Here is a 111,994-nt window from a genome sequence, read left to right on the forward strand (position 1 = left end):
TATTTGGTGTCGAAATACTTCCAGAAATTCCGGAAGAAAGTGAAGAGAGCGAATGTGAGGAAGAAGAGAAAGACGCGAGTGTGAACAAAAAGCGATTCAGTGTCGCTATCAAGAGACTGAGTACATTAGGCGATAGTTTTGACGATTGTATCAGTAAGCAAATAAGACGAGACTCACAACCTGATGGTATCGAACAGAAGGATTATACTGAAGTAGAAGTGACTTACGATAATGTATCACCAGTGACAGATATTCAAAGAGAGAAAATATTTAATTCATTTAGTTTTCGTTGTCAGTCCGCCTATGCTAGTATGCGAAGAAGGATGTGGATGCCGTCTTATAGGATTTATACGATACGAAGGAGACTAACATTCTTCATGTACAACATCAACGATACGTTCATAAAACCACTGACAAGATCATTGTCATGTTGGAAGTTCTATCCTTCGTTATTGTTATATTTCGCTAGACTGAGTTTAACTTCTGTAGCGATGGTGTCACTATCGAAGATAGCATCTGAAATGCATCCCAGAATACCAATGTCTGAAGCGAATTTCCTGATGACACTATATGGTTTCACTTGGATATGTTTCCTGTTAAGTACACCATGGCTTGCACAAACGCCTAGACGAAATTTCAAGTACGTTGCTCTAGCCGGCGTGGTTATATCCACATTAGGATGCTTTGGTAAGTGAAATGCCGTACTCAGAGTCATTTAATGGTTACTTAACCCAGTCCTTAGCAATTGTTTTCGATACAAAATCGTAACTAAGGAATAGTTTAAGTAATCACTAAATGTCTCTAAGTGCGCCTGAACACTGGTGGTGGTGACTATGAAAGGTGGACACTATGTTAAAGATCTGTGTTTTCTTGCAGTTTTAGCAGAAGCAGACAACCATGACTCATTCTCTATCGGTTGTGTAATAGCCGGCTTTGGCTACGGTGCCGTTTCATGTTGCTGGGAGACAGCAGTGCAAGACTTCGTTGGTGCAAGAAAATGGCCCAAACTTCACAGTCCTCTGGAAACGATCTCTGGTGCTCTACTAGCCTTGTTTGTTGTGGGAATATCTTTCATAGTCGACGAAGAGAGAGGCTTACAGACCGCCATGTTTATTTTAGCCATAACACTATCCGTTATTAGTTTTATATGGTTGATCATATCGATCTGTTACATTTATATGACCAAATTAAAGTCTATCAGGATAGGCAAACGTTGGCTATTTTGATATGTCAATAAACGAATTGAGGTTAAAATTGTAACGTAAACAAATAAACTAGGACAATGCTGCGGATTGTGAACTGAGTGTGATGTTTGTGATGTTGTGATATCGAACATTAAGTGGATAAGTAAATTGTAATGCATAATACTTAATCAGTAAATTATATTTTATAATATAACGAGTTTCATTTGATTTTCAAAATTAAACCAAACATTTCGGGGCCTGCCAAGTCTCAATAACTAAGTTCTATAACTCTACGTAATTAACGCAGTCATAAGAGCTTTGTACTTAGTGTACCTACTATCAGTAGTAAATAACCTTCCCTTGCCAGATAACGCCATTAAGAGCTACGTATGGTATTCCGAAATACCGCTCACCGAAAGGACGGTTTTCCGATACACTCTACTCCGACGGTTAGTTGAACGAAAAAATAATTGGCCGATGAAACGTTTCGCCGAAAATATTATTTATCGACGGTTGGTAGTCCGAATGAATCCTTCACCGATGGAACGGTTCACCGAAAACACTCTTCAACGACGATTGGTTAAACGAACGAATCTTTCGCCGATAGCATTCGTTGTAGGGGAATTCTTTTAGTTTTTCTTTCAGCTTGACAACACCCATAGGTCTTGTAGAAGTCATGTTAAAAATACAGGTAATAATAAAATAATGCATGGAATTAATCAAAAAGGCAAATTTATTTTGTTTTACAATAAAGAATATGAATAATGTGACAATAGAAAAAAAATTAATAAACTGTGCAAACAAATCTGCTAACCCTTGTGGGTAGTTGCGAAATTTGTGACGACAGACCTCGGTACAGTACTGTCAACGGATCTTGGTAGGTCTGAATTACGTGCAGAAGGCTGCGCAATAAGTCTTTTTAGAACCAAATGGTGGCATGAGGCGAGGTGCGGGGGGCGGCGATCTAGGCTAGAGATTGACCATTTCTAAATACAATTGACCCTTTATCGATCAAATATCGCAATCGATATTTTTATTTAGAGTTTATTGTTTTTTTTTATATGATATATTAAACGAAATAAAATTTAGAAATATAGTTAATTTTGTCATTAATAAACGATATTTCGACATGAAAATAAAACTAAAAGAAAGTATTTTCTCAATTGAAAGTTATGATTTACTCGAATATCAATTATCATTAACGACTTTTCTATTCTATTTAGTCGTTAATGATAATTGATATTTGAGTAACGACTGTTTAAGAAAATTTAAAACATCAATATAACATTGAAAATAAATATATTTTTGTGTGATAAGTAATTTGTCTCGTAGTATTCGATTTTAAGAAAATCAATTAAACAACACCCTCACTCACGCCACTTGGACATCCCTTTTTGGTTACTCCGTGAATCTTCGTGCTTATTCGGCAATAATCGGTACCCGGTAATATGTCTCTGTCACACGTTAGGATCGGCGTTGTGTTAGTGTCACTATCTCTTTCTGAGTGCAGTCGGTAACAAAACTTTTCGTATATTTCGTTATTACTGTTGTTAATTTTTATTGTTAAGTTTTTAAATATTTTGTTAGTTTTTGTTTAGTGTTTAGTGTTTAAGTTTGCAATTAATTTGTGCAAATGTCAGTTGGCACTTATATTATTAAATATGCCACCAAAATACAAAAGAGTTTTAAATCGCCAAGCGAGAAAACTCATTTATGATTTAACGCAGTTTATGAAAAAATAATATATTTGGTTTATTTGTACTTCGTCACTGATTAGGGAATTTTATTAGTACATTAGGTTTATAAAAAATAGTAGTGCAGTTATAGTTTTGTACACGAATGTACCTGCGCGAAAGTTCGCAAAGCCTAACTTCAGACCTGCCAGGTCTCGTTGACAGCACTTGTCTTGTACATGAAATATTTCTTGCTCGTGTTTTATTCAATTAAAAATGAATACGTGCAATTTAGTTCAATCTAAACGCGGAGGACATGTGCTAGTAATGAATGGATATTCTTATCACTTGAATAAAAAATATGATAACAAGTATTATTGGCGTTGTACAAGAAAGCAAACAAGTGGTTGTGGTGTAAGTGTAACAACTTTATTTGATTGTTATGAACATACATTTGTCAGTCAAAATTGTGATCATGCACATTTACCAGAGCCTGAAAAAATTATTGATATGAATTTTAAAAACAAATTGAGAACTAATGCGAAGGAATCTATGGACAGTCCGTCACAAATTGTAAATCGTTGTTTAAAAGACGTAGCTACCACAAGTGCGCCTCAATTGCCCAATAAATCAGCTTGCCGAATGATTGTGCAGCGTGTTACAAATAAAGGACTTTAGAGACAGATACCGTAAACAATCAACGAATTTCATGTACCACAATATCTCGCTAAAAGTAATGGAAAGCAATTTTTGCTTGGTCAATATACATGTAACAATGAAAGTGTTGTAATTTTTGGTACTAAAGCTAATGTTAAGCGTATGAATAATGCACAATGCTGGATCATGGACGGGACATTTTCGAGTTGTCCAACTCCGTGCTGTCAAATTTTTTCTATTCATGTTTTAGTGGAAACTGCAGGAGGTACAAATAAATTTCTACCTATGGTATACGCGCTACTGTCACATAAGACTGAAAGCTGTTATTTCATATTTTTGGAGATTTTGAAAAGATATGCGATCAATACATTAAATACGGTACCCATTTGTCACCAGCTAATATATTAACTGATTTTGAAGTAGCAGTGATCAATGCAGTCAAACGACAGTTTCCACACTGCGCCCACAGACTATGCTTATTCCATTTGACCCAAAGTATTTGGCGTCATGTCCAGTCAGAGGGTCTCGCAAGGCGATATGCTGAAGATTTCACATTTGCGCGCAAAATCAGACACTTAGTTGCCCTTGCTTTTCTTGAGCCCGCTGAGATATCCGAAGCCTTCGAAATCATCCAAAATAAAATATTGCCGACAGAAGCAGCTGAAATTGCCCACTGGTTTAAGAAATATTATGTTGGATCACATCACACGCAGCTAAGAACTAACACGTGTTTGATAATAAAAAAAAATCAGGCATTATTTCCACCAGCCATGTGGTCAGTTTACGATCGCACACTTTCTGTTCCAAGGACACAAAATGCATTGGAATCGTGGCATGAACGATGGAACACGCTTCTCCAAAAAAATGGAACATTTATGAAACAATTATTGAATTGGCTAAAGAGCAGGAGCATACAGATTGTGTCATTGAACGAATCAACTCTTCGGAACCCATGCCAAAGCGTAGACGTAATGCACAGGTTGAATATGATGCTAGGATACAAACACACTTATCACAAAAGAGTGAAATGAATATTGAATCTTTCTTAGATGAATTGGCCCATATTCTATACCTGAAAAACAAGAAATAATTTTTTTTTATAATTAAAATAATTATAACTACAAATAATAATAATAACCCACTATTTACTATAATTTCAAAAATGTATCACGTTGTGTTACTTTTATTTGTTTTTTAATTTGTTCGCACAGTTTATTTAATTTTTTTCTATTGTCACATTATTCATATTCTTTATTGTAAAACAAAATAAATTTGCCTTTTTGATTAATTCCATGCATTATTTTATTATTACCTGTATTTTTAACATGACTTCTACAAGACCTATGGGTGTTGTCAAGCTGAAAGAAAAACTAAAAGAATTCCCCTACAACGAATGCTATCGGCGAAAGATTCGTTCGTTTAACCAATCGTCGTTGAAGAGTGTTTTCGGTGAACCGTTCCATCGGTGAAGGATTCATTCGGACTACCAACCGTCGATAAATAATATTTTCGGCGAAACGTTTCATCGGCCAATTATTTTTTCGTTCAACTAACCGTCGGAGTAGAGTGTATCGGAAAACCGTCCTTTCGGTGAGCGGTATTTCGGAATACCATACGTAGCTCATCTATTTTACACTTGGGAGCAAAAAACAGGAGCCATTAGCGTTTGTAAGATTTAAAAGAACTCTCTACAACTTAAATTTTATTACAACTTTCTTGAGACTAAATTAATTATTAGGTATGTTATGGGCTTACTTACGTAACTGTTTGACGAGGAACTCGACTAGTTTCAAGCCATGCTAGTGTGTGAGTGTGTTGTTGAATGCTGTACATGAATATGAGCCTCTATAACTTTTATATAATTACATATTTATTTTACAACAAAATACTCTTATTTTAAAGGTAATAAATTAAATTGATTTTCATACGACATAAATTACAAATTAATACAATACTTGTTTCAGAAAATATTAATCAAGAAATGAAAAAGATAAAACGCTAGTGGCTCCGTATCTTTGCTCCCAAGTGTAGTATCTAGCAGAGGCTTAGGTTAGGTAAAATGAATCATTAGAAATACCGTCGTATTTCTATTTTTACTGATAAAGTTTATTCACAAAAAATATGGTATCTACGTCCATTGAACTTATTTATTTCCATGTATAATCTTTACAGTAAATAAGGGTTATATTTAAATAAAACAATTATTTGTAGTTACATGCTATTGTGTACTTAGCCCGCATTCTTGCAGTGATTCATTTTCCGCATTGCTATCAAAGGTTTAACTTATAATGAGTCAAATATATTGTTTGTTTATCTTAGCTTTAGAATATGGTACAAAAAAGAAGTTAAATATAGTAAATATCAAGCCCAAAATAAATAAGTTTTTGGGAGTTTCATTGAAATATTGTTTGTTAAGGCGAGTTTCACAGGTTTTCCATAATATGTTCCTAATTTATATTGGTAGATTCTGTTCTATTTTGATAATAACTTTAGTATTAGTAATGGTTATCCGGAACTGCGGACTATCTAGCGGGTTTACCGGGGCTCTGGCTCGAAAAGCAGGAGTAAGAACGGGGTGGTTTTTAGTCAGTAAGAGTCTGACACTCCTTCTCGCCTCGCCAAAGGCGAGAGAAGTCATTGGATGATTTTCCCCCCTTAAAAAATATTAGTAATGGTTATTCCGTGTCTGGGAGACCATATCACGTTTAGGTTGTATTTATATGTGGTTAAGAAATCTACATAAAATAATAAGCGACCAAAATCCATGCATAACGAAATACCATATGTTAGAAGTATAAGTTGTTACACACATTATTCATGCATACATATAAGTGGAGTGCGCAGCAGAAAAGTAAAACTTATTTATAACTGTTATAACGTTACGCAATATTAAGACATCAACAAACACCCCCAATAGTCAATAACATGCATATTTTGTTCAGAAACTATTCTGTGGAAAGAAGCACTTTATCTCCATAACAATACGCAGTGTAAACCCGCAGGAAATAACGTGTCAACATTATTTACCTTCTGACGGCCTAATCTACTTTGTGATGTGAGTAAACGAATCTTATGTTAACAAACTTGTTACAACGTTCATATTTGTTGGGAGAAACGCAAGACCGACATTCGCGAGAAAACCCTCATGTGATACACGACAAGCGTAAACGAAAATTTATCGAATGATTTGTACCGTTTTCGGAACGAATAACCGAAAATGGCCAACGAAATTAACGACCTGAAAAGGATTTTATTACTTGTAAGTATATGAAAAAGCCAATTTTGTTAACTCTCTAACAATTAGGGGTTTGGGTACTAGCAAACCCGGCAAACTCCGTTTCGACACAAATGATTTTCCCTATTTCTGTTTTCTCTTGAACTTTTACTGAATTTTCTGCTGTAAACCTGACGGAGCTCGAGACCTTTCCAACTAATGCAAAACCGTGGAAATCGGTTCTTGCGTTCTGGAGTTATAGCGCCAGGAAGGAAAACCCCACTTATTTTTATATTAAAGTATATTTGAACTAAAACGTCTTTTTTAGGTATTGATCGCTATCCCTGCGATAGTGTCCGTGAATATTAACTGCCATGGCAAGGCTTTCCACTGCGTCAATTCCACACATTTCATGATATGTGTCGATTTGGGTGGCGGCCTGTCGACTACGATTGATGACTTCGTTATTCCGTGCCCAGCGACCACAGTATGCCACGGACACAATATTTTCGAGTGTGAGTTTCCCAAAATAGAAGAAACCCTACCACTACACGTTATTGGAGTTGAAAAACAAAGTGATATTAGTGAAACTACATTAGTGACTAACAGTGTAACTGAACCGACGGCAACAAGTGATACTGTAAGTGATTTTAATGAAACAGTACTAACTACAGCAAGACCAGAAGAAGAAATTGTGTTAAATGCGTTTCTAATAGAAAATAATAACGAAACCACAGTAGTCGATAAAGATAATACTACAGCAATTAGTTTTCGAACAATTGATAGTGCTAAAGAAATCAACGATAAACAATCAAATAACAGCAATGTAACGACAATTTCCGCGATTGATAAAAACAAGAGCTTTGAAATTGATACAAAAAATATTTCGATCAGCGATAAATCAAAATCTGTTGATACCAATACTACTACTGTAGAATGTATTATTTTAAAGCCTATTACTGATCTTGATATAAGGACAACACCGCTTACAGAAGAACTCACTTCTTCAGACACATTTAATAATAATAACAACAGCACGGCGGATGAATTAAATGTGCCATCACAAATTGTACCGAGTGATATTTCTATTTTAACAAGTGAAGTGAATTTATCGTCAGCAGGTCCACTGCGTCATAATATTGCGACTAATATTGAACAAAATATTACTACTCAGCTGATGTCAAATAATAACAAAATTGACAATGTACCTGATTCAACAACAGCCGTCTCTAGCGAAATTCCTATTGTTAATATTGAACTTAGGCCTGCTTTCCCGGTTGACATAGTTCGAACAACTAATAATGAAATTCTTAATCAAAATCCTATAAACGATTACGTTACAACAGAGAAGCCATTACTCGTAACTAATACAGATAATGATAATAACAACAGCACCGCGGATGATTTAAATACGCCATCGCAGATTGTACCAAATGATATTTCCATTTTTACAAGTGAAGTTAATGTATCATCAGTAGATCCACCGCGTGATAACATTGAGACTAATATTGAACAAAATATTACTACTCAGCTGATGTCAAATAATAACAATCTTGACAATGTACCTGATTCAACAACAGCCATCTCTAGCGAAATCCCTGTTGTTATTGAACTTAGACCTGCTTTCCCGGTTGACGTAGTTCGAACAACTAATAATGAAATTCTTAATCCTATAAATGAATACATTACAACAGAAAGCCCATTATTCGTAACTAATACAGTCCATCCGACACATCTAAATGAAATTAATTTAAACGTTACCGAATCCCAGTATGTAGGCGGTACATCTCTTCAGGTTGATGTCTCGACTTCTCAAAATAATGTAAGGACAATACCGCCTACAGACGTACTCACTTCTTCAAATTCATTTAATAATATGTCAAATAATAACAATATTGACAATGTACCTGATTCAACAACAGCCATCTCTAGCGAAATCCCTGTTGTTAATATTGAACTTAGGCCTGCTTTCCCGGTTGACGTAGTTCGAACAACTAATAATGAAATTCCTAATCAAAATCCTATAAATGAATACATTACAACAGAGAGCCCATTACTCGTAACTAATACAGTCCATCCGACGCATCTAAACGAAGTTAATTTCAACGAAACCGAATCCCAGTATGTAGGCAGTACATCTTCACAGGTTGATGTCTCGACTCCTCAAAATAATTTAAGGACAACACCGCCTACAAACGTACTAACTTCTTCAAATTCATTTAATAATATGTCAAATAATAACAATATTGACAATGTACCTGATTCAACAACAGCCATCTCTAGCGAAATCCCTGTTGTTATTGAACTTAGACCTGCTTTCCCGGTCGACGTAGTTCGAACAACTAATAATGACATTCGTAATCAAAATCCTATAAGCGAATACGTTACAACAGAGAAGCCATTACTCGTAACCAATACAGATTATAATAATAACAACAGCACGGCGGATGAATTAAATGTGCCATCACAAATTGTACCGAGTGATATTTCTATTTTAACAAGTGAAGTGAATTTATCGTCAGCAGGTCCACTGCGTCATAATATTGCGACTAATAAACAAAATATTACTACTCAGCTGATGTCACATAATAACAATATTGACAATGTACCTGATTCAACAACAGCCGTCTCTAGCGAAATTCCTATTGTTAATATTGAACTTAGGCCTGCTTTCCCGGTTAACGTAGTTCGAACAACTAATAATGAAATACCTAATCAAAATCCTATAAATGAATTTATTACAACAGAGAGCCCATTATTCGTAACTAATACAGTCCATCCGACGCATATATACGAAGTTAATTTCAAGGAAACCGAATCCCAGTATGTAGGCAGTACATCTACACAGATTGATATCTCGTCTTCTCAAAATAATGTAAGGACAACACCGCCTACAAACGTACTAACTTCTTCAAATTCATTTAATAATATGTCAAATAATAACAATATTGACAATGTACCTGATTCAACAACAGCCATCTCTAGCGAAATCCCTGTTGTTCATATTGAACTTAGGCCTGCTTTCCCGGTTGACGTAGTTCGAACAACTAATGATGAAATTCTTAATCAAAATCCTATAAACGAATACATTACGACAGAGAATGTATTACTCGTAACTAATACAGATAATAATAATAACAACAGCACCGCGGATGATTTAAATACGCCATCGCAGATTGTACCAAATGATATTTCCATTTTTACAAGTGAAGTTAATGTATCATCAGTAGATCCACCGCGTGATAACATTGCGACTAATATTGAACAAAACATTACTACTCAGCTGATGTCAAATAATAAAAATATTGACAATGTACCTGATTCAACAACAGCAATCGCTAGCGAAATCCCTGTTGTTAATATTGAACTTAGGCCTGCTTTCCCGGTTGACGTAGTTCGAACAACTAATAATGAAATTCCTAATCCAAATCCTATAAATGAATACATTACAACAGAGAGCCCATTACTCGTAACTAATACAGTCCATCCGACGCATCTAAATGAGGTTAATTTCAACGATACCGAATCCCAGTATGTAACTGGTATGGTTGATATGCCTAAGCCCTTAGTAGAAACTGATATCGTGAATTTGAAACTAGATAAACGTGATTTTATTACGGAATCCTTAGACTTACCGCAAATTTTCGAAAATAGTACAAACTATATTGATAGTTATTCTAACATTTTAAGAACAAGTCAACCAACAGTGAGTGTTCCAAGTAACACACCGCCTACCATTCGTGATCTTTTAAACGGTCCAAATGAATTAAGTGCTCTGAATAATGACAAAGTCGATATTATTATTAAAGAAATTATAAATACAGATAATACAACTGTACACGTTTTTGCTGACGAAGCTACGAACACTATCGCACCTTATTCCGCAAATGATAATAACAATAATAAGACTATGGTAATTTTGACTTCTGAAAATAATGATTTAAATGACAGGGACTCAAACAATATAACAGAAAATTTTACCCTCACTAAGAGTGATTCCATTTTGGATCATGCCGTAAACGGGGTACTACCAAGTATTCAGATCACTGAGACCGATAAAACCTTTATTCCACTAGCAGACCAATTTAACAATAATGTTACTCAAACTGTTATGAGGACATCACCGATTAGTGTTTTAAATGAAAACCTGGAAAGTGGTATCGTGAATCTGACTCTTGATAAAAACGAGTTTTTTCGAAGTGCACCTTTGACGGAAAATACCCCACATTCTACTGCTAATAATACTAACACTTTAAGAGTAAGAGCAAATGCTGTTCTTGAAAGCATACCAACTTTAAAAGATGATGGTAATCTTCCAATTCATCAAAAACTAAAATTAAGTGTCCCAAACAATGAGAAAGTCGACATTACTAAAGAACAGACAAATACAAATAATGCGATTGTACAAGTTCAAGCGAATGAAGCTATAAAAACTATTACGACCGATACCTCGAACAATAACAATAATAAAATAATAAAATTTAGTTCTGAACATGAAGATTTAAATGACCAAAAATCAAAAAATAATGCAGATATTAATTCTGTGAATGGAGTAATACCGAGTATACAAATAACTGAGATTGCTAAAACATTAGTTCCAATTGTTCAATTAAACACTAATACAATTCAAAATGTACCAAATGTTACACCTCATACAGTATTAGCTCCTAAAGAAAATTTAATTTACGCCACACCATCCAGTCCCACTGATAGACTAGAAAATACTATACGAAATATACCAAATGCAACACCTCACATGGTATTAGCTACTGAAGATAATTCAAACATTGCTACTCCATCCATCATAGATTTAGTTTCGGAACCTGCATCAGTGGGTACAGACAATCAACCTGCATTGGATAACATGGCAGGTCCTTTGAGAATAGATCAGCTTAATGCTACTGTTATTCCAAATACAAGGATAACAACCATGCCTATTGATTATACATCTAAAATCAATAAAATTCTAAAACAAAATAACGGTAAAGTTGATGTAATAGAGCAGCCAATAACACCAAAAGCGGTATTCAATAATGATGTAGTAACGATTGCCGCAGTTGCTACATCTGGAAATATGAGTAATAAAATTATTGATCAAAATTATATGGAGCATGGTAATAAAACAGATCTCATTTTGGAACCTGAACCTGTAGAATCGGGCGTTCCGATGACGACAGAAAAGGGTTTTGTTCTTTTACCAGTAGAATTAGATTCTACTACTATGAAAAATGTTCTAAACGTTACACCTCACACTAATGTATTAGCCACCGAAGGTACATCAAATTTTGATATTCTAGAAAACCCAAATGTACAAACAGAGGCCGTAATTAGTGAAAGACCTGTTCTTGCAACTAAGCCAGTTAGTATTGTTCCTATTGAAATAAACAGCGTAAAAGTTGAACCAAAATTTACGGAACCTAATAATTTAACAAACCACGTAATGACAAATGTTTCGGAAGACGTGGTTTCTCATAACAATGATTTTATCTTGGAACCTGCAAGCGTAAATTCCAATACGATACCAAATAGAGGTAGTGGTATTATCACGGATATAGTTGAAGTGAAACCTTTTATCAATAAAGACGTACTTAGTGTAACACCATTGAACGAAATCGTTAAAATTGCGTCTACTACTATATCTCCTGCTACTGCTGACGAAATTATTACACAGAAATCTATTCAAGAGACAGATAAAAATATCACAGAAAAACCAATTGTACCAATAGGAATTGCGACAAGTGAAGTAGATACGTCAATCAAAATAAACAGTAACACTGAACAAAATTCTATATCTGAACCAAAGTCGACTGATGTAAACCATTTAGGAGCACAAAATAGAATTGACCATTTATCGTCTATTCAAATATCACCTACAGATAATATTTTGACCGCTATAAAAGTGCCTAGTTCGGATTCTAGAAAGATAGATCAAATTACTAATTTGGAAACATCGTATAATGAGAAAGTGCACAGTATTGCGGAAAAACCAATATTAGTAGCGACCGAGAATATCGCAATTGCAGCAAGTACAGAGCCTACCGCTAATGGTGTAATTGCTATAACAAATGATAACGTTGTGCCAACGACTGATGAAGTTCCTTTACAGTTGACAGTGGATAGTGACAAGGATGAATCATTAGTACCAATACCTGTCCATTTAGTACCAGATGATAGTACTGAGCATTTGACTTCTACTCAAATATCACCTACTGATGTATTGACTACTGTAGGTGTGGCTCATACCAATCTTAGTCAAGGTCAAACTACTAACCTGGAAACATCGTATAACGTAAACAGTATTCCTGAAAAACCAACATTAGTAGCAACCGAGAATATCGCAATTGCAGCAAGTACAGAGCCTTCCGCTAATGTTGTAATTGCTATAACAAATGATAACGTTGTGCCAACGACTGATGAAGCTCCTTTACAGTTGACAGTGGATAGTAACATAGTCGATAATAACAAAGACAAATCGTTGGTACCAATACCTGTCCATTTAGTACCAGAAAATAGTACTGAGCATTTGACTTCTACTCAAATATCACCTACAGATATATTGACTACTGTAGGTGTGTCTCAAACCAATCCTGGTCAAGGTCAAATCACTATCCTGGAAATACCGTATAATGAGAAAGTCATCAATATTCCGGAAAAATCAACATTAGCAACCGAGAATATGGTAATTACAGCAAGTACAGAGCCTGTTGCTGATGTTGTAATTGCTATGACTAATGATAACGTTGTGCCAACGACGGATCAAGTTCCTTTACTGATGACAAAGCATAGTAACATTATCGAGAAAGACATATCTTCGGTACCAATACCAATCAATTTAGTACCAGAAAATTTGACTTCTACTCAAATATCACCTACAGATATATTGACTACTGTAGGTGTGTCTCAAACCAATCCTAGTCAAGGTCAAATCACTAACCTGGAAACATCGTACAACTTGGACAGTATTCCGGAAAAATCAACATCAGGAACGGAGAATATCGGAATTACAGCAAGTACAGAGCCTTCAGCTAATGTTGTAATTTCTGAAACTAATCATAAAGTTGTCCCAACGACGGATCAAGTTCCTTTACTGATGACAAAGCATAGTAACATAGTCGATAGCGAGAAAGACAAATCTTCGGTACCAATGGTACCAATACCAATTCATTTAGTACCAGGTAATGATACTGAGCATTTGATCTCTACTCAAATATCACCTACTGATTTATTAACTACTGTAGGTGTGTCTCATACCAATCTTAGTCAAGGTCAAACTACTAACCTGGAAACATCGTATAACGTAAACAGTATTCCTGAAAAACCAACATTAGTAGCAACCGAGAATATCGGAATTACAGCAAGTACAGAGCCTTCCGCTGATGTTGTAATTGCTATGACCAATGATAACGTTGTCCCAACGTCGGATCAAGTTCCTTTACTGATGACAAAGCATAGTAACATAGTCGATAACGAGAAAGACATATCTTCGGTACCAATACCAATCAATTTAATACCAGAAAATTTGACTTCTACTCAAATATCACCTACAGATACATTGACGATTGTAGGTGTGTCTCACACCAATCCTAGTCCAAGTCAAATCACTAACCTGGAAACATCGTATAACGAGAAAGTAAACAATGTTCCCGATAAATCAACATTAGGAACCGAGAATATCGGAATTACAGCAAGTACAGAGCCTTCCGCTAATGGTGTAATTGCTATGACCAATGATAACGTTGTGCCAACAAAGGACCAAGTTCCTTTACTGATGACAAAGCATAGTAACATAGTCGATAACGAGAAAGACAAGTCATCGGGACAAATCTATTTGGTAGGACAAAATAATGCAGAGCAGTTAACTTCTACTCAAATATCACCTACTGATATATTGACGATTGTAGGTGTGTCTCACACCAATCCTAGTCCAAGTCAAATCACTAACCTGGAAACATCGTATAACGAGAAAGTAAACAATGTTCCCGATAAATCAACATTAGGAACCGAGAATATCGGAAGTACAGAGCCTTCCGCTAATGGTGTAATTGCTATGACCAATGATAACGTTGTGCCAACAAAGGACCAAGTTCCTTTACAGTTGACAGTGGATAGTAACATAGTCGGTAACGAGAAAGACAAGTCATCGGCACAAACCTATTTATTGCTACAAAATAGTACTGAGCTGTTGACTTCTACTCAAATATCACCAACAGATACATTGACGATTGTAGGTGTATCCCAAACCAATCCTAGCCAAGGTCAAATCATTAACCTGGAAACATCGTACAACGAGAAAGTGAATAGTATTCCGGAAAAATCAACATTAGCAACCGAGAATATCGGAATTGCAACTAGTGCAGACAGTTCCGCTGATGGTGCAATTGCTATAACTAATGATAACGTTGTCTCAACGACGGATCAAGTTCCTTTACTGATGACAAAGCATAGTAACATAGTCGATACCGAGAAAGATAAATCATCTGTAACAATAGGAAGCACATCGATAAAAGCACCTGCTATGACTGATGAAGTAAACACATCTGCCGCGGTTAATATACAAATAATCACAAATAAAACAGATAATGGTGTTCTAAATACTTCCAGTGATATACATCTAGCTGAACAAAATTCTGCTGCGGTGATGAGTAGTCAAAATAATTTAGTAGCAGAAAATAATACTCCGGATTTAATTTCTAAAATAAAATTACCAGAGCTGTCCCAAAGTGTGCTAAATTCTCATAAAGATGCGGCCACGATAAACCAAGAGACTGAACCACTAAATATGAAGACTGTAATGGAAACCTATGACGGTACAGGAAATACAGTTGCACTTACGGAAAACACATTAACGGTAAATCCATATGAAAACCATAAAACAATAGATTTGATACAAAATAACAAAAATAGTTTGACGGTAGACTTGTCAAAGGCTGATTCCAACAAGTTACCACAAACAGACTTAAATGTTGATTTTATTGAAAACACTTCTCCTGTCAGTAATCGTATTATGATAACGCAAAGTGTTTCAAATGTGCCGCTACATAAAGATACAAGTTATAATAGGCCTATTGCAACAGACAAATCTCCTTCTCAGTCTCCTGGAAACACAATCATTAAAAAAATAACACAATTCGATTGCATCACTCCCGATATGATTAATTTGGGCACCACAGAAGCTTCTACTGACAAGACGTTTGCTGAGACTGGGAAAGTTACAAAAATAGCGGCTCCAACAGTTACTTCGAAAGATAATATTCAAAGTACTATTGATTTAAACGAAAGTAATATTGCGCAATCACTACAAAATACAGTGACAAGTTCACCTACGGTATTAGTATCTACAAATTATAACACAGCAAGTATACCTTCTACTGGACAAGTTGACACTGTTGTAGTTGCAGATTTAGTTAATAACAAACCTTCACAATCACTTAACATAAAAACAGTAGTAAAGCGTCCAATACCAATAGCTGATATAACGACATCTGAAGTTAAAACAAAAGATATTTCCATCGGTTCGAATAACAGAAGTAGTATAGACGTTAATAAAAAATCGCTTCCTCATGAAATATCATTGATTTCATCGGCAACCAAAACTGTTGAAGATTTGCCATCATTATCAAGAAATAAAACGGCAATACCGACTGATAGTGTACAAGAAATTATTACAAAACACGCTTTAAAAGACGATTTTATAAATAGTGAAAAGACTAGAGACAATAAAGCCACTGTCTCTGTAAAACAATTGCATAATTTAGACAATGTAAACTTCAAGAGCGTTTCCAACGGTGATATGTGGACATCAACTGGACAAGAAGGAGGTGGTCAAATAACAGTACAATCTAATAGTGCTAGTGCTACACATACTCCAATGTTTACTGTTACAGAAAATTTAAGTCCAAATAATTTGGGAAATCATCAGATACAAAATACATATACCAACATTTATAGTCCTCCACGTGAATATTCGCAAACAACTGTAACAAAAAGCTCTTCATCAAATTACTATTTAGGATCTATTAATAGTCCGGAGACTATGCACCCAAAAATAAACAGTGACGCAGTGAAAACAATTTATTCCACGTTAACCAATATCCCACAAAAAGTCAATATTCAAACAGCATCCACACCGCATTACATTATAAAAACTACAAACCAAAATCAGGATACATCAAAACAATTCAATGCACCTGGCACATTTACTCTAACAGTAAATAGCGTATCTTCTCCCAGCATGGAAACACTTACTAAACACTCAATACAAAATAAGATAGAAAAGATAATTTCAGATCAAAAACTAATTTCAGTTGAACAAAACAGTGACAAAAGAATTCCGATCGCAAATCCTACTGCATTCACAACTAATTCCAATACGGATGAAGGAATCAAGATAGTGTCAACTTACAATACTGTTAATTCACAGAACACAATGCCAAGTGCGATATTGCAAGTGTCAAGTTCGTATCCTTCATTATCAAAGAAATATGTCAATACTTTCCAGATAAAGAATCCGAATGATTTAAACAAACTTAAAGCATCAATTACAGAATATATGAATAATGTTGCCAAAACGGAAGGTGTTGTACCTGCAGTAGAAACCAAACAAAGTACATCAAACATTATGTCTACATTAGGATTAAACTCTATAAATAATAGAAACGTTACATATACTACGACTCTACACAGTAATAGTTTTGATCGTGTAAATCCAACAAAACCAACAGTCAATTACGTTATAAAGAGAATAGTTAATGATATTGGACCGAAAGGGGTAGTTACAACGAATTCAGAAAATGTACAAAATATTTTCGAAAACCAACCATTGAATGGTTTTACATCTGGCTCCATTCGGCCAGCTGATAATTTAGGAACAGTTGTAGTGTATAAGCAAAGTACAGTGAACAACCCATTAATAACAGAATCTCAAGTACTGTCTACTAAAGTAAGTAGTATACCAACAACTGTACTGAGTAGCGGAAAATCATCGTTTTCAACCTTGGTTCCATTCGTATCTACTAGCAGTGACCCTACACATAGAATTGTTATTAATTCAAACACTCCAATGTCCCAATCTCCTCTTTTAGTTAAGTTAATAAAAAATATAAATTCACAACAAGATTTCCTTTCAAGGGTAAAAAAAGATCAGTCAGTCACAGCTGATTCAAATATTCAATACTTTATAAAGTCACCTAAACCAGATTCTATGGTAGAAACTATGATATTTACTAAAGAAAAAGTAAATGAACCTTTTCTTGTATCTGAAATTTTGGGCGGTTTTCGTAGATCAAATGACGATAGTAGTAAAACATCGGTGCAAAATGTTGTTGATAGTAAGAAAGATGATACAGGATCGATTCCTAATAATAATGAACGGGATACAAATACAAATCCTATCAAATTAGTCGATATTAATGGTGCGGATACTGTAAAAGATACAGAAAGTGATGGCGAAGGGTCTACAAATAATGTAGGGAGCGTTAAAATAGAAGAAAACAAACCAAGTGAAACGAAATCAATGTCAAAAGACTCTACTGTAAAACCGGACGCAAATATTCAAAACAAATTTCTTCCTCCCTCGCCAGTAACATCACAAACTAATATAGATAATAATCTCACAGATCTTAAATTAAGGCGTGAAATAGTTAAAACATATCCCACAGGTGCGATAGAGTCAGTAGCTTCACAAGGAAATTCACAAACAGAAGCATTAAAAGTAAATGAAAATAAACACAATAGTAGTAATTATATTAATACTACATCGGACTTTCAAAAGTATCCTGTACAACTGAATTTGGAAAACCAAACTGATAACGGTAGCGTAAACATTGTAAAACGTAATAATAACACAATCAATGACAACCTGGTGGATCTTACGTCAACGAATCATACGGTTACAGCATATGTACAAAGTTATTTGAACAAAGATGGAAAACAAGGCAATAAAACAGGTGACGAACTAAGATTAAACGAAAGAAGTATGCTCAAAGCAAATACTGCAAATGTACAATTAAATGCATCTAGTAAAGTCAAAAGTACAAGTACAGATTCTCCTCCAGTTTTTAACTGTACAGCACGCGGTAGATTCGCTGATAAGAAAGACTGTAGGAAATTCTATACTTGTATTGGTAATCTCCAACCAATAATGGGAACATGTCCAAATAATACGGTATTCAGCGAAATTAACAAACAATGTACGAGAAACTTATCGCATTGCGTTAGAAACAACCAATTTAGATGCTTATTAGAAGGACGGTTTAGCGATTTCTTTAAAGATAACATATATTATATTTGTGTGAGAAATTGTACAAATCATTTTACGAGATACAAATTACAATGTCAGGATGGTTATCATTTAGACAAGGAAACTGTAAGATGTGAAAGAGACGAAATGACATCAATACAATCTGCGTCATCCGTTAGTGAAGTTAGCAATGATGAAACCACTACGCCTAAACCTAAGTCGGAGAAAATAAAAAGTAGTAGTGATGATTTTGAATGTGAAAAGGAAGGTAACTTTCCATACGCTAAGGATTGTCGAAAATATTACGTATGCACTAAAGTTAAGGATGTTTATCGGCGCAAAATAAAAAAATGTTCCAAAGATGAAATGTACGACAAGAAGAAGAAAAAGTGCGTAGATTCTGACAGTAAGGAATGTTAGTTGTTTTATACTTTTATAGTACATTTAAAGGCATGTAATATTTCTATCTCTAATCATAGAAATAGGTGAATCCTAAGTGCTAGGTATATGAATGTAATCTGTTTGTATTTGAAGATTGTTTAATGCTAAGTTATGACGGCTCTAGATAGGATAGGATGTAAGGATTCCATTGTAAAAATAAAATAAGTTATTCTTATAATTAGTTTAATTTATTTTATGATGTATTATAAATTACTATTAAAAGTACCTGTGTACAACTTACGTTTACATAAATTCAGATCTTTTATTTTTGACCCCATGTAAGTATTCAGTCTTTATAGTATTTTCTACTTATAGATAACATAAAATGTTACATTCTTGGCCTTCGGTACGGTGCACCGTTATCTACAAATTGCTCCTCGTCGTCTCTTTCTAATGTTACACAGAAATTGTTAGAAAATATCGTGCATCGTATCGAGGACTCACCCCTCACAGGTCGTGGGGGACAGAAGTACGTCACACCGTTTGGAGTGTCGTCTTGTGTCACTCTAAACTTGTAATTCTTGCACTCTATCGATGCAGGTCGTTGACCCGAAAACCGATCGTTCAAACTCATAGTTGGTTTATTGGCATTGTAGGAAGGATCCTTCCTAGTTAAGTCAGACCCATACAATTCAGGACTCGATTTCGTCGAATACAATTCAGGAGTCGACTTGGTAGAATTGTTCGCAGGGCACTTATATTTTTGGGGTGAAGTACAAGATCGAGTGAAACCATTAAATATGGTGTTGCCAGAACACTTCAAGTTAATGCCTTGGAATCTATTGCCGTTGGAGACGCAGAGGATGTATCCCTTGCATCCAGGTACGTTGGGATTAGCAATTCTTTCATTTCTGTGGCACCGAAGTCTTCTTGTTAAAGCTGGGTCAATGTAGTTGATGGCATCTTCACAGACCGCAGTAGATTCCTCGTTACAGAATGTTCCGGGTGGACAAATGAATGTCGGTCCGAATAACTTGTTCCCGTCACATATTCTCACTCTGTTGTTCCGTTCACAAGAAAATCCGAACTCGCCACAATCATAATTCGGGTTGATGTAGTACGCAGTTGAAGAACTTACGTATATTGATATCTGCAACAATAATATAATATTTATTTACAAAGAATATAGACCGGTTATCTGTGTGTCTACCATAAATAGAAACTGGGTATTTTTACCAAGTACAAATAGTAATATCGCGCGAAATATTTGGCAAATCGTAATCTTTAGCACAAATAAAATAATCGTTCCTTAAACTTTGAATGGAAAAGTTTAGCGTTCAACAATCATTTGTAGAATTAGCACAGATAAACATTATTTTATTGTGTATCATATTTTTTGGGAATTGATAAGTTTACACATAGATTTATACCGGCTTTCCCTGAAGTTTCCGTTGCATTTCTTTGATAAGTAGAATACACATATACATGTACAAGATATCAAAACAAGGAAATCAGTTAAAATATATTTTAGTCTTTATAATGATCATCAACGGACGTAAAATACTTCTAATTTTATTTTTAGACTAGCTACTTCCGCGCGGTTTCACCCGCTCTACTTGGCTCCTATTGGTCATAGCGTGATGTTTTGTAGCCTATAGCCTTCATCGATAAATGCAATATTCAACACAAAAATAATTATTCAAATCGGACCAATAGTTTTGGAGATTAGCGCATTCAAACAAACAAACTCTTCAGCTTTATAATATTAGTATAGATTAGTAAAATAGGATAGCAAAAATAGTATTCAAGTAGTACTTACCGCTAGTAAAACGCTTAGAAGATTTGCACTGAACATCTTAGCCCACTATACTTTATGTTGCCTAGCTGAAGTTCGAAATACGACTACCAGATAGTAACTGTTTTCTTTATACTCTCGAGTTAGAAGTCACTTAGTGTATTTAGCACCTCTGAGCAATGTGGAGAAATGGGTGACACTTTGTCATAGTTACAATGAAATAAAAATGTGTTTTTAACGGTATATCATTGCATGGGGGCATTAAAAGTAGGTGACAGAAAAATATGTTCTAAATTTTTTTGGTAAGTAAATAGATAAACGTGATTATCTGTGTTGGTATGTGCCCATTTTATTATATATTTTTTTATAGTTCTTCATGGCTGTAATGTGGATATACCTACATCTTTTCAGCTCTTTTTGGCGTAAACAGACGTTCATATTATCCCTTGAAGGAATATCATGACTAGTTAATGACCTATACTACAGAAAAATTCATTCTTTGCCGTATCCTACTATTATAGGTAGGTAATATATTATGTATCGTCACGCCCTTTGGCCCCAATAGGGTAGCCAGAGGTGCACATTACGGCACGTAATGGCACAAAACAATATACACCCACTTTTCACCATTCATGTTATAGGGGGTGAACCTATTGCCATACTCGTATACCGGGCACGATTCCAGACTCCGTGCTACTACTGAGAAATTGACGAAAAACCGAAAAAAACTAAGTAATAGTTTGCCCGACCCAGGAATCTAACCCGAGACCCTTTGTCCGGCAGTCGCACTTGCGATCACTCGACCAACGAGCCAGGTAGGTAACTACATGTGTATTCGTGTGTGTTTAGTTCACTTTCGTGTATTATAGACAAAAAGACACAAATAATACCTAAATGCATTTATTAAACTAATTATAGTGATATCTACAAATAATATAAGGTTACTCATCGTCCGAGGACGATTCACTGTCGCTGTCTGAACTGGACGAAGATCTCTCCCTGTCTTGTAGAACTGGACCTCCGGTTTTGGCTCTGTCAATAAAAAAGTTAGTATTAATATTTTTATGAGAGCTTTTTAAATTGGAAAAAATCGACTGAGGTAAATGTAATTTCGATGCGCAAAACGTATCTTTTGGACAATCAGTTGGTAACTACTTTGGTGCTAACGAGTACACAACATACAGTCGGTAGGGTTATTTAGTATGCTAAGAGCCTAGTTCGAGTTTCGGCGCTCTGATTGGTCAGCTCCAATGAACCAACCAATCCGAGGACGAAACACAGTAACGCTTAGATTTTGTTTAACGTAAAACAAACTCGTAATAAGCCATCAGCTACTAAAAGAGAGATGATTCAGTAAGAGACAGTAACCATTGGTTGGTTACTGAGCCGACCCATGGCTTCATTAACACCATATAATTTAGTGTAATACTAGTTAGTTTCTATTTTCTAAACTGTACCAAATAACTTTGTAGACTGTGCATTAGATTCGATACAATTGAAACTTTGTTGAAGTAACAGCAAGCATGAGTACAACTGAATGGGATTTGGATCTACTAATAATTACGCTTATGAAAGTCAGTATTATTCAGTAGCTACAACATCTAAGATACACAGTGAAGCTACATTTGTGAGCAAAGAAATGGATCCATTAGCGTTTTGGTAACGTATGTGGTATGAAAGGTAATTTAATTACCATTCAAATGAGAGTATTTTGTTGTGAAACAATTTGTTATTTTAAATGAATAGAAGGTTCTTTAAAATGAATAAAATAACGCTAATGGCTCCCTTTCTTTGCTCCCAAGTGTTATAATACGCATGACTTATTGAAAACATTTTGTAAAATGTTTTATTATGATGTAAATGCGATAGAAAAATACTTTACATATTTTAGGTAAACTATTTTTCTATCGTATTTATACCTACATTATAATAAATACTCAAGATGGATTAAAATACTATTCTTACCATCGTTTTTTATTTTTGTAAGGAGGTTGGGGGAAGGATGGATCAAGGTCAGAAAGGCGATGTAGCACCCTGAACAATAAATGTGACAAACTAAATAAAAATAAAACACCTGCCTTATTTACTGGGAAATTTTATTGCCTAATTTTATTGGGAATGTGGCGAATAGATGAAATAATTAAAAATATATTTTGAAACTAAAACTCCAATAAAGAAGACCCAGCCATGTCCGCCTGTTCGCAATAAACTCCAAAACTTCTAAATTGATTTTAATGCAGTTTTCAGACAGGATAGTAGGTAATTTTTTTAGGGGAAAAATCATCCAATGACTTTTCTCGCCATCGGCGAGGCGACAGGAAGTGTCAGACTCTTACAGACTAAAAACCTCCGTTCCTACTCCTTCTGTATGAGTCAGAGCCCCGATAAACCAGCTAGCTAGACCGCAGCTCCGGATATAGTAGGTAGATAGAGTGAGTAAGCTCTGTCAGAAAAGTTATTTCGACAATATATTTGATTACTTACATATTGTATGCTTCAGCTACAGCTTGTGCGGCTGGGTGTAGCGAACCCGCGAGGCTGGAGTGTTGCTCAGTGAGTAAGGTCTCCACCTCTTGTACTGGTCGGTTCAGCATTGTGCCCAGTACTTGTACACTGGCAGACATCGCCTCTTCAAAGCCACATTCCGCTAAATATGTTACTGCAGTCTGTTGGTAGAGAATAAATATGTAAAAACGGCGATTTGCTTATTACTGTTACAGAATACGATACGCACACACGCTAAACACAAAAAATATGCTCCTATTTTCAAATGCGGATCAATATTTAAAAAAAAATGTATGCATAAACAGACTGCCTCGTTGGTCAAGTGGTCGCAAGTGCAACTGCTGCACAATGGGTCTTGGGTTCGATTCCCTATTTTCAATTTCTCGAAAATTTCTCAGTAGTAGCACGGAGGCTGGAATTGTGCCCAGTACTTGGCAAAATGCCATTGTGTAATAGGTTACATGGGACTTATAACATAAATGGTGAACAGTGGGTGTACATTGTATAGCGGCATTAAGTGCCGTAATGTGCACCTCTGCCTATCCTTCGAATATAAAAGGCGTGACGAGTATCCATAAATATTGCGCAAATATCAAACAGTTGCGCAAAAGTTTGCGCAATACATTAACAAACAACATCACTGTAAACAAAAAACAAAAGATAAAGCTACTTACTGCAGCAATACCAGGTAGACCAATGGTAGCGGCTTTTTGCGCAACGTCAGCCAATGCCTGCGGCCGCGCCGGTACCCCCGCGGCCTCCTCGCGGCGCAGGCGGCGCAGCGCCTCGTCCACACTCTTCCAGTTGGGGTCCGCCTTGTCCGTAGTATCGGAACACAGCTCGATAATACTGCACACTGCCGTTGCTGATAATCTGAAATAATAGTATTTGGAATTTTATGTTTTTGCTGTCATATTTGACTTATAAATTTTGTTTTAGATGTTTTATAGATGAGCGTAAAAATTAAAAAAAAAACTGCACGGGTTCGATTCCCGCATGATGCAACTCTTTGTGTAATCCACAAATTGTTGTTTCGGGTCTGGCTATCATGTGACATAGAAGAAAATCCTAGTGCGGGGCAACGTTTTTTTTAAATGTATAGTAACCTAAGCCTATGCCCCAATAAAGCCTATTTTGAAAATTTCCCTCTTCCCGATGTCAAATGGTCGCCAAAGTTTGTAGAAGTGTGCATGCACATTACTTAACTAATTTGAGCACAGCAAGCAACCCGTGCCGCGATTATGTTGGAACCTACAGTCGAAAACAATCACGACGTGTGGCGCACTTTAGTTTTTATAAAATTCGAGTTGCGTAAACTGTTAGTATTTTTATATTTATCAGTATACGACGTGCCGTGTTTTGTCTGTATGACAATTATACATTTAGCCATCTCCTCACATAAGTGAAATAGCTATAATATCGGTGTATTTCATATAATCGTTGTTTTGTTTACCTATGTGCCATGCCCTAATAAAGCCTAAAAAAAACGTGTAGGCCTTATTATGGCATAGTTGTTTTTCAGTAATTTCATAGAAAACGGATCACCAGCTTATGTCAAAAGGAAAGCCAATGGATTTTGCAAAAGATGGAAAACGCTGTTAAAATGGTAGAAAGGGGTAAACGGGGTGAATAGATACAGAAAAGGGGTGAATGGATATGGGGAAATTCTTCATAGTATCTATTCACCCTTCGAATTTTATGCACCCTGTTTTACCCGGTATGCTGCTGCAGCCAGATATAACTTCCAAAGAAGTACGCACCATCTAAAGAGTGGTTCGCTACACGAAAGCTAGGTCGGTCGCTAAATTGGCTACAGAACAAGAAGTTATTCTCATTCGTTTGACTGATGCTGGGGTACCGATGACTTCAAATATGTTACTTGGGTATTACTTGATGAGAAACTCGTTTAGCCTGATGTATAATGACCAAAATTAATTAATAAGATCTCATTACATTTATTATAAGCATTGACAAAGTTTTATTATAATTAAGAAGTTAAATACTTACTAGTTTTTATTGAGGCCTTATTAAGACATAGGGTTCCCAATAAGGCCAAAGTGACACTTTAGTTATTTGTGTTTTTAAAATTGTAAGTTTAATAAATAAATATAAGATTTTGAAATTATCAGCCCATTGTCATTTTAAACCTACGAGCTAGGCGGTAATAAAAATAAGGTAGGCCTTATTTGGTTAGGTTACCTTATAAAAAATAGAAAAGATTTTTTTCTTGTTATAAATTGGCAGAACAGATTTTGCAGATTTTTTATGTGCAAAATAATCCTATTTTGTATAGAAATAAATATAACTACTTACTTCTGTACAGGTGTCCTGACGTCTTTAGTCTCTTGTTCCTCTGAAACCGCTTGTCCGAAGTTCAGCATGTCAGCGGCGGCGGCACGAATTTTACTCTGGACTTCAGGTTCTAAAATAAAGAAACGAAAATTATAAATGATTGTCTTGTTAGTGAATTGGACACCAATTCAACAAACGAACATGAATCACAGAATACCGGATTTGAATAGCTGTTCAGTAATAGGCCTAAATTACGCCTATCCAAGGGAACAGCGCAACATACAGTCTAACAGTAAAAACTCTTAAGTTTTGACGAATGTAGGAGAGTAACAAGAGATAACTTTCGAAAATGAATACTAGAAGAGAAAGAAAAATATTGTTGCGTCCAAACACAGATAATAAGCTGTGTAAGTCTGTGTCTGGTTATTCTCCTGACCCGTAGATAAAATGTCATAAGTTTTACTAATTTTTTCGAACTCACCTTGTCCAGAATATGTGTTGATCATTGCCTCTAGCAGTCTCTCGACCAGTTTCACTCGTTTCCCGTGACCGAAGACCACCAGCTGCGACCATGTTTGAGCGAGACGGTCGCCCGCGCCGCCCACTTCTAGTGTCTTTATAATCTGTTATCGAAAAAAGAGATGACATAAAAAATAATGTAGATGTTGTTAAAAAAAATTAGAACCGTTTACGCCTATTTTTCGTATGAACATTATTGGTATTTTTGTATTGCAAAAATATTTGTTTTTTTACAAGTGACGCCTATCTTTCCAAACAATTGTTATTAAAATATACGGTACTAGTACAATTATTATTCGTAAAACTAAAAGGCATACAATACACATAATGAGACAACAGTATGTTTAATTATAATTACCCAAATCACGAAAGCAAGGGCAATGTCGTCGTGTAGTATATTTAAACATTTTTCTTTTACACATTGAAGTTAAAAATAGTACATCGGATAGTGGCCTATAATTTCGACACGCTCATCACATGTCAGGATGGCCGAGCGGTCTAAGGCGCCAGACTCAAGGTTCCCTTGCTCACTAAACGTGAGTGCGAGTTGTTCTGGTCCTCTCTGAGGGCGTGGGTTCGAATCCCACTTCTGACAAAATCTTTTGTTAATTTTTTTGACATTTTATTGCATATTTTATTACTATATCTCTTGTTATTAGAACTGCTTTCAACTTTTCTAGTGGTAAGAATAATTTAACGATTTTTTTTCTTGAAAATCTAAATGTTTTTATTACTTACCTCTTCCATAACTGTTGGTTCAGGTACATAAACATTTGGTATTAATGTGTCCAGTAGTTCTAAAGTTTTCTCGAAAGGTGCGTGCCTATAACATAAAAAAGAATATATTAAAGTATATCACAATAATTCGGTAACAAAAATTACATAGTTAAAGTGATACATTACCTGCAAGCAACAGTGACATAGTGCCTATAGTAAATACTTTCTTTGTATGCGTCCCCAACTAATTTGTAGTTGTCACCTTTCATTAGAATGGCATGTAATCTTTCCGCCATGTTTATATCCTGGAAAAACAAAAACATGTTGTTTATGACTTCAGTATTCGTCAAAGAGAAGTAAATCCGCTTTCTGCTGTCTATATCCCTATGTATCTATGTGTCTTGAAAACTACGTGACAAATTTTGATGAGATTATTTTATTAGCTAGAGCAATTCAATAGGTTAGTTTTTGCTACTAGAGCTAGTGGATAATACATGCGAAAATATATAAAATGATGTTTGCTTTTTCAATCAAATACGAATGGATTTGAATGTAATTTTTTGGCATAGATATACTTAGATTATAATCTAACACGGGATATTTTTTATCATGATAGTGCGGGTGAAACTACTAATAGAAGCGAGTCTAGTATAATTTTAGGTTTATACCTGCAAGTGATCGCTACAAACTCCCATAGCCGTGATGAAGAAATTAGTATCGGCAGGTTCCTTGGCATCCAGGCTTTCTTGTTTTTCAAGTTCCGTAATTATTGTCGATAGAATGTCAAAACGAGGCCCTCCTGTAATGACACATTTTAAATTAGTTTTTAAGATTGTAAATTCTTTTTACTTAACATACTCGTACAATTTTCATTCCTTTTTTGTGTATGTAAGGTGGAATGATGACCCGTCTTATGTAAATTAAAAATCTATTTAGTCGGTCAGTTAGGTAATGAAAAAAAATTAGACACATATTTTGCTATTTTGTCATATATAATAACAATACTTAAATAAAACGAAACAAAGTTTAGGAGTGGGAACATTAGTCATCTACTCTTGTTACAATTAGTTTGAGAAAAAGGATTTGTTTTCTTAGAAATAAACATTGGCTTTTACTTACGTTCCTTACAAAATAGGCAGAGTAAATAATAATAGGCGGCCAAACCAGGCTGTATGCCTATTTGTTTGAACTCCGCGACTACTTGCAGTGCCATCTGTTGCAGCACTTTGCCACCTCCCCACGCAGACAACGAGCGCAGGCAGGCTGACAGTGTCTCGTTATTTGGAGACATACCCTGGAACACGTGATGATGGTAATGTGAGATACATTTCATGGAAAACACATTTATTTTATTTTAATCAATGTGATACATAGTGTACAATTTCTTCGTCGATTGATTTGCGGGAGTAGCCATACATTACAAAATATTTACTATTATCATTTTTTTTTTTCATTTCTCAGCTCCTTTTACAGATATGGAGCTAGAAAAGGCAGAATGTAAGTCCAATAGTAAACAGTGCACCTTATTTTTATAATAACTAATAGAGACATACTAAATTAACTAAGAGTAGGCTGCGCGAAGTAGCCGCGTATGCACATGCTGCTCATGATGAAGAATCTCTCTTTGACTCGAAACTAGTATAGGTTCCAAGGCTCGGATACCGGTTAAATTTTCAAACCGTTATTATGTACTTGTACGCAAAACCTTTACATTGGGTTTCGTTCGCGAAACCGGTTTTTTTAAACCGGTATTTGGAACAGTATTTTCATAAAGGTTTTTTCGGATTAACCGGTTTAGAGCAATAAAAACCGGTTAATACGACGCACATCAAAGAAACGCCGCGCGCTGTTCAGCTTATTTCAATAATAATATTTCAACGCGTGTACCGACATGCCCCTCGTCGAATAAACCGGTTAATTTAGGTTAAAATAAAGTTCTTTAATGTTCACGTTCTTAAGAAAAGTTCGGAGGAAAACCGATATAAACCGGTATTAACCGGTATTTTTTAAACCGGTTCCGAGCCTTGATAGCTTCTCTCCATTAATATAACGAGAGTAAATCGTGTACCTTCTGTCTGCGCAGTGAGTCACCTCTTTGGGTGAAAATAAATTTGTTAGATCACTAATCATCACTAATATCTTACCTGATCATTCATTTGGCCTAATAAAGATTTGAGAGCTTCAATACGTAGGGCGGTGCCTTCTTTAAGGAAACCGATACAGCCAATAAGTGCATTGTACACACTGGTAGATAAAGGAATGCCTTTTGATATCGCTTCTTGGGCCATGTTGTGTGCTCTTTCAGCCTGAAATCAAATGAGGATTTATATTACACTTGATATTTTTAAATTAAATTAACATTATGAATTGTAATGAGAATAATGTGTTAATTATAAAATATTATATTTTGCAGATCATATTAAGATCTGTAGGCAAAGTTTCTCTGAAGTAGTTATTTGCATAAAGACCAAATATGTTGAATTATTTATTCAAATACACATGATATTATTTTACCTGGTAATATTTTGCCATGCCCTGAATCATGGCACAGTATGCTTCTGGTGTCTTTGGATCCATTGATTCAAAGATCTGATCAGCTAGTCCACCGAGCCTGAAAATGATAATATAAGAGTGCTATACTAATATCATAGTCTTCATCTCATGTTATGTACTCTATAGACATTGAAGAATTCAGTATGATGTCTATTAATTGTTGATGTGGAGGCTGAACAACTGGCTGCTGTGCAATAGCAAGTTTGATTCTCACACGGAGCAACTCTTCGCGTAATTGTTGCATTTGGTGTTGGGTGTCATGTGTATGTGAAATTGTATGTTTTTAAACGCACCTATGACACAGGAGAAAATCCTAGAGTGGGACAATGTAAAAAAAAAAACAATTTACCTCCAAGTAGCAGCTTGTCTCTCTCGCATATTTGCAGAGAACCACCTCTCTTCCAGCCACTCCAGGGAGTCAGGTTCCTTCTCATTGTAGAAGCACAATAACTGAAGGAACTGCAGCTTCAACTCCTCATTGACACTACCCACGCCACCAAGCAGTTTGAATACTGTCATCGAGTCTTCTAACAAGGCATTCTTTATTGTGTATTTTAAATCATCTTCTGTAACCTGTTCAAAAGGAGTTGGTAAATTAGTTTTATTCAGTAAATAATCTTTTTATGTGTAATTTTTTAAATAGCATCTTAAGAGTAAAAGCTGATGCACCTTGGTATCTAAACATGCCAACAGTAAACTCTTAAATTGAACAATACCAAACAAAACACAAGAAATGTTGCAACCTTGATGAGTCTGGTATTTTCTCTCTGATTATTATAAGAGGGAAAAAATATTAGTCTGTAAAAGGATAGTCTGATGAACACATACAAATATTTTTCAACACTTTTAGAATTTTACATGGAATATTGAGATAAGTTTTATTGGACCCATACTGTGGATTTTCGAGTATTTTTTCTTCATAAACTAGATCTTATTGTAGAACAGAGCCTATAAATCTTTTATTAGTAAATAAATGAAATATAAGTCTTTTTTTTGACTATAATTTTATTACCTTGCTTTCATCATTGTAGATAGGTTTTGGAGAAAATGCTTCTATTTTTGGGTCAGCATTGGAATAAGGTGTCTTTATCTTTGTTGGTGGATCAAACACCCTAGTGGTGAATAGTTCAGCATGCTCGTCCCGGATCCAAGCAGCAGCTTTGCGACCAGCCTCAGCTGACAGAGCATAGGCTCTCTTACGGAAGTTGGATAATGGTATCAAATATGGATCATCGTGATATCTGTAACATTAGATATTGCAGTTTGATTGTGATGTAGGAAACATAAACAAATATGAAATATCTTAAAATTAGTTTTGTTTGTCAAGTTATCGTTGTAGTAATTTTTATTACTTGTAGTGAGCCGCTGTAGGGTCATTCCCGACGGTGGCTGCTAGAGCCTGCAGTATGTCGGTAGGCCCTCTGGGAATGCGAGGAGGAGGTGAAATTCCATCGCTGGATTTAGAGGTCTGAGGGAGTTTTTGACCCTCTATGGTTGTCAATGACCGGCAAAGACACGCAAATCTTGTCCATTGTCTGTAAATATAGTAAACAAATGTGTTTTATTACATAAAGTTACAAATTACGAACAATTTATAACCTCAAACAATAAAGTGTTTACCTCGGAACAACAACGTTCGAATACATTGGTTTTAAATAAAACTATAATTATTCACTATAAATAACTCGCTTTAGTTTAGTATTGAGGCTATATACAATTTAATAACGAAGATATTTTAGTATTTCAGTACACATAACCTCAACACATTAGCTGTCAGTGTCATTGATTCCCCTTGACAGCATTTTGTTATGACATTTCTTTTTAACTTGCCATTTGCAATTATACTTCTGTCAAGTTACCATACTAAAAAATAATGTGCAAGTGAGTCCAAAAAAACATGAAAGGGCAATATTTAATTTTCTTTTAATACAGTATTTATTGTTAGTTAATTTAGAAATATTATTTAAAGTTCAACAAGTTCTTTCTTCCATAACATGTATGAAAAGATTTTTTATCGTTGGTCTACCTGTGCTTCTGCTCTAGTTGAAGGTACGACTGCTGAACAATGGTCTCGGGATCGGTTCCTAGATTAGTCAAGGTATTATTAGGGTTCATTTGGTTTTTCGAAAATTTCTCAGTACTAGTACAGATTTTGGAATTGTGCGAAGTAGATGGCAATAGGCTGATTCTCTATTACACGGCGGGACTCATCAAATTGACGAAAAGTGGATGTTACAAACATTGTTCACCTCTACTTACTCCTTCAGGGATTAAAAGTCGTAACGTTATCTTATGTTACGAGCTTTTTATTAGGAAAACATAAGAAATAAAATTTCGTTTAATATGATTTATTAAAAAAAAACATACAATTAATGCGAAATTAAGCTAGAAATTGTCTAAATACAGTCTAAAGTCATATCCTAACACACTATTTCAAATAAACTGGTAACAACAAAAGCACTGAACATAGGAAATGTGGGCTAATTTTAGCACCATTGTTTCCTTTATCGTGTAATTCTAAAACGTCTAATTGAACTTTTGGTGTGCAAGAAAACTCAGTACTATTCTGACAAGCACCAGCAGTTACATTGAAGAGGGTGTCAGGTGGACACGAGACCTTTCTGGCAGTATTTATTCCCAATAGGCCTTCTGGGCAAGCTATGAACGCCGAGCAATCCGAGGTACCAGGAACAGCGAAGTTTCCGACAGAACTGCAGTTGAAGGTCGGGTAACATTGGTAGTTTGTGGCATTCGTGCATTGATATTCTAAGTGGCTGTAGACAAAACCCTCAGGACAATTGAGCTTGTACTGTGTGAAGTTCGTGAGGCCGCCCATCAGACATATGGTGTATCCCCGACAGTCACCTGCCCCGTTCCCATCGTTTGGGAATCTTCCACGAGCAGTACAATCAGAGGCTTCGCTCACCCCGTGACATAATCCCTGCAATAAGAGATATTGTTTGTTATCAGCAAAGGTGTGTGTTATCTAGTTTAATACCTTAACACCTTTTCTGGAAAGATAATGTGTTTACTGAAAACATGTGAAGGTATGTTGTCTGAAGTACGTGGGTATGTGTACGAAGGTACCTACTTATATGTCTGGGTAGGTTCTTCAGTTTTTTATTTTTGCTCTAGGTAATATTGGTACAGGTACCTTATGTACTTTAAGACGGCCTCTTAGGGTGCTTTTCTATCAGAGATGTGCTGTACTACGTTCCTGTGGATGCATTTGGCTTCCACTAATCATACATATTCATTTATTGGTACACATAGCTTAGCACTGGTGTTACCTATATGGAAAGATGCTTGCTATGGATGGCTTCCCTACTATCGATACATCGCAAACTCGAGCTACGCATCCATCGCACAGCTACATAGCTTAGTATCAGTGGAAGAACACTCTTATACGTCTATGATGTTTCTCTTAATCTTAATGATCATAGTAGAGTTCTTAACTAACTTTTATCTATTTTGATTGAAAATTACCTCAATTTTATACAACATTGAATGGCTATCCCATTTAGTTTAGTTGTAAATAACATACAAGTTTGACAATTTTAACTAGGTTAGCACCTGTTTACTAAAATATATCAGTTCTCTATTTAGGTACAATAAGTAAAATAAAAATTCACATAATTTTCTCAAATTACATAGAATTAAAACACACAATGTACTTACAACGAATAATAAAACAACACATAAATACTTCGTATCCATTGTCTTGACTTCACACAGAATAGGATCAAGGGTCAATAACACTTATGAATTTTCAGTACAAAAATAATTGTAAGATTCGACTAAATTATTGTAAAACCACGACTGTTCAGTAGTCTGGTGTACTCAGTTTTATAGATGTAGTGCTCTATTAAATAGTTACTAGTAGTTTCCTTCTGTGACCATAATAATAGAGGTGCGAATTCATATCGATAATTTTTAAAAACTACTTTCGATTTTTTAGGTTATGGCCTCTAAGGAATCTGTGAATTATATGGTTCAAATTACAATAGAATATCTTAAAAAATTATAACGTTACGCCTTTTTTATCCCCGAAGGGGGAGGCAGAGGTGCACATTAGGGCACGTAATGCCGCTATGCAATGTAGGTACAATTGTACACCCACTTTGCACCATTTGCGTTATAAGTCCCACGTAATAGGGGGTGAGCCTAATAATTTACAATACCAACAATAAACTAATGAATACATAAAAGTTAGATCTAATTTGTTTGGGGCTATAAAATGTTTGATTTCTTCGTTTAATAGATGCGACATAAAAGTCTTTTGTAACATCGTTTATCTGCATTCCAATGGTTTTATTGCTAGCGACGACTGGATTGTAGATACACACATACACACACACACAACGTCACGCCTTTTATCCCCGAAGGGGTAGGCAGAGGTGCACATTACAGCACGTAATGCCGTTATACAATGTACACCCACTTTTCACCATTTGTGTTATAAGTCCCATGTAATAGGGGTGAGCCTATTGCCATGGATTGTAGATCTTTGTAAATACTTATGTTTTTATGCACCCATAATGTAATACAATGTACCTATTAAGAAAAAAACTTCCATGTGACATTAGTCCCATATCTCAATTAAATACAATTATTAGTTTACCTAAATAAGTAGGTACCTATTTATATCCGGAGCTATGGACTACCGGTACTCCGTCTCGAAAAGCAGTAGTAGGAACTTTAATTTGACACTCCCCTTTCGCCTCATCCAAAACGGGAGAAGTAATTGTATGATTTTCCCTCCTCAAAAATACCTGCTAATAGTTACCAATTCGCCACCGCTCGTATATAGGTAATACATCTGGTACACCCACACTAAAGTATATTTGTTGTAACAAAGAAACTATTTTTTCAATAAGATTTATCGATCTCGATATATATAAAAAAGCGTATTTTAACATAGGTACGTGTGGCACCTCTATTCATTTGAGATAAACATGATAGTACTGTTTGATTTCAGTACTATTTTATCAAGATGCTTTGCTCATGATGTTATGAACATGCCCTCTCCTAAAGGCAGACATTGTTTGGTTACGGCTCTCGGCTCGGAAGAAAGCAACGAATGATAACAAAGAAATCAGAAACTCTGACGTATTGCCATGTGGTTCTGGGAAATACCTAACTTACTTGACCTACTAATTTAAGATTGTTTTCATATTTTACAAGACATACATTGAGTCCATCGTGTGTAAAATTAGAAAAAGAGACAATATTGTAAGGGTTATAAAAAGACTCGCCTTTAATTATCTATAGACCTAGTGATACTATAGAAATTCTTACATAGCAGTTATGCCCCGAGATCACATGACCACAAGTCAACAATAATAGTACCTCTATCTATTTAAAAGTTTTAAGAGTCGACAGGAAGATATTAAAAACTACGAAGTACTTAGAATCAAATAATGTAATGAAATAGTTACGATAGCATACTAAAACATACCTACAGTATAGACCTGATACCTTTTGGAACCTGGTTGTGAAACCGTATGTAAGTAAATCGTAACTTCGATATACACGATGTACACTTCGATATAACGTATGTTCTATGAAACTTCAAATGACCAGATATATGAGTACAATAGGATTGCACATTGCCGTTTAGTAAGTATAAAGGTCACTTTTGAGAAAGAGATAATTCGTCACTCAAAATCTTCCTAATAACTTGATTAGCCAAATTGTCATGATAACACTAATCAAATATTGATAAGCCTATGAGGTGAGATCAAGTTTTATTTAACCTTGGGAGTCACTTTTGACGTGTAGAGTTAACGAAATCTTTGAAAATTCTGGTACAATGGCAATAAACTACTGCAATTGTCCTGCAAAAGTGAATGATCTGTTATCTTCACGTTTAAAATTAATCTCGTTGTGTTTATAAGTCTCATTTTGTGGTATAAAAGATGACATTTTGGTGGAATTACCTTCAATTACTCTGTCACAATGATGAAGACTACAATCGGTGTTCTCGCGATCATTGTAAGTACTTAATTAAGCATAGGTAATCTTTTTGTTTGTGGTTTCATCATTAATTTTCTTTTATATTTACTGTCTTTATTTTTTTTGTATGGAATAAGCCGGTAAAGGAGTGGACGGATCACCAGATGGTAAGCAATCGCCGCCGCCCATTGACACTTGAAATACCAGAGGAAAATGCGTTGACTTTTGAGGATTGTTGTGGAATCGGGAATTTAAAAGATTGGGAAGGGGTTGGGTTAATTGGGCCTCCAGTAACCTCACTCACACAACGAAACAGCGCAAGCGTTGTTTCACGTCGGTTTTCTGTGAGGCCATGGTATGACTCCGGTCGAGCCGACCCATTTGCGCTGAAACATTATGGCTACAAAAGAATTTTAGAGTCAAATATTAATGGTGTACTTGTACCTTATATTATGACTGTTAAATTACATGACGTAGATTCTTGAATGATTCGTCATTGGCATATCCCCAGCTCCATCGGCAAACGTGTTTGAACTAAATTGTACCAAACATTTTTTTCTTCCAGGCTTCCTGCTTTGTGTGGCATGTGTACGCTACAGCAAACTGCACTGCAACTGGACCGGGTCGATACGTGGAACCCAATGACAGCACATGCAAGAACTATACACTCTGTGTCTACCTACCAGCGAATAACACCTACTTGGCGTACAACTACGTGTGCCCTAGTACTTCATTGTTTGATCCTAACTTAGCTCGTTGTACCAGCAACTATACCTGTACTACTAATGCTGGGTAATTCGTCACTATTATAGGGTAAAAGTTAGCTTAATTCCAATTAATGTTTTTATTCAATTTTATATTTTAAGTTTATAAGGTTTAGGTCCTGTTTCACAATGTCTGTATAGCCGCTACGTGTCAATTAAAGAATTATGAACGTAATTTGTATGAATTTATCTGTCACATCATCATCATCAACTGCCTATAATTAGCCACAGCTGGCCAAAGGCCTCTTATCATACAGAGAAGGTTTGAGCATTAAATCACCACGCTTGCTCAATGCGGGTTGGTAATTTCAAACTTATAATTAGAAATTATAAGCCTAGGTTTCCACACAATGTTTGTCAGTGGTGTCTAAAATAACCTTAAAAAGTATATTATTATATAACTTGGAAAAGTCACACTAATACTCGCGGTTGGTAGGTTTCGAAACCGCACCCTTATGCATGAGAAGCATCTTATACGTCCGGGCCACCACTACATACCATCTGTCACATACACAAGTTTAAAGGTTTTTTTTTTTTTTCAGGGGGAAAATCATCCAATGACTTCTCTCGCCAGGGCAAAGCGAGAGGGAGTGTCAGACTCTTACTGACTAAAAACCACCCCGTTCCTACTCCTGCTTGTCGAGCCGGAGCCCCGGTAAACCCGCTAGGTAGTCCGCAGCTCCGGATTAAGCATCAGCCCTACTGGGCCCCATCTGTGGTGGTCTGATGGCTCTTTGAGGCGCGCGCGGAACGCAACGCGCCGCACGCACGGGTCTGGTTCTGGTCGGGCGGCGAGCTACCCTTGCTCGCCGTCCGCAGACCCGCACTTACGGTGGCCGGAGATCGTCACGCGATCCCCGACGCCCGGAGTGTCTTTCGCGTCGGCTAGGGCGTGAGGAAGTTCGTTCCCTCACGCGTCCCGCCTCCTCCTTAGCTAGCATAACTGCTTCGCAGAAGGAGGAGACGGCATCCCAGTCCCCCTCGCTCCGCACCATGGTCTGAACCAAAGCCGGACGCGAGAGGTCGCCGTCGCCGATCACTTCCCTGAGGGCACGGCGGTGCTCAGCCCACGCAGGGCAGACCGCAACCGTGTGTTCCACCGTGTCCTCCGGGCGGCCTTCGCAGTGATGACACCCGGGCGTTTCCTCCCGCCCAATCAAAAACAGGAACCTACCGAAACTCCCATGTCCGGTAAGCACCTGCGTCAGGCGGTAGGTGAGGACGCCATGGCGCCTCTCTAGCCACTCCTCAAAGAGGGGACTTACCGCTGCAATGACAGCGAGCCCAGCCCTCGGTTGCGACAGTCGTTGCTGCCAATCCGCCATGAGATCGCGCCGGAGCTCGTCCCGCCACGCACTAATCTGGCGCGGCAGCGGAGTTTCGCCCCGGCGACGCGCGTCGGCGCGCAGACTAAAGACGCGCGCGAGCACTTTCGCCTCCAAATCCCACGGCGGTAATCCGGCAAGGAGGTTCGCCGCCTCCCCGGAGATCGTGCGATATCCACGGATCACTCGGATGGCCATGACCCTCTGGGACGTGAGCAGCGTCCGAGTTGGCCGCCGCATCAGGTTCGGCGCCCACACAGGGGCGCCGTAGAGGGCCATGGACCGCACGACCCCCGCATACAACCTCCGGCAGGAGGCATTTGGCCCCCGAGGTTGGGCAGGAGCCGCTTAAGCGCAGCCCCCGTCCGTTCCAACTTAGGAGCCAAACGTCGGAAATGCTCCACGAAGTTCCATCGACTGTCGAGGACGAGTCCTAGGTACTTCATCGTCGTCTCGACGCCGATGGTAACCCCTCCTGCCGTTATTTGGGACCCACCTGGAGGTGGCGCGTTCCCACGGCCATGAAAGCACATGGCCTCGGACTTGTGGAGCGCCACCTCGAGTCCCAATTGCCGGATCCTTGCAACGACTATCGCAACCGCTGTCGTCATTAAATTGGCCGCCGCCTGGTGCGACCTCCCGTGCGCTAGCACCAGCGTGTCGTCGGCGTAGCAGATTACGCTGACGCCGTTCGGGAGGTCGGTGCGCAACACCCAGTCGTAACCGATGTTCCACAGGAGCGGCCCCAAAACCGAACCCTGTGGAACACCGCGCGACATTTCTCGCCTGTTCCACTCGCCCTGGCGACCGGGGAACGTAACATACCTGTCTGACAGGTAGGCCTCGATTACACGACGGAGGTAGGTAGGCACCCGGTGGTACCGAAGTGCCCCTAGTATGCAGCTCCAGGGTAGGGAGTTAAAGGCGTTGGCGATGTCTAGAGACACCGCCACGACGACCTTACCCCTGGACACTGCAGTCCCCGTCGTGAGGTCCCTTACGCGCATGATGGCGTCCACCGTAGAGCGCCCTCTGCGGAAGCCGAACTGGCCATCCGCGAGGTCCGGCCCAAATTCGGACAAGTGCGCGACGAGGCGGTTCGAAATTATCCTTTCGAAGACTTTTCCCACCTCGTCGAGCAGCACAATGGGCCGGTACGCGGACGGAGAGTCCGCAGGGCGCCCTGGTTTCTTCACGAGGACCAGTTTTCCCGTCTTCCACTGAAGTGGAAACTGGCCCCTCTCCAAACATGCGCTGTAGAGACCTATTAATCGAGGCCCGAGAGCCTCCGAGGCCAGGACCCACGCCTTGCCATGCAGGCCATCGGGTCCTGGGGCGGTGTTCTTGGCGCCCATCCGGCGCACCGCCGCTCTCAGTTCTGCCTCGGTCACCTCCGGAACGATGTCGTCGTCGTCGTCGCTGTGGCCCGCATTGGGCACCGCAGGGGGCGGAGTCATGGATGGAGGGGTAAAGCCCCTCCGTAGTCGGGGGAACAAGGCGCCGACCACTTCCTCCACGACCTCTGGCCGGAGACTCTGTGTCAGTGGGGGAGCCCAAGTGCGGAGTTTATCACGCACCATCCGATAGGGGCGCCCCCACGGGTCTCTGTTCAGAGACTCCAGCATCTCCCGTCGGGCTTCCTCCTTAGCCCGCCAGATCTCCGCTTTGAGGGCGGCCTTTGTCGCCTTGTATCCCTCGTACAACTCCGCCTCTCTAACCTCCGCGTCTGGAGGGAGGATACGGAGCCTGCGGTGCCTAGTGTACCGGCGGCGCGCAGCTACGCACGCACTGCGCAGAGCAGCCAGCTCTTGCGACCACCAGTACACCTGGCGTTTGCGCTGACCTGGCCGGACCCGGGGCATCGCCACGTCACATATTCTGGACATGGCGTCCTGGAGCCATCTTGCTTCCCCGTCAATGTCGGCAGGCCTGTCCGGTGGTATCACCCAGGCCTGCACGATTGCGGCTTCCAGGAAAAGCTCCCGGTCCAGCTGTCTTAGCGCCCAACGCGGGCCACATGGGGCCTGTCTGACTGGCGGGTCCGCGGACTCGGCGGAGACGTTGAACCGGATATACCGGTGGTCAGAAAACGTCTCCACCTCCTCCATAACGCGCCAGTCAACAACACGGGGTGACAGAGCGGGGCTGGCGAACGAGATATCCACCACCGACTCACCCTGCATCCGCACACACGTGGGGACAGAACCCCGGTTCAGGACGACTAGGCCTGTCTCCAGAGCCCAGTCTTCCACCATCCTACCCCGAACGTCAGTGAACCGGGAACCCCAAGCCAAGTTTTTGGCATTGAAGTCCCCGAGGACAAGTACGGGGAGGGAACGGAACCCGACGACGACGGCGACCAACTCCCTCAGGGAGTTGTGGAACTCGGCGAGAGTTCGGTTCGGAGAGAAATACACGCCCACCACAGCGATCTCTCCGAACCGTGCTGCGACACAACCCCGGCCTCTCTGAGCGTTCTCGAGAGTCGGGGTACCGGCGGCGGCCGACGAAATGATGGTCACCGAGCCGTCCAGATCCGCAACCCAGTGATCCCTGGGCGGGACAAAATACGGCTCGGAGACCACAGCAACATTGATCGACCACTGCGCTATGCTCTGGAGCAACAGGTCCTGAGCGGCGGCGCAGTGGTTGATATTCGCCTGGAGGAGGCGGAATGGATTCATTACTGGCAATCCATCACGACCTCCTCCCTGGCAGCATTACAGCCGGCGGTGGCTACGGCGGCGGTAGTAGTGGCGACCGCGGCGGCGGCGGCGGCGGCGGCGGTGGAAACGACGGGGGTGGCGGAGGGCCTGCCCTTGCCCCTGGGTTTGGTAGGCGGGGAGCAGGCCTTGCTCCCGACCCGGTGATTGGCCGGCTTGCCAGCCGCTGCACATGCGTCGCAGTGCAGCGGGGCGGTGCACGTACCGGCCTTGTGACCGGGCTGACCGCAGCGGAAGCAGCGGTCGCTGCGGTCAACCTCCGAGGTGCATTTAACGCTCACATGATGGCCCACGTGGCAGCGGTCGCACCTCAGAGGCCGGACCTCGAGCAGCTTGACCTGCGCCGAGACCCAGCCCACCAGGAGCCTTTTGCCCTCCTTAATTTTTTTGGCCGCTGTGACGGGGCAGCTCACTACGACTGTGCGCAACCCCGAATTGTCCGGACGGATGGTGCTTGCCTTGACTTGTTCAGCAGGGCACCCTCCTGTCCTGGCGACAGCGGCCACCACCTCTTGTTCCGTCACGGAGTCGTCCAGGCCCATTATTCGCAGATCCAAGCATTTTGTGGGCCTGGACACGCGAACCTCGTCCGCACTAAGACACGCCCGGAGCCTTTCAGCGAGGGCGTCTGCGGACGGACCGCTAGTCGCGCCGGGGACCTCCAGTAGACGGGCTCCAGTCGCAGTTGCCTTGATTGCAAACCCGTCAGGTGCCCCGAACTCCGCGGGAGTCACCGCCCCCTTTAATTTGGCGAGGACGTCGCCATATGTAACGCCCCTTTGGACGGCATCGGGCTGTAGTGTTAGAACTACAGCCGCGGTCTTAGGGGCGCGAAGCAAGGCCGCAGCGCGCTTCTCTTTGCGCTGTTGCTGGCGCCGCTGCCGCTGCGCTTTTTTGCGGCGCTTCCTGCCTTCTTTGGCGACCCTCCTCGCGTCGCCGACTAGTTGCCACTCGCCACCACTGAGATCTCTTGCCGGCGGGACAGGCATAACTGTGACCGGGCCAACGGCCTGCTGAGCCGTTACTCCCCCTCTTCTTTTATTTCTGCGCCCTATTGGCGCATTCGGTGGTGGCTCCACCGAAACTAGTGGAGGCACCGGGGCCCTCGCAGGAGGAGCCGCTCTTGCCCTCGCCGGCGGTTGAGTGCCGCGGCCAGTCTGACCGGAAGAGGTCGAAGGCTTGGCCGCAACAGCCGCATATGACCGCGAGGCCGTCTGACTCGCTGCTAGTGGTGGACGGAGGACCTTACTTTCCAGCACGTCAAATCGCTGCCGGAAAGCAGCCATCTCCCGCCGCATCAGTCCGAGCATGTCAGACTCCGACATGGGCTGGGGTCGGCTTCCACGTGAAGCGGCGAGTTCAGCCTTGGTTGCCTGAAGCTCGGCCTCCAGAGCCGCATTAGAGGCCGACAACCGCGCCAGTTCTTGCCGCATTATGGCCAGCTCACTGTGGACTTTTTCAGCTGAGGGCACCCCGCACCGTTTAAAGACCGCTGTCATTATGGTGGTCTCCGCCGACTTCATCTGCTCGTTTCTGGCAGGCTGGGATTTCTTTGCAGCCACCCTGCGGAGCTCCTCCTTGATGGTCTGGCGGAGACCAATGGGGTCATGTTCAGCCTCTGAACCCTCGACACAAGTCACGTCCACTATGGAGGAATCTGACAGTCGGTTGGCTGTCTCGGTGCGGGCAGTGGCTGCCGACCTCTTGCAGCCCTTGCCCTTGCCCTTACCCCTTGCGGCCGTAGAGATCTTTGGGGCTGGTGTCTCCTGCGTAATGGAGGACAACGCCAGTCCCTCCTGGTCCTCCTCCAATCTGGGACGCTTAAATGACGCTCGCGTTAGGCGCTTTGACCTAACGCTCGCGTCGGATACGGGTGGGGCGTCAGACTCCGAGTCCGACGTCCTCCGATTTGGCGCTCGTATGGGGGATTCCCCATGGGCACCAGAACCACTAGGGCTCTCAAAAACGATTACTGCAGGCGAGCTGAGCTCACCTGCCCTCTCCTCATCTGGTGGTGTTGTTTTATCAGTTGACTTCATAAAGTTCCCACGAGTATGGGGGAAATATCCAGTCCACCCAGGCAGTGCCCCCTGTACCTGGGTAAGTGTATATTTGTATCCCAACTAGAGGGTCCGCCGGTCCCCTAGCTGGGGGTGCGCTCGCGACTGACACTACTCCTCAGCCACGCATACCCTCGCCACGCACCAGAACTTGGTATTGGAGGAATTTTTTATAGAGGTTATCTTCCTCGCGGTCCGGGCGACCAAGCCAAGACCCTCGTCCCGTTCAGAGTCATAAAACATGACCATGACATCTTCCCGGATTACGATATCAACGGTTGCAGTCAGGAACAACTTGTGCCCCGATGCTGCTCGTTGGCAGGGTGAGTGCACAACGAGCACCGTCCTTGCCTCTCCGCCACGCTCTCTGCTAAGTCAGAGAGACGGGTGGAATGACGCCCCCTCGGAGGCGCAGGCCATGTGTCATCACAAAGCCCGCCGCCCCCAGAACCCATCTCGGGTTCTTCCGCCCCGTCCAAAAGTTCGCTACAGGCAATAGCCACTCCAACCCTATCACCCCCGTTAGGGGGGCTATTACCTGTACCCAGGGTGCACCACGGGGAGGTCTTTTGGCACCGCACCCCAAGTTTAAAGGTTACTTTCCTTGTTTATGTTGCTTGTTTCTTATTATATTATTGAAACTGTTATTTATTTATTTATTATGTTACCGATAGCCATTATGGTGTTATTAGATATTATTATAGTGCATTTTTCTAGTGTTTGTTTATTTTTTTCATAGTTGTTAAGTATTGTTTAGAATTACCTACATTATAATTATTATTGTGATGTTCTTATTATATTGTGTATTATACTACTTATTACAATTGTAGTGCTGTTGTAATTATGTTATGTCGATTTATTGTTACGAAGGCTATGTATAATGTTTGTAGTTCAGTAAATGTTATTCTTAAGAACTATATTCTCAATGGGAGACAAATGTTTGCTTGTATTATGAGTTTAGTAACTTTAAGAAAATAATAGTTTTAAGAGTACCTAAGTTGGTTAAATTGGTAGGTGTACGTTAACTTTACTACTACTATCTATTAGTTTTAAATTCATATTGTCTGAATACACACCATAGAATTAATTTTTTAATCATGTTCTTGCGTTTTTATGCTTACTTTGACTTCAATTTCTTTTGATAAGACAAGATGTTATGTTTATTTCATAAATAAAAATAAAGTAAATCAAACAGTTCTTTTCAGTTCTTTCAACCCAAGTTAGTCAACATTTCCCTATATTTACTTAAGTTAAGTATTGGGTACACTATTGACGCATACTCTTTATACCTACATACATAATTACATAACATCCCGCCTTGTATCCCTGAAGCAGTAGGCAGAAGTGCACATTACGGCACGTAATACCGCTGTACAATGTACCTTCACTTTTCACCATTTGTGTTATAAGTCCCTTGTAATAGGTGGTGAGCCTATTGTCATATACTTGGCACAACAATCTTCTTCTCTCTTCTCTATATATAAAAATCAATTGCTGTTCGTTAGACTCGCTAAAATTCGAAAACGGCTGAACCGATTTGGTTAATTTTGTTTTTAAATTATTTATGGAAGTCCAGGGGAGGTTTAAAAGGTGAGAACAATATGTTTGTCGGTACCTTATTTTGTTTGCCGGGTCATCTAGTTTACTTTTAAAAAACTGTAAATGACCTTAGTCATTTATCTATGCAATAATTATGGTGTAATATGATAAATGTGTACATTTCTGAGTAACAAGTTTTATATCAATGTAGAATTAAGATTAAGAGTGGTATAATGTTGCAGGCATATACATATATTAGTAAATCTAAAAGTTGTCTATCGTATTTAGAATTGACTGATGTCATTTATTTAAAACTAGCTTCTGCCAGCGGCTTTGCCCGCGTTCTCGTGGAATAAAAGGTAACCTATGTGTTATGACCTTAATCTATCCCTGTTCTAAGTTTCGTACTGTTCTTTTCAGCTGTTTTGGCGTGAAGGAGTAACAAACAAACATACAAACTTTCTCATTTATAATATTAGTAGGATGGATAAGTGTTTTTGCTTGGTCTGATCTGGGTTAGGATCGAGATTGAGGCCCTGTTGCTTTACAGTAGTCAGACTAATCATATTCATTCGTACAGATAGCTTAGCACTGGTGGAAACGAAGTCAGCTAAGCTATGTTTTTTATATGGAAAGATGCGTGCTATAGATGCGTGCTATGGATGTTTACTATGGATAGCTTCTTTACTATAGAGAGAGACCTTAAGTTATTACATTGTCCATAGGAGATGGATTCACCCACTATATCATGAATACTAGATATTTACGCACAGTCAGTCTATACAACCATTGTTTACTATAACTTCATTCATTGAAACCATTGTTTATTGTTATGAAGAACATGTATCGTAAGTGACCCGGTTGTGGCCACTTTAAGAATTTTGTCGACTTTGAGGCTTTCTTAAATTATAGTTTTTGTTATGACGATCATATTTCTTGTAAAAATTCATTTCACATGTATTAACCTTGCCTAAGAAAACCCTTTTTTTAAAGAACGTCCAATAGAAAAATAACTGTATAAGAAAGAAAAAAAAAGGGAGTTTGTGCCATTTTTGGCCAGATTCGTGCCATTTGTGGCCACGGTCGTGTGCCAGTTCTGGCCATCAAAAAATACAATAAAAGTAATCAAAATTTATTAATTTAATTGGACATTTTAGAAACAATGGTTTTTATTTAGTTTGGAAAATATTAAATATTATTACTTCACTTGAATTTAACTTACAAATAAAGAGATCAACATATATATCACGTTGGTAAAAGCTGCAAAGTAAACTGACCTCCCCTTTGTGTGAAGGCAATTTATTGCATCTCTGAAAATGAAAAGTATGTATTTGTTGATATGTAAAGCCAAGGAAAAAAAGCCACGATAAAATAAAGGGGAAGAAGTCGGGTGTCTGTGTACATTAGTTTTGGCCAGCCAAGTGGCCAAAGATGGAGAAATTCATAATTTTGTCTCCATTAGTGGCCACCTTCTAATAACCGCACTTCAGAAACATATGGCGACAAAATAACTTTAGTTTCACTTAGACAATATATTCTTCATGTAGTATTAACATAAACATCCAAACAATAAGCAAAGATTTAAAAAATAAAAACCAAATCCTCACCCGCTCGCCTTAGCCTTTTTGTTAAGATCTTAACAATTTCACTCTCAACTAAAAATAATGACTTGTTGCATCGAAGTCAAGTTTGACACATCAAAGCTGCCAACGGTATCACTGTCTCCAATATTCAATATTTAAAATACTGTACATCACAGAGTAAATTATTTGTCCATGCCTTGGTTATTAATATTTGAAGGTTCAAATGGCCACAAAGGGGTCGGTGGCCACAACCGGGTCACTTGCCCTATTTTAATAGAAAACAAACAAATTAACATGTAAGTGATAATCATGTCAGAAACAGACGTATTTATTTATATTACATTGTTAAATGCTTCATTAATAGTCATCAGAAGCGCAGATGCAGCTCAATTGTCTCGAGTTCGATTATCGAGTCGTAATCGTCGTAGTCTCTTTATTCTTAAAAACCATTGCCCCACGCTAGGATTTTCATTTGTGTCGTGGGTGCATTTACAAACATACAAGTTCACATACACATGACATGACACCCAGACCCGAAACAACAATTTGTGGAACACATAAATAATTGCTCCGTGCGGGAATCGAATCGAATACGCTATACGTTGTGCAGCAGCCAGTTGCCCAGCCACCACACCAACCGTGCAGTCATCGATTACATACTATGTATACATTCACCTTTGCTTAACCCCTCAGCGAAAAAAGGCCTGGCGTTAAATTAATGCTTATGATAAATGGCTCTAGTTTATTTGATAATTGCACCAAATTACTAAACTGCATGGATTTTCCGTTCCGGTGAAGGTTGGTATTTCCATAGATATGTAAATGTCGGCCTGTATGTACTTTAAATGAATGATCTAACCAGTTATAAATCTTATCTTAAGAGTGTTTGTAAATAATTAGTGTAACTGTTAATGATTCATTTATAAATTACCCACTGACGAGGCAACGGTTTAATCACTAAAATTGGGTTTTAGAGAAAACGCCTAGTTTAATTAACATGTTAAGTATCTTGTTAAAATTCTAGATATATTTTGAATTTAGAGTAAATGTGACTAAATTCTATTAATAATAACTAAATAGAATAACTAATCAAGTAGTAGCATCGTTGACAAAAAAAAAATTAAATGCATTTTTACTCCTAAGAAAATGCTACGAAGACTTTATTTATGCTTTGTTTGCGTGATATATGGGATGAATATGTTGCAAATTTTAGGGTTCATACGTCTTATGAATGTTTAAGGACGAAGTTGGATTTATCATCACAGACATAAAATACTTGAATTCAGTCATCTTTAGTGGATTATAACATATAAACTAGTAATGATACAGATTATCCCACAATGTGGAAACAGTGGGATTAATGTAATTTTACAATTCTCTGTATCCATGTTTACAATCTTTGAGGGTATATAAGCTAAATTTCAGTGCAATTTTATTCACTGTGCTAAAATGGGGAAACAGGTCATCATTGTAATTTTTGTAAGTATTCAATTTGTTAATGTTATTTTTTGTTTTGGTTAATCATAAATTTGAACAAAATCTAATTTAAAATGATCAAATTTTAAACTTCAATTTTAAATCACTTTTAAAAAGAAGAGAGGTGTGTTAGCTTGATCAGCATATTTTATGAATGTTTTAAAAACATACTTAACATACGTCTTGTTATAATAACATATTCTTTCTAGATGTTAAGCGTGTGCGCGTGGCAGGCGCATGCTCTTGCGAACTGCACAGCCACCGGGAATGGTCGGCACCCTGACCCGGCCGACAGCACATGCAAGAACTACACGCTCTGCACCTACATCAGCTCCAACAACACCTATGCCGCCTACACCTACGTCTGTCCCACTACCTCCCTCTTCGACCCCACTGTCTCCCTATGCACGACCACTTACACCTGCCCAGCAAATACCACAAACACAACTACATCAGTTTGCACCGATGACGGCTATATCCCAGACCCTAATGCTTCAAACTGCAGCTCCTACATTGAATGTGTAAACATCAATGGAACCTTCATCGAAACACCATTATCTTGTCCACCCTCAACATTCTACAATCCAAATTCGACATTTTGTGAGGCTACTTACAATTGCACTATAAGTACTCCTTTCTCGTGCACAACAGTCGGAAGATTTGCTGATACTACCGATACAACTTGTCAGAATTATTTCTACTGTGTCCTCTTGGCTGATGGAACGTTTACACAGTACAATTACACTTGTCCGTCAACTTCTTTGTTTAATCCGAATTCGAGGGTGTGTACTGCATCTTACACCTGCACTAATTGACACTACTCGTTGGAGATGTCCTTCGAATGAAAATTTCCAGAGTTGCTGATGATTGTATTGACAATTTCAAGAGAATATTGTTGTATATCGTCAGTCATTATGAGAAATGATAATTGTAAAGCACTTGTTAAGTTGATTTATGTGCTATTGTGCATTTTTTATTTTAATTTGTTTTTGTTAAACTAATTTGGTAATATATTATTTTGTTAAAATTATACAATTTTGTCTTTTACATCCTTCAATGAATTGATCACATAGCATAATTATGGGGTCTCAGATAATGTGGATTAAAGGAATACTTACATGTAATTTTTAAGGATTCATTAAATTATATTTTTAGCCCTAGATCAATTATCACTGATTCGCTGTCATATTATTTTCTAGTCTAAACACGAGTTCAATAATCTGATTGAATAGATATTTTGACGACTGGCGGCGATGGAGACGTAATAATCTTAAAACTGAATTACCTAAAGAAAATAATTGTGATGTTCTGTTTATTGTCAACATTCCATTGTTTTAATACAATTAATAATGGCCCTTTGTTTGTTCCCATTAGTTCGGAAGTTATAAAAGAGAATAAGAGCTTATACGTATTAGATTGCTCCTTAGAATTTTGAGACGATGATATCTCACTTGTTTGCTGTACTTGTGGTGAGTATTAATTACTTTTTTTTTCTGACTGTATTTTATAGGGGTTTTTTATGTCATAATCACAGTTTTATTTGAAGATTCTAGTTAATACACATTAATTTATATCTCTACATCAATAAGTAATTAACCGTTATGTTCCTAGGTACTATGTGGAGTTGGTTGGGTGCATGCTGCAGTAGATTGCAGAGTAACTGGAGCTGGTCGTTTCGCGGACTTGGCTGACGAGAAATGCAAGAACTACACACTATGTATCTATGTCAAGGCTACGGACAGTTACCTCGCCTACAACACAGTCTGCCCCAGCATATCAGTGTTCAACCCATTGATATCAAAGTGTACTTCTCCAACGAACTACGTCTGTAACATAACCGTTAGTATGCCAAAGCCTTCGCCTTCTACTATTTGCATCTCGGACGGCTACATTGCAGATCCTGAACCGACGAATTGTGCTACTTATATACAGTGTGTGAAAATCAGAGGAGTCTTTACGCAGTTGAGACATCGATGTCCAGAATACACGTATTATAATCCGAATACGACGCTGTGTGAGTCTAACTATACATGTACGGACTTCAGCTGCGTGGCGCCCGGGAGGGTCGCGGACAAAGCAGACTTCACGTGTCGCAAGTACTACTACTGTGTACAGTTGTTCAATGGGACCTTTGCTCAGTTCAAGTACACCTGTCCCGCCGATTCAGTGTTTAATCCCATCACTAGACTTTGTACAACACATTATTCGTGCAGTTAAGGTGGCTATGTTAATTGGTTATTTGTTATTTATTGAGGCTTGTTTATTATTTTTTCTGCACTGTGAAGTTGATTATTTTTAAATAAATTATATTTTGACAAAGTGAACTTATTTTTTTGTTCCATGCGTGGCAATTATTTTTTAACCCTTAAAATATTGTAAGAAGCTAACTATCTCAGGGTGAATTAAGGTTTCTGCTCTAAATATTTAATTACTAACTAACTAATTTTTATGAATTTCCATTTTGTTTATGTATAATGTCCATGTCCATAATTCATTTGAATTTTATTTATGAAACTGTAAAGTACATTGATTGCGTGACATAGCAGCCATTATATTCAAATAGGGAACAGTTTGGGCAGGTCCTAACGTATCAATTGTCAGTGGAACAATACAATACACTTTTACTTTCAACCTGTGCCTTGTAATATGCATAAATATATAATGATTAATGTGAATACTGGTGTCTGTTTATGTATATTGATTAATTTATAGTTTCCTTGTCGCTTTGTCTTACAGAGAAAGTATAGCGAGTGTTTCTAGATGACATTTTCAACGCTATTATTATAGTTATGAGTTTGCTTTATTAACACAAGTAACATGATCTTCCCCAATAGAAGTAGTCAATATGATGAAGATCTATTTTTCGGCATTTGTAGTTCAGCAATTTTTACTCTAAGTTTATTAATTCAGAGTTGAAATTCGAAACTCAATCAAAATAAGCTTACCAAGCAGATATTTATTCAACCATAATCTTCTTCAAATTCCATTTGCCATACTAATATTTGAACTATCTATGAAAGTACAAAGTCACTGACATCATAAGCGATGATATAAAATAAATTGAGACGTTCTCCGTTGTTCATCACGATTGTCATCTAAAAAATCAAGTCACGATCGCTTCATGACAGCCGAGGTATTAGGACTGGCTCTTCGGCTTTCAACAGGCCTATTGTCGCTTCCATTTTCTGTTTAAAAGTTCTGTGTACGAGTTTCCAATGGTGTTGATTGAAATGTTAAAAGGCTGTCGAAGAAAAGTTTGTTTATTTTTTTTTTGTGGTTTTTTCATTTTGATAGTGGGAAAAATTATCATGAAAAATCTACAGTATTTTTAGAGACATCCAAATCTGCTTTTGCAATAAGTTCTAAAAACTTTCTTGTATATAATATACTGCAAGATTTTGATATGTCAGACCTTAAAAACCAGTTTTCATTAAATAATTCAGAACAAAATTGCACTCACATAATATTATAACGTATTGTCAATGTCAACAATGTGAACTTGAAATTATAATTTAATTACTATGATTAAAGATTTGTTACTATGAGGGCTGCTAGAAGAGCTACTTTCGTCACTATGTGCTAAACAGCAGTGAGACTTACTTATATAAATAAAATAAGTACATTCATTGAACCTTGTGCGAACTGCTAGGGAGTGGAACTCCTTGCCGGAGTCTGTGTTTCCTGATGGGTATAACCTGGGTGTCTTCAAAACCCGAGTGAATAGGTTGCTTATGGGCAGACGTGCTCCATCGTAGGCCGCATCATCACTTACCATCAGGCGAGATAGCGGCCAAACGTCGGCCCATTTAACATAAAAAAACCTGATACACATACACATTCACATAACACAAGTACATGTACCGTGTACGTGAGCAATGATCTAAGAATGTTAAACCAAACCCAATTCACCCAGTTTAGTACATTTTCACTTTCATTTGTTTTCGTCTGTGAGAAATAGCATCACCGTTTTATGTCATAGCATAGGAAGAAAGCATTGTTGCGTTTTTGACCGGCAATTAAGTAAAAGTTTGCTTCCAAGAGCGTGCGAACTGTCAGTTGCGGAATTCTTCAATGATAAATGACATGTAAATATTAACAAAAGGATTTACTATTGTATTTGTATTGGCCTCGATTTTCGTCGTTTTTGAACATTTTTCTCTGGTATTGTTAGTTTGGATAGAGGTGATAATCATCATTATCATCTCTTTGAGTCTGTCACCGTACTCTGTTGGACGTTGGCCTTCCCAAAAGTGTGATGGCATAGTCTATTAAGTCTTCGAAATATAACAATCGTTGTTAATTTGTCTTTTTAGAGACAACCATATTTTTCCATAGGCACATATTTTTACCATTTACTACATAAAATGACGATACTAGCGTGCGTGTGTCAATGGACTTTGCTATCATCAGTTGACTGGACAATCTCTACACTACACGAGTCACTGTTTACATGTGAACATTAGCTCATGACGAATCGAATTTAAAATAAATCAGTAAGTAAACAGGAAAGAACATAATTTCTCTATAGAATCGTCTTCTGGACAACAAATACTGGTCACAGTTTCACTAGGATTCGTGTTTAGAAGGCAACTTTTGTTTCACCTTTCTATACATTCATTCTAGTTTCTATTTAAAATGACATGTGATTTATGTTAGACAGGAAATGTCAATTATATTAAAATTAATGCATGCAGCTCATTTATTCATGAGACAATGACCTACTGACAGAGAATTGAATTAGATTAAGAAATAGAATTTTAATATTTGTCGTAGAGCATACTCCTTTTTAAAATGCCGGGAACGCACCTGTGGCTTCTCTGGTGTTGCGGGTGTCCATGGGCGGCGCTGATCACTTACCATCAGATGGCCAGTCTGGTCGTTTGCCACCTATACCATAAAAAAAATATTTGTCGTACTTATTCATAATTATAATATGTATGTTATGTACCTATGTCTATTCCCTGAACGATTTTACTTTTCTTCACGTATTTATTCAAATGATGATGCGTATACGCATGTGGGCAGAATAATAGTATTGTCAAGTTTCGAAAATCGAACGCAATACGAGTCTTGAATTGATCATTGCTCTTTTCGGTACTGTTAGTGCCAAAACATGTCTTCACGCGTGATAGTACTCTGAATTTCAAACATGGCGCACCCAGAATTTGCTGTTGTTACGAATGTAATATATTTTGTGTTTACGCAATGTAACTGCAAGATGCGGCAAATGATGCAAGTTATACAAGTATTGCAAACGCATCTACATATTATGGTTTACATACTTTTTTTTTATAACGTCACGCCCTTAATCCCCGAAGGGGTAGGCAGAGGTGCATATTATGACACATAATGCCAATGTACACCCACATTTCACAATTTATGTTGTAAGTCCCATGTAATAAGTAGTGAGCCTATTTTGCCATATACCGGACACAATTCCAGACTCCGTGCTACTACTGAGAAATTTTCGATAAACCGAAAAAAGCCCAGTAATACTTTGCCCGACCCGGGAATCGAACCCGAGACCCCTTGTCCGGCAGTCGCACTTGCGACCAATCGACCAACGAGGCAGTCGTGATGCAAGTTATACAAGTATTGCAAACGCATCTACATATTATGGTTACCTTTGCATGTTAGAAGCAATAAACACGAATTGTAATTATTACACGACACAAATACTCTCACGGTACTGACCTCTGATACCACATATGATAAATAGATGCATGCATACATTAATAATAGCATGTCTCGTAATAGACGTAACAATGTTCAATGTGAATTCCTAGCGAACCATATATGTTATGTTAGGAATGTTTGATATGTTTGGTAGGTGAGTCTGTTTAATAGGGATTATGACAGGGTATGAAGATGAAAAATTTATTTAGTCCGCCAGTTAGGTAAAGAAAAAATGTTGGTTACGTATTTTTTTATTTTGTCATTTATGATAACAATACTTAGATAAAACACATCAAACTTTAGGAATAGGAGAAAATATGTTATTTCTACGTATAAAACCTGCCTTGAAATGACGTCAAGCGATATTTCAAATTGATATATCTTCGAAAGTATTTGATTCCGTAAGGATATAAAAATACGTGGGTAATGTTTTAAAATAATCTACACGACGGACATTCGAGTAAAAAAACAGTCATCTACTTTATTGTTTCCATTGGTATCTAGTTGGATACTCGTATTAAGTATAAGGTTTTTGTATAACCTACTGGATTCTCTGCAATATGCTACAGGTGCTATTCAAGAGAATATACCAACTTAAATAACTAGCACACCAATTACCAACACGTCTGACATCCTCTTCTATTGCCTAACTCTAATAACTATCTGTAATCTTATATTAGGGACGTAAGTAATTACAGGAAATCGATGATTATCTATGTGCATATTTGAATAAACAGTCACCTTTGACGCCCTTTTTTCGCAATACTTTACATTGTAATAAATTTCTAATAAGAAAACATCTAGATCATAATTCAATTCAAAACGTGGCGTCTTCCGATCGCGACCATTGACGGTATATTATGAGAAAAGAGAAAAGTGCAAAGAATGGCAACTCGTGGGAAGCGCCTACAATGGCCCCGATATGTCACGACGAGTGTTTCACTATATTTTCTAATTGTTAAATTAAATATACTTAGAACTCAAGTTCGTATGTTACAAGTTCCTTGGAGCCTAGTTTTTAATTTCTGTCTCTCTTTTTTTCCAGATATTTCCTGTGCTGCTAATAGCCGTGGTCGCGCGATGTCGATGTGACCACGCGAATGGGTTCAGCAATCACAATGGGAACTTTGGATCACAATTCGGATCGCTGCTGAAGCCGCCGCCACCGCCTCCACTTCCCATTGTACCCGTGCCCTTCCACAAAGGCACAGAGAGAAACCAGCGCCAGACCTCAGATGTCGGCTACCAGTACCAAACCCCACCGCCCCCACCGTCATCCAATGACTTCAAATTCCTAGCTCCTTTCTACAAACAGTACAATTTCAATTTCGTCCCTCCTCCCCAACCCTTTACTACTACTCCTTCGCCTTCCCTATTTCAAAAAGTGTCGGGATGGCTTTTCTCATCACAACAAACACAACAAAATAGTTATACAGGCTCAAATTTATATAATAACGTAGCTCCTATAAAAAAGGATTGTAATCCTTGTAATTTAGTGCCATGGTTACCAGTAATTAGATACAATTTAGGGGCTAAAAATATTTATCAGAATTCTTTGCCAACGTATGGACCACCCAGTCCTACAGCTTATGCTAATTCATTGAAAGCACATCCGCAACCTTTCAATTCGCAAAGTCAAGTTAAACCACCGCCACAACTTGTGCCGGGAGTGCCACATGCTAATTATGGTCCACCTTATAACGGTGGATCAGTAAAAATCATTAGTTCTACCTATGGCCCGCCAAGTGCTACACATACTTTAGACATCATATCCCAAAATCCTCCAAGCTCTACATATTCTCAACCAAGTTCATCTTATAATGCACCTAGTTCTTCATTTGTTTCACATAGCAATTCATTAGACTCACAGTTCCTATCAACTCCATCTCAAGGAATATCAAATAATTTCTTCAGTATACCTACTTCAACTTATCAACCACCCATACTTTCTTTTGGAACTCCAGCCCCATCGTACGGAGTACCTTCTTCGTCTTACGGTACCCCGTCTCCATCGTATGGCGTTCCTTCTTCTTCGTATGGGACTCCATCTCCATCGTACGGGACTCCATCTCCATTGTACGTAACCCCTACTCCTTCATATGGTACCCCTTCACCTGGGTATGAAACGCCTCGTCCAGTTGTTACAAATTTCGAACCAGTTACCCCACAATATGATCCCGGGAGTCTGAATAAAGACCTTTCCCCTCAAAACGACGTAGAATTATTGGAAAATATAACACCTAATTCAGAATTACAATTACCAAAAGTTTCACATCCAACTACATTTAAAAATTCTTATGGTGAACCTATTACTAATACACATTTATTCGATATTTCTTATCCAGTATCGGCTACGGCTGCAGAGTCATCTAAAGTCAGAACAGTATTGCCACAGAATAGTACGAAAGCACCAATATCAGGCGAGTCATTCGCACTCGCAAATCCAGCTCCATTTTCATTGAATAGAGGTAGAAACATTCACACTCTGCAGCCAGTTGCACTGCCTAACCTCAGCGTGTCACCCTTGCCTCCTATATTTAATGCCCGGCCTTTCCGACCAATGCCACCTCGATTTTCTTCAAACGTCCTGCAAGGAATAAATTCAATGCAACAAAACAATAATAATGTCCGTATTGAACAAAGTATACCACTTACAGAATTTACTCACTCCGTAGATTATCCTGCGACTATAATAGAGTCTCCTATTATAGAAATAGATCCTCCATCCAATGTCAATCAATCTAAAGCATATAGAAATATAGCTAATAGTTATGTAGTTGATGAAATTAGGGATATATCTTCTCAAGCCTCCGAAGATCATATTTCAGCAACTAAATCGAATACTGATTCAAGTTTTGAAAGTACGGGAGCAGATGTGGGTAATGAACTATATGACAACAATGTCCCTAATGATTTCAAACATGGGTCGCGCTTCCCTTCGAATCACAAAGTCAATTTTGCCGATTTGAGAGGACTGAATGATGATGATGTAGATAAATACCGCACAGAAAATAACTTACAAAATATTGATTCACCCCTTCTGTACCTTAAGCCAAACACTCCGCATAAAAATCATGGAGATTTTATACTCGCTGTATCTTCACCAATACCCGAAAATGAATATGAAATATATGATGATATTCCAACAACAACCTCACCAACTACAGCTAGTTGGGATGAAAATGTACAAGGAAGCGCATATAAACCGAAGATCGTCCAAATAATTGTACCTTATACTACAGGAAATAAACAGACCATTACAAATGAGGACTTGGAACAAATGTCAGAAGAATGGCTTTCGACACCGAAAGATGAATCTCAACCTCGTAAAGTTCCAGCAAACACAGAAAACTCATTTGTAACTGCCATGACAGAAGATTCTAACAATATTGCAGTAACAACAACGGAAGATACATCTGAGGTTGAAAACTATGATTCAGAAAGATCAAAAGACTTCTATGATGTAAAGGAACCACCATTTGATATTATAAAACTCCAACACACTATAGACGACTGGACTGAACAGGAATACTCAAAACAATACAAAACTCCTCAAAGAACTCGGAACAATGAGAAACATGCTAAGCAGATTCCCGACGATTATTTTACAACTACAATGCCAACAAACTACGTATCAACAACCAACAATTACAATTATGATTTCTATGATCACGAAGGTTCAAGTAGCGTGCAACACACAGTCACTGACGAAAGTAATAATACTTTCAGTAAGCCGCGAAAAGAATACAACGTAATAGAGAGAACGAAGAATAGACATAATAGTGGTAAGAATGAAGAAGTAGATCAGGTGCAGAAACTTCATATTTATACGGCAGCATCATCTTTCCGCACAACTAGTACAAGTACGTCTACTACAACTACTCCGGCACCGTGGGGCAAAATACAAACATCGATATCACCGTTAACTAAAGAAAAAGTCTATGTGGTTACTTCAAAGCCATGGAGAGACATGCGCAATGCGTCAGCCGAATGGTATGAAGTAGAATCTTTTGAATCTAAGAAAACAAGTTCCGACGGTGACTTTTCAGATTCAATTGATTTGCCATTTAGGTCCCCGAGGTTTATTAATCGACCGTCATTCGGCTTTACATCGGGAGGAAAGATCGAGTCTGATGCATCTTATGGCTTTTCTAAAAGCTGGTATCAAAGCAGTGAGTATTTAATGTTTGCATTACACGCTTAAGTGATCAATATCTTCTCTTAATCGATATTCGTTTAATAATAAAGACTTCCTCGTTTGGCAAGTGGTTGCAAGTGCGTATGCTCAGGCAAGGGGTCTCGGGTTCGATTCCCGGGTCGGGAATCCCTTTTAAGAGGGTGTATACTGTAAAGTGGCATTACGTGCCATAATGTGCACCTCTACCTACCTCTTCGGGGATAAAAGGCGTGACGATATATAAAAAAAATATAATTAAGACCTTATTTTCCTCTATAATCCTTTAGGGGAAAGGAAGTTTTGTATCTATATGAACCTATGTTATTTGTCATATTTTTTTTTTAAACGTTGCCCCACATTAGGATTTTCTCCTGTGTCGTGGGTGCGTTTACATACATACAATTTCACATGCACATGACACCCAGACCCGGAACAACAATCTGTGGATCACACAAAGAGTTGTTCCGTGCGGGAATCGAACCCGCGACACGTTGCACGGCAGCCAGTTGCCCAGCCACCGCGCCAACCGTGCAATCCTGCGAGAGTATATGTCTTATATGCGTACTTACTGTACACATTATAACAATAACATTATAATTATCACTTAAATTGTAATACATATAATATTTTATTTCCTTTCAGTAAACGAGCTGGAGACACAGAAGCAGAGCAATAGTACGTCCTTCCAAGAAGCTACTGAGCAGACAGTTTCCACTAACTTGGACGAGGTTTTATTCTTCTAATTTACTAACTTTTACTTTCTTCCCCTAAGAAATGTAACAAGTCTTAAGAAAATCCAATTTTCCCTTTTATTCTTCCCTCTGAATTTAGTCAAATTGTACGTTTTGCGTATAACGTTTACATCGCTTTGTAGAAAATAATTTACTCTATTAATCGTTGTTTACGAATAAACAATAACATAAATGACTAAACGTATTGGTACAAATATTGGCGATAAATAAAAAAAATAATTGCCATGTAATAATTATTTGACAGACACTTTAGCAAACTATTTCTAACGACCACTCTTCCTACTGAATTCACATGTACATAAATTATTGCACAAATAACTTTCATGTATATTACAAACTGATTATTTCTAAATGTCTACACTTTTAATACCTAATCAAAAACTACTTGATTATTGAATTTTGTAACAATTCGTTCAATATTTTCAGGACTCAACGGCCACGACTGCAAACCCTCATAATGGTTGAGAGGTGCTAAGTGACGTGACAATTAAAAGTGACCTTTAAAAACAGTGACGATAAAGTGTAAAATGTGTAAAACTCTATAATATATGTTGTATACGTAATAAATATATTATAGTCAGTGAGTGACACAGTGCAAATTAAGAAGAACGCGACCCGTGTTCTTTTTATTTTGACCAAATAAAGTAAAGGACTCTAATTAATAAGTAATGTTAACCAAAGTTGGGACTTCATTATTCAATTAAAGTATTGTTTTCATTATTTTTATATGTAATCATTAAATACATTCATCCCTTATAATGTGTTTTAGCTTTAATTCAATTAGATGTATTTTTCAAGTATTACCTATCTGTATCTGAAATTATTATTATATTCATTAGATTTAATAGATCTTTGTAAATATTGAAATGTAAATAAAATGAATGAATCGTGGTTTCTTTTTGTTTATTTTGGTAATGAAATAGAAATATTATACTATACTTAATTATGATCTAAAAGGTATACAACTACTATGTGACGGGTTCTGGTTCAGATTTCGATTTGTTTTTTAATCTGAAGTATAGAAATTCAGCGCTCCAAGAAATTATCGTTAGTAGAGTAACGAAGTTTAGGACTATGATGGGCATGATGTAGGATCCTGATGACTCGCGTACTCGAGCTGAAAGGAAGGAAAAGTAAACAATTAGTTTGTGTATTACTTAATATTAAGAAACGGTATCTAGTTGCCGCACTCAGAGACATTTAATGGTTACTTAATCAAGACCTTAGTCATTTTTCAGTACAAAATTGTTACCAAGGAATAGTTTAAGATATCATGAAATGTTTCTGAGTACTTTTTTTTGTGACGGAATGAATCTCCCGCCTTGGGCGAGGCGAGAGGGAGTGTCAGACTCTTACTGACTAAAAACCACCCCGTTCCTACTCCTGCTTTTTGAACCGGAGCCACGGTAAACCCGCTGGGTAGGCCGCAGCTCCGGATACATCTAACATGCTAAATAAATTTTGTTGAATTATACATATTAATGTTCCCATAAAACAATAAAAGACACGAACATAATATTTAAGAGTCTAAGGAGAAGTTATATTTTATCACGAACTAACGTGATGTTTATCTGAATTTAAATTAACATATTTTTAGATACAAACCAATCTACATTTAGTAGACTTGACTAGACTTGGACGAGATTGACAAGATTCTTTAGTACATTTATAACTTTACTAGTTGACCCGGCAAACGTTGTTTTGCCTTATAAATTATTTCTAGAAAATAAATAGTAGCCGATTCTCAGACCTACTGAACACGCATATAAAATTTGGTAAAAATCGGTAAAGCCGTTTCGGAGGAGTACGGTACATTGTGACATGGAAATTTTATATATTAGACAAGCTTCTGCCCGCGACTTCGTCTGTGGAAAATTAAAAAAAATTGGGTTTTACCACCCCTAAGATTTAGGGGGATGAAAAATAGATGTTGGTCGATTCTCATAGATACCGGATAAGCACAAAAAAATTCATCAAAATCGGTCAAGCCGTTTCGGAGGAGTATGGCAACGAAAACTGTGACACGAGTATTTTATATATTAGATAGCTTTTGCCCGCGACTTCGTTCGCGTGGAATAGTGACTTCCGGCAAATTTTTGGTTTTAACCACATAGTTCCCATAGCTATAGGCTGATGATGATGATGATGAGTTCCCGATCTCGCGGGATCTCTTCAAAAATGAGATGTGGAAGATATTCCAGGGAACTCTTCAAAAATCAACATAATGAGCTCTGCGTTTGATTTTAATAGATGTATACTCACTTAGGGCATTGAAAAAATAGTTTAAAAACGGACTTAAACTAACTTAAAACTAAAGAAAGCTACGAATTACGAATTTATAACAATTAAAAAAGAAATTATATTAGAACCTATCCTTTATGCTATAATAACCAAGCTTAAACTAAATAATTTAAAAGAAACGACTTAAATCTAATCTAATTAATTTATAAATTAGACTTACAATTTTATTAAAAAAACTAACTACAGTAACTACTAATAATCGATATCAAACTAAACCTACGTTAAAAAGTTAAACCAGAAAACCAGGAAAACCCAACAAATAAACTTATTAATTGACGCCAACGACACCAATTTAGAATATACGAAACAGCAGGACCACTACAGACAAATAATCATACGACTGATAATACACATTTTCTACAATAGTACCGAAGCGCTCGGCCGATACCCAACCAAATAATTGTAACAAAACCATAGCGCAATCTATTTCGATCCCAACGCCATCTATCGAGGATAAAGACAACTTGGATTATTTATTTATACTCCGTTCGGGCATTTTCTTTGTACTAAAAGTTTAATTATATTGATATAATTTTTTTCATACCTTTTTACTATTTGTTAACTTTTTTTCGATGAATTAAAACAATAACATGAACCGAAGTCGTGTAACGATCGACATAGAATTATCTATACTCCGTTAGAGCGTTTTCTTTGTACTAAAAGTTGTATTATGTTATATTTTTCATTGCTTTTTACTATTTTGTAAAAACAAATTTCCAATAAATTAAAACAATAACATGAACTGAACAATTGTAATTACACCATTGCGCGATCAACGCCATCTATCTACGGAGTATAGGAACAGCCCGACATTGTTCAATTCCGTACTATAAGTACGAAATTGAACAATAGATGGCGCTGTATGTCCGGAATAAATTTATTTTTTTTTTTATTTTTATTTGATATTTATTTTATTTTTTTTTTATTTTTTTTTATTTTTTTTTTATTTTATTTTATTTTTATTTTATTTTTATTTTATTTTTATTTTATTTTTATTTTATTTTTATTTTATTTTTATTTTAATTTTATTTTATTTTATTTTTATTTTTATTTTTATTTTATTTTTATTTTATTTTTATTTTATTTTTATTTTATTTTTATTTTATTTTTATTTTATTTTATTTTATTTTATTTTATTTTATTTTTATTTTTATTTTATTTTTATTTTTATTTTTATTTTTATTTTTATTTTTATTTTTATTTTTATTTTTATTTTTATTTTTATTTTTATTTTATTTTTATTTTTATTTTATTTTTATTTTTATTTTATTTTTATTTTATTTTTATTTTATTTTATTTTATTTTTATTTTATTTTATTTTATTTTTATTTATTTCGATGGGGAGGTCTCTCCTTCTCGGGTTTGACCCGGTGAAAATGAGCATCGCGTCCCACGACCCGCAGGAAAAACGGTGGATTATTTTTATTTCATTTAATTTTATTTTATTTTATTTTATTTTTATTTTTATTTTTATTTTTATTTTTATTTTTATTTTTATTTTTATTTTTATTTTTATTTTTATTTTTATTTTTATTTTTATTTTTATTTTTATTTTTATTTTTATTTTTATTTTTATTTTTATTTTTATTTTTATTTTTATTTTTATTTTTATTTTTATTTTTATTTTTATTTTTATTTTTATTTTTATTTTTATTTTTATTTTTATTTTTATATTTATTTTTATTTTTATTTTTATTTTTATTTTTATTTTTATTTTTATTTTTATTTTTATTTTATTTTATTTTAATTTTAATTTTAATTTTAATTTTAATTTTAATTTTAATTTTAATTTTAATTTTAATTTTATTTTTATTTTAATTTAATTTTATTTTTATTTTATTTTATTTTTTGATTTTTGAAATTAAAATATATCTATGTCCTTTCTAAGGTTCTAAACTATATCTGTACCAAATTTCAACCAAATCCGTCAAATAGTTGCGGAGATTAATGGTATAAGCATAGAATGTTCGACGTGATTCTTTAATTTGACATAACTTTTTTATTTATGAACCGATTGAAATGAAACAAACACTAAATGTAAATTTAAGCATCCCACAATATATTCGTGAAAACCGCATCCAACTCGGATCAGCCGTTTCTGAGATTAGCGCGCACAGACGAACAGACAAACAGACAAACAGACAAACAGACAAACAGACAAACAGACAAACAGACAAACAGACAAAAAAAAGTTAATTACATTTTTGGGTTCGACATCGACATAACAATAACCCCTGCTATTTTTTTTATTTTTATTTTCAATGTACAGACAGCACTTTTCTACGATTTTATTATATGTATAGATAGATTATATTGGCAACTAGCGCCCAGTCCTGATCCTTTTGCACCTGGTAATATTAGCATAGATAAGGTTACTCGTAAAAATCTCATATATTAGTGGAGCTTAAATTGCTAGTAGGAGATAAGATATTTCTCATAGACGTAGTGTAGGTATGTTCCAAGCAGTACATTGATCGCTAATTAGTACACGCCAAACAAAGGTTAGGCTAAAGATCACAATAACAATCCGATAGCCACAGGTTAGTGATTCGAGCCTAGCGCCTAGATATACTATGTAGGTGGTATACATGTTTACTTAGTTTATGAATCATCATCTATATGCTACTAGTTTTTATTTTTGGCTTTGGGTAAGTATAATGTACGGACCAACATCAGAATAACCATTTTGATTTATTGTTTCATAGTTATAATAACGTTTAAAATGTGTTTCATTCAAACACTGTTAATTCATTCAATATATTTATTATAACTTTCGTGAGATATACTAAATTAATTATTATGTTATCGGCTTACTCGCGACAATTGCCGCGTCGTGTGTCGCGGAATGCTGCTCATGAATATGAGCCTCTAGCATATCTTGAAACTAGTCGAGTTCCTCGTCAAACAGTTACGTGAGTAAGCCGATAACATAATAATTAAATTCAATAGTTGTTGAAATTATTGTGTGTTATTTACATTATGTCAATACTATGATCTAGACTGCTTAGAGTTTCTTAAAAACTTGTTCATTAACGAGTATAATACTTATAATAAAATTGTATTAGCAAGATTAGATAAAGTCTAGCTACTTAAATCAATTGATTATTGATTTCTCGATATCTCAATTGGCCTAGTAACAGAAAAATTACTTAACATCAGGTACCTTAAATTAATTCTCATTACACGATGAAGGTTTTTTAAAAATCGTGAATAAATTATGATCGCTTTATATTTTATTCTTTAGACGACTCTTAATTCTCACACATATACTCGTACTCACATAGGCATATATTTATAGCTATTTATTAGTACTCGTACTAAATAGTTCACGAGAACAATACCCGATAAAAGCGTTATCAGTCAATAATAGTACTTAGTACTTACTCAATAAGGATCCGATAGTGAAAATTGTGATGCCGCTGAAGAACATCTGGATTCCGGAAGCGAACGCCAGTCTGTGTATTGGTACGTAGTTTGGTATCACAATGTTGACATACACTGTTCTAAATGCCTTAGTGATGCCCAGAGCGAGCGAGATGAACAACATGCCCATGAAAGATGTCGTGAACAGCATCACTGGAACATTGAGAAATGGGAAATTAGACCAGTTTTTTATGCTATAAGCCGGTAAACGAGCAGACGGATCACCTGATGTTAAGCAATCGCCGCTGCCCATGGACACCCGAGGCTTTACAAGTGCGTTGCCGGCCTTTTGGGGGTTAGGTATTTAAGGGTCGTTGGGGATTGGGAAGATTGGCAAGGGGGGTACTCTCCCACTCTTAAACCAGTTGTTTGTAGGTTACACGTGGACGTCTTACATTGTATATTATCTTGATTAGTTCTTAGTTACATTGTCATTAAAAGTACGAAGTCAAGATAGAAAGCAAAGAAGTGAAGCGAAGTGAAACTTATTACCCTTAGGTACATTAAAGCAACACTAGTGGTCGCCTAGTGGCCGAAATTCGACCATATATGATTTAATTTACAATACCACTTAACGTACGTTGAAGGATAATTTTTATATAACTCAAACTCTTTTATAAAACTCTTTTCATATGAGACGTGAGAATATCATCGCAATGTCTATCGATTTTGACGTTTTGTCAAATACGATCAGATACTATGCATGTGTGTGTAATGTTTTATTTATTAATTTAATGTACTTTATAAGCATTATTTTTGAAAAATATTAGCGCTATGCACTTCTCCTACACATAAACTATAAATGTACCAAATTTTATGCTTTTACGTCCGCGCAATTTTCGTAAAAAGCGGTCCAAAGTTTTTGCATCACGTATTAATATATAGATTTCGAACATGCCAGATTTGACAAGTTAAATGCTCGAAATACATTTAAGTTCTATGTAAATAATGTTTGTAAACTCACATTAACATACAAAGAGTTTACTAACCTACAATTGTCATTGATGTAGGTACAAAAAACGGAAAGTAATAAAAAATTGTTTATGTTTTATCTACAAACAACGATGCAGTCGGTCGTTTACATAAAACTTGTATTTATAAATATTTACAATTTTCCTTTAAATCTGTTGCTTTCCATTGCGCTGGTTTTAGAGAAATCAAATATTTTTCAATATGTGTATGTGTACGTTGATAAATCAGTTATTTAGTAGCACTTCCTGTCTTTACAACATTCGCAAGTCTTATAGGTATAGATAGATAGATAAACGAATAAAAGATTAAATAATCAATAATAAAATAATACTTACTGGTTCTAGTGAAGATAATCATAAGTAAACTGACCATGTACATGACACGCGGTGACTTGTTGCACCATTCTCCGATAAATGGGGAAACGAATCGGAACAGCGTGTCTGAGAACCCTATTACGGACATCAGCTTAGCTATGTCGCTTGTTTCAAACTTCATCATGTCTTTTAGAATAATGGGCAGCAGAAGAGAAAAGTTTGTCTCCACGCAAGCAGCTACTGATAGACCAAATACAATATTAACAAATATCGGATCGCTCAAAAGCGTCAGGTCAAAGAACTGAACGAAATGCTGCAAGTATCCCTTATGTTCTTTCTCTTTTACAACCTCTTTTTCGTGAACATTTACTGCTTTCGAGTTCTCTGTTTCATTAAATATATTTATGGAACTACTCAGATTTATTTCTTGAGACTCCCACCACTTGTATCGTGATTCCGACAATGGAGCGTCAGGCAATTTGTTCCGAATGTCAGGATGTGATATCGCGTTTCTGGTTTGGAGACTAGAACTACTCGTAAGTGATCGCATTGACAGACTCTTGGACGGAAGCACACCATTTTCTCCAGACTCGTCAACTAATTGTGGAAATGATGCAATGCCTGTAAATATTTAGTGATTTTATTAAAAAAAACCTTTGTATTTCACAACAAAAATATGCATAAACAATCAAAGCTGAATCATACCAACAGTTTTAGATGAAGGTGTTACACTGCCGTTGACAAGTTCCACCTCTGGTTCCTTAAGAGGCACTGCTTCTTCTGATGTGGGTGGATCTTTTAAGTACCACTTAGCGGGTCTAAGTAAACACGCTGCCACTAATGAATGGAGGCATATTGCGCTCAAAATTAATACTGCGTATCTCCATCCATAAGCGTACATTAATGTACTCATAAGTAAGGGCATGTATATAGACCCTAATCCTGTTATAGACATGCCGACACCAACGGCTCTTCCTCTTTTCTCTTTGAAAAATGAATTAATTGCTAGTGTGAACGCCGCCATGATTGCAGCTACGCCCGTTGCTACAAAAAATATGTTATTAAAACTGGCAAAAATTTAAACAGATCTAAATGATATTTTATTGATGAAGTATACTTACAACAAATAATACTGTATGATAATATAAATTGCCAGAATTCATTTGCAGCTGACATAATCATCAGACCAGATGATATACAAATGGCGCCCAACACGGCGACCTTTCTGTACCCAAACCGACTCAGCATTGGTCCGCCAAAAAACGACAGGAGCATCCCAATGCTGTGATTCAATACAATGACGAATGTGACCTGTGTGGCTGTCAGATCAGTGTCGTTCAATACCAGAGCAAATCCGGCGATTAAGGGAAGTACAACAACCTGGAAAAATTGGAATTAAAATATAAAGCACCAAACCATGTTTAGTCATCATGGAAATCTTCTGTATATGATGAAAAAACATTTTGTAGTATTTAACAACTTCTTGGCTACCTAACTCAAAAAAGAAAGGATAGAAATGGAAGATTAGGATACAGTGTTTTATCTGAGTAGAGTCGTAATCGTTTGTCGTGTTTAGGGAGTAATGAGTATTGACGAAACTCGAATGTCTGAGGACCAAATGGATAAAAGTATGTCACGAGGACGGCGTCGAGGATAACTAGTTTTTTTTTTTTTGTTTATATAATAACAATTACTTGAAACGAGGAGGAGAAAAGCTTTGTAACTTTGTTTGTGAATACTAACGAACTAGTGAGAACTTCTAAAACTACTAAAGAACTAAATGCTTAGCTCTACTGAATTAAGTACCTAGTACTTTCCTTTAAAAGTAAAATATTTACAAATTTCTAGGAAATAGGTTTTCTACTTTTGAGTGTACTTTTTATTCTGGATTTGTAGTATAAAGGTATGTATTTCTTTATCTTTTGGAGTAAGATTTATATATTATATTTAGGTACCTGCTAGTGTTTTGATTTTATATTAGCTGAAGAAGCCTAAGATTTTCTGGACAACATTTTTAATAGGTAGGCAAGTGCTAAAAGATGGGTCCTTAAATACAATTGCTAATTAAATACACGTGCTACTAAAATAAATAGGTAAGTACTGTTATGTAAAATTACAATTACTGAGATAATTCGCTCGTATTATATTTACTTAATCAAAGATTATGAATGACGTCATTGCATGTAATTTAATGCAATTATTAAGCAACGAAGACAATCAGATAAGATACTACTTTTAGTAAAGGTTTTTAAATTATTTTTATATTAAAGGGTCTTTAGCACCAGCACCTACTAAAAAAAGAATTGTAGCGTGGTTACCTTATCTGTATTGTGAAAATAAATATTGATAAAAACTGTTCTTTAGTAAATAGAAAGGAGTTCTTACTTCTGTGGGTTTAGTGTTTTATTTTCTTTGAGATAATTTCTTTGTTTATGAATATAAAGATACACACAAGGTCATCAGAACTGATAGTAAGATTCTGGGAAATTTTATTAAGCCATAGCAGATTTATGAAATTCTTTATCATGTGGAAAATGGAAAAGAACACATAATGAAAATTACCTATAGGTATAAAAAAGAAATTTACCTATGTGATAGAAAGAAGAAAAACACTCATATTGACTATGTTCAGTATTTCTTTTGTGTATGTTATATTGTGTGTTTTAGTCACGACAAACACGTATTTACCTTTGACCCCGAAAAATAGGTGTTAAATGCTAATGTCGTTAGTCTCGTTGCGACATATTTTTATTATGGTACGATGCCTCAAATTGCTTTATTTTTAGATGATTACAAGCCATGTCAGTTTACATACGAGTTACACTTAATAATACACTGTATTTAATTGATAAGAACAGTCTCAGTAGTCAGCTACATTATATTTATCATGTTTTCTAGACCTAGTTTTGCGTTGACGTCTGTAATACAAATAAGACGGTCATATAATTATGTTCTAGATATTTAAAACCTATATATTCATTTCAAAGACTAAAGTATTTACTAAAATTGCTATGTAATCTATAGGTGATAGTTGATAAAAAGTGTAGGTACTTACATTATTCATAGCGTAAGCTATGGTGACAATCCATCCATAGCCCCCATCGGGGGGAACTTTATTCGTTTCAATTTTAGACATTTTAAGGTTCAAAATCACTAATCACATTTCACGAAACAATAATTTTGTATAAATATTACGTAAGTTTCGAATTTAACGTCGGTACACAAACAATACACATTTTTTTTATCACTTGAACAAGTTCAGTTTTTGGTTCCTACAGAGATTATTGACCTTTTAATTTAAATTTAATTTCTTTAACACTTAATTATGTGCGTGAATGTTTGTGGCACTGTCTCCATGTTGTGTTGACGACAGACACTGTAGGCACATAGCAAATATTCACATTCGTTATCGGTTTGACTTTAGTAATGTGTCTCGTTATCGTTAAAATGTTATTACGTGCTCACACGTATTTAGGTCTATCAAATTAATTTATCTGATTCAGTGTAGATCTAGCCAATGTTTGATTCGGATTATGACACTTTAAGAGATGTTTCGATTTTAATTGGATATTGATAAACTTGTAGGTCCAAATTAATGACATTTTGGTAGATTTTTAATTTATAAATCTAGGTGCTCCAGTAGAGTAATTCATAAAGGTATTAAATTCTTTTAACTCTTATTTTTTTGCTCTTAAGTATTTATAATACTCGCTTTTCTATTGTGCTAGTTTTATTCAAAATTAAAACTGTACAATAGGTTGAGGAATAAATATGGCTAAGTATTCTTTATGTTTGGTGACATACTTATTCTTTACAAGGTAGGTATAGGTAGGTAAAGGTACCTAATGAGTAATGAGAACAAGAACTGAACTGACGAAACTGTCCCTTCGAGGCACCGTAAGTAGATCGGATGTCAATTGTCATGTTACAACGTCAGACATGAATTTGTAATTGAATAAATCATCAATAATTGATTATTAGACCTTTCCTTGACCCCACGTATGGGTAGACCATGTATCAGACAAATTCCGTCAATGTATGAAAAGTGATGACTTGTTACCAATGTAGTCCGAAGACTAAGGCAAAGATTCCTAAGTAATAAATTATAAATATGTATTATTATTCCAATTAAGATTTTGAAACAGCTGAAACGTTCCAAATCTCTGATTAAACGGTCACGCACGGTATTATAATATTATCTTTCGTTGATAAAGTAAATAATGACTAAGTTCAGCCAGGATAATCATGTTATCGATAACATCGATTTTTTCATTGCTCAAGAATATATTACAAACCGATTATTGCAACAAACTTACTGATACTTTTATTAAGTATAATAAAAATAAGTATCCAGTACTTGTTTTATTTCTTCTAGATTCTTATTCTCAATACGAGTATACAAGTCTTCATAGAAGTAACTATTTCTGTTACGCCTTGTTAAATTAATCGAGCAATTGGTCAAGTCTCATCAGTGCCTGATTGTTTAGTTGTAGAATGTCGAAGTCGAAATATTACTTTACCTATGTATGGTTTGTATTTTGTTTTAATTAATTACTCATAAAAATAAAATATTGTTAAATTAATTTACAAATTCTTGAAAAATATATATTTTATATTAAGTTAATTTAGGAATAATGTAATTAAGTTATGCAGAAATATTTATTCATTTATCTCCCGAAAGTTTATAATTTGTGTCGGAGCAATTAGCAAAATAAACACTTATCTAAATAGACATCAGGTACACTGTTAAACATTGCCCATCTACAAAGACAGGCGCTCTATCGTTTTTAATAATAATATGATTGATCAATACGTCTTTAGATACGATCCGTGACTCTTTGCTAACACACAAACAGAGGCGTACAATCAAATAAATTAAATTATAGAGACGATATTTATCTATCAACATTATGTACACTACACATTTTTGTAGCAACAAATTGAATATTTAATTTAAAGTATGTATTATAATATTTGCCCTAATGATCAAAACTAAACACTCCTTAACTGTCACTTTAGAGATCACATTTCAACAATAACAACACAACACTAGAAACGTCAAAACAACAACATATATTACATTTGTTTAACACAATTTTAAACGCAATGGAAAGGGCACACACGTCAGCCTGCGCCGGCGCACCGACGAGTTTACTTTGACCTGTTAACACAGCTATGGCTCGACTACCAGTCGACGGTACACGGGTTAATCAAAATCCGGCGGCTATTAACCAATGATGCATCATTGGGCCAATAGTCACACAAAGGTTTATTTCCTTCATCTCACTGTTAATGTATTAACTTCGTCGTTGAAGTTGAAGTCGCTCTGCCGTACTTAGAGTCATTTAATGGTTACTTAACCCAGTCCTTAGCGATTGTTTTCGATACAAAATCGTTACTAAGGAATAGTTTAAGTACTGAAATGTCTCTGAGTGTGGCAGTTAGACTAGCGTGCTTAGTTTTCGTTTACTATCACCTATTGTTTGTGTTTACTGCTGTTATACTGGTTCAATGAACTATACTTGCTTGCCAGGTGGCCTATGGTGTCATATTTTCATAGATAAGTAAGAAACATTATAATATTATTGTTAAAAATGTATAGGTGTTGACATAAAACAAACTAGCTCCATCTATATGTATTTATTATAACTAAAGTGGCCATCTATTTGTTAATGTTGGAACTATATTTTTCGCTGTCCTGAGAAAAATAAAAATATTATAAGAGCCTAATTAATAAATAAAAGATATTAACTAAATAATAAAAATAACTATAACTAAAATATTTACAACTTAAAAATACTTTAAAAGAAATAAAAACTAACTTAAGGCGTCGAAAAAATAATCCTCATCAGAGTCGTGAGGTGTCATATTATATTTTTCTATCACTATCATACTTACATACATATTATCAATGGTTTCATACTTTTTGTATCCGGAGACTGTCTGTATGTAATGTAATGAGTAGACTTTAAACTATTCTCATTATGTTAATTATGTTTTAGGGCCAACGAAACCGCTCGTGTCCAGTTGTTATCTACATTCTACCGACATTCATATCACCTCGAAGTTCTGGTTTAAAACTATGTAAGTTATCAAAACATATGCTACCAACATCTGGCTTGCGTGTATTGTGAAATAAACAAACAACAATTAATATTTATTTATTATAAGTCACGTGGAATTTTAAACGGGTCAAGTTTATGCACCTAATGGTAATGATAAAATATTTTTTTTAATTTATCTTACTCGTGTTTTGTGAACTTCGATACTTTGATACTTCTAAACTTTATTTGTTTATTACTATTTGACGAATTCTAGAGGTTAATTGGGTTTATTTTTTTTCTGTTAATCAAAGACAGTAAAAAAATAATATCAGTATACTTAAAACAACTTAAAAACAAAGGTATAAAAATAATAATTAAGCTTTAACAATGTCTTTTTCGACCACATTCTGTCGTCTTGCTGTTATGAATTTCTCTAGGCCCCAGGATAAGGCGGTTAGCCATGTGAAGATGTTGAGACAGTGTAGCGTCACTGCTGTAGATGCATTGTCTTTTATCCAGCCTGTAAAAACGTAAATAGGAATATTAATGCAATTCCCTCTCATTAAACTTATAGATCATGTGTAGCTTATAGAGACTCAATTAGGTTACTAAGCTGTAAAACGAATAAAGACTAGTACCCTTAGTATAAATTTGCTTTACTTTTAAAATAATCGAAACGAGTAGTACTTATTGGCCGATTTGAATAAACCAACCAAAACTCGACTTCGAGTAAAGCAAACCCGTACTAAGGTAGGTACATGTATAGGCAATATTTGAAAAATAATTAGATTCTTTTGCAATAATAGACCAATAAATTATGTCAACTATTACTAACGCCCGAATACTGAAACGCTACAAAATTTTTAGTTGTACTTAAATATCGTTATTAACTCTGTCATTTTACAAAGAAGTTACAGCGACAGAAATATTCATGAGAGTGCCTTAAAATTGAGGGACGTTTCAGTATTTAGTTATCATTAAAGTAAAAAAGTAAAAGATATATGTTTTCCAACGAATTCCACTCACCAACAACTGGTCCTAGAGTTAGATAGACCATACCAGCTGTAATCAGCTGTATCCCTGTAGCTCCCGGCAGCTTGTGTAATGGCACATGAGTTGGTATAACTAGGGCCATGAATACAGTTCGCAATCCTTTGCCAAAACCAATCATCACAGCTACTAACAGAACCACGTAGTACTTTTGACAGTAGGCCAAGACTGAAAAGATGAAAAACTTCATATAAGTCTTTAAAATAAACAGAATATTACATTCCTCATGATTCATACGGATTATGCTTATTAATTTGTTAGAGCAAAAAAAAATTATTACAACTAGATTACATGTAAAAAAACTGTAGAGAAATCAGTGCAATCGCTCAAGAGACACTCCAAAATACAGAGGGATACTATGGTTCATCAAACATATGAACATCCCATTGATGCATGGATGCGATTGGGGATAAAAAAATAAATAATGATAGTTTCACCTACCTACTCTTCCCATAGCCATTGACATCACACCAAAAAGGAAAAATGAATTGTTGTCCCATCCAATTTTACCAGCAACGAAAGGTATACAGAACCTTACACAAATATCAACCCCAGCTAAAAGAGACATGAACAATGCTACTTCAGATTTAGTTTTCCCATAGTCCCCGAGAATAAATGGAGTCAAAATGGAAAAATTTAATTCGTTAAAGTTTGCTAGAGTTATACCCAACATAAGGTTAATGAATGTGTAATCTTTTAATAAGTCCAAATCAAAGAACAATGCTACTTTTTGACAGAACGTTAGTTTTTCTTCTTCCTCTTCTTCAACTTCTTTTTCTTTTATTTCATCTTCTTTTTTCTCATCAAAAACATTGTCGTCATCATCCATTTGTGTAATAAGTATTTTTATCTTATCATTTTTGTCCTCACTTTCTTTCAAATACTGTTCCAGTTTTAGTGATGCCTGTTTCAAAACTTCACTTTCATAATTAAAATTATTCGATTTTCTCCTGTGTCGCGTCCTGTACGACTGGTTGCTGTGGTTATCTCTTAAGTACTTTTTCTCATCCATTTCTTCAGCAGGCTCTTTCTTTAGTGATACATTACTGTGATTATCCTTATTATACTTTTCTCCATATTGACCATCCATTTTAAAAGATTTAATACTTTTGCTTCCAGCAAAATGCTTTTCGGCTCTGTCTGCTATAACTTTAGCGTGAGCTGGATCAATTTTTTCTACTACTGCTTTTTCGTCAGCCTTCAGATCTTGAGGAGCCTTCAATGTAGGACAATCTTCTATTTCAGATTCTGGAATTTGTGTTTCCAAGGTAATAGAGGTTTTTCGTTTCGGTTTGTACGTATCACGCTCTTGAGCCAACGCTCCCAAATTAACTGACGAGTTTTTCTTCGATTCATTTAAGTACAAAGTTGATGATTTACGAGATCGATTCTCGAGTAAATTCGTCATCGAGGGCTTTTTAGAATTAAGCCTAGAATTCATTTGAGAATTTCTGTTTGATCCTTCTCTTGAGGAAAGTCTGCTTTTAGACTGTCTAGACTGACTAAAATAGCCATCGTTAGCACGCAACATCATGGGCACACCAGGGTCTGTGATCTCATAACCAGGATTCACTGGGTCATCTTCATTGTAGAGATATTGACTTGAAAATGCACTTAAGTTTTTAAACTTTTGACTAAAATATCCACTCTCTTGCTTTTTATTCTCCAGTTTTTCATCTTTAGTATCACTTTTCAAAAGTTTCTCTGTATCTTCATCTTTTTCATTTGGTTTTTTAGTATGCCATTCTACAGGTTGCAATAAGAGCGCGCAAGCTATTGCATGTAAGGAAATTCCACTTATGATAAGGATAGCGCCTGTTTCTCCGAAGACGGCAAAAAGACCTGTGATGATATGTGGCCACATGATGGGCCCTAAGCCGGTTGTTGTCCATGACAGACCAGTTGCCAATCTTCTTCTGTTTTTCCAATAAGTGTTTAATGCGAGAGCATTTGCTGAACTGCTTATACCGTAGCCAGCACCTGGAATGAAAAATAATAATTAAGTTATATAAATAATATAACTTCTACATTAAATTAAAAATGCTTTCAAGAAAATCTTACCATATAAAATTGAGAATGACACAAGGTAGGTGAGGAAGTTGTAAGAAAATGTAGTCAATATTAGTGATATGAATACAATCGTAGCTCCTGCCAAAGATACCTGTCTGTAGGTAAACGTTTTAAACAACGGACCATTTGCTAGGCCTGAAAAGGAAACAGACATAAATGGATTAGATAAGTTTAATTTAAGATTAACGTTCAATGCTACAAGTTTATATGCAAGGTAATTCGTAAAGTTGTTTAGATATGGAGATAAGGACAATAAAACATATGCCTACCATATAAAATTCCAAAGGAAAAATAAATGTTTCATAATATTTTGTAGGTACTTGTTCATTGTTCGATAGTTTACACTTATTCTAGTAATGATCGAATGTTAAACATTGCTTTATTGCAAAATTACACGAATACAACCGATAACTTTAGATAACTTTTTAATCCTCGTAAATGTAAATACAATGTAAATAAACAAATTCTTCAAGCAGCTAGCTTTCTGCGAAGTATTTTGTAGCAATTGTGAGGTATAGGTATTTATAATGATAGCTAATTATGAAGGGGCCGGTATGGTATCAGAGAGTTACCATGCAAGGCGCGTCACGCACCGACGCAAGAGGTCAGGGCGGAGTTCATGTTGATTATAGTGGTTGTCTCGGAGCTGCTGATGCCCAGACGAGCAAACTTGTCTCGGAACAAGAGCCCGAACTGTTGCAGTATCGGCAGCGCAGACAGCTAGAAAAGGAAATTTACTCTACATTAACATACTCGCTTGGCTTGTGAAGTAAGTATCTATGCATAATGATTTATTGCAGGTTCTATACAAGAGATCCTATAAAGTGCTCTACTCCTAGCGTCTAGATTACTCTAGAACATTTAATCATTGTTATTAATTGCCACTCATATAACATTATATTACGTACGTAAGGTAAGTATTCTGTATGTATCTCTACATTATTACGTACAACGAATCACGTGTTTTCTCATTAAGTATTAATTAAATTGGACATTTTACAAACAATGGTTTTTATTTAGTTTGGAAAATATGAAATATTATTTCTGCACTTGAATTTAACTTACAAATAAAGAGATCAACATTTATATGACGTTGGTAAAAGCTGCAAAGTAAACTGACCTCCCCTTTGTGTGAAGGCAATTTATTGCATCTCTGAAAATGAAAAATATGTATTTGTTGATATGTAAAGCCAAGGAAAACAAGCCACGATAAAATAAAGGGGAAGAAGTAGGGTGTCTATGTACATTAGTTTTGGCCAGCCATGTGGCCAAAGATGGAGAAATTCATAATTTTGTCTCCATTAGTGGCCACCTTCTAATAACCGCACTTCAGAAACATATGGCGACAAAATAACTTTAGTTTCACTTAGACAATATATTCTTCATGTAGTATTAACATAAACATCCAAACAATAAGCAAAGATTTAAAAAATAAAAACCAAATCCTCACCCGCTCGCCTTAGCCTTTTTGTTAAGATCTTAACAATTTCACCCTCAACTAAAAATAATGACTTGTTGCATCGAAGTGAAGTTTGACACATCAAAGCTGCCAACGGTATTAGAGTCTCCAATATTCAATATTTTAAATACTGTACATCACAGAGTAATTTATTTGTCCATGCCTTAGTTATAAATATTTGAAGGTCCAAATGGCCACAAAGGGGTCGGTGGCCACAACCGGGTCACTTTATTTTCTGTATGTATCTCTACATTATTACGTACAACGAATCACGTGTTTTCTCATTAAGATTAATTTTATCACGGGAAATTAAACCTGTAATTTAAATCATGGGAGAGATAATGGAAACCTTTTGTAGACGTAGTTAAGGACGTACTTATACCAATGCATTTCTTCAAAGTATGAGTAATGTCATATTATCACGATTACTTAGTAAATATCAAATGTATATTATGTATTTAGGTGTGAAAAGACACTTGAAAAACATAACGAATGCATTGAAAACTACAAGTACTTAGTCTACAAGTATTGATATGTTTAGTTATTTATTTGTTAAATTTTACTGTTTGTTTCATTTACTAGGATTAAAACTGCACTCTGCTATGTGCATCATTCTGACCACTCATTAAGGAAATAGGCGGTGCATCAACTATGGTTTAATGGGTATAGCTAATGCAAATGTGAACGATAAAGTGTTTCTATGTAGGTACATGCATTTTCCTTAACAATAGTGTAGAAATAGATTCTGCGAGCAACATCAATTGTTGTCACTTGGCATTTGTATGAGAACCGAGTACTAAATGTTAATGTTTGCTATTTCATGTTTTGATGAATCTTTCAACTTATTTATTTGGCCAAATAACATTTTTATCACTATTGGATATTTTTCAAAATTAAATACTAAGCTGCTTATATAATTTGCCAACGTAAGCATGATAAAAGTGAATTTATCTTTCATTAAATAAAGATTAAACTCGATTGGCCACCAATCAATCTACAGTCGATACTGCACAATGAGTGTAATATAAATAATCCACAGATCTGTGCAATAATAATCTTTTTTGATAACACATGATAAATACAATATTTACTCCTGCCTACGTCGAAATATAATCATATCTGAACAATGAATCTGCATCACCTACATTCAGGGGTTTTTTATAAACAATGTATACTGCTACCTTTAAGTAAATACTGATTGCAATTTTCAGGTAAATAAAACCTCCCCATCTGATATAAAAATGGAAGTTTCAGAAAAAAATGTGACATTTTACTCTTGAGTTGCATTATAATGTTATCGCGGAGAAAATAAAGTGTTTTTTTCTTTTCCAATTAATAGGTGATTTAGTACAAGAGATGAAAAAGCGTGGTCTCATGGGAGTAACAAACAAAAATTCAGACGATTGGCATGTTGCCGTATAGGTGGCAATAATGCAATAAAATGCCATAAACATATGTGTTGTGGAGTGCAAAGTTTATATTTTATTTACTAGCCTTGTCAAGTACGTTAGGTACCTATTCATCATAATTGATGCTCATATAAGACTTCGCTACTAGGTAAATATAAAATAAATGAAATACTTACGTTAGAGAACCCTGCTGCCACGACGATCATCCACCCCCAGCCGCCATCAGGAGGGACAAATTCCCCCTCTTTCTTCAGCTTTGATTTTACTTGTTTAGCTTTTGTCATTTTTAAGCTTATCGCTATCAATTCGTTTGTATGAAGCCCACTACAGTCTTCGACTAAGTTACGGACTGAACTGATAACTTTTGAAACAGTAATCACTTTAATACGACAAATGAATCAAATGAGTCGGCGTATACATATATGTGTTTCCTGGAACAAAGAGACTAGTTCACTATGCACACATATTAACTAGAATGACTAAAACCATTGAGTGTTTTGTGTTACTGATGTGTATGGTGTATCCGATGCTGTTATCTATGCGTACTATGTTAATCTGTGTTGGTAAACTGGCATTTACCTCGTGCATGACCCATGGTTACCGAGCACAGATAGATACACTACATTTACATGCATACATACATAGTTTATTGTCATCATGTATGCCTGTAGGTAATTAGTTGCACTACTGTAGGCACAATATTCCATTACATCTTATTGGCTACACGCATATAAAGATTTATACATATACCTAGCTAATGTTGCCACAGAATCACTGACTTTCAGGTCTCTATATCAATATTATTGGTCTCAACTGGTTTCAATGATTGTTTTATAGACAAACAATACATGTAGGTAATATAGGTCATTGTAGGTAATAGACTTTAATCGACACGTATGAAAGAAGAAATGAAAGCTCATTTTCCATTTACAGAAAATCAGTTAATAACATTTGTATGTACAGTCAAAAACATGACAAACTTATATTGTTGTGCATGTGGATTTAAAATATCGTTATATTTGCTGTCAATAAAATGTTATCAGCTTATCATTATCGAACAGTAAGTAATTGAGCAATGCCCTTAATGTTACCTATCAGTCTTTGTAAACGTGATGACTTAAGTACGTAGCCAGCGTTTTACATCAATCAAAAATTATTGGGGTCATCAGTCATATAATATTTTAAATGTGTATCAAATTATTGTACCTAATTCAGAAGATAAGTGTGAGACACTTCCGAGATAATGATGTGGCTGAATATTGTAGTTTAAAAACAATTTGATAATGTAGATTATAATACCTAAGTAGGTAACGAACTTTGTCGTTTTATGATCGCGATTTAATTAATGAACCCTTTTTAATAAGGTATTTTACTCGTGACTCTATCACAAGGATACAATAATTCCTGTGTAATATTACTAAAACGAGACCACCTCTTCTCATGCCACCAAAAATTTGCTAGAGCTCATGCAGTACCAAGCCCTCAATTAATAATTTTACATTTGAGTTGCGATAAAATACTAAAGCCGTAATTCGTAGCTCGAAGTTCGTCGCGCGTAGTTCGTCGCGCGTAGTTCGTAGCGCGTACCAAAGGTTTCCCACTACCAATTTCGTAGGCGTGCACTGACTTGGCCGTGACTTGAGCACTAGTAATATCATTAGAACTTAAAACGCTTGCAACAGTGCCTAAATATCGGAAACTCACAAAAACTAATAAACATGGTAAATATCCCGTTTTAAGTTTTAATGATACACTAGACTAGACTAGTACTACATTCGTATATATTGTCGAAATATTAGTTGAAATGCGTGACCTGGACACAAAAACTATTCTTAAAACGCCTACGAAATTATTATCATAAATCCGCTTATACGTGCTACGAACTACGCGCTTCGAGCTACGGCTGTAGTATTTCACCGCAATTGAAGAGTAAAATTAGGATTATAAACCTACGATTAAGCATAAGAAACCTTCTTCTACACAGTTCTACACGAGATTTGATTACTGTTGGGCGGTGTGAGTGGGGCCAAAAGTACCAAGTTTTTATATTTTTATGTTTATCACCAACCTGTCCACTGCTGAGAAAGGCTCACATAGATAAGGAAGGAGCGTTATTAATCACCACGTTTGCTCTCGGGGAATTGGTAATAAGCAAAAAAAATGTGTTGTTGTGTACGTATCTACAAATTTGCCAGTGTCTTAATACCTGCATTATTCAACCTCCAAATTGAATTTTGTTTACACAAAATTCTAATGTTTTTATTACGGTACTAAAAACATTTTGAAAATTTTTGTAAACCTGGAAATTCTAATGTTTTTATTAAGTATATACCTACTAAAAACAATACAATTTTGTGAAACACGCATTTTTTGTAATGGTACGGTAGGTAGGTAAATCTGATAAGCAATGGCTACTGAAATAAACTAGGTAGGTACTGTTATTGTTTAATTTTTCCATAATTCAGGGAATTTTTCGACTATTGTCAATGCGCATCATTGTGTGTGTGTGTTTTATTTGTGTACTGATATTAGGTAGGGAAGTACTTAATAAATAAAAACACAGATTATTTAATCCAATCAGATGCAGATAAATAGCGTAATTTATCGGCGTCATTTTTACACGGTATGTTTACTTAAATGTCTGAAATCCTAATAAGTTATTCATGAATAGTTAATATGTACCGACGTAATTATCATAACCAATGAGGAGATAAGGTCATAACACTGAGATGAAAAAGTCATCAAGAACAAAATTTAAACTAAACTCTGAAGAATGTAAGTATATTGAAATTACAAGTACCTATATTGTGCAATGTGCAATTCAAAATATTTTAAACTGTTTAACTATGTAATTAGAAGTAGGCTCAGTAAATTATTTGACAACATGATTATGCCAATAAAAAGGTCTATAACAAAGTTAATCTTTCTAACATAACTTATCGATTATAATAAAAAAAAATGGCATCATAAATTAAAACTCTTAACTCACCTTATAAACGTAAACGATGTAGTTGTAAGTACTTAGTTACAATTCACTTTAAGTTTAAATTAATTGAAATTACACTTTTTTTCTGCAGTTATAAAATAAATATGCATCGAGTCGTTCGTACATATAATATCTAACTGAAGTATTGCAAATAATAATTGAGCGAGGTGAGCGCGTACTTAGGACACGCTCGACGTGCGTGCATCTATAAAATGAGCAAGGAATTAGGTACGAAGTTTACTTATCTGCCTTTGTACGTATTTAGGTGAGGATTTTACAGCGTTAACTGATGCTTACTTCAATAACTAAAGATAAATAATTTTATACGCACCCAATAAAACGGTATAATGACAATAAAATCCATTGATGTGAGGGTTTTGAACTTCATAACTAAGTATTTACCTACTTTACCAATAAAACAGTAACGTATCATTTTGAATCAAAGTGCACGTTTACCACATGCAACTTGATTCATTTTTAATTCTAGTTGAATATTATTTCAGTTTGTAATTACCTACCTAATTACAGTTACTTTTATACCTTATAAGTTCATAGTAGTATTACATAGCTGTAAACATAGATATTATGAAAAGACAAAAATAAAGTTTTGTGCAGATTAACTTTAAATTGGCGCGCTAAGCAGAGATTTCATTTTTGTTATGTTGGCAATAAATGTCAGTGGCGCTAGAGCTGCTGCTCGAGTCCGTTTGAGCGTTGACAGTGGATTTGTATCGATTAGACTTCGTGGAACACGAAGTCCTATCCATAAATGATTCGATTGATGAATTTTATTTATTAATTTGAGGTCAAATAATAAGCAATCCAATAACTATGAAATAATACCATCAATTTAGTACAAAAAAAGAAATAAAAGTTTAAGGTCAATAATCGAATATCGTTATAAATCGTTATAAAATAATAACAAATATACCAAATATTTATTATTATTTTATTACTTATTCTTTTTTATACTAAACATAAAATAAGTACAGAATTTAATGGATAATATTCTTTTATTTTAAACTTCAGCTAATGGTGCACCACTAGTACTGTGAATGAATGTCATATTTTAGAGGTTTGGTTTAATCTGTGGAACACTACCGCACACACTAAAGTGACGTATTCACACAAATACACTTACACACATTGGCAAAAAGAAAAGTAAACTGTGTGAATGTGAGTGATCGTTTCGTAGCTCGCCGCTCGGTGGAAAGACAGATAGTTTGTTTTGTTTTAGAAAAAGTGTTTCGTTAGGTTAGACAGGAGTGTTGTTAACGTATATTAGTTCTGAAATTAATTATAAGCTTATCGTGTTAAATAAAAAAATTAAGTTCACATAAACATTTTGTCCAGAATTTATTATTTCATTATAGACCACGAGCCAAGTGAAATTCTTTGTTTTTCTACATTTGTAGCTGTTATGTTAACGCAGTTATTTTAAAGGAACTTTATGGGAAATATCTTCGGAACGGTAAGTAGTCTTGTCTTTTTATTTATTCAATAACTTTAAGGGTAATCCCTTGACCTTTGTTTAATTATAAAGTTACTTGGCCTACTTGTCAGTTTCTTTTCATGAAATAATTACTTTTTAATGTTAAACCAACTCTAATCTCGGGTAAAAATCCCTCAGAATCTTTTTGTTTATACGGCTCTAATTTTTTAAGTCAGTACATGTATAAAACTGCACCAAATCTGTATTAATATTACCTACATATACTTAATTATAATCACTCCATAATGAATTACTTTAATCTAGGTACATATTTTAACAAATAATTGTAGACTGAATCATTGACAGTCAAATGCTTATTTTATCAATAAAAATTTAGCTTGGTAAGCTTTGATAACCCACACTAATCATCATTTAAAAATTCTTAGGGAAATCCTTGTGATACACTTTAAATAATTGTTTTGCTAAAAAATAAAAATATTTGCTGACAGGTTTATTGAAAGTAGTTACTATGTCAAGTTGTTAAAGTTCATTTTCCTCAGTTTATGCATTATGTCACTTCTTTTGTTTAACTAATTCCCTTTGTCATCAGAAACATGCAAACAAAAGGAATTAGGACACTGTACATTTGTGTAGTAACAAGGTTTTGTTATAGGTACTTTTCAAAAGATGAATGAATCATACAATAATTATTTAAGTACTTACTCATAGATATGTTGCTATGCAGATTTGATCATTACTTATTAGCAATTCTGAAGAAAGAAAGAAATTCTTAAGCGAAAAATAAAATAGGTTTATTCACAACTTGTCAATATTTAAATAATTATAATGAATAATATGACCGTATAATTAAAATAGTAGTAATTGCATATCATTTCATCAGCATCTTGTATCATTCTATGCAGCCGAACTGGTATCTGACCTTTCAGTCACATTAATTTAAACCTTGTTTTATAAAGTATCCAGTTATGGTCGGGTAAAATGGAATGATTGTCAATTGTTTTGTGCAACACAATGAAAAATAAATCTCTTTCAATCAGCAATTGCTTCTTAATATTCAATAATTAATGTGAAAACCATTTTATTATTACAAACCATTGAAAGCCCCCAATCTACTTAAAGGAGGTGAAATAAATTCATTACCTCATTGTACAATATACACACTTGTCTTCTTTTTTATAGTTTCATAGTGTTGTTAATGTATATATTATTTCTGTAACATTGTTGTGAAAGTTAGAAGCAGAATCAGAATATTTATTTTTATAACATAGGTTATTGTACACCATATAAAAATACAAAGGACAAACATTTAAAAATGAATAATACAATGGTATATACAATAATGGTGTTACAAAATAATTGCTGGTCGCTATGCTTTGCCATAAGGAAAACAAATATTTTTAGAAATATAAATCAAAATAAAACTAACAGAAAATTAACCAAAATAAAAGATTACAAAAAATACAAGTTTAAAACATAAAAGAAAATTTTTTAAAAAGTAACTAAATATTGTCATTTACAAAATCATCTACACAGTGTAATAAAATTTATCAACAAACAGTGAGTAGGATCTTTTTGAAACTTAGTAAAGGGCATGATTTTTATAGTAGTTATTGGGTATTTTATTTTAAAATTTTGATGCCATCCCAAAAAACACATATTTTGTTGAGAACACAGATCGCAGAACAGTTATGATTTTTTATTGCAATTTTCGAAATGGTTTTTTAATTGTAATGTGTGAAATTTGTAGGTACTTAGCCTACAGTTTTTATAAGAAATAATTTATTTCAAAGATCTGTATAACATATTTTTCTGTCACTAATATCGAGATACCTAATTATTTGACCGGCAAATTTAATATCACAGCCACCCATTGCTACTATAATAAAGGATTTAAGATGTACCTAATCTAATATAATCAGAATCTCCAATTTGTTAAAGCATATATCACATAGATTAGGTAACTACTAGTTACTAGTTAGTCAATTAAAGGTAGGTAGATACCTACTATGCATATAAATAACATGTGCTAGAGATATCAATTTTATTTATTTATTTTCTTTAACTAAGGATATTATTTAAATAGTGTGTGAACCTATTGTTATTGTAGGTATCATTCATGATCAATTCCCAGGAGAAGAATTTTCAAAAGAACCTAGTATTAAAACTAAAAGTCTCGTGTTTACCAGTCGTTTTTCCAACCAGTGACAAGTGACGCCGTATTAAAAATACAATCCCTATTTAATATTCAAAAAATAATGTGTGTATTTGTTTTGACTGACTCATTCAGATGTGGACGTGCGTGAAGTCTTGTAGCTTATATTATATGTATTATCTACTTTTTTGTAAAGTAACGGTTCGGAAAGAATTTGCCAAGCGTGCGTCCGTATGCAGTCAATCCGTCTGCTGATGCGACATCAAGAGAAAGTTACTAGAAACTGTGAGTCCTAGATTGACTACATACGCTGCGTTTACGTCCTCAATCGTCTGTGTTTTTTTTTTCGTAAATGTCACTCATTCTTTACAATATGTAGCGTGATGGTAGGGAGCTGGAAGTTTCTTAATACCTATTACTATTGGATATTAAAACAAATACGTACATATGTACATTCATAAACATAGATTCTCTATAGAATTTTAGAATACCTACATAAATTTAAAAGCCCTTGCAATATCAGTAACAATTTTTTTAATGGGGAAAATCATCCAATGACTTCCCCGCCCTGGGCGAGGCGAAAGGGAATGTCAGACTCTCACTGACCAAAAATCACCCCGCTCCTACTCCTACTTTTCTAGCCGGAGCCCCGGTGAAACGGCTAGGTAGTCCGCAGCTCCGGATCAGACAGATGAGTTCTACTGGGCCCCATCTGTGGATATCAGTAACCATAGGGGGACATCTAGTTATCTATGAACACAACGCCATTGTAGTTCATCCCTTTTCTATTTATAATAACTACTAATTAGATCTGATTCATACTCTTCTCAAACGCACATTCGATAATTATTGAGTACGCACATATAAATACTGACACCGTATAATACATAGACATCGCATCTTGTATCTCTATCTAGGTTATCAAAACTAATTAGTAACCTTGCTATAAGCGTTAAGTGTTTAATTTCACACCGATGCAGCTTACCATGTCCTTACTTGTCTAGAGTTACTATTACCAAGATAAAATTCCTTGTAAATAATGAATATACTTACTATAAAATATTCTAAGCTCCGTCGATTCTTTTCTGTACAGTTGCCTCACAGATTACAAAAGCGATGTTCGCTAAAAATATTCTATTAAAAAACGTGGCACTTGATTAAAAATAACAAACAGATTTCGTTTAACACGCTGGTTATACGATCTAATTAACTACCTACTATATACAATGCGTAGCCAAATGATCTTTCTTTTGTTTCTGATCTCATACACATTTAATACAACATGTGTGCATATGAATAGAACATTCTACATCAAAAATTAATAAATATAACGGAACATCGTGTTTTTTTTTGTCAATTAGACATCTTATTTGGCCCATGTAGTTAATTCCCTCAACGTGTGATATAGGTAGATTAAGCCTATAGTGAAAAACGCAAAGTATTTCAAGCCCTTATTCTATTTGTATACAATAAACAAATCGTTCAAATAATCTTTTATTTATGCTTTTACTAGTTATAACCATAAAAAAGTTAAATAAATCATCAAGTTTTCTATACTTTTAATTTATTAAAAAATTCGGCCCAGAACCATTTAAAAATCTGGGTGTGTGAATATTCTGTCTGTGTGGGATATATTAATAACTTCATCAGTATCTCGAAGCGGTGACAGTATCCCTTTAACAGTTTCATTGATTTTAAATTGACCACCACATGATTCAAATAATCGTATGTAGTGAAACATCGAGAATTTGTAGTACCTATGCATTTGGGTATGAATCGGGATACAAGCATGAAACTACACGATTTGAACATCGATTAACTACACCCATTATTTTTCATGAACTAGAACTCTACCTAGTGATCAGACTAGGGAAGAAGGATAACTAAACCTTACCAAAATGTATTGGGTAACGACATATTATTGTATAGCTAATCTAAAATTCTAGAAGAAACATCTGTTGTCGTACTAAAAATAAAAATTCATTTAAAGGTCTCATAAATCAACGCAAGGGTCGAGTGTACTATACAAACGAATGTCTTATCCAGCAAGTTAAGACGAACAGTAAAGATAATTCCACGTGATTTCTTCTTTTGCAATAAAAATAATGTTATCATGTTTGATTAAATATTTCATTAAGTATTATATCAAAGATATCACTGCAAGTAGCTAGTTGACCGAGATTTTCAAGTGATTAACACTATAAGCACACTATTTGTACTGATTTCTAATTCTTCATCGGCTATTTACCTATCTGATACTTGGGACAATATAAATTATTTTCAGTAAGCTTAACCAAGATAAAATAATGAATCTTTCTTCTACGATGTAAAGCCAAATTCATCTAAGGATATTGGAATTGTACACGATATTTTGTTTAGCTTGTGTTTGAATTCGGTCTAATATTTTTCAAAAATAATACTTATAAAGTACATTAAATCAATAAATAAAACATTACACACATGACCATGCATAGCATCGTATTTGACAAAATGTCAAAATTTTTGTACACATGTTTGAAGACACGTGTATCTAATTTTATGGGCTCGATGGAACTAATTTTTCCTGTTATGAGAAGTAGTTAGTTACCATTCAATTTAGTTTGGAAATGAACTGGTATTCATGTCCCTAAAAGACAAAATTCTTAGCAACTAACTAGAAACTTCCCAATTGTTCCAGTAGTACTTTTAACTCACAAACTTTTAAGATAAGTATCTTGAATAACAGTTTATAAGCACGCGATCTTCAGTTTTTGTTATTTTTTGCTAAGATTGGGTTATCGTCCTGTCTCAAGTTGTATGGGCAGTTTTTTGTAGCACCGTTCGTTACGTAACTTTACATACTAAAACATGTACGAGTATAATGCCAAGGTACAAGGTCCAATATACTTGGCAACCATGGTTTGCTCTACACACAATTGCTTTTATGGAAATAGGATGTGTGATCTGAGCGTCACTTGTCGGAGATGCTATTAGAATATCAAATATGTGATCGTCATAATATTGCTTTTTTGCGTCTTTAGTTAATTTGATTTCTGAACATGTCGCAATTTCCATCTCTATATTATTATGAATATCATTTTGACGCTTTATTAAAGAAGCGATGAAAGTGATATTGCCGTTCTTGAAATGATAAATGTAATCACAGTGTTTATATATTGCAGATCCTTTAAGTAATGTTCATATATGTTAAGATAATATTGTTTTATAGTGTAATCACGGATCCTATTTAGAAATATAGTTCATAATTATTATGTCAACATAATGTTATGTTAAAGTATTAGATTTTATGGTTTGTTGTATTTAGATATTTCAGATTGATTGTTTTAGCTTCTAACTAGTTACTAGAAAATAACTAAGTAAATATACCTATTTACACATTTCTAAGTACCTAGTTACTATAGAGTTTTTAGGTTACACTAACTATATGAGAATAGAAGATAAAACCGTTCGTCGCTTCATGTGTGTGGTTTCCATTAAATTGTTTAACATTTCACGTGTTTATTGACGATGACATACATCAATACGAGGTCACAGGTGGATTATATGGGATCGTGAGATCTATTTTAGTTCGAACATCTACTTATATGTAAAATACTTCTATATTTTAGACGCTATTTCGATTTTCCTGTATAAATAACTAGTTAGTGTGTATAAATTATTAAAGATCACGTGATCTATTGATTCTGACCTTTGGAAGGTCTCGTGTGACGGTCCGAGCACTTCATGAAAGATAATGCGATTATAATGTCACATTCATTATTTGTGAAACGTGCAAAAATGTTGCATTTGAGGCAAACAATTCAGTTTGTATACCTCTTTTTTACTATATTCTTATTTTATTTTTCTTTTTGTTCCTCAATTGTTTATAACAGATATTTTAAAAGAATTATGCTACTGGGGCTGTTCCATCGTTAAATCTTTTGGTGTTCAGGATAGTTTGAAGTGTTCTTTATACCTAGTTTGTTTTTTATTTCTATTTACTCGTATATTAGTTCTCCACGGACTCTTGGTCCGTGCCCTTGTCATACATATTTTTAACGATAAGTCTAATCAATATTTATAGTACTTATGTCACATACTACAATTAACCACAACTATAATTATTACTACAAAAATACTTACGCTACTTAGATAGTTAGTTAGTTTGGCTAAGTGTAAAGGTAAATAATGACTAGATGTTATTTGGTTTTAACGACAAGATAACCTTTGCATCCTTTACATTACATTGATTTTAGAACTTACTTCAGATAGGTAACTAGTTTTTATTGAAGAGTGTGTTCAAAGTAAACCCTATTTTAATTCGTTTCACAGAATACACCACAAAACAGTGAACGTAATTGCACATACATATAGTATGTGAGTCAGTAGGTAGGTAAAAATTAATAAAAAGCCATAACACTGTTTAATTAAAAACAATGTATCCAATTACATCACACGACATTGTTTTTTACGCTGGAAACTGTTATCTTAGAAATGATGTGCTTATCCACGTTGTTGTTTAACTTTCAGTCACAATCAGTACTTTAAAATAAACAGGGTTTGCATTAAGCACGTATTGCTCATGGTCGTTTGTGTTAATTTTGCATTCAACATGTATTTATCGGCGAGGCTAGGTGAAAATTGAGATCGAATTTGGTCGATGTACTTATTCGAAATTTTGTTTTGTCAACCTCAAGGTCTCTTTCGGCTTACTTCATCAACGATGCATGTAACGTAACGTACACTTTACGAGAACTTATTCAATGGAATGGAATATTTCTTCATAATATGTTATTCATCTCATTTACTTCCTAGAAACTTTAACAATTTGCAGTAGGAAAACCAACATTTTGAACCGCAATTAGGACGAGTCCACCGTCACGTATTTTATAAATATATTATTCAGTATGGCAGTTATAATTAGCCAGTAAAACCATTAAATTGTAGTGAGTATATAATGTGTAATCGTACAATTTGTTGCTCTCATAACATGAAGTCAGCGTATGTCAGCCGAGGGCGTTGCACGTGGTGACTGTATGATCGCAACACCACGTGCTGCCGTCGTGGTTATTTTTCTTATGAAGCCTAACTTATTTCATGTTTACTGTTTTGTTGCGGCGGCCGGCCGGCAATCAAATCATAACAAATGCTATCGCGACGCTGTGTTGATAACTCGGTATGTTGCGATGAGTCCGAACATGGACACTACAGTTGATTGCGATAGAGTATGTGGTTAATCGAACATTATACGCTACTTATGAATAGGCAGACCTAAATTCAACCGATTGCACATACCATTAAACAATTAAATTAACGTGTTTACTTAAGTTGCAATTCCTGCATAATTTATTCAAGTACCTGGCTTAACTCTGTATGAAGTAAATTTAAATTTAAGCGATATTTTGGTGATAAGTACTGTAAGTAGTACAATACGGTCATATTTTAATAGATTAATTAGATTTATAACATCATATTAATTGTTTCAGGCGAGGTGACAAAGGCTGAAAATGACTGTGGAGAAGAGCAAAGGCTTAGAGCCCAAAAAGCCACCAGCTACAAGGAAGGTGGCACCCGATGGCGGGTGGGCGTGGATGGTTTGCTTAGGAGTCAGTTTAGTTAATGTAAGTATCTACTCATCGCTGGAACTTACTTGAGAAAGGTACAGGTAACTGTTGGCCGTACTCAGAAATATTTAATGATTACTTAAACTATTCCTTAGTAAAGATTTTGTATCGAAAACAATTGCTAAGGACTGGATTACGTAACCATTAAACGACTCTGAGTACGGCGGTATATCACTAAGCTAAACCTACTCCAGTCTTGTATGTAGCTCATATGACTTATCATGGGGATTTTTTACAATAAAAAAGGATGAATGTGGGAATACCCAGTCGACGGTTTTAATATGTTCGTCCTAAGTACTTACTTCAGTTGATAAAATTAAATATGACCAAGCATAAATTCACGTTTTATGATAGCAGGAAGTCCCACGATAAAAGTTCTCAGTATCGAATTCTAGTAATGATATTGATGTTCTTATTCAAATAGCAACATCTATATAACACCGACGCCAATAATTGAATTTAGTTTTGCATGTACGAAGCAGCTAATTTCAAAGGTCAATCACCTCGGTTTGCGTCCTTGTTTAATAATGCTCGTCTGGTAGTTGTTTACATCATTGCTTTGTGTGCAATATTATATTACAGTGGGATTAAACAGATGAATTAACTTTAATACAATAATATTTATCTGAAAAAAATTATGATTATGCTATGGAGTTTATTATTATTGATTATTAATTACAAGAAGCTAGAAAAAAATATGCGATGAGTGATGACTGAATACGTTTATTCTAAGATTTATTGCAAGTCTTACATTGCTTGTTGCTAGGTTAAGTATACCGTTATGTTTCTGACTTAGCAGAAGCTTTTGACACCTTGTAGGTGCCGATAATAAATAATCAATGGGTTCTCGAGACTTCCAATTATTTGCTTTGTGGTTTAATGTGCATATCTACATGTACTTAAGTCTTATAAGGTCAAGACTTTAAGGGAATAAAATACTTAGTTATTTTAGCTAGTATCCTCAGGAGTCCCTCAAGGGTCTATAATGTCACCAATATAGAATCAAGAATCTTTTTTTAAGAATCATAGATAATCTAGTAATCTGAAATGATAAGCCAAATTAGGTAGCCATGCTGCAATCAGAACACAATCGGTGTTAGATAAGCGATTGGTTTTTTTATGGAATAGGGGGCAATCGATCGATCAATAGATACAATTAGCTACGTCTAATTCATACACGATCATTGTGATTAACACACAACGATCGTGTATTCTCATCGATTTTTTTTCAAAGGATTAAACTAGTCAGTCCATCAGTCTTTCTTACTCAAAAACAAAAATAATAATAGTTTCTGTAAAAGCGTTACTTACATTAATAACAAAGAGACGCTTTGTTTAATTCCTACCGACTATTCCAGGTGATTTCATTCCACAATAGCAATACAACCATATTGTATTATTGCCTATTGTTAGTCTAAAGCATACGATTTTAATAATGTTGTATATTCTTCCATAAGCGTCATTGTCAAAAGTGCATAGAAACAAACAGGCAAAACCCAATAAAATGGAATTGCCAGTACATTAAGCGTATATTAAATAAATTTGACCTTTACTGTGCTGAAGGATTGTACATATAAAACCACTTTTCCCTGTAATTTTATTAGACTCATTCTGGTAGAGGGCAAACTTACTTATTGTCAAAGGTTGTTAAATAATTAATTCCTAGCTGGAATAATTAATATTTCTATTGATTAATTAAAATTTATTGCCACAGAGACACTTGTGGACATTTTTAATTAAAGAGACTCCTTAAGTCAATTTTTAAGATCAAATCACATCACTAACGATGTTTTTTTCACAATATCAAAACGGTGACCATCAGATATCGTATTGAAGGGCAGTGCAGTGCCTACGTGACGCGGTCACAAAGTCTCGAAGTCTCGGTTCTCGACACAATAATTATGATTGCCTAACTAGTCACATGCTCTCCTAACGCTGACACAATTACTACTTCAACTGATTGTATTGAACTCTGGAAAGAGATTCCTATCTTTTGTTTGCTTTGTTTTTTAAATCTATTAAACGAATGTAGTTTCAAGTACGGTTTCGAAATAAATACTTGATTTCAATACTATACAACGGTTTTTACAATTCTTTTGATAATGGACGCGTACGCAAGTTGATTTGCCAGGCCTTTTACGGCTGTTTTATTGCATCCATATGATTCTTTCAGTTCTACTTACTCACTCTTGCGCACATCTTAAGGCAGTCCATGTTATTATTTTCTTTGTCTTTTGATTCTTTAGTGAAAAGTAACATTCTTTTCGGTTTGCTACAATAAGATTTCATCACAATGTAAACAAGAAACTGGTTTGTATGGAAATAAAAATATTCGTCCTTGCACGATGAAAGATAGCCATATAATAGTCTATTTGTTCAGTAGTCTACATTCTGTTAATATACGAATTGATAAATAATACTAAAATAAATTTAATGTAGGGTTTTACTATTTCAATGACCTTGAAACACATTTAAGTTGATAAAACGTAGAGCTTACGTTTACGTTAAGTTTTGTATAATAAAGACGACACCTTAATTTAAAATATTATTATACAATACAAATCTAATATTAAAATCCTATATTAAAAATACCGGTTCCATTAGAACAGTCGCATTGATTCGCACATATTTATTTATTACATAGCAGGTTTTTTGATGAAATTTTTACCATATAGAACGTGATTTTTGATTTACATAGAAATCTATTTAGATGAAGATGAGCTTGTATTGACAAGCTCGTGTGAGAAGTGTAGGTATATACAGAGTGTAAACGGAACGCTCCCGAAAAACGCTACATTTTTTTTATAGTACATTAATAGTTTTTGGTATCGCGTTATCTTTGAAAGCCCTTAAGCATTTGGTTACAACTATTATTACATAAAATAAACATTGAATTATTTTTCTAAATAAAACTCGTTTTTTACCATCACCTGTTTGCGGTGTTTAGGAGCGTTCCGTTTATGCGCTAAATATCAGTTTCAGAATTCGACACAGTGATAATAAATCTCCATCCATAAGAACACGATACTTCCGGTTTTCATAAAAACGACCATCCTTTACGATGCCGATGCACAGAAACTTGAAAGTCTAAGAATAATTCCAACAGAGGATGTCGTAACATATGACTGAGCAAATACACTAACTATCGATACATAGATAGTAAAATATAATGATATACCGAATCTCTCGGCTCTACATGACCTAGTCTTGCAAAGGAAATGTGTATTGATTTTCAATGTAACGATGCACTGCTAAAGGCTTGCAAACTTACATATGCGGACTTGGAAATAGAACGTTGCAGATCATGTAAATATCTTGAATTTTGAAAACTTAGCCTTGAAACGTTCACACGTCCAGTCTAAGGCTTACTTACTGCATAAGCAGAGCAGACGAAAAGCAGATGTAGCTTCTTCCATTTCTAACGCTTCTTAATGTTTGATTTCAGTTTTCAACGCGTTCTCTTGAGCCGTCGTTTGGTTTGCTGTTCAAAGACTTATTGGATGATCTCGGGGTCCACACCACGGGTGCTTCAGTGATTGCCAGTACTCTAGACTCCGTGGTCAACTTCTCTGGCTTCTTCGTGGGGCCTGTGATAAAAACATTTTCTTATCGGAAAGTGTGCTTCGTAGGCTCCACAATATGTGCCCTTGGTTTGCTGTTCACCGCACCAGCTGCCAGCATGGGGCACATTATAACTACTTACAGTATTTTAGGAGGTAAGTTTATCACCAAACTTATTTTATTTTGTGCTGTGCAAAAATGCTCTTATGTAACTAAAGAATCATGTAAAATGCTTCATCGATTTTTAGATATATTGGCTGTCGAAATGTAACCTTGTTGACCATTTGAAGATTTATACTCGAACGTGTTATGCAAATGCTAATTCCGTGTGCATCCGTTTTTACTGTCTACTGACATTATTTCTTATGCCGTCTAGCTTCCTAAGGAAAAGTTAACTAATAATTTAAGTACAAATACGTATGAATAATATTGCAGCATTGCCTTTTAAGCAAATTGCTACTCGACTTATAAGCAGTATCGTTTCACTTCCTCACGTAAATAAATAAATATATTTCTTTTCATAGGGGTTATAAGAGTCATTTGCCTCGTCTAACAGAGCCGTATTCCATATTATAATAACCTTCTGATGCAGTTTGAAGGTTTCTAGGAGGTTTTCCTTTATTATTTCACTAAACTCATATGTCTCGTTTGCGTTAAACTATATAATTAACCTCGTAACATAATTCTTAATGCGCATAATATCTAGACATATTTGTAAACGTTTTACTTTTATCTATAGCCTCATTAGCATTCATACATTATTGATGTGTTACGTGACTATATATAACCTTATGCTCCGAAGATTATGTGGCCAAAAACTTTAATACGTATTATTGATTGTTAAGCTATCTTTACGTATAATTATGACCTAGCGTAAATTCAGACTAAAACTAGCTGCGTAATAAAATTAAGTGATTACCTTTACAAGAAATGTTATTTCCCTTGTACCCATTACAAAAATTTGACGATAGACTTGAACGTAAATACTACCTATTCTTAGAAGATAATTCGCTATATAATTGAGTTATGTTAGTACGTCAGTGAAAGATATCCCACCCAAAACATAAATGTGAAAGGCTGCCAAGTTCGATAATATTGGAATGCTTCGCCTATAAAAGAAGTGAGATCTAAATAAGTACCAAGTTCCATACACAGACCTCAGTTAAAAATGATATAACAAGTTGGCAAGTTTTCACACACTTTGTTATAAACCTACTAAACGCAATGAGTCAAGTATATAATTTTCTATTAAAACTTGCCAAGTTATATCATTTTTAACTGAGGTCTGTGTATGGAACTTGGTACTTATTTAGATCTCACTTCTTTTATAGGCGAAGCATTCCAATATTATCGAACTTGGCAGCCTTTCACATTTATGTTTTGGGTGGGATTTCATTTATTTTTGTAAGGTTTATTTTCTTTATTTCTTATTTTACTTTACTTTGACTAAATACAAACCTTCGTAACGAATTTTAGGTCGGTACGACCATTGGAAGATATATATAAATTTTTTGTTTTAGTTCCTTAGGGGTATGAATTTACACCTTCATTATTTTTGTCACACTTGGCCATTTTCAGATTTTTTCCTTTACCTTGACCTAAAGACCTACCTCCATGCCAAATTTCAAGTCAATACGACCATTGGAAGTGGTCTAGGTTTTTGATGAGTGAGTGAGTGAGTGAGTGAGTGAGTCAGTCAGTCAGTGAGTGTATAGTAAAAATAGCGATTTTCTGACGTCAATATCTCAAGACCTACAATAGGTACATTAATGAAATTTTGTATTTTAGATAAGTAAGTAGATCTCGACAGATACTAGAAATTTCATGCGTAGATAAAATAGATTTTGAGTTATAGGTGGGTCAAACTTGGCCCGAAATGGTTCGTGTAATATAACCCACGGCCGGTGTGTCGGTTTTTTTGCTCGAACTTGGCGGACACACTGCCGTGTGTCTAGATAGACGGCCGAGATCTTGTAGCTTATGTAGCTACAAGATCCATGTAGCTATGTTACGTAGTTTGTATCAAAAGAAAATCTCACTACCTACGCCAATTACTGGGGGGAAAACAATCGTTATTACGCAAGGGTGAAGGTGAAGCCCTCTGTATTCAGAATAATTACTTTAATTATACTGATCAATATTCAAACGTGAATAAGATTTCGATTTTGGTAGGTTTCGGCGTTTCTTGTCATTGCTTAGTGATTGTTTTATAAAGAACAAAGAACATGTTTATTTATTTAGAATAGAAAATTATTTAGTGTTTCTCTCTACACTACTCTTAATATTTAGATTTAGATTTCAGCCATGATCGTCTCACTGCAGGGCAAAGGCCTCTCTACCTTCTTCTTAATATTTAATAATGACAATATTAAATTTAGCTCTAGTACAGTATCTAGCGGTTACAAACGTTTTTCTATGTTATCCTTATAACTTAGTATATTAGGTATATCGTGTAGTCAATCGGTAAATTATTTGCCAAGTCTCAATAGCAAAACAATCAGCAGAAATAATTTACTTTTTTATGGATCGTAATGTAAATGACCCGTTAACGTTTTTCATTACTTAATTCCGCCTCTGACGTCATCTCCGATTCATGTAATTTACACAGCAGCCACTAATGAACGTCATTATTATTTCATGTAATTAATATTTCCTTTCTCAATGACAGGAATTGTTTATTTTTTTGTTAGTATTCTGCATAATTGCTTAATTAGATGAGTAATTAATAAATATTTTAATATCCTTTCCCTGTTTGCAGACAGTTTTCTTTTATTTTTTTCCTCTAGTCTAGAAGAAGTATTGTATTGTTTGTGTGCGTGGGAAATTTGGTCTATTATGTTTCTTCTAAGATACTGACAAATTAGTTATGTATTAAACGTAGATATGTATTATTTTATAAATGACCTATGAATAGCAAAGTAAAGGACTTGAAGCAATGACCGGCGCGTATATTTGCACATTGCAAACAGCGTGACTCGACTGCAATTAAATATTTGTGTCCAACACTTGGTATATATTATCTCGTTTGTTATCTTCTTAGTCGTGACTTTTTTCTTGCGTAGCTATGTCATATCTACTCCTAAGTATGCCCTAAGTAGCCTGTTTCACAATGTCGGAACACATTGTCGTTGCAAATATGTACATTAAGATTCTGTCACATTAGTTTATCGAGTACTTATAAGAAGGTGGTAAAACAGGCGCTAAAAGTAGAGAGTGCAGTAGTATATAGGGTCGATTCATATCTGACGTAAAATATGTCGAGCGTATCATCGATCGCACTAACGTATCATCGGTTGAGTGTGAACAGTCAAGTGTTTTTCTGTACATTTGTCTGTTCTGGCGTTACGCGACGCATGTTCCGTCAGATATGAACCGATCCTTATTCAGAGGTTTTTTGTGAGTGAAGTTTCAACGCGATCAGTTTCTCCGAAATAAGTTTCCTCTTGGCCACCTAGTGGGGAGTTTCTAACAAAATATTTTTGGACTTTCCTTATTGGTTTTATTACGTGATGTAGACATCAAACTAAACAATGAGACAATACAGCGACTGTTTTGTTTGGTTAGTGTTAAGAAAAAATCATTTTGGAGAATGCGATATTTTGAGATTTTAGTAAACGTTGCTGTTCAAGGCTTCCATCAATCTATTGCTTTCATCATTTACAAAGGAGACAATGATATATTTCCCAGATATTACACGCATTATGTATTCATAGCATATCCTGCTATGCAGAAAATTATACTCAAGGTAGCCATACTGCCGGAGTGACGGCGTGAAACTGATTTCACGCATACATTGAAGTCTCGCCTTCTGATATCACGTAACTTACGTAGGTACTTCAAGTGCTTGTCTGTGACGTCACTGCAATTACGTCATACGATCCCGAATCATGTCGACTTGAATAGAGATGATCGATCTTAAAGCATTTTCTATTGTTAGGTACTTAGGAAAACTGTATCGTTAAATATGTCGCGTCACGCCTTTTATCCCCGAAGGGGTAGGCAGAGGTGCACATTACGGCACGTAATGCCGCTATACAATGTACACGCACTTTTCACTATTTGTGTTATAAGTCCCATGTAATATACTGTTCACAATTCCAGACTTCGTGGTACTATTGAGAAATTTTCTAATAAACAATTAACACCCAGTAATACTTTGTCCGACCCGGAAATCGGACTCGACACCCATTGTCCGGCAGTCGCATTTGCGAACACTCGACTAACATGGCAGTCGTTAATGTGTACAATATAAAAACAGTTCATTACCTATTGCTGAGAGTTTAGCTCTGAACACCTGTCATATCTATTTTATACCTGTGTCTATTGTAGTGTTTACATACATAAATGAATATTAAGCTAGAACCTATTCATCTTTCATACATTTTCTTTGAGACAAAAATTGTATTGTATCTATGTGAGGTAAAACTTAGCATATGACTATATTTATAAGTTTAGTATTTATATATCTGTTACTATAGTGTCACTACACATGTTACGAGGAAATTTCATATCTTTTCTGAGTCACAGTTGTTTATGGATTCACACTTTGTCCTCATAAACTGAGACCCTTCATGTAGGTACCTAGTATGGTTAGGATCTAACAGCAGCTTATAATTAGCAACGTAGTAGATTGTACACGCTAATTTTTGATGTAAATGAGCAGATTTATTAGTCTACCATCTGCTAAAAATGGATTCTAATACGTATACTTAAGGTATACATTATTGTGATTTGTATATTTATTATACTAGCTTCTGCCAGCTGCTTCACCCGCGTTTTCGTAGGATAAAAAGTAGTTTATCACCCAAGCCAGATACTCTGTTTGTATACCAAATGTCATCAAAATCAGTTTAGAAGTTACGCGATTGCTGTAAAATCATCCAAACAAACATTCACGTTTATAATATTAGTGTATAATAATCCAATGGGAAAAATTTTGATACGCACTACCTAATGATTTGGTTATATCCGTTTTGTAGTTAAAACCACTGCTCATTAGTTTATCAAAAATGTTATTTTAAGTAAAGGCTTAAAACTGCTGGCTGTCTGTAAAATCTGTTTCATAGTTCAAAAATAATGATTAGTTTACTTATGGGAACATAAAATTTAAAAAACGCCTCTAAAAAGCTGATGATCCTAATTGCAGATTATGGGTATTGATAAAAACTATTAGATCAATCCAATGGTGCCCGTATTGCACGAATAAAGGCACCCTCGAATAAAGATCCTTCAACGAAAACGACATTGCCATTCAGATGAGGTCATAGTGTTTTTCCTCCTAGCAGTTATATTATGTTTTGGTTATAGTGTAAATGTAATAAAAACAGTCACTATGCAACAACATGACGGTGATTGATGATTGCAATTCAATATAAATAGTACCTTTGTATTCTTTGTTGGACTTATTGTTAAACTAGCTACTATAAATAACAACATATCTGTACCTACATTTTATGCAAATAAATGATTTCTATTTCTATTTCTACTCCCGCGCGGTTTCACTTGCACTGCTCAGCCTTTATTGTTCGTAGTGTGATGTTTTATAGCATAATATATAGTCTTCCTCGATAAATGGATTTGACTAACTTGACTTAAGTCCTGACATGTCCCTTCGATGGGCTAAAGGGCGTCCACAGAAGGTCTCCCTCTCGATTGATAAATAGACTATCCAATACAAAAACATTTTTTCAAATCGGACCAGTAGTTGTCAGAGATTAGCGCGTTAAAACAAACAAACTCTTCAAGCTTTATTTAATAAGTATCTAGGATAAGATTATTCGATGCTGTTGAAAGCTCACACCTATAAATTCCAAAGGCGTGACCGTGATTACAACTTCATTGAAAATCTGCAGATTTTTTACTGTAAACATTTGAAATTAATTAAGATTTATCAACAGATTCACTACAGATAATAATTTAATTGAAATGTTCTTAGTTCTTATTTATTATACAGATCGAGTAGTATCTTTTTCCTTTTCGTTTTTCTAGTTTATAATGACGGGAAACATAAGTTGTATTTTATGGTCACATGTATTAAAATAGGTTTCCTCATCAGTTCATCACACGTGTTGTACCTATATATATTTTTATAGTTGACCATAAGTCATAAAGAAACACATTTCTATTCATATTTATTAAGGTGAAATGATATTCATATGTATAGATGCTGTGGTTTTAGCAGCTTGTTGTTGCTGACTGGATTTAAGATTTGGCATCAAATAGCCTGCACTTTCGTACAATATGATTACCACCGATTTCATGTGCCTATTGCATCCTCAAAATATAATTATAACGACAGCACGGCTGGCGCGATAACTGGGCAACTGGCTGCCGTTCAAAGTGCAGCAGGTTCGATTCGCGCACGGAGCAATTCTTTGTGTGATACAGAAATTGTTGTTTCGGATCTGAGTGTCTTGTGCATGTGAAAGTCTATGTTTGTAAACGCACCCACGATACAGGCGAAAATCCAAGTGTATCATTAGAGCAACCTTAAAAAAATCCTCATACAAAATTAGTCTCTGTTCTGGAAAATCCGATTTGAATGCATATCATTGATTATCATTTGTTATATCTACATTAAATTACAATTTTAGCCTACTTTTTTGCTGTTATACCATACTTATGAATCTTTTTAAACATCGTTCCAGGTTTCGGAGTGGGTCTAGCGTCGTCCTCATCGTTCGTGTCGCTCAACCATTACTTCTCTAAGAAGCGGGGTCAGGCTGTCGGTCTTTCGATGGCTGGTACAGGCTTCGGGTTGATGGTGATGCCACAACTAGTCAAACTCTTACTAGGAGAATATGGGTTCCGCTGGACGGTCGTCATACTGGGAGCTTTGGCCTTCCATGCTGTGCTTGGCTCCTGTCTACTGCAACCAGTTAAAAGACATCTCATTGATGAACCAGTGGACTGTGAAATGCAAACAGTGAAGGTTGGTATGATTTTTATAGTGGTACTAGCAAACCCGGCGAACTCCGTTTCATTACCAATAATATTCCGTTTACCTACTTTGCCTTGCCTTTTTTTCCTGAATTTTCTTTGCTATAAACCACACGGAGCCCGAGACTTTTTCAACGAATGCAAAAACATGGAAATCCGTTCGTGCGTTCTGGAGTTATAGCGTCAAGAAGAAACCCCGACTTATTTTTATATAATAGATAAACTCTTTAAAAACATTTTTTTTTCTATTATATTGTCTGCAGCTTCTTTATACCGGATAAAATTTAGTTTAACTTGTGTTTGACCAGCATAGACTAATTGGTATTTTTATAATATTCTGTTTCTCGTTTCAGGAAATGGAGTGTATACTAGAGAGTGAAGAAGAAAACGATGACAAATTCGAAATAAATCCACTGGTGTCACCTCAAATACCAAAGATAATGAAGCAGCGATCACACACCAACATGAACCATCCTTCAGTGCGGACGATAGGCTTACCACGAGCTAAGACTTGTGACAAGCCCCTACAGGAATTTGAAAAGTTTGAAATTAATAATAAACTGTACCCTGGGTTGACAACCGCTGCGTCCGTGGCCGCTATGCCGCGAGTGACATCTAGCGGCAGTATGAGTGAAGCAGCGCGCAAGAGGAAAGTGTCCGTCATTTCAAATATCTCCAACATGGACTTCACTGGCAGTTACTTGCAGTTGTATCTTGATGTGAGTGTTTATTAAATCCTTAATGTTCTAAGGCTAAATGCTTAAATGAACAATGTTTTTTCAAAGATATTTCAGTATAGTATAGTAACGTCACACCTTTTATCCCCGAAGGGGTAAGCAGTGGTATACATTACGGCATGTAATACCGCTATACAATGTATACCTACTTTTCACTATTTCTCTTATAAGTTCTATGTAATAGGGGATGAGCCTATTGCCATACACTGGGCACGATTCTAGACTCCGTGCTACTACTGAGAAATTTTCGAAAAACCGAAAAAAGCCTAATAATACTTTGCCCGACCCGGGAATAGAACCCGAGACCTCTTGTCCAGCAGTCGCACTCGCGACCACTCGACCAATGAGGCAGTTACTATCTTAGTATACTTAGTTAGTATTAAGTATTCATAATTTAAGAGTTTTAATTCTATGCTTTCAGACAGTACAAGACGATGACGCGATACAAATGAAACCAATCAAGAAAGCGGAACCCGAGGAAAAGAAGAAGGGTTTCTTTAGAAGATTTATAGCTCTTATGGACTTAGATTTACTTAAAGACTGGTCGTTTTTGAACCTTTTACTAGGGCTCTCGCTGTTTTGGAGCGGGGAGCTACAATTTAGGATGTTGACTCCATTCTTTATTAGAAGTTTGGGCTACAACATGAATGACACGGCGTTTTGCCTCTCAATGACTGCCATTACTGATATTTTGGTCCGGTTGATTCTACCACCTATATTTGACAGAACGACCATTTCAAAGAAAATGATATTCTTTGTTTCTTCATTCTTCTTAGCGGCGACGAGGTCTGGTGAGTAAAAATCATATTTATTTTTACATAAGCTATTACATGACTTTTACCTACATTTATGTAACAAATGTTAACATGAGGAATTTTATAGGCTAGCATATGGCGTATGGGTTAACCATGTATACAACTGTTTATTTATAGTCATTTACCTATACGTAGATAAACACTCCACAGTTGAATTTGAGACTTTAGATTCTTAACTAGTAAGTATCTAGAAATGTACACAACAACAAATAAAAAAAATGTATTACTTATCTAATAGTTTCAACGATCACAATTAAAATAAATACTTAGTAAATGTTATTTAAAATTTTATGATTTCTTAATTGCGTGTTTGGAGTATGTTATTGAATTCGTTAGTTTTGTTTAACACATGCTCACTTGTACAAAGAACGTTACATCATCGATAAACCTACTTACACAGTTTATGAGCGTAGGTCATAATGTAATATAGCTATTAAATACATCAATCTTCAAGGTTATACCTACTACTAATTTGACAAGTTCTTACCTATTCTGTTTAGCTTGAAATAAATAATTAGGTTTGAAAAATCAGTCCCACATAGAATATTAAAGTAGAAATCACACTAAATGTTATTTTAGGTGTTGAGTACTTAGGTATAAGAAGTCGTTGAACAAATGTCAAAACTATACAACCTCAATCATAATTGTTAAAATTGCATTCAAAGTACAGAAAATAAAGCTAAACTCATTCCCATTTAGTCCATTCAATATCCTCGCCATACGGATGCAAGTGTTATAACTTGATTGATATCTATAAAATTGGAAAGTGACAAAACACCCACACACACATTTTCCTGTCGTTCAACACATACGATTTAGTTTGCCATTCTTAAGAAACTCAAGCTTAATATCTCATCTATTACATTTATATTTCCAGTGTTAGCAGAGCAAACAGAGTGGGTGCCTCTGATGATCTGGCTGTCCATCTGCGGGTTCTTCCGAGGAATGTGTCTGAGTAACTTCACTCTGACCATCTCTGAGTACTGTCCGCTTGAGAAGCTCCCAGCTGCGTTTGGTCTGCATATGGTCAGCAAAGGAGTGTTCGTTGTTGCTATTGGACCTTTGATCGGTAAGTTGTACGATAGATACATAGAGTAGGCGGGCGGTCTGAGTGCAGTTGTAGTTATGTTAGTGAATTTTAGATGACAAAAGTATTATTTTTGTAATTAAAAATTTATTAATGTGTTAAGTATCAGTGTTATGCCAATGTAGAAACGCCCTTTGACTGCCAAGACTGGAAGGCGTCGATGGTAAATCATTTACTAGTGCACACGCCGGTCAGTTTTGTCCCCTTTGATAGTTAACGTGTTAGCAGAGAAATTACAATATTTCCTTAAAAGAACGTTTAATAGTTGACTGCACGGTTGGCGCGGTGGCTGGGCACCTGGCTGCCGTGCAACGTGTCGCGGGTTCGATTCCCGCACGAAATAACTCTTGGTGTAATCCGCAGATTGTTGTTCCGGGTCTGGGCGTGATTGTATGTGAACTTGTATGTTTATAAACGCACCCAAAAAAAGGATTGTGCGTAATTTACTAATATTTTGTGCTTTAAAAATTCTCCTATATTTTTCTTTCTGTTTTTCAGGCTACGTAAGAGATTACACCGGTAGCTTCGCGACGTGTATCCACGTGCAGAATGCTCTGATAATGTCCTGTGTGCTTGTATGGGGCGTGGAATACGCGCTCGCATTCACCCGTCGCAGGAAGGTCGTGCAAATATAGTGACCGCGACGTTCCACTCAGGAACTAAAGCTCATCGTATTACTGTTATATCGATTATCCACTATCTAGACATGCTATAATCTTGTCTACTTATTAATGCTTTTATAAGTACATTTTAATATCGCATCTCATGTAAAGGAGCAAGCGAGAAACAGTGCAGTTGATTTCTTTCAAGTTTCTCAATATATTTTCAGCGTATACATAAATAATGATATTTTATCCGTGTTTTTTAATAATGGGTCGGTCCATATCGTAGCCATATCAGATTTTAATCTAAATGGGGTTGATCGGCTGCACTGTTTCCTCAAATAGCGATTTTAATGTTGAACAGTATGTATATTCGTGCATACTTACGTAATGTAATAGAATTTATTACTAATAGTCTGCGATCCAGACTTGAGCTTTCCATAGAAAAATACGTATATTAACTAAATGATATTATTTTTGAAATTTTCTCTAAAATAGCTCTCTAGAGCCGAAACTGAATTGGCCATGACTATCATCATTCATTTTTTCACAATAATCTAACAAATTAATCATTGGTAATGAATTAGAGATATTAAACGTAAATAATCTTCCATGTATGTGTCAAAGCTTAGTTGTTAAAACTAGAACCAGTGAATTTTGGAAAGTGGAACATCTATTTCATAGTTACTTAGAAACGTAACTTTTAGACATTGGTTTTAACGATTAATATTTTTAGACGGCTGTTTGTAGTACGGAAAGTTTTGTAGGTGTGTATTTTTAGATGATATTAATTTATACACATAAATTAGTTGTAGGAAATCTTAATGACAAGTTTTATCGACGTAGATGAGACCACGAAAATTCTAGGTGAAGAATGAAGAACGATTATTCCGGATTGGACTGCATTTCTTATAGTTTTATTTAGATTACTTCTGATCACGATTTAGTTCCGTTACTGTATTAGATATCAAACTTCAGTACTTATGATAGAAATGCAGAATTTGCCTTAAGGTCGAAGATCACTTAAAACTTATAGTCTGCATGTATAAAGTAAACGAATTATGACATCTTCAATGACGTCAGCGTAAAATGTATGTCCTGTATCCTTAGTATGAGTTTGCTTTACGTCGAACGAAAACGAAACGAGAGCGCTTTGATTGGCCGGCGTAATTGAACCCATCAATCAGAACGCCGAACGTCTCTCTCTTTAAATGTAAAACAAACTTGTACTAAGCCCTCTGGAATTGCAACGTTAGGAAATTCAACATTCCTCTGCAATCGACAATTTATATTTTTCTTGCCAAGTAAAATAAATTTGGCATTATGCAATATGTGCGTGCTTCGCTTGTATAACAAACATGTAAACGAAGCATTTAATTTAATACGCAGAGTTGGTATATCTACCGTACTTATTAGTCTGTAGCATGAAATATATCATGAAGTACTTATACAAAGGGACTCACGATCATAACAAACGGGTCAATAGATAATTACATACCTAATTTTTTATAATCAATATACTCTCTTCCAATATTTCGTCTTCCAAGGACTATCTAAAGCCCCGGATACACTAGGGAACATTTTGTCCCGCAACATGACGCGCAACACAAAATATACGTGACGCTGCAACGTTGCATAGTGTCCCGCAACATGACCCACAACATTGTACGTGACGCGGGGCATGTTGCTTGCTCCCGCCTCGAGAGCGAGCGCACGTGTCTCGCGTCAGTGTTGCGCCATTTGTCACTGAGTGTAGAATAGAATATTAACTCTTCTTTCTCGTTGTAATAAGAAATTCCGCATCCACCACCTTCTCTTTCTCTTAGGTTTCAACACACTCGATATAATTACTATGTATGCAGCACTAATAGCCACAACCTCCTCGGGCGACATTTCTATAAACACTGAGAAGTGTGGTCGACAAAATGTTCCGCGACATGTATGTCGGCACATTCCACGTAGTTGTTGAGGAACATGTTCAGCAACTTGTTGCTCCAATTGTCCCCTAGTGTATCCGTGGCTTTATAAGAATATCTCCTGCGATGTGCTTTCGATGTGTGATTTAATTGACCAAATATATCGTGTATGTACTTACTAATGTTGGTTAAACGTAGTACTTACATTATAATAAGAATTCATCAACAGTTATTATAGTAATGTACTTACTTATAAACACTTCGTGTTGAAAAATAAGAACGCTCATTAATCGTCTGTTGTCTTAACATAATAAAGTAATTGCAATCAATTTATGAAACTTATGTGCCAATTGTACATACTTTATATGAAGTGATGTAAGATAGAAACATATTTAGAAAAAAAAGATACTTTACAATTATCAAATCAAATAATCATGTACTTATATAACAATATTTTAGATGTAGTTATATGTACCCTTAGTACGAGTTTGCTTTACGTTAAACGAAAATGAAACGAGAGCTCGCTGATTGGCCGGTGCGAATGAACTAACCAATCAGAACGCCGAACGCGCTCTCGTTTCGTTTTCGTTTAACGTAAAACAAACTCGTATTAAGGGTACTGAAAAAAGAACGTACAGTAAATAAATACAATGCATTTTATTATTTTTAAATTAACATGTACACATAACCAACTGTATTTAAGTTGGTTTATTGACCGTTTTAATTAACGTATAAATATTAATCAAAGTAGAATGTTTATCATTTTATAATTGCATAAAATAAATTCAAATATAGATGTCACAATCTGATTCCAATTTTAAAATAGGCGACTATATTTTTAGGTACAAAGAACTTGAAAATTTAGTAAAAAAAAACAACGTGAGGTAATATTTGTTTTGTAGATGACATTTAAATTAGAGATAATGTTTTAAAACAGACTGCTATGGAAATTAGTTTGGAGTCACATGCTTGTGCTCAGCATAGTTTAAAAGACATGCAGGATTCTGCATTATGCTAATAAAAACATAAAAATAATAGCAAAAAATCTTCAATCTCAGAATTCCGACTACTGCGCTAAAGGCGCTGTTAGAATGTAAGTAAATAGTAAAGAGATCTATTCAATATTAAATAAATATTCCCAACTCATAATGAAAGACTTACAATAATTATTGTGTCTGCGTGAATTATTGAATATTCCATATAATTTTATGACAATAATTTTGTTGAGTTTTGGTATTTAAACGTATTGTTGTTGAGCTTTGTTTAAATCAGTTGAATCTGTTATCGATATAATTGATGCCTGCTAATTACAATACCATGCTTTAAGGGTTCATGAAAGATCCGGAGCTGCGGGCTTCCTAATGGGTTTACCGGGGCTCCGGCTCGAAAAGCAGGAGTAGGAACGGGGTGGTTTATAGTCAGTAAGAGACTGACACTCCCTCTCGCCTCACCCAAGGCGGGAGAAATCATTGGATGATTTTCCCCCTCAAAAAAAAGGGTTCATGAATTTGTAATAACTGAAACCTAGTGTCTTAAGAATTAACACGTACATAATTTAGTTTTAAGTTTTTAGAAGTAGAAAGTACAATTATCATGATTTTTATTTTTAATTTGTTATATGGTATTGTGATGAGCAGACATTTTATACTTTTATGGATGGTGCGAGACTTAGCCTGTATGTTATATTATACTTAATCTATTTTATTAACCATGTAAAATTTATAGTGAACATTTTATATAAAAGAATGAAAAAAAGACAATGGATTAAAGTAAAAGGTGGTTACCGAGATATGTTGTTTTATTTCTAACTGCCATACTCAGAGACATTTAATGATTACTTACTTACAACTATTCCTTAGTCACAATTTTGTATCGAAAACAATTGCTAAGGTCTATGGAAAGTTACCATTAATACATTGAACGCCGTGGTGGTCACCTATGGCCGACATTAGCGGAGGATTTGCCTTCAACAGTTTTCTATTGGCAGTCAAAGACTTAAATGACTCTAAGTGCGGCAGTGAATGCTCTAACATTTTTGTAACAAAACACAAGATATTAATTAGATTGTTTGTTTGGTTTGTAAAAGCCTACAAAAATTAGACACAGTTTTTAAGTGGAATGTAAATGTAACAAATTTTTATGACCACTAAAAATACAAACCTGATTTATTAAAGTAACATGTTGCTAAAATGTATACGTATTGGCTATTCATATACCACATTAGTCATACACACACCAAATCTAGTTTTTGTGTTTTTAATTTATGATGATAATAAAATAGCCTAGCACAGTTAATTAAAAATATCTGTTAAAAAAATGAATAGCATCAGAGCAATCAAAGTTTCACAACATTATAACATACACAATCGAGTTAATGTTTACCTACCTTTTAAAAACCACTATATTATTATTTAATCTGTTGAAGTATTAGGTAGTTGTATCGCTATGCGAGACGCGCGTGCCGAACTGGAGTAGCGGCGGCGCCAAAAAAATTAGTGTGGTATGAGGTGCTTTCCTAGGGCGCTCTTTAGGTTTAATACGCTACTGATAGTAATCTGTATATATAAAACTTTTCCGCCACTGAGTGACTGACTGACTCATAACGCATAGCCAAACTTACTGGACCTAGGTAGCTGAAACTTAGCTCCCATATATTATGCAGATTATATCGCGAATACGGCATACTCTTCTTTGCGATATATTTCTTCAACAGCCAGTAGTTTAAACCGACTGCGTGCGGTGATTCACACGCAATGCATGTTAGGTATCTACTCAGTTACTTTTTAAACTCATCAGGTTTCTTATGCCTGTTTCCACTGACACTAACCTCTCCTAAATTTAAGTAAAATAGGAGCCATTTAACGGCATTTTGGCTTTCACCAATCTATAAATGACACCTAACAGTATACCTAAGTAAGGGGTTAGTTTAGTTGATGTTATGTTGCGTTTAGTACTAATACAGTTTTATTGTTGGGTTCACTGGCTTATTGAGGAACCCCTATTTTTAAGATAGTGATAGGTAAACAGCAACTTAAGTAGGTGCATATCAGTGCGTGGGTTTTTTTTACTGAACATTATTTTACGGTATTAACTTCCTTTAAAAATGGCGGTTATAGAGCTTAGTCCAAACTAAACGTAGCTATTATACACTATCGACAGATTATCATTTCTTTATCATGCAAATGGCATAATGCACATTTGAACTTTGTGAGAAACCACATAAATTAGTACAAACCCGTTTTGGTAGGTATTTAATTAAAAGAAACAGATACTTAAACATACCTGCAGCCATTAAAATAGACACATCTGCTTGATAATATTCTCGTTATGATAATCAGATCAAATTCTAAGAATTTGAACTTATTTAATATGAAAACAGACATCTCCTTCTGTCTAGGTACAAGCATACTTAAGCATTTGTTTTTTTTAGTTCATGATCACTTAAATATTCGATTGTTGTAGCGATTTTCAAACCTATTCGAATCGAATCGTAATGAAGGAGTAAGCTTCCGTGGGTAGTTGCGTATGAACGATTTAGCGGGATCTTTGTACAATTACGAGCTTGTCATCAAATCGATTTAGGCATTTACAAGTTCGTTCACCTCCTGAAATACTTAAGAGTGCAATGAAAATGGTGACGGATTTCTGGTAGCGTGTTATTATGATTTATGTGGTACCAAATTACCATACCAGACCAATGTCCATTGTACCTACGTCAGCAGAGTGTGCTCATGAAAGTCGCGTGAGGAACCGACATGATATTTTAATTATTATGTTATCGGCTTACTGCTGCGACTGCACGGTTGGTGCGGTGGCTGGGCAACTGGTTGCCGCGCAACGGGTAGCGGGTTCGATTTCCACACGGAGCAAATCTTTGTGTGATCCATAAATTGTTGTTTCGGGTCTGGGTGTCATGCGTATGTGAACTTGTATGTTTGTAAACGCACCCACGACACAGGAGAAAATCCTAGTGTGGGGCAGCGTTTTTAAAAAGGAAAAAAAAACTTATGTACGTAACAGTTTGAGGAGGAACTCGACTAGTTTCAAGTCATGCTAGAGGCTCATATTCTTGAGCAGTATTCCGCAACACACGACGCGGCGATTGTCGTGCTACTCGTCAGTAAAACGACATGATATTGATAACCAACTATATTCCATAACCATGTATGCAAAAAATTGTTTTCAACATGCCTAACATTCAGGGTCAAAGAACTTTACATCTGTCTACGAATCTTCGCGGGAATATAGAATTACATAAAACCCGGTAGAAACTAAGGTGGGTGGCAGTTACTTGGTTACAATGGCGTACCATAGTAAGTAATAGTCTATGATATTAGAAGGGATTAACTTATTTTTATTGGTTTCCCACTCGTTCACGCTTCATGTGACACCTAATTTTGAACTGGTAACTCGATATCTACGATTAGGTATCTATTTTAAGTAAATTTCCAATGACGAACATTAGTATTCAAGTGATAAAAATTGGCTTCAGATCGATATACTTTCGTTGGTAGGTAGATAGGTATGTAGATTTTATTTAGTTAAGTAGCTATCAATGATACGTAGCTTCCCCCTCCTAATCTTTGAGGGATAGGTAGAGTTGCACACCGTGCAGATGATGAATAAATCATCCATTGTCTCCTCCCACTTTGGGTGAGGCGAGAGGGAGGGGCCTCTGAATTTCAGTCATAAAATCACACCGTCCCTATTAATTCCTTCTCTTACCCGTTAAGTCTTTTGCGGTTCCGTATCGGGTATTAGCCCTGCTGGGTTCCATCTGTAGTGTTCTGATGGCTCTTTTAGACGCTCGGGTCTAGTTCTGGTCAGGCGGCAAGCTAAATAAATAGGTACTTTCCTATTTTATAGTTATACCCCTTATAGTTACTAGTAAAAACTTGTAGTGCAGTAGGAGTGCTATCTCTTTAGCGCTTGCACGGAAGTCACACAGAAACAAAGTAAAAGCTTATAGGTAATTTTACCTACATGTAAAATATTATCATCAGTTTGAACTTAAGTGTCTAATTAAAGTAATTAATAATATTTATCATATCATTATAATTAGGTAATTATTGTTTTTATCTTACACTTAAGCAAAACTTAGGTACTAATGCTCTATCTATTCGCGGACACGTGTTGTCTAGGATTCACGTGAAAAAATGATAATAGAAATCTAGGCACCTGTTTATAAATACCTACTCACCTTGCTTTAAGTGATTCTTGTGCGTAGTTACTTTGGGATTTTTTTTTGGGTTTGTGTTTATTTTTGAACAATTGCTTCTCGGTACTTTTAATTCAATACATCAGAATTAGAATATAACCATTAACTGCATTATTTTACTGTGGTATTAGAATGCATACGAAAGAGGCGTTACAGCTATGAAATTTCGGAAAATATACGTGAAAATGCGTGCACTGGTTTCTGACTTAAATGGTGGTATATGTATATATAAACTAACTTCAGAACGCAGACAGAGGAACTGGATTCTTTTGTTTATTTATAAGAACTAGTGGTCGCCTAGTGGTCGAAATTCAACCATATACGATTTAATTTAAAATACCACTTAACATACGTTCAAGGATAATTTTTATTTAACTCAAACTCAAACAAACTCTTTTATAAAACTCTTTTCATATGAGACGTGAGAATACCATCGCAATGTCTATCGATTTTGACGTTTTGTCAAATACGATCAGATACTATGCATGTGTGTGTAATGTTTTATTTATTGATTTAATGTACTTTATAAGCATTATTTTTGAAAAATATTAGCGTTCTGTACTTCTCCTACACATAAACTATAAGTGTACCAAATTTTATGCTCCTACGTCCGCGCAATTTTCGTAAAAAGCGATCCAAAGTTTTTGCATCACGTATTAATATATAGATATTTATGTAAAGCTTTAAGTACTTAGGTACCAATAAACCGTTAAATTATAATACTAGCATTTGAATTTTAGATAATTAGGCACAGTATCTGGCACGATAGTCGAGGTTGGTGTGACTTTTCTCGAGTTATAATTATGTACTGTCTAAGATTATTTTGACACCATTGACAAACGATGAAGGAAAAACATTGTAAGGAAACGTAGACTTATAATTTCTATTTATAAGTTTGAAATCGCCAACCCGCGTTCAGTAAGCGTCGAGATTAATGCTCTGCCTTCTTCGTGTAAGAAGAGGCCACTTATAAGCTGTAGATTGATTGATTAATCTGGCACGATATTACGGTATTACATCCCTATCAAGGTATTTAGCCAGAATTTTGTTTCGTAGGTCCCTATATTATTGTCATCAGACCTGGAGGCGGGCGGGCGTGTCTGATAACGTATCGTGAAAGAACGATCAATCTAATTAATGACAAAAGATTTTTATCTTCAATTATTTCTATTTGATTGTTGGCTTTACCTTTTTTAAACGATAACAAACTGGATAGTGATAACACGTAACGCAACGTCACGCGGGGAATACATGCTTCGCAAAATACTTTTTAACAACTTGTCTAGCAGTGAAATACTGGTTTAAAGTAGGTATAAAGTAGCTGTATCTTCTACAATCTAGTATAATCCAGTTACATATGACCTAAGACTACAAGATTCGCTACTACAGAAGCTGGACGATCGGCTTAGAGCTTATAGGTAGGTACAGAACGTCGCAGGATAATTCCTGCGCGTTTATAAAACCTTTTTGCGTGATAATTTATTTATGAAATATCTCTTTGTTAGCGCAATTACGACACAATAAGAAAAGTGAGGAATATTAACAATACTAAATCCAGTATATTTCTTAATGGAATAATTATTATAATACCTTCGCAGCCTTCGCTTACCTAACTGTAAGGAAGGAAGAATACCTGTCCTACCTCAACTTTTATTATCTACTTTACCATAAATAGATGAATAGGTATTTCGTTAATCGTTATAAAATAATGATTTGCTGATTTTCCATTTTAATTTCCACATATAAATCAATTTCACGTAGATAATACAATTACCGTAAAAATGCAAAAATGCAATGGATTTTTATTTCATAATATTTCTTCAGATTGCCTACCTCGTTAGACTATCGCTATGCTGAGTTAGTAAGCTTCGATTAATTTAAATAATTTTAATGTATTCTAAAAAGCAGTTTAAATCTCGGTGGTGACAGTTAACGAAAAACGTTATCCCTAACTGTTTATATATGGGTATTTTTAAATTATGTATGTACTATATACTTAATCAATTTTATCCTTTCATTGTGATAGAATGGAATCATATTTTTTGTAGGGAAATGCTTTATTAATGTATCATGGAGTTTGAAAATGTGTCCTGTGTATGGCAATAGGCTCACCACCTGTTACATG

General features: G+C 35.8%; 11 protein-coding genes and 1 non-coding gene across 12 annotated transcripts in view; 7 read left to right on the forward strand and 5 right to left on the reverse strand.

Annotated features, from left to right (window-relative positions):
- The window catches only part of LOC118263614 (uncharacterized), a 3,971-nt gene extending 2,573 nt beyond the window's left edge, over positions 1-1,398 (forward strand). The window contains exons 4-5 of the mRNA XM_035575709.2: positions 1-687; positions 877-1,398. The exon at positions 1-687 is cut by the window's left edge and continues 489 nt beyond it. Of these exons, the coding sequence (XP_035431602.2) occupies positions 1-687; positions 877-1,226 (1,037 nt within the window). The 3' untranslated portion in view covers positions 1,227-1,398. The remainder of the gene's footprint in view (positions 688-876) is intronic.
- Positions 1,399-14,752: 13,354 nt separating this feature from the next.
- LOC118263437 (mucin-4-like) lies at positions 14,753-19,659 on the forward strand. Its single transcript, XM_050705222.1, has one exon. The coding sequence runs from the start codon at positions 14,776-14,778 to the stop codon at positions 19,384-19,386; it is 4,611 nt and encodes a 1,536-aa protein (XP_050561179.1). The 5' UTR covers positions 14,753-14,775; the 3' UTR covers positions 19,387-19,659.
- Positions 19,574-21,434, reverse strand: LOC118263438 (uncharacterized). Its single transcript, XM_035575444.2, has 2 exons — positions 21,167-21,434; positions 19,574-20,497 (listed from the first exon to the last, which is right to left on the reverse strand). Exons 1-2 carry the CDS (start codon positions 21,200-21,202, stop codon positions 19,736-19,738), a joined length of 798 nt encoding a protein of 265 aa, XP_035431337.2. The 5' UTR covers positions 21,203-21,434; the 3' UTR covers positions 19,574-19,735.
- Positions 21,435-22,026: 592 nt separating this feature from the next.
- Positions 22,027-31,536, reverse strand: LOC118263788 (protein PTCD3 homolog, mitochondrial). The gene is made up of 15 exons (XM_035575959.2): positions 31,349-31,536; positions 31,081-31,263; positions 30,741-30,969; positions 30,078-30,301; positions 29,690-29,786; positions 29,320-29,481; positions 28,295-28,469; positions 27,844-27,974; positions 27,362-27,480; positions 27,197-27,281; positions 26,421-26,562; positions 25,961-26,069; positions 24,322-24,520; positions 23,627-23,808; positions 22,027-22,174 (listed from the first exon to the last, which is right to left on the reverse strand). The coding sequence occupies exons 1-15, from the start codon at positions 31,372-31,374 to the stop codon at positions 22,084-22,086; spliced, it is 2,154 nt and encodes a 717-aa protein (XP_035431852.2). The 5' UTR covers positions 31,375-31,536; the 3' UTR covers positions 22,027-22,083.
- Trnal-caa (transfer RNA leucine (anticodon CAA)) lies at positions 26,938-27,053 on the forward strand. Its single transcript has 2 exons — positions 26,938-26,975; positions 27,009-27,053. It is a non-coding gene; the product is annotated as a tRNA-Leu (tRNA).
- Positions 31,537-32,060: 524 nt separating the features above from the next.
- LOC118263549 (uncharacterized) lies at positions 32,061-33,616 on the reverse strand. The gene is made up of 2 exons (XM_035575613.2): positions 33,407-33,616; positions 32,061-32,669 (listed from the first exon to the last, which is right to left on the reverse strand). Exons 1-2 carry the CDS (start codon positions 33,443-33,445, stop codon positions 32,157-32,159), a joined length of 552 nt encoding a protein of 183 aa, XP_035431506.2. The 5' UTR covers positions 33,446-33,616; the 3' UTR covers positions 32,061-32,156.
- Positions 33,617-40,455: 6,839 nt separating this feature from the next.
- Positions 40,456-42,534, reverse strand: LOC118281373 (uncharacterized). The gene is made up of 2 exons (XM_050705630.1): positions 41,348-42,534; positions 40,456-40,597 (listed from the first exon to the last, which is right to left on the reverse strand). Exons 1-2 carry the CDS (start codon positions 42,532-42,534, stop codon positions 40,456-40,458), a joined length of 1,329 nt encoding a protein of 442 aa, XP_050561587.1.
- A 4,476-nt stretch (positions 42,535-47,010) lies between these two features.
- Positions 47,011-48,188, forward strand: LOC118263303 (uncharacterized). The gene is made up of 2 exons (XM_035575200.2): positions 47,011-47,156; positions 47,363-48,188. The coding sequence occupies exons 1-2, from the start codon at positions 47,127-47,129 to the stop codon at positions 47,966-47,968; spliced, it is 636 nt and encodes a 211-aa protein (XP_035431093.2). The 5' UTR covers positions 47,011-47,126; the 3' UTR covers positions 47,969-48,188.
- A 144-nt stretch (positions 48,189-48,332) lies between these two features.
- On the forward strand, positions 48,333-49,477 carry LOC126912584 (uncharacterized). Its single transcript, XM_050705272.1, has 2 exons — positions 48,333-48,622; positions 48,765-49,477. The coding sequence occupies exons 1-2, from the start codon at positions 48,593-48,595 to the stop codon at positions 49,368-49,370; spliced, it is 636 nt and encodes a 211-aa protein (XP_050561229.1). The 5' UTR covers positions 48,333-48,592; the 3' UTR covers positions 49,371-49,477.
- A 2,825-nt stretch (positions 49,478-52,302) lies between these two features.
- On the forward strand, positions 52,303-58,649 carry LOC118263875 (uncharacterized). The gene is made up of 4 exons (XM_050705631.1): positions 52,303-52,335; positions 53,845-57,001; positions 57,649-57,734; positions 58,185-58,649. Exons 1-4 carry the CDS (start codon positions 52,303-52,305, stop codon positions 58,221-58,223), a joined length of 3,315 nt encoding a protein of 1,104 aa, XP_050561588.1. The 3' UTR covers positions 58,224-58,649.
- On the reverse strand, positions 58,645-80,002 carry LOC118263784 (uncharacterized). The gene is made up of 13 exons (XM_035575954.2): positions 79,790-80,002; positions 76,977-77,231; positions 74,526-74,652; positions 73,924-74,067; positions 72,304-73,842; positions 71,839-72,030; positions 71,190-71,332; positions 67,824-67,925; positions 65,890-66,148; positions 65,474-65,812; positions 64,790-65,389; positions 63,444-63,635; positions 58,645-58,875 (listed from the first exon to the last, which is right to left on the reverse strand). The coding sequence occupies exons 2-13, from the start codon at positions 77,082-77,084 to the stop codon at positions 58,727-58,729; spliced, it is 3,894 nt and encodes a 1,297-aa protein (XP_035431847.2). The 5' UTR covers positions 77,085-77,231; positions 79,790-80,002; the 3' UTR covers positions 58,645-58,726.
- An 896-nt stretch (positions 80,003-80,898) lies between these two features.
- On the forward strand, positions 80,899-106,440 carry LOC118263876 (uncharacterized). The gene is made up of 8 exons (XM_035576084.2): positions 80,899-81,257; positions 88,857-88,991; positions 92,440-92,710; positions 99,203-99,486; positions 99,848-100,213; positions 100,653-101,022; positions 101,924-102,115; positions 102,632-106,440. The coding sequence occupies exons 2-8, from the start codon at positions 88,878-88,880 to the stop codon at positions 102,766-102,768; spliced, it is 1,734 nt and encodes a 577-aa protein (XP_035431977.2). The 5' UTR covers positions 80,899-81,257; positions 88,857-88,877; the 3' UTR covers positions 102,769-106,440.
- The last annotated feature ends 5,554 nt before the right edge of the window (positions 106,441-111,994 follow it).

Source organism: Spodoptera frugiperda, chromosome 27 (assembly GCF_023101765.2).
Source record: "Spodoptera frugiperda isolate SF20-4 chromosome 27, AGI-APGP_CSIRO_Sfru_2.0, whole genome shotgun sequence".
Lineage (NCBI taxonomy): Eukaryota > Metazoa > Arthropoda > Insecta > Lepidoptera > Noctuidae > Spodoptera > Spodoptera frugiperda.

Coding starts and splice junctions, on each gene's coding strand:
- LOC118263875 (XM_050705631.1), top strand. CDS start 52,303: ATGGCGCACCCAGAATTTGCTGTTGTTACGAAT. Junction 52,336..53,844: donor AATTTGCTGTTGTTACGAAT/GTAATATATTTT, acceptor CTTGGAGCCTAG/TTTTTAATTTCTGTCTCTCT. Junction 57,735..58,184: donor TTTCCACTAACTTGGACGAG/GTTTTATTCTTC, acceptor CAATATTTTCAG/GACTCAACGGCCACGACTGC.
- LOC118263876 (XM_035576084.2), top strand. CDS start 88,878: ATGACTGTGGAGAAGAGCAAAGGCTTAGAGCCCAAAAAGCCACCAGCT. Junction 100,214..100,652: donor ACTTGCAGTTGTATCTTGAT/GTGAGTGTTTAT, acceptor CTATGCTTTCAG/ACAGTACAAGACGATGACGC. Junction 101,023..101,923: donor CTTAGCGGCGACGAGGTCTG/GTGAGTAAAAAT, acceptor TTATATTTCCAG/TGTTAGCAGAGCAAACAGAG.
- LOC118263784 (XM_035575954.2), bottom strand. CDS start 77,084: ATGACAAAAGCTAAACAAGTAAAATCAAAGCTGAAGAAAGAGGGGGAA. Junction 73,843..73,923: donor GTCATTCTCAATTTTATATG/GTAAGATTTTCT, acceptor TTTTCATTCCAG/GTGCTGGCTACGGTATAAGC. Junction 65,390..65,473: donor ACCTTCATCTAAAACTGTTG/GTATGATTCAGC, acceptor AAATATTTACAG/GCATTGCATCATTTCCACAA.
- LOC118263437 (XM_050705222.1), top strand. CDS start 14,776: ATGACCAATGATAACGTTGTGCCAACAAAGGACCAAGTTCCTTTACAG.
- LOC118263549 (XM_035575613.2), bottom strand. CDS start 33,445: ATGGATACGAAGTATTTATGTGTTGTTTTATTATTCGTT. Junction 32,670..33,406: donor GTGTTGTTTTATTATTCGTT/GTAAGTACATTG, acceptor CTCTTATTGCAG/GGATTATGTCACGGGGTGAG.
- LOC126912584 (XM_050705272.1), top strand. CDS start 48,593: ATGATATCTCACTTGTTTGCTGTACTTGTG. Junction 48,623..48,764: donor ACTTGTTTGCTGTACTTGTG/GTGAGTATTAAT, acceptor TTATGTTCCTAG/GTACTATGTGGAGTTGGTTG.
- LOC118263438 (XM_035575444.2), bottom strand. CDS start 21,202: ATGTTCAGTGCAAATCTTCTAAGCGTTTTACTAGCG. Junction 20,498..21,166: donor TTCTAAGCGTTTTACTAGCG/GTAAGTACTACT, acceptor TTATTGTTGCAG/ATATCAATATACGTAAGTTC.
- LOC118281373 (XM_050705630.1), bottom strand. CDS start 42,534: ATGAAGTCAACTGATAAAACAACACCACCAGATGAGGAGAGGGCAGGT. Junction 40,598..41,347: donor CAGCAACAGCGCAAAGAGAA/GCGCGCTGCGGC, acceptor TACCAAACCCAG/GGGCAAGGGCAGGCCCTCCG.
- LOC118263303 (XM_035575200.2), top strand. CDS start 47,127: ATGGGGAAACAGGTCATCATTGTAATTTTT. Junction 47,157..47,362: donor AGGTCATCATTGTAATTTTT/GTAAGTATTCAA, acceptor TATTCTTTCTAG/ATGTTAAGCGTGTGCGCGTG.
- LOC118263788 (XM_035575959.2), bottom strand. CDS start 31,374: ATGTATTCGAACGTTGTTGTTCCGAG. Junction 29,482..29,689: donor GCATGGCAAAATATTACCAG/GTAAAATAATAT, acceptor ATTTGATTTCAG/GCTGAAAGAGCACACAACAT. Junction 27,282..27,361: donor TATGTCACTGTTGCTTGCAG/GTAATGTATCAC, acceptor TTTATGTTATAG/GCACGCACCTTTCGAGAAAA.